This window comes from Lemur catta, chromosome 6 (assembly GCF_020740605.2).
Source record: "Lemur catta isolate mLemCat1 chromosome 6, mLemCat1.pri, whole genome shotgun sequence".
In the NCBI taxonomy this organism is placed as follows: Eukaryota; Metazoa; Chordata; class Mammalia; order Primates; family Lemuridae; genus Lemur; species Lemur catta.
In genome coordinates this window covers 87,779,569-87,889,593 of record NC_059133.1, presented here as the reverse complement: position 1 = coordinate 87,889,593, position 110,025 = coordinate 87,779,569, and the positions used below count along the sequence as shown (strand labels likewise).

General features: G+C 42.2%; 4 protein-coding genes, 1 long non-coding RNA gene and 1 pseudogene across 6 annotated transcripts; all 6 read left to right on the top strand.

Moving 5' to 3' along the window:
• Positions 1 to 9,793: 9,793 nt before the first annotated feature.
• Positions 9,794 to 15,138, top strand: CDKN1B (cyclin dependent kinase inhibitor 1B). Its single transcript, XM_045554303.1, has 3 exons — positions 9,794 to 10,989; positions 11,518 to 11,647; positions 13,812 to 15,138. Exons 1-2 carry the CDS (start codon positions 10,515 to 10,517, stop codon positions 11,637 to 11,639), a joined length of 597 nt encoding a protein of 198 aa, XP_045410259.1. The 5' UTR covers positions 9,794 to 10,514; the 3' UTR covers positions 11,640 to 11,647; positions 13,812 to 15,138.
• Positions 15,139 to 18,603: 3,465 nt separating this feature from the next.
• LOC123639991 lies at positions 18,604 to 90,457 on the top strand. Its single transcript, XR_006735847.1, has 4 exons — positions 18,604 to 18,904; positions 89,121 to 89,216; positions 90,235 to 90,281; positions 90,447 to 90,457. It is a non-coding gene; the product is annotated as an uncharacterized LOC123639991 (long non-coding RNA).
• Positions 57,229 to 58,575, top strand: LOC123639988 (annotated as a pseudogene).
• LOC123639990 (28S ribosomal protein S36, mitochondrial-like) lies at positions 63,371 to 63,983 on the top strand. Its single transcript, XM_045554304.1, has one exon. The coding sequence runs from the start codon at positions 63,452 to 63,454 to the stop codon at positions 63,908 to 63,910; it is 459 nt and encodes a 152-aa protein (XP_045410260.1). The 5' UTR covers positions 63,371 to 63,451; the 3' UTR covers positions 63,911 to 63,983.
• APOLD1 (apolipoprotein L domain containing 1) lies at positions 73,248 to 78,828 on the top strand. Of its 2 annotated transcripts, none has more exons than XM_045554301.1 (2): positions 73,248 to 73,512; positions 74,978 to 78,828. In XM_045554301.1, exons 1-2 carry the CDS (start codon positions 73,510 to 73,512, stop codon positions 75,719 to 75,721), a joined length of 747 nt encoding a protein of 248 aa, XP_045410257.1. In that variant the 5' UTR covers positions 73,248 to 73,509; the 3' UTR covers positions 75,722 to 78,828. The 2 variants fall into 2 exon arrangements, with proteins under 2 accessions (XP_045410257.1, XP_045410258.1); XM_045554302.1 differs by having other exon boundaries at positions 73,500 to 73,512; positions 74,712 to 78,828.
• A 2,096-nt stretch (positions 90,458 to 92,553) lies between the features above and the next one.
• On the top strand, positions 92,554 to 107,870 carry DDX47 (DEAD-box helicase 47). The gene is made up of 12 exons (XM_045554300.1): positions 92,554 to 92,960; positions 93,609 to 93,702; positions 99,801 to 99,989; positions 100,237 to 100,308; positions 100,531 to 100,649; positions 101,262 to 101,333; positions 101,526 to 101,642; positions 102,188 to 102,334; positions 103,205 to 103,342; positions 104,142 to 104,212; positions 105,132 to 105,261; positions 107,303 to 107,870. The coding sequence occupies exons 1-12, from the start codon at positions 92,874 to 92,876 to the stop codon at positions 107,432 to 107,434; spliced, it is 1,368 nt and encodes a 455-aa protein (XP_045410256.1). The 5' UTR covers positions 92,554 to 92,873; the 3' UTR covers positions 107,435 to 107,870.
• Positions 107,871 to 110,025: the final 2,155 nt, after the last annotated feature.

Here is a 110,025-nt window from a genome sequence, read left to right as displayed (position 1 = left end):
AAGAGAAGAAAAACTACTCTGAAACATTCTAGGCCAGAAAATCTAATCCTGAGTTAAGGAAAAAGGCAACAAATTGCAAATTGCATTTGACTTTGGAGATATAATTGATCCACTGATATAGGAAGAGCCTAAGCAGATTATTGAGGTTTGGAGAAAAACACCATTATTACAGCATTGGGAAAGGTTTTTTGTCAAGAATAAATAGAAATGCAACTGATTGCCTTTTTAGTGTGCTAAGAACTTATAATAAAGCCTTATACTGTTTGTTTGGTAAATAAGATAGTCTGTTGTGGTGGGAACAGAAGATACTGTTCTACAGTGATTTTCTAAGCAAAACATTAGTCACTTGAAATGTGAGACTCACAAGCAAAGCTAATTTGTCATTAAGTCTCTTAGCACATTCTCCAAGAGTGGTTACTTTCAAAGAGTTTTAAGGTTATTTGTTGGCATGACAATTTTTTATGAAAGTTAAGAAAAGATATTGAACGAACCAGACAATGAGACATGGAGCAGGCGGTCAACATGCAGCACCTTTTTAATGTACTTGTTCCCCTATCAGCCAGACCTCATCCCCGCCCAGCCTGGCCTGCTTCCAGACTGGTTTCCTAATCAGAACCCAGCTACTCTCTGCATAGACTAGGGGTGTGTGTGTGTGTGTGCATATTTTATGCTTGTGGGTATACAGCATGCATATACATGACTTTCGCTTTTTTTAATTCCACCCTAGTCAAGTTTTCACATGTTCTACCTTACCAAACTGCTCTTCTCAAGTCACCAATGACCTTGATGGCCAAATGCAGTGGTCAGTGGTCAGTCCTCATCTTACTTGCTGTATTCGCAGCATTTGGATCATTCTATTGTTCTCTCCTCCTTGAAACACTTTCTTTCCTTGAGGTCACGTGACCTCTCTCTTGGCTCCTTGCCAGTGTCCTTTTGTTAGAGTCTTCTCAGCTTGATTTCTAAAAGTTGTAGTGCCCTAAGGCTTACTGTTTAGGCCTCTTCTCTGTCTCAGCCCATTGCCATGGTGATCTTATCTAATCTCATATCTTTAATATCATCTAAATGCTGAACATTTCCACATTTGTATCTCCAGCACAGACCTCTCTCCCCTGAATTCCAGAGTCATATATCCAGGTGTTTATTGCAACATCTCCATTTGGATGTCCATGAACATCTCAAATTTAACGTGTTCCAAGCAAAATTTGCTCATCCCTCTGTCAACCCCATCTCAGCTAATGGCCGCACCTTTCTTCAATTGCTTAGGCCAAGAAGCCTTGGAGTCCTGATGGACTCCTCTGTCTTGCACACAGAACATTTCCAAACCTTCAGCAAATCCCATTGGCTGTATCTTCAAAAACACATCTATCAACTCTAACCTTCTTTTCAGGTACATGCTACCAGCCTGGTCTGAGGCCCATGACCTCTTATCTGGATTACCACAATAGTCTGCTCCCAACTTCTCTGTTGCCTCTTTGAAGTACTTCCCACTCAGCAGTCAAAGTGATCAAAGTTAGCCAAAGTCAGATCAAAACCCTCTGGTCAAAGATGACTTACCTCGATTGGAATAAAATCCAGTCTTTACCATAGCTCATAAAATTTACATGATCTGGGTCCCTACTTCCTCTCCGATTTCATCACCTACCTCCCAGCTTCCACTAACTGTGTTTCCAGCGTACTAGTTCCTTCATTGTCCCTCAACCATCCCAGGCACCTTTCTACCTCAGGGCCTTTTGAGTTGCTATTTCCTCTGCCTGGTACACAGAAAATTATGTGATCCATGCCCTCATTTCATTCAGATCTCTACTCAAATGTCACTTTATTGAAAAATCCTTCCCTGTTAATATAGTATCTTCCTTCATTACTCTCTATACCCTTAACTAGTTTATTTGTCTTTTCAGTACTTACAACAACATGACATATTATGCTTATTTATTTGTATATTGTCTGCCTTCCACATGAGTGTAAATTCCATTCCATGACAACAGGGACTTTGGCTATCTTTGTTCTCTGCTGGATCCTCAGGGAGTCTGGCATCTGTAAGGGCTCATTAGAAATTTAATGAAGAAATGGCCAGGCACAGTGGCACACGCCTGTAATCCTAGCACTCTGGGAGGCCGTGGCGGGAGGATTGCTCGAGGTCAGGAGTTCAAGGCCAGCCTGAGCAAGAGCGAGACCCCGTCTCTACTAAAAAATAGAAAGAAATGATTTGGACAGCTAAAAATATAGATAGAAAAAATTAGCCGGGCATGGTGGCACATGCCTATAGTCCCAGCTACTCGGGAGGCTGAGGCAGAAGGATTGCTTGAGCCCAGGAGTTTGAGGTTGCTGTGAGCTGGGCTGATGCCACGGCACTCTTGCCCAGGCAACAGAGCGAGACTCTGTCTCAAAAAAAAAAAAAAGAAAGAAAAGAAATTTAACGAAGAAATGAACAAATATTAATGTGGACGATTATTCAGAAAGCTGGTTGGGAACAGCAAGTGGGCAGTTTCCAGGTTTTTTTAGGTGTAAATTTGTATAAACTGAAGGCCGAGATCAGAATTAGGGGAGATTTTCTTCTTCATTTCTTCTCAATGTAAAGAACAGAAGGTAGTTGAAAATGGTGGATGGTGGCAAGTATATTTATTGTTCCAAATTTCATATTTTAGTTACAAAAGTTGTCCACTTGTGTTCAATCATGGAAATTAAACCATGTATATGATCATGAATGTGGGTTTTGCAATTTTTTTTCCTATTATTATGACTCTGGCAATGCTGGTAAAATTGCATTTGTTCACTACATTTTACTTGAAAATGAAAAAAATTTTTTAAGTAAAAATACCCGATGCATTTTTTTCTTTAAATTCTGACCCCACCAGATTAGTTTTAAACCCTTCTTGAATCTAACTTTTTTCAGAGATGGCATTTTTCTCTTTCCAGGGATTTGAATCCATTTTCCCCAAAACCTTCTTTTTGTAAATAGTGCATTGTAAGTAATTTAACCCAATGAAGCCTCAGTGATACAATTTGCAAACCTACCAAGTCATTGCGTCTTCTGCAATGGATTCTCAACTCAGCTTCTGAAGAACGGGCACACTTAATCCTCATGCCTTCGCTACTCTTTTGTGGCTTTTGAACACTCAGTTTTGTGTCTCAGGGCTTCATCTGCAAAAGAGGATAATAGAGCTGGGTGTGGTGGCTCAAACCTGTAATTCCAGCACTTTAGGAAGCTGAGGTGGGAAGATTGCTTGAGCCCAGGATTTTGAGGCCAGCATGGGCAACACAGTGAGACCCCCGTCTCTGCATTAAAAAAAAATATATATGTATATATATTACCCAGGCACGTTGACATGTACCTGTAGTCCTAGCTAGTTGGGAGGCTGAGGCAGGAGGATAGCTTGAGCTCAGGAGTTCAAGGCTGCAGTGAGGTGTGATCATATCACTGCACTCTAGCCTGGGCAACAGAAAAGCAAGACACTATCTCTTCAAAAAAAAAAAAAAGAGAGAGAGAGTGTAATAACATTTGCCTCATAACTGTGATCTTATGAAGATCAAACGTGATGATGCCAGGAAGCTGCTTTCAAATTTCAAATATGTAAAGTATTGTGTTAATTAGCAATGTCTAGGGTTCAACTAACAAAAACCTGTAACAAACTAGCTGGGAGCAAAAGAGGGAAAATTGTTTTATAAAACACAGGGCTGTCCCATAGAATTTACATGCAGGGAGTGGGAACTCCTGAGCTGCAGGATCCCAAAGTTGAACAGTCTTTGGTTGCTAAGGGTTATCTGTCTTTCTAAAATCACGTGTTCTCTCTTCTCTGCCCCTCTTTGCATTTCTTTCTTACAGTTCCTCTGCAGACAGACTTTATCTGCATCTCCATTACATATGGGCTGAAGATAGTGTTCTCAAAAGGGCACTTTCAATCCCAAGTCTACATTACCGTATTAGTCTCTAACTTAACAATTTATTAATTGAAATTTCTGAGACCTAATTCCAAATTTCTAGGAGACTGAATTTAGTTAGCCAAGTTTAGGTCAGATAGCCACTTCTTCTCCCCTTGTCTGATCAACTTCAGGGAGGGAATGGGAACAGAATCCCATGATCTGCTGTCCCTCAGCAGAACCTAAGGAAAAGATTCTGAGAAGGGAGAGTGGGACAGTAAAGAAACTATGAAGTGTTTCACATTTCGAGTGTGATGTGAAAAAATAGAGAATACCACATGCATCCTTATTCCCATACCCTTGTAATCTTTAATTAACTCTGGATCTGACCTGGCCATATGATTAACAACACTTTTGTAAACATGGATGGGTCTCAGCCCCACCAACCATGGCATCCCTTCACATCTTGTGTCAAATTCATGTCTCCATGAATTTGTTTCTGTTGCCCTCTTAAGGGACATACCCTTTCATTCTTTCTTTTCCCTGGGGATCCTATTAATTTCAATCCACGTACTAACTGTAATAAACCAAATTCTTAACCTTCTCTCTTCCCTATGTCCCAATTTTTTTCCTCTGGATTAGTTGGGAGTGATTGTAAAATGCTATAGCAAATGGACCCAAAATGTAATGGTTCAACAAAATAAAAATTTATTTTTTCTCTCAAGTCATCACCCAGGCTGATGGTGGCTCTGTCATCTTCATCACTCGGCTTCCAAGGTTGCAGGGGTATTCACCTTTCCAGCCTATGGGATGGGGGAGACAGGGTGGTAGAATGAAGGGGTCATGTGGCAGGTTTTATGCACCAGACACATACGACTTTTGCTTACATTATATTGGAAAGTACTTCATCACAAGGCCACGTGTAACTGTAGAGGAGACTGGGGAATTTTGTGTGGCTGGGTAGCTGTATGCCTACTTATAAATCTGATACTAAGGAAGAAGGCAAGAATGGATTTTAATGGATTGCAGGCAATCTCTGCTACATTCTCCCTCTGTGTTACCTCTCTTAGTTAATGGTGTTATTCTCTCAAATATCGAAGCTTGAGTCCATTACTCTATCTCTCCCAGTCCCCTCCTTTGTTCCAACTACCTAAACAATTCTGCATGCATTCCTTGCTTCCCATACCCTCCTCCACAGCACTACTTAAGGCCACTGTATCTGTTGCTTAAGCAACTGCAGTAGCCTCCAATATTACCTCCATATTTCAGCCTTCCAGGTTTATCACACCTGGAAGGCGATCCTTTGCCATTTCCTAACACAAAGATCTACTTGTCCAAAACAGCTTGGGCCCCTTAACAGATATCCCCCAATTCACAGTCAAGGCTGGAAGCACCATATAAAAAGCATGTACATTGCCAGGCATCGTGGCTCATGCCTGTAATCCTAGCACTTTGGAAGGCAGGAGGATCGCTTGAGGCCAGGAATTCAAGACCAGCCTGGGCAACATAGGGAGACTCTATCTCTACAAAAATAAAGAAAAATTAGCTGGGTGTGGTGGTGCGTACCTGCAGTCCCACCTGCTTGGGAGGCTGAGCCAGGAGGATCACTTGAGCCCAGGAGTTTGAGGCTGCAGTGAGATATGATTGCATCACTGCACTCCAGCCTGGGAGACAGAACAAGGCTCTGTCTCAAAAACAAAAACAGAAACAAACAAAAAACCCCTGCAGCTTCGGAGATGATGCCAGACTGCCTCCTACTCTCCATGCCAACCCCTGTCATACTGGGACCTGGTCCTTTTGCCTCACACTTGTACTCTGTCCATCTCTCACCTCCCTTTGAATTAACAGCACACTGGGACTGTCTGCCCAGATTTTCATTTAGCCCTGTCCCTAGACACTGTCTCTCAGATCACCCTCAGCCACACCTGTGGCAGGTCACCCCAACTTACAAAGCCAAGCCACAAAACTCCAACACAAGCCCAAAAGTTTGGACAGTGACTTTGTCATTCTCTTTACCAGAAGCCTCAGGGATTCCCACTGCTTACTAACACAGATGTTTTTAGCATGCCATCCGTGGCCTACCACTCACTGACACCACCTCCCCCATTACCCCTACCAATACATCCTTAGAGTCATCTTGACCTTTTTCTTATTCTTCCAGAACTGACTCATACATCACCTCCTCCATGTATCCTTCCTCTTTCTCCCTCCTTTGTACTTCATAGCATCATGTTCTTCCATATATTGCTTTCTACCTCTAGTTTTTATGCACATGGTGAATACTCCCCCGCAGGCAAGGATTGTGACTTAGTCATCTCTTCTCCCCACGCTGCTGAGAATAATGCCCTGGACGATAGCTTATACATGGTAAGATCTTAGCATCCCACTGCGTAAAACTTCCTAATGCCCCAATGGCTTCTCATATCTCCTGTCAATGATAAAAGCCCCATAGAGGCCCTCATGATCCTATGCCATCTGATGCCCGTTACCTCTCTCCTCTTGCTCTGCCCTGTCCACCACGTGGGGCTCCTTGCTGTCCCTTGAACGTGGTAGGCAAGATCCTCCCTGGAGACTCTGCATTTGTTCTCCCCTTGCCTGGGACTCTTTTTCCCCAGATGTCTACCTGGCTGGCTTGCTCATGTTCTCAGGGCTTCTCTCAAAGGCCAATGAGGCTTACCTCCAGTGAGGCCTTCCCTCAATGAGGCCTTCCCTGACCACTCTATTCACATTTTGGCCCTCAAAACAACTTTCTCTCCCCCTTGCTTATTGTTTCTCTATGGTGTATATATTCTCCTCATTTATTGTGTTTGTTTTCTCCCCCTGGCACTGCTAGAATGTATGCTTCATTCTACTTTAAATCTGTTTATTTCTGTATCCCTAGAGCCTGGTATATAGGAGGCACTCAATACATATTTGCTGAAAGAAAGAAAAAATAAGCAAATTAATAGAAGGGGTTCAGAAAAATATTTGTTAAATTGAATTAAAAGTGTCAGAAACATGAATGTGAAATTCCCAAACCCTGAAAATGTGTCGGTTTAGGGGAATGGTGAAGTTAGTTGAGTGAAAGCTGCCTCGTTATAAACATCCTGGAGGAGGGATTACAATTGTATACTTGTGATGGGAGGGGCAACCGCGCGAGGAAACCTTCCCAGAAACGTGTGGGGCTGGCAGCTTCCCCGGAGAGGGCTGCGTGGGGGGCCGGGCAGACCCCAGCTGCTTGCCCAACCAGCCCATCTGAGCACTTGTCTCCCACACAGGTGTTTTATTTTACATTATTTTGGTTTTTGCCTGTCTCCTCAGTTTTGTGAAAGACAGAAACCTGTGGCGGTGGATGTGACACTTGTCAGCTCTAAATAGGAAATCACCAGGAGTAAAGATGACAACAAATCATCACACAGGACAAGGGGTCTTGGGGAAGCAGAGCCCATTTTAGAGCAGCGCAGTGTGGAACTTTCCGAGGCTCCGCCTTTACACTGTTTATCTGAAATTTCTCGTCTTGGCTTACTCTGTTGCAGCTGCCTACATTCCACAAGAGGATGGCGCTCTGCTCTCTAAGTTCCCTCTTCCTTCTGGGACTCCACAGTAATTTTTTCACGCTTCATCGCTACTACAGCAGACGCCTGCCTTCTCATTATTTGCTGTCCAGATCTCGGGTGCCTTGACTGTAAACAAAACGCTTTAGATCATTGCGAGGTTGATGTAAGCACAGCCTTTCTGCTGGCAACCAGACTTCTTAAGGTGGCATGACCGTGACTCGTTTACTCTTCAAGATTGACAAAGTAACAAAATGGTGCCCCAGCGTATTAGTTGAAAGATTCACCATGTGTAGGGGATATAAGTATTAATTTTCTACTTTCCTATAAGATACTAATTCCATGAATAAAATTAAACTTCTGTGGTAAGGTGAAATACTCTAGAATTTCTCCATTTACATATATGTGGCGGTTTGTGTGTTTACGTATAGATGCATATATACAATATAGAGTTCCTGGGTAGTCTAGCAGTTATTTTAAAATTTGGACAATTATCTAATTTCAGGGGTGGGGTGTAAATTATGGCAGGGAGGACTCTTATTTTCCTGCCCATTCTCCCCCAGTCCTCCAATCCAATAAATTCAGTAGTGCACTAAATGTAGAGAAAACAATAAAGAGGTTGAGACTCCTCTGGCTTTGATCCCAGGTGAACTCTTTTCCACAGTTAGGTAAAGTCCTGACTTTGAGACCAGTTTTGGGCGCTCACTGCCTCTTTCACTGCTCTCTGGGTATGACCTTGTCCTTTTAGAATCTATATTGTAGCTCAACTAATGGATGGTGATATCAAAGGCCAGTGACGGTTGCATTTAAATATCAGTGACCACAGGCCACATCAAGGAAACATCTGCAGGCAGCCCAGGGCCTGGGAAGAAGCCATTTTGAATCACTTATGAGAGAGGAGGACCTGCAGACTACAGCACAATCAAATCCAGACAAAAAACCAAACAAAAACCTGAACCAGTTGGGACCATCAGGAAGGAAAGAACATCAAATGTACCAGCCCGAAAGTAAGGAGACCTGTATCTAGTCCTGGCTCAGCTACCAACTGGATGCATGTCCCTGGACAGGAATCCTTTCTGAGCCTCAATTTCCTTAGTGGTAAAAAGAGAGGGTTAAACCCAAAGGTCCCTCCCAGCTGTAACACTCTGTAGTGTATGAGGTAGGCACACAGAGTGGACAAACAAGATGTGGCAAAGAAAACAAGTTAAAAAATCAAACTCATCCATAGCATAGGTGCATTAAGAAAACATTGCTGCTGTGGTTAGAAGGTTAATTTCCAATAAAAGACATTAACTTTGGCCCAAACCAAGATGATCTGTATTGGGAACGGGGTTGGGAGGGCAGTTAAAGGCCCACCAAGCTTTGTCTCAGTTCTGGCAGTCCTGCTTTACCTTCCACACGGTGCTCAAGCCCACCCTGAGACATAAATTCCAAGTTGCAAAGGAGAGCAAATGCCCGAATAATAATACCAGACGTTAGGACATCGTTGTGGTGGTTTTAAAAATCACTTCATAATCTGGACTTTGATCCCGAAGGGAATATTTTCCCCCTTCAAAAGCTTGCAGCCCTCTAAAAGCATTCACTCGCATCTAAGTATTGTTCTGGGTGGGTTGGAGCAGTGGATCTGGTGGGAGAAAGGTGGAGGAAGGAAGGAGCTGTTGTACTTGGCGGCTGGACTCAGGTAGAGGAAACTGCTACAACCTGGGAAAGAATTGAAAAGTGTAAAGAGGAGACGAGTTCCCACACGCAGCCAATGTCGACAGCCTTAACTGTGTTTGGGAAGCAAGAACCTGAGCCAGGGGTGTAACCTCGCTTCTCAAAACTAAATGTGTCTGGGACGGCTACAAAGTTTACGAAGGGACTTGAGACACTAGTCGGGTTTTTGATCTTGATCTCCTTACTTATTTTAATTGAGGGAGAGCTTCATTACAAATGCTCCGTCTACTGCTGGCAAATTTATAGAAACACGTTCTCCCAGGTTTCTTCCCTTAGCTTCCTGCCTGCCCTGGGATGGCTGACACTTCTGGGTGAGGCTGAGCGAACCACTGCCCCCCGCCTCCGCCCCCAGCTCAGGCACGCAGGCAGCGGGGCTCCCGGCCTCCCCCGCAGTCCGCGAAGTGGGGACCCCCGGGGAGAGCCGAACTGGAGGGTAGAGCTCCCACGGTCGGCCTCCGCCCCCCAGGCCCGGCGAGTGCGGGGAAGACAAGATCGCCCACGAGGCTCAGACCGGGCTGTGAGCGACTCCGAGCTCATCTGGTCCGGGCCCTCGGCTTCCCGGGCCAGGAGCGGGAGGTCGGGGCTTCGGAGCCGCCGCGCGCCAGCCAGCGCAGCGCGGGGCCCAGAGCCCCAGGCCCCGCCCCGGCTTCCCGGCCGTTTGGCTAGTTTGTTTGCCTTATTTTTAATTTCTCCGAGGCCAGCCAGAGCAGGTTTGTTGGCAGCAGTACACCTCCAGCAGTCACGCGACCAGCCAATCTCCTGGCGGCGCTCTGGAGGCGGCGCGCTCGGGAACGCGGAGGGGCGTCGGAACCGCGCCGGGGCCACCTTAAGGCCGCGCTCGCCAGCCGCGGCGGGGCGGCTCCCGGCGCTGCAACCAATGGATCTCCTCCTCTGTTTAAATAGACTTGGCGTGTCAATCATTTTCTTCTTCGTCAGCCTCCCTTCCACCGCCATATTGGGCCACTAAAAAAGGGGGCTCGTCTTCTCGGGGTGTTTTTCTCCCCCTCCCCTCTCCCCACTTTCTCACGACTCCGCGACTCCGACGCCGGCAAGGTTTGGAGAGCGGCTGGGTTCGCGGGACCCGCGGGCTTGCACCCGCCTGGACTTGGACTGGCTTTGCCACCCCCTCCTCCTGCCTCCTCCCCTCCCCTCCCCGCCCTCCCGCTAGCCTGGACACTTGATCGGCGGAGACTTTCGGCTGCCTGGCCGGGGCTTCCCCGCACCCCTCCCCCGGACCCCGCGCGCTCCTGACGCTCGGGTAGTTACTCCGCCGTGTTTGTTGCTCTTGGCTCTGAGAGCAGTCGCAGCGCTTATAAGAGGGGTTCGGGCTGCGTCGGGGCGTTTTGTTTTGTTCGGTTTTGTCTTTTGAGAGCGCGACAGAGGCGGTCGTCCGGACCCGGGAGGAAGATGTCAAACGTGCGAGTGTCTAACGGGAGCCCGAGCCTGGAGCGGATGGACGCCAGACAGGCGGAGCACCCCAAGCCCTCGGCCTGCAGAAACCTTTTCGGCCCCGTGAATCACGAAGAGTTGACCCGGGACTTGGAGAAGCACTGCAGAGACATGGAAGAAGCAAGCCAGCGCAAGTGGAATTTCGATTTTCAGAATCACAAGCCTCTGGAGGGCAAATACGAGTGGCAAGAGGTGGAGAAGGGCAGCTTGCCCGAGTTTTACTGCAGACCCCCGCGGCCCCCCAAAGGCGCCTGCAAGGTGCCGGCGCAGGAGAGCCAGGATGTCTGCGGGGGCCGCCAGGCGGTTCCTTTAATTGGGTCTCAAGCAAACTCTGAGGACACGCATTTGGTAGACCAAAAGACTGACCCGTCAGACAGCCAGACAGGGTTAGCGGAGCAGTGCGCTGGAATAAGGAAAAGACCTGCTACAGACGGTAATGACCCTTTCAAAACCATGAAATGTCTGTCTGGGGACCGGCTTTGCCTGCTCGAGGGTGATTAACCTCAGCTTGCTTTTCAGCGTATTTGGGTTCAGCTTTTGGGGAGCGAACTTTATTAGTCTTAGGTTTTAAGTGCTGCCTGGTTGATTGCTTGTCTATTTATGATTTTTAAGTCAGAAGCCAGATTGTAAGATCTGATCATTTCCCTAACTTAAAATTACATCGCAGTTCCTCCCCACTCACTTAGCCATAGGTATGTGGTGACAACATTGGGTGGGATGTTTATCAATGTCTCCCTCCTGGCTAGGGAAAGGGAGATTTGGGGCGGAGAATACACTTTCTGTTATGTGAAAACAACCTCATTTTGTGCTCTTAAAGGCCACTGGGGATGGCGATCCAGGATTGTGGGTGGAGGTGGTGGGTTTTCATCCCCTGATGATTGGGCCAACCTCTGCCAGCTATTGTTTTTTCTAATAAAGATTGTTTGTGTGTGTTCTTTTTAAAATTTCCCCTTGCCCGTAGATTCTTCTTCTCAAAACAAAAGAGCCAACAGAACAGAAGAGAATGTTGCAGACGGTTCCCCGAATGCTGGTTCTGTGGAGCAGACGCCCAAAAAGCCGAGCCTCAGAAGACGTCAGACGTAAACAGCTCGGTGGGTTGATCACTAGGAGCACACAACTGACGCCCAAACTGGGCTGAACCGGGCTGCAGGAACCCAAGGGCCTTCAGACTCCAAGATACCCAATCTTATTGGTTGCTGGCGGATTAGGAGCTTGTGGAGTTTGGTTGTTTGTACCTTGTGAGGTCAAAAAAGTAGCAGTGGGGAGGCTGGGAATCACTGTGGAGATACTGTAGCTCTCCAGAGTTTCTACTTTCCGAGATATTTTCGCTTGAACACTAAGTAACTAGAGCTAGTGTCCCAGGGCAAGTACTTGCAACAAAGGCCCCACTAGTAGGAAGATCATTTCCCTGTGAGTCCCACCAAAACATGTTGGGAACAATAGGTTCTTTCCCCATTTGAACAAGAACTCCTGGGGTTATTCCTCAGTCCCAGTTCATGAGAATTCATTTCCCAGAGGTTCAGGTTGAGTCAGTAACAGATTTTGAGCTGTGAAAAAATGGCAAATACGTGATTAAGTTTAGATTTTGAGGGGAAAATTAGGTACAAATAGCTCACCTTTGGTTATGCAAGGGGTTAGAATGTGAATAGGGTGGTATGTTGTGTTCTTTTTTCTTTATCATTTTCATAAACGGTTACTTTCCCTGTTTACTGTTAAGTTTTAAGGAGAGAGGAGGAGTCTTCCTATTTAAAAAAACAATGGAAAGCTCAAAAGTACTAAAGTTTCTGCAGAATTTCTGATAACACTGAAGTTGCAAAGCAGAAGTTAAATTAACTCTGCCACAGTAAGCAGTCCAGGAACACGTCAGCCTGTGTATGCTAATCATGCAGTAACAGGGTGATGTGGATGTTTGTAGGGGAAATGGATAGTAGATTTTAGGATGGTGAGGGTAGGTCTACCCAGCACAAGGGAAGTGGAGACTCTTCCATATACTAAAATCTGATCACCATGAATAGCTAATTTGAATAATTCAGCCGCCAAATTTATATGGCTTGGCTTTCCATGATGATCAAACTACATATATATTACTAGTTTGTAAGCTGCTTAAAAAGACTGTGACCTCTTTTTTTTCCCCTTAAAGTATCCTCCTAGCCCAGGGTAAAAAGATCCTAATAAAAGTTATTAACTTTTAAAATCCTCATTTATAAAAATTTTAAAATAACGTAGGGATTCCGGTGGGATTCAGGCTTGTTTTGTTTTTAAAGCATGTCGTATATATGATTTCTTCACAAATATCTGATATTTTTCAGAGCTTATACAAAACGGCACTGTAGAACCTCTATATTACAGCACTATATGAAGTGGGAAAATTGGATGAAAATTTTTCCTGAAGCAACCTTAAGCACCTGCAGCTCTTGTTGGTTTGTGACTTGTGGCCTAGCTCATCAGATGAGCCACGTGAATCAGACCTATGGGGATTTTGATCTGGCCCCATCCTGACGTGCAGAGAAGCATTTGTTAGTAATATTGCCAGTTCAAATAATACTAGAAATAGTAGGACCTATTCAAAAGCATTTATGTGTATATTTTGTAAAAATAAATAGCAACTATTTGTAGCCAGTGGATAAGAAATTAGAATATTGTGAAAAATGATGGTAATAGAATTTTTCTTTGGAGTACCTTTGTAAATTGTATTTCCAATCATTTTTCAAATTCAGAAAATTAGGCTACTCTTAAGTGTTATAGTTTCTTAATTTTCCTATTTCTTTTTTTTCTCACTATCTTTGACCCGGATTTTTTAGACTAGGGTTTCTCAATCTCTGCACTATTGACATTTTGGGCCGAATAATTCTTTGTTGTAGGAGGCTGTCCTGTGCATTGTAGGATATTTGGCAGTATCCCTGGCCTCACCCACAAGATGCCAGTAGCAGTCCTCCTCCTCCATTTGTGACAACCAAAAATGTCTCTAGACATTGCCAAATATCCCCTGGGAGTGGGGCATGGGATGGGCAAGATTGCCCACTTCTGAGAACCACTGTTCTGGACAAAAGTATACAACACAGAGGAGAGTAAAAATCTAGTTAAGAATATGTTTTTAGGTGGAGATGGCTATAGTCATCAAACTGTACATACTTTTTTTCCCTCATTGCTCAAGTATTTCCCAGCTAACATAGTGACAAAATAATTCCTGTACTCTATTGGTAATGCTACTCTAGCACTTTTCCCCTAATTCTTCCTTCTTGTTTTCTTTTGCAGAATTAAGAATGTTTCCTTGTTTAACAGATACATCACTGCTTGATGAAGCAAGGAAGATATAAATGAAAAAATTTAAATACATATCGCTGACTCCATGGAATGGACATCCTGTATAAGCACTGAAAAACAACAACACAATAACACTAAAATTTTAGGCACTCTTAAATGATCTGCCTCTAAAAGCATTGGATGTAGCATTGTGCAATTAGGTTTTGTCCTTATTTGCTTCATTGTACTACCTGTGTATATAGTTTTTACCTTTTATGTAGCACATAAATTTTGGGGAAGGGAGGGGAGGGTGGGGCTAAGGAATTGGCATGGGTGGGTATGAACAGCTTGCTTCAATTTATAGCAAGGAGATATTTGACTTGCATGAAGAGAAGCAATTTGGGGGAAGGGTTTAAATTGTTTTCTTTAAAGATGTAATGTCCCTTTCAGTGAGAACTGATAATTCATTTTTAAAATCATCAAAATTTGAACACTGGCTACAAATAGTTGCTATTTATTTTTACATGAAGCTTATTCTCACTTGGGAGATCTGATGATTCCATTATGTAGAAGCAGATGGCTTAAAACAAAAAATAAAACAAAACAAAAACCTATCCTCAGTGCTCCCCCAGTCTCCTTTTAAAGTTAGAATTTACCAGTTAATTATTCAGCAGTTAGGTAATCACTCCAGGTAGTTCAGACAAAATTCTGGGGTGTATGGGGGGGAATTCTGAATGCTCAGAATGTACCAAACTTGTAGAGAAAATTTCTTAATTTTCTTTTCACTTTGGGCTATGTAGACACAAGCAAAATAATTCTAAATCCCTGGCTATTTTTAAAAATCTGTAAGTAACTTCATATAAAAAAATGAAATAATTTTTAATTTAAAGCTTCTTGTTCTGTTTGTTAATTTGCCCAAAGGAAAGTAGTCTTTTTAAAGGAAGGTGCTTGTAGAGAAAAGCACACTCGTGGAATAAGTGAAATGGATACTACATCTTTAAACAGTATTTCTTCATTTGTCTGTGTATGTATATGAAACAAAACATTTGAAGTGTACCTGTGTACATAACTCTGTAAAGACACTGAAAAATTATACTAACTTATTTATGTTAAAAAGAGATTTTTTTTAATCTAGACAATATACAAGCCAAAGTGGCATGTTTTGTGCATTTGTAAATGCTGTATTGGGTAGAATAGGTTTTTCAAAACTCTCTTCTGTTAAATAATATGGCTGTGCTTCAAAGTTTGCATACTGAGCCAAGTATAATTTTTTGTAATGTGTGAAAAAGATGCCAATTGTTACACGTTAAGCAATCAATAAAGAAAACTTCCATAGCTATTCATTGAGTCAAAATGTAATGTTCTTTACTAAGCTTGAGGTGTTTGCCCTGGCATTCTAGTCATATTTACACAAATATAATGTGAAGTAGCAAATATCTAGGTAATTCAGGCCCACAACTCAGATGATGTTTTATGTGGGTCCGAATGTAGTCAGTGGTTCCTGTTGTTTTCCACTTAGTTCTGTAAGGGTGGACAAAGCTTTAGAATGTGAAAGTGGAAAAGCTACATTTTCACATAAATAAGATTGTCAAAGTCTCTGTTAGTTAAAATATTTATGTCTTCTAGGATATGAATGTGCCAGAACCAAAAATCCTTATGTAAGTGTAGACTGATCACACATTTGCAGGATTGAAAATGAAAGTAACATGATGACTTCTCTAAATTCTGTATTTACATATGAGAAGTGTGGGGAATTAAAGTAATTGTTTGGTCCATCTAATGTACAAATCTGTTTAAGATAGTCAAACATACTGGCCCTTAAGAAATTGGTGTGCATTCTACCCTGATTTAGGTAGTTATTTTTCAAATTTAATTTGTTACCACATACAAATTCGTCAGTTTCTAATATCCTGGTTATAATCTACACATCCCAAAACTGGTTAATCTAAATATCAAACCTGTGGGTTTTGGATCCCCATAACCATACAGTAGAGGTACATATTTTTTACTTAAGAAAAAAATTTAAGGCATTTTAAAGTCAGATTACTGAAGTGATTGCTGTAATTCCACATTCTCTTAAAAAATGTAGTTAAGGTGTAAAAAGTAAATTATTATTCTGGGAATCTGCAAATGGGTAAATTGTAAAAATCTGGATTAGGGTTAAATTGTTTCCCTCAAATACTTGCATTTATATTATCGCACCCCAAAATAGGTTCCAAACAAATAGTTTCAGCATTTTTTGACCTGAAGTTTTGGGTTTTTTTTTTAAAGCAGGATTGACTCACTTCGGCTGCCGGGAAGGGAAAAAGAGGTCCTGTAGTGGCTGGGCCACATCTTTCAAGTAGGTATTATTTTAAACACTAAAGGTGTTTTTGTGATTTTGTTTAAAACACGCATACAGAGTGTTTTTCAGGAAGAGACTGAGAGCAAGAAAAACAATTCAAAATGGGGAGGAGGGAATGGGAGTTTAGGAAATAATGAAATAAAGTTCCTCTGAGTAAAAAAGGATACTTCAGAAAGTGTCCTTAACAGAGGGAAAAACATCCTCTTAATTGCTGCATGTACCCCATTTTCCTTTCTCTTTAGAGGTCTCTTCAATGCGAATTTTTAGAGATTGCGTTTTAGGCCCGCTGGGCAAGGGAGAAGTGGATGCTCGCCGCGCCAGGCACGTTCACAGGAACGCAGCCCCCGAGTCACCGTGTCCCGAGTCCTGTACACGTCTGTGTCAAGCCTCCAAAAGCTATCCTGCGGTTCGGATGGTCCTCACCCTGACCGGGTCTGCTGGGCCAGCAGTTGACGTCCCTTTAGGGGGACGCGGCCGCCGGCGCCAGCCACCCCCTGCCCCGCTACCCATGCTGCCGCGCCGTCGTCTCTGCTAACCGCTCCGCAGCCCCGCGCCCGCCCGCGGCGGCAGTTGCGGTGTCGGGCTGGCTGGCACCTCGGGACGAAAAGGCCGTCAAGTCTCCCTCCTCCACTGCAACTGGCAGCTCCCGCACCGGCCCCGGCGCGGCGCGCAGTTCCCGCGCCCGGGCGCCCGCAGGCCGCGCAGGGCGGCCGCGCCTCTGCCGCGCAGCAGGGCTGGGCGGTTTCTCAGGAACTTGCCTCCCTCATCCTGCCCTCTGGGCTGAGAAAGAAGCGAAAGCCCCCACTCCTCTCCGCAGACTGGCTCTCCACACGACCACCCCGCTGCGTCCTGAGCGCTGGGGGGATCTGAGCGAAGGGGAGAGCCTTTCCGAATTCGTGGACCCTCCAGGGCGGCAGCCCGCTCCCACCCCTACCCCGGGCTCCAATGACCCGCAGCCCCGCGCATTTCGAAAGGCTGCCCGGCTCGCCGGCCGCCGGAGAGGGCCGCAGCAGCGCGCGGCGCCGGCCGAGCGATACGGCCGCTTGCGGGGGTCCCCTCCGCCCTTACCCGTCTGCAAAGTGCCCCCATGATATCCCTGCTGCCCCGCACGGCGGGCTGAGGCAGGGAAGGACTGGGAAAATGCGGTTTGGGGCGTGATTGGGGGCCCGGGGGGCCGTGGACCGCAACGAGCGGAGCGGGGCGGGCGGCCCTTCAGGCCCCGGCGCGCCCACCGCCCCGGCCTCCCGGAGCGCCCTTTCCCGGCGGCCGGGGAACGCAGCCTTCGCCATTTCATCGTTGTCATCGTCGTTTACACACTTGCTCCCCTGAAGCTCTTTGGATGTAAAAAGGGTGTTTTAAAAGCTCGTCTAGGATCTCAGATTCGGTTTTCAGAGTATGAATTTCTTTTTCCAATCTGCCATCTCTTTCACCTGAGCCACACCCTACGCCCACCCCCACCTCCCTCCAGGCCAAAAATAAGGGGAAAAATCCTGCAGGCAAAGCTGGGGCGAAGAGGCCCACGGTCCTGCTAGAAAACCTCTGGGGGCACCTCCCGGATCTGGGGCAGGGTGGGGTCAGCCGCACGCCGACCCCGCAGAACCGAAAGTGCAGTGTTTACATATAACTCAAGTCCCTGTGGGGCCGTGCGCGTACCCGTCCGGTCACGCGTGGGGGCACACGGAACAGGCAGCAGTCGGAGAGGAACAAATACAAAACGCAGCCAGCGCGCTGGGCGCGAAACCTCGACGCGCCCCAGACAACGCTGAGAAAGGCCGGGAGCAGGGCGCGCAGCCGGGCCGCGGCCGGGGGATTGCATCACTGCAGCTCCCCCGCCAGAAAACGGGCTCCGAACCGCAGCGCCCATCATGGCGCTCGGGCCGGGCCGCGCTTCCCGCGCGCAGTCCCCGAGCGCTCGCGCCGCGGCCACGCAGCCTCGAACGCGCATTTCGCAAACACGTTCCCCCTCTCCGAGCGCCTGTCCCCCGCCCCTCCCTCCTCGTGTGTGCGTGTGAATGTGCGTGCGTACGTGCGTGCGCGTGTGTGCAGAGGAGAACTTGAAGATTATTTTTTTTCCTCTCTTTTTTTCCCTCCCGTGCTGGTGGTTGTAAACTTGATTGGCATTGGCTGCGCCCACTGACCCCTGCGCCGAGTCCACCGAAGATTTAAGGTGGATCCGGGAAGCTGCAGCTTCAGGCGGAGTCTCGCGCCTGTGCTGGTTTAGGAGGAAAAGGGCAAAAAAAAAAAAAAAAAAAAGCCCCAAACCGTGCGCCCGCCGCGTTTTACGAATCCCCTGCGGTCCCGGCGCCGGCGCCCGCCCGCGCCCCCACCCCGGAGCGCGCCGCGCACTTCCTCCGCCCACCGCCCACTCCTTCCCCATTGGCCGGCGCGTGCAGTTTGAATTTTTTTTTTTTTGGATGCTTGTTTTCTTGTAAAAATACTGTACCCCAGATCGTGTGACGAAACCTGCTTCGGCGGGCCGAGGTGGGGGTGCTTGAGCTGGTTTGTGGAGGCAGAAGAGAGGAGGCTAGGCGGAGCTTCTGTTCCAAAATTCACCCCCCCCCAAGTGCGGTTGACAGTGTGCAGGCGGGTGGGGGTGCGGGGCGGCGGTGCACAATCCAGCGAAGCTTCGGCGGGGGCAGAGATGTAGTATAAATCGTTAATGGATGTCCAGGGCGCGCCGTGTCACCGGCTGCTGGCCAGAGGTACTGGGAAGGCGCGGGCAGGAGCCTGGCGAGGATGCACCTTCCCCTGGCTTGGAAAGGTAGAATTGGGGAGCGCGGGAGGGTGGAAAAGACACCCACCTTTCCGCAACCAAGGGGGGAAAAAAGGAACAGAAGAAATGCAAATAGAGCAAAAATGTATTATTTGAAGTGCCACTCAGAATCCACCATAATTCAGGCAGTTAGTGTCAGTGTCATTTCTTACTGAATTAAAGAAAGTTTTCTGTCTCTGGTTGCCAGAGTGTTTTTGAGTGAGAACTATGTTAAAAACAAAATCGAGATACGAAATAGGACTTTTTAAGTGCCTTTGATTTCTGGTCTGGAAATTCATTCGTCTGATCAAGTACGTGTACTTTGAGAGTTAGGATAATGTTATTTGTAACACAGGTGTCAAGGAAATTATATCCTTTATTAATTAGAACCCGATAGTGTTTTACTTTGTGAAATTTTTAAAAGTTTATAATAATTCAAATTACTGTCTAATTCACTCTATCTCCAGGTTAGTGAAGTTAGCATGTATACATACCTCTTTCTTTTTTTCTCTCTCTTTCTTTCTGTTAGTTCTGTTGCATTGTAGCGGACGATTTTAACCAGATGTCCAGCTCTAGTCTTCCAACAGTCCCTAACCCAGTGGTGACATTTTTTAGTTATTAAGTCCCCCAATCCTTCTTACCCCAACAAACCTCTTAATTATCCAACCCAACTAAGCTCCATGAAACACCATAAACCAACCTGATTATGCCTTTAGCAAGGCTGTGCCCATTTAATCTCTTAATCCCACATCATAAAGGTCCACTAGCCACTCCTGACCTCCAGGGACCCACCTAGCCAGGGTGGACACTATGAGAAAACATATTTACCTTAATATTAGTAGAAAGAGGAAATTTTTGAGTTAAGGACAGGCTAGCTTCAGGAAGCAGTGAGCTCGCCATCCCTGGAGTATGAGTCAAGCACTAGTCTGGGTGACCCCTTGGTAGGGACATTGTAGACAAGATTCAAATATCAAATGAGTATTTGGATTAGTGATTTCAGAGTCTGTTCTAGACCCTTGAGATACCATATTTCCAACCTTGGAATTTCTGGATTTCCACTAAACGCAGCCATTTTCTTTGCTCTTTACTGTCTTGAAGAGTTGTGCTGCCCAATAGCACATGTGGCTATTGAGCACTTGAATGTGGCTAGTCCAAACTCAGGTGTGCTATGTGATACTATACAGCAGGTTTCTAAGAATTAGTATGAAAAAAGAATGTTAAATAGTTCGTTAATAACTTTTATATTGATTACATGTTAAAATGATATTTTTGATATATTGGGCTGAATAAAATACATTATTATAATGAATTTCATCTGTTCCTTTTTACTTTTTTTAGTGTAGTTACTAGACAATTTAATTTGTAGATATGGCTTGAATTATATTTCTATTGAATATTGCTCTTTGAGACCAACAACCATGGTAACTTGAGGTCCCATCTTTAAGAGTAGTAACTAATAATACTGAGGAGTAGGTGGTAACTTTTAGCTGCCATCCTAGCTTCCCAAATTAAAGTGAGACCCAAACTTAGCCTCTGAAACCTTTAAATAGAATTCTGCCAAAATCTAAGATCTATCATTTAATCTTTACCAGTTAGTGTTGGATTTGTGCCCAGATTATGGGACTAGGTACAGATATGTCTGATGAAATCAGACGTGGTGACCACAGCTTTTCACATTATAGAAACAGAGAGACTGGAAAGTCCAGTATGTTAGGAGTGACTCTGGAAAAAAATTTAGACCCCAAACAGAGCCTCCACAGAGAGTCTCACTACCACTCTTCAGGGGACAGGAAGCTGGTAGGGAGATGGAGCAGTGTTCTCATTCTAAGATTGTGTCTAACAGAAGACCTGAACAAATGAAAAGCATACCGTTTTATTGGATAGGAATACTCACTGTGATAAGGATGGCAGTCTTCCCTAATTTGTACCTTAAAACCAAATTCTAATGAAAAATTCTGATCACCGTGTTTTGTTCCATTGTTCTATCAGTCTATCCACCCAGGAACATATTTTAATTACTGTAAATTTAGAATACATTAAAAAAAAGAAAAAAAAATTTAGAGTATGTTTTAATTTCTAGTAAGACTAGTCTGCCACATCCCAACTGGTACTGGTCCCTTTATGTTTTTTCCCCCCAGAATTTTCCTGGCTCCTTTTTTCTTCTTTTTTCTTCTTTTTTGCCTTTTTTCCCATATGGATTTAAAATGAATTTGTCTAGTTCCAAATAGAATTCCTATTGGCATTAAAAACAAATAAAATAGGATCCTCACACTTTACACCAGGATAAATTCCTGAAGAAGTAAAGAGAATGAAGCACAAAAAAATCAAACAGACACACCAGAAGAAACCTCAGAGGATTTTTAAAAATAAAATCTCAGAGTGCAGAACGTCTTTTTAGGTATGACACAAAGCGTGGAATTCATAAGATGTAATCTTGCAAAATTTGATGACATAAAAATAAAAATGTTCTGCATGGCAAAACCTACCACAAGCAAAGTTAAAAGAAGATGATGTGGCGGTCCTGGTGGTACAACACTGTGAATGTACTTAATGCCACTGAACTGTGCACTAAAAATGGTTGAAATGCTACATTTTATGTTTTAGGTATTTAGTCACAAAAAAATAAGCCAGGCATGGTGACACATACCTGTAGTCCCAGTTATTTGGAAGGATTTCTTGAGCCCAGGAGTTCAAGGCCAGCCTGGGCAACATAGTGAGATCCTCTTTCTCTCTCAAAAAAAAAAATTAAAAGTCAGTAAATAAATACACAACTACTGGAAAAGAATTTTAAGTTCCTACAGATTGTATCTAAAAGAATGTCACATGGTGTCCTAGGCCCTATCATTTGTGAGACACTGGAGTAGTGGTTTGACTTCAGGCTCTGGAATCAGACTGCCTTTTGCAAGTTCCTTCACCTTTTACAGTTTCTATTTCTTTGTCTAATGAGGATGTCTATAGCTCTCTCATAGGGTTATTAAAAGATTCAATGGGATAATGTATGTGTAGTATACAGCACAATACCTGGTATGTAATAAGTAATGACTATTATATTTTAGTAAACAATATAATTAATGGGGACATTCTGTTTTTATTTTGTCTTCTTGCAGTAACCGTAGCCAGTAACCTCATAAATTTGTTTTATTTTAATTACTTCTGTCATTACCCTTAAGAAAAACAAATATTTTATTTTATTTTATTTATTTATTTTTTTGAGGAGAAGGAAAGAGAAGTTTAATAATAAGCAGAAATACAGAGCTTTTAAAGGATGGATTCTCAGCTTTAGGCAATTGCTGTTTAACTGCAGTTGATGATTCTAATCATCCCGTCTCAGTCCCATCTCCACCTAAGACAATCCCATGACCTCCACCACTGGGGACCTCCATCAGCCACCAGGGCCAGTTCTGCTGATCCAACTCCTCTAACATGAAGAACAAAAGACATTCCCCTGTTCCTTCTGACTGCTGGCTGGGGCAGGGATTCAGGTCCTAGTGCTCCAAAAGCAGTGGGGCATGTTTTAAAGAAACAAAATATTTTTGCCATAGAAAAACAAATATTTTAAATTGGCATTTAATAAACTGAACTACCATATTGCAAAAAATGGTTAAAATGGTAAATTTTATGTTACTTATATTTTACCACAATAAAAAAAAGTTTAAAAAAAATAAGACATTTGTTGAATTAGTGTTCCCTCCAATGATTTCTGAAAGGACCTGGTATAGATTTATTTGTGGCAATAAATCGATAACATGTACACCCACATACAAATACGATGGCAAATTTGGAAAAGTGTTTGCAGCCCCCTATATCAAAGAGTTAATTTCCTAATAAAGAGTTTCTGTAAATCAATGAAAAAAGCAAATCAATAGAAAAATAAAGGATATGCACAGAGTTTTCAGAAAAGAAAATGCAAAACGCTCTTAAAAATGAAAACATGCTCAATTGGGACTAGTGGGATATAAACTATATACAGAATACATACCTTTCGATAAACTGAGGCACAGTTCGCATCACTCAGATACAAAGGTGGCCATTATTACTTCTTGACAGTTTAAGCTTTGCTTCTCTCCTTTCTATCCAAGGCTGAGTGATTTTTTTTTTCCAGCTTCAGTGGTGACTAAAGAAGCAAGGAGTTTGCATGTGTGCAAGCCATGGCCACCTTTCAGGCTCAGTGTACAATCCCTCCCACTCAAACCATTGAGGCTTTAACTTAATGGCATCACCTCACTTTACCCATAAAAATCCCCTGAATCAGCCTCCTGCAACCAGTCCAACTGCTTCTCTCAACACATCCTCATCCATTCCTGCATTTAAAGCCTGTATGTTGCTGATAATACCAGTCTTTCCAAAATCATCACCTTCTTCTGGCTTTCCTTCAAGCTCTCTATTCTCTTTTAAAAACTTCAAGCAGAATTTGTTGCATGATAAACGTGGAATGTCTAATTAGTAGAGAGAAACTCTATTATGCAATAAATGGTGTTAGGTTATGGCTAACCATTTGAAAAAAAAATGTTAAATGCCTCTTAAACACACATTTTGTAATTCATATACTGTGTGTTTAAAATACATACTCTTTGATTTCACAATTTCTTTTCTACAGATTTACTTTTGGGAAATAATCAGACGTGTGACTAAAGATATATTTACGAGAATAATTACTGTTACCTCATATTATATTATATTGTTATATTATATGATATTTTTTTGATGCAAAGTCTCAGTCTGTCACCCTGGGTAGAGTGCAGTGGCATCATCATAGCTGACTGCAACTTCAAACTCTTGAACTCAAGTGATCCTGCACCTGGCTAATTTTTCTATTTTTGGTACAAACGGGGTCTTGCTCTTGCTCAGGCTGGTCTTGAACTCTTGAGCTCAAGACATCCTCCTGCATCAACCTCCCAGAGTGCTAGGATTACAGCAACTGTGCCCAGCCTATATATTATATTTTGAAAAGAAACAAAATAGTAAGCAACCAAATAAAACTCCCTTAGATATAGGATAACAGGATTGATTTATATGATTGAACCAACTATATTATATCTGAGAATGACACAATTTGCAGCCATTAAAACACCCCAAGTAGCTTTATATGTACTAATAGGAAAAGTTGTTTATAATACATTAAGGCAAAAAGCAGGCACAGAGCAATATTTATGGTTTTATAAAAATATATTTTTGTGAAAAAATCATACGTATATGCAGACAATTGGCTTGGAAGTTACCCCTCACATTAATATTTGTAGTTCCTATTTCTGAGAGCAGCATTATGAAGAGACTTTTCCCTAAACATTTATGTATTGGTTGCATTTTTTACAGTAGATTTTTAACAAGGAAAAAAACCATAAAGATAGTTCAAATTTGAAAAATGATCATTATTATAATTTCTTGCTGTAGAATCAGAGTTTCTCTTTGTGTCTCACATATGGTGTCTCTTCTCAGACATTAGCAGAGTACAAGGCATTTCAATAATTCATTTTGCCTCCATTTTTCTATCTAATTTCAGATATTGTTAAATCCATGTATGAGTTATGAGGAGTGTGTGATGTGTGTTTGTGTATGTGATTTGGCTTCCAGAGCACATAAGTGAGGTATAAATATCATCCCCATTAACTCAGTGATATCTTAACAAACCATGGAAAATTGAGCTTATTCCATATTTTTGCCACATGGGATCTCACTGGTAATGTTATCCCAAAACTCACATTCCTTGATCTTTGGCACTTGGCACACTCAGGGAATCCGCCTGGGAATTCAACAGATCAACTCCCTGCCTTAGATTAGTTGCTTAGGACACAGTGCTGGGAAAATCGTTTTAAATTTCAAGTTAGCAGACCAATCTTTGGCTGTCACTCTCCATGTGACTGACCTGGGCAAATCTTAGAATCTCAGAATACTGGGTGTGGAAGATTACTTCATTCAGTCTTTCCATTTTACAGATGAGAAAATTCTCATTCTTGATTTCCTGCAAAGTGGGGAGGTTAGACAAGATGATTTATAGGTTCCTTCTGGCTTACAACTCTGATTCCTGTTTCCTAGTCAAATCATGCTTTCCATTTGTGTGGATCAGGTTATTTTCCAGAGAAGCTAGATTCCTGATTTTTGGCCACAAACCACATATTCACGGGAGTCAAAGGAAGACGATAGTACAACAGTATCGGCTGAATAGCGAACGTTTATAATCTCACTAGGAAAAAGCATGTGAATGTGTAACTTAGTGGTTACTTAGTGGTGCCAAACATTGCTTTGCTGTTGCATGCGTACTCGGGAGCCCCTGCTCAGGGCCAGGCTAGGTAGTCTTCATGACAAACGTGAGTGCTGGCCTCCTGGAGCTACAGTCTTTTGGAGGTGACAAGGAGGAATCACAGCTGTAATTATTAAATGGAATTTAGGTGAGTGCTCTGAAAGTGCTATGAAGGGATTGCAGAGCTTCTGCTTCATGCTCCAACAATTTGGACTCCATACAAAGGTGTCCAGCTGAGGAAGCATTCAGGGGCCAAAATCCAAACTCATTCCCTAGGCCAGCCTGTGTTCACTGAAAAGAAAAGGGCCTTTAAATCAATCCCCACATGCCTGTAGTCCCAGCTACTCCTCAGGCTGAGGCGGGAGGATTGCTTGAGGCCAGGAGTTCAAGTCCAGCCTGGGCAACATAAAGAGACCCCATCCTTCCTCTCTAAAGAGAAAAATCCATCCCTCGCACTGGCAGGGCGTCCCCCTATGTTCCAGTGGCTGCCTTGTAGGATGCTATAAGAATTTGAAACAGGGTGCCTGATCTAGATTGGGAGCTAGGAAATCCCTTCTAAGGAAATGACCTTCAAGTTGAGACCTGGAGGCCGAGCAGAAGTTAGCCAGTTGAAAGCAGGAGGGGAAGAACAGCGATCCAGGCAGAGCACAGTCAGGGAAGGACTTTGAAAGAAGGTGCTGTGGCTGGGACACAGTGAGCCAGGGGCAGAAAGAATGAAGAGTGATAGGCTTTTTAAAGCTGCCTTAGGAAATTTGGTCTTTACTCCAAGAGCAAGGGGAAGTCATTGGATAATTTGAGAGTGACTTGAGCAGCTTTGATTAAATTCGATTATTTTCTCATTTTAGTTGAAACCCTTAGTCTTGTATTGGGATCATTCAAATAGGATGTGGAAAGGACAGTTTAGGCTTGCACCTTTATATTTCCCCTTGATGCTGCTTAACATACATAATATAATTTTTTTTTAAAAGCTCTGGTTTCATTAAGTGAGGAGGATGTATGTAACGTGAAGTGCTTCGACCATCAGAGCAGATACTGGTCATAACTGGTAAATTTCAGGTTTTGGAAGGAGCACACCCAGGCAAGAGCCACCCCCGCGTGCCTAGTGCCAGTCTGCAGTGTCAGACGTCTGAGGAAGGCCCCTCCCCAGTCTCCTGCTCCACCCTGCCACTGGTTTTAGCTGGAGTTCCCTTTTCATTGTCATCATGAGCCAGTTGCTTGTGTTGTTTTAGAGATGGGCCCATGTTTTGTTCTTTGCCTGCACAATTGGTGTGATTTTTTTTTCTAAGCAAGTAAACAGCTTAGGGGTGAATGCTGAATCCTTTTCTTCAAATGGCTCAATATTTTTGTCTTTCATTTTTTATTGAGTCACTGGATTCAATGTTCACAGATACTTTGGCTAAATGATTCATTATTTATCTGGCTTTAGAAAGAGCCTTCAAAAGGATGATAAAAGTGAACAACCCAGAGGGTTTTTTTTTTTGTTTTGTTGTTGTTTTGAAAATTGAAGATTAGTAAAAGAGAGACCTCTGCTGGCTAAACTGGCACTACGACCTAGAGTCGGCCGGTGACCCGGCGAGAAGCCGCGATGGCTGTGATCTGCATTTCTAGCCGTCAGCAAATTGATTGTTCACTGTTTGTTCATTTCTTCAGCTATCAACTCAGGTTCACTGGGAGCTAATCAAAGTGACATACAATCCCCCAGCCTCAAGCAGAATCATCTCTGTTTCAATCTTTAGGAAAAGTGTTAGTCTTTCATAGTTCTTGAAAATAATAGCTCAAAATATCAGCCCCAGCCAAAACCCAGACCTGAACTAACTCCTGCCTCTTATCTTCTTTGTTTCCTTTCCCCTTTCTGCCCTCTACGTCTCCCCTTTTCCTCCAACAGTAAAACAAAACAAAACAAATCTGCACTGAGAAGAGAGTCCTGCTGATAGAAAGTGAGAAGGAGGGAACCCACCGCTTATCTCTGGCATATCCTTAAGGGGAGTCAGGGTTGGTGTCATATACCTGGGAAGAGCTGTGGTTTCTATTGATGTCTTCTGAGGGATTTGCTCAACCGTGGGAATGTGGCTGCACAATAGTGGAGTGAGATTTGGCAGAGTCGTTATCTAGGTGCAGAAAAGGGACTGACTGTCTCCTTGAGACCTTTTGTCCGGCAGCGACAATAATGAGTGCCTACTCCACACCACGCCCTGGACTAAGTCCCTTCCATCCTTTAATTCTGCTTCTTGCTTTTCCTCTCTCTTCACAATCTTAAGAACATCTTTCCCTGGAAAAAAAATTTAATATATGGGAAGCACTTACAACAGGTCTGCATAAAGCAATAGTGATGGGTGTGTTCATTATTTTATTATTGTATTTTCACTCTGGAATATGCTGCAACCCCTACACCCTAGGAGAGACTCTCCCCATACCCACCAGGGTAAGTCTTCTGGCTTCTAAAGTTACACTTCAGGACCTGGGGGTGGAGCAGCAAAGCTCTTTGGCTTGGCACATGGTTTTCACACATTGGCCCCCATTTTCCATCTTCCCACATGAAACCCGAATTTGATTCCTTAAAATATTCACTTTCACACTTTCAACAACCTTTTCAGGAATGGCCAAAGCATAAGCTATTAGTATCAAGTAATGACCATTTTTAGTGCTATGAAGGGACCTTAGACCATTTAGTCCAAACCTCTCCTTTGAGAAAACTGAGGCCCAGAGAGGTTGTCAGTTGTCTGAGGTTACCCAACTGGGGAGTGGCTGAGGCAGGACTGGAACCCAGAACTCCCAGGTTCTTGACGCAGAGCTTTCTATATGATAGCCACACCAGCCTTGGGCTGCACTGTGTAAGAGACGATTTAATTTGTACTTTCTGCTCCTCTTCACCGGTTGTCTGCCATGCCCAGGCCCACTAACGGGCCACCCAGGCAGCTTCTCTGACCTGCCCTGGGTGACTTTTCCTCCCTCCCCTAAACTGACTCTGTATGGGCCTTGTTAGGTCACTGACAAATCACTCGATTCACAAATTTACCAAAAAGTGTCCATAAACCTTTCATCCTCCTCTGAAGTGCCTTTTGATCTTGGCATTTCGGTGCTGCTTAATAGCATTGAGTATTTTATGGGAATCCTTTAAGTTTGTATATGTCAAAAATCGCTTTATATTTATTGCAACTCTCTTGGCTTCCCCAGCATGCTGGAGAGTCTCTTAATCCAACAGAATAAATCTCTAACTCTGAGAATTTCAGGTGCTGTGGTGAGACAATCATGTAGATATTTTAAAGCTTGGGTAGATGTTTTAAAGCCTTTTAAGAGTTTCAAAATTATACCCTGTAGTTTCTAGTATGGTGCCCTAGGTATACTGTTGATATTTACTGTAAAGTTTTGTGAGATAAATTGTCCTCCTTCAGTACTGCCACAGAAATTAATTCATCTTTGTATGTGCAATTATTTAAGGAGTGCTCCTGAAGTATGCTGGACTGTGTTAGGTCCTAATGGTATTTGAAAAGAAGTTTGACATCTGCCTGTCTGTCCCCTTCTGGCTGCCTAAAAGGTGGATAGGATGGATGCAACTTGAGGAGGCATCCTTTGTTCCTGAGCATAGAAGGTGCATTGTGGAGCAGAAAGATACAGGAACTATAGGCGATGCCACACCAGCTTTGCACCGCTTATCTCCAGAATTCCTTTACAGAAAAGAAAAATAAACTTTTATCTTGTTTAAGCCACTATTATTTCTGGGCTCTGTTACTAGCTGCCAAATGCAAATCTTAACTGATACAAAAGTCCTTGAGGATTTTTTTGAGCAAGGAACTAACTGATTCTGTAACATTGGTAGCTCTGCAAGGGAGAGATTTGGGGAGGGGGGTGTTCTGGAGAGTACTAAGAGATAAAGTTGGCATGGCAGAAAGTGGGGGGAGATTGAATGAGGAAAATACACATCTTGCACAGGTCACTGATTTTGTTGTTTTTTTTAGGACATCTCTGCTAAACTTGTATTATACAGCGGTTATTTAAATATGCAGTTATTGAGTCATTTGCTTTCTGCTATTGTCAAGTGATCTGAAAGCCAGGGAGATTGAGAAGATGGGTGCTCTTTGTGCCTTAAAAAGAAGCAGGCAAAAGCTGGAACAGGAAAAGAGTATCAGTGTTACAGTAAAGTGAAGTTATTATGTTTTCTGAACTCCGGCACACATTTTCAAGGAAAGGAACTTTTGTTACATGTGGCGGTCTAATCAAGATACATTTGAAATGTATCCCGTGCTGGATAGCAACTGTAAAGAATATTTTTAAAAAGTTATCTTTGAGTGACTTGCAAAGTAAAGATAATTTCATATGCTGAAAGTTTCTAAAAGGGGAAAAAGCTATTTTAGTAACCTACTCTAAGGTTCATGTAATCACATTGATAAATGGCTGTTTTTTTCATAGTGAACTTTTCATTTTGAAGTTGGGCAGGTAATATCATACCTTTAATTATTGTTTACATGGGTTATAAAAACATGATCATATAGCTATAGTATAATTGAATATTACGAACTTAGGTACTTTATTTCTTACTTTCCATTAAGGAGTGTATTTCTCAGATCCCACTGTCTATGGACACCCTACCTTGCTTCAGCCATGAGGTCCCAGCTACCGCTGTTCAACGTTTTTACTCTCCTTTACCTGAACCCCAGTGCATAACTTTCCTTTGAGCTAGGTGTACTAAATTAATATCCCAATATCTCTGTTTTCTTAAAAATGGGTTGGCAATTTTAAAGTACCTTCCAAACGTGGCTTGGATAGGTAATTTGAAACCTTGATGCAATTACAGATTTCAAGGTCTCTTAAAGAGGTGACATTTAGCACCACTCCCCCTCCTGCTACACATGGAAGGGCAGGTGTGCCCAGTATTACCTGAAAATTCTTGCTCATTAGTTATGTTGCCCCTCCATTTGGAAAAAATACACTAGAATGTAAGTAACTTAATATTAAGTTGTAACCTGGGCTATCTGTTGCAAACTTCCACACGTTTTCCACCAACTCAATTTTAATAGTAACATATGGATTGTCTCCAGTTATAGGGGGGAATATATAAAAAATAATTTCAAATATTAGGTTTTGAGTTATATCTCCCTGAAGTTCCTGAGTTGCATTTTGCTGGAGTCTGCACACAGGAAAAAACAAACAAAACAAGGCATGCAATCTGATAAACAGATGTTCTCTCTCTGCAGTTAAATAATAACAATAGCCAACATTTATGTAGCACTCAGTGTGTGCTGAGCCACTTATCTACATTATTTATTTTAATCCTGATGAAAATTTTGAGAAGTAGCTGTATGGATGAGGAAACTGGGCCTTGGAGCTGTTGCTCAACGTCACGTGAAGCAGCTGAGCAAGGGCTTAAATTTAGGTCTTGCTGACTGTCAGCCTAGGTTTAGAGGCTGCACTGTCATTCCTTTTTATTTTTTAACTTTTAAATTAAAAAAAAATTTTTTTTTGAGATGGAGGTGTTGCTATGTCACCCAGGCTGGAGTGCCATGGCATGATCATAGCTCGATGCAGCCTCGAACTCCTCGGTTCATGGGATCCTCCGGCCTCAGTCTCCGGAGTAGCTGGGATTACAGGTGTGCGCCACCATGCTCAGCTAACTTTTATATTTTTTGCAGAGGTGGTGTCTCGCTATGTTGGCCAGGCTGTCATTCCTATAAATAATCTCAACAATAACAAGGCCAACTGGCTCAGTTTGACACTTGATCCTAAGTTATTCCCTTTCACTTTCTGCCAGATTAGAAGACCATATGGTGATTAAATACTTCTGGCTAGCAATATCTTGCTGTTTATTAAAAAATGATACCACACTATCTCTAATAACTGTTTCATTAAAAACAAACAAAAAAAGCCCCAGCTATGTTTGGAACATCTCTCTACTCGTACGTAGCTCCTCAGTCTCTCCAGAAAGGACAAAATCCCTCTGCGAGGTTGCCTTGGGAAGAAGAGAAACAGTGCAAACTACTTTATTATGATTAGTAGCCACTTTTTATGGCAGGTTCCAACTACCACAGGACATTTTAAGGTTGGGAAACTCCTTTTCAAAGGGTGAAGGCCGTTTTACGGTAAGAAACACACAGAAGCCCAAGGAAGAGGTTTTAATATGAGCTTGTCTCTGAATCTCCTTTGATTTCTAGCCTTTTCTGTCCATCTAGATTCAGGTGTTTCTCAAAGACCTCCTTCTTCCACGGTAGGTAAGAGGGGCCTGGTCAAAAGCTTTATATATGCTAACCTTGGTTTGGCTGTTTCCTACCTCCTGCATCGTTTGCCTGAAAGGGGAGACCAAGCTTACCTTGGCCAAATATTGTTTGCTAATCTTATTTAGTGAGAGATCTCATTAAAAAGTCATTTCTTCTGTGCAATAAAAGAACTCCGAGGGAAGTTTTTCTCATTTATCTGTATTTCAGTTTCAGTTTTGGAGGCAATTCCATAAAGAACAGTTAAGCCGTAGGTCTTCATTTCAGCCTCATTCGGGCACAGGGTATAGGCTTGGGAGAGGCCATTTGCGTTTCTGCTGGGAGTACACCCATGGCTGGGGGGCAGGGTGGGAGGAAGGTGGATCTGATCAGTTAGAATCCAAGGCAGTCCCCCCCCCCCACCTAGTGCGACATCTCCATCAGCTGGGCCAGAACCAGTTTGTAGGTTGGGTTATTATTTTTGTGCCTAACCTCCCTAAACTTATGTAGGAAACTAGCAACCTTCTCACCAAGTTGTTGTCATGGTCAACTGCAATAATGTATCTGGAAGTGCTTTACAAACTTACAAAGTATGAAAACAGCAAGGAATGGAAGTGCTACAAAATGTTAACTATTACTTATAGGAGTGCAAGTCAATATTATGCCTAACTGGAGGAAGCTGGTTTATGTGCACATGTGGCAATTTTTAGCATACATCCTTTCCCTACCTACACCTTGACATGCCTCAGCGTCCATTGCCGTCACTCCCTGCGCTCTCTCAATTTGCATAGTATAGTCAGAAAAATACATTCTTCCATTCAGTTGTAGCAGCTGGAGCATTGTATTTGTTTTCCTTGGTCATTCTGTTCTGAGTGAAGTGAACATTGACTACACGTTATTCTTCACTTTGGGAACATTGAGAACAATTCAGTGCAAAGGGCATGTTGTAACACTACTTAATAATCTGATGTAACACGGCCCATGCTTTGAATAAGAGGTACTTTTTCTTTAGAGATGGTGTATTAAGCCTGCTTCTTAGGGCCAGAGACTTATTCCTAAGCACAAACATATCTTAATTAATCAAATGAGAATCAGGCCGTGTCAGTATGAAGTAACTGCATTAGTGCTTGGCATAATCTATTCTACAGTCATCTGGCCTCGTCATTAAGATAGGTAAAAAAACTGTATGAAACATGACCTCACACCTGGTGTGAGGGAGCATTGCCTAATGTAGTTTTGAGGAAGCACATTTGCACAAAGCTCAAGCAAATATCTATCTTTTTAAAAAATTTATTTTTTCTCCAAGACAATGTTCAGGTACCAAATATCTATCTTTCTTTCTTTCTTTTTTTTTTTTTGAGACAGAGTCTCACTTTGTTGCCTGGGCTAGAGTGAGTGCCGTGGCGTCAGCCTAGCTCACAGCAACCTCAAACTCCTGGGCTCAAGCGATCCTACTGCCTCAGCCTCCCGAGTAGCTGGGACTATAGGCATGCACCACCATGCCCGGCTAATTTTTTTCTATGTGTATTTTTAATTGTCCATATAATTTCTTTCTATTTTTTTTTTTAGTAGGGACGGGGTCTCACTCCTGCTCAGGCTGGTCTCGAACTCCTGAGCTCAAACGATCCACCCAACTTGGCCTCCCAGAGTGCTAGGATTATAGGCGTGAGCCACCGTGCCTGGCCCAAATATCTATCTTGAAGCAAGTTCTGTAGCAGTCAGATTTTCTCTTTCCTTTCCTTCTCTCTCCCAATACATATTTACTCAGCACCTACTATATACTAGACATTAGGTATATGAAATATTATCCCTGCCTGCAAGCCCCCAAAGAGCTCAGAGGTGTGTGTGTGTGTGAAATCACAGTACAATGAATTATGAGCAGTAAAATAGGTGTGAGCAACCTGCTGTGAGAGCACAGGTAGGAGAGGGCAAAGCTTTGCTGAGGAGACAATTTTGAGCATTGAGATGCTAGGGTTTGAATGTTTGTGTCCCACTAAAATTCATGTGTTGAAGCTTCATCACCAATGTGATGGTTTAGGAGGTGGGGGCTGGGTGGGAGCATGAGAGTGCAGCCACAGCCCTCATGAATGAGACTAGTGCCCTTATGAAAGAGGCCCAAGCGACACACCTGGCCCCTTCCAGTGTGAGGACACAGCAAGAAATTGGCATTTATGAACCAGACAAGAGCCCTCATCAGACATCAAATCTGCTGATGCCTTGATCTTGGACTTCTCAGCCTCTAGCACAATGAGAAATAAATTTTTGTTGTTTATAAGTCACCTAGTTTATGATGTTTTGTCATAGTAGCCTGAACAGACTAAGAAAGATAAATAGGAATTTGCCATGTCAAAACCAAACAAACAAAAAAAAAGCGGAAGAAGGGCCGTTCACGTGGCTGAGCAGAGTCCATGAAGGCGCCAGGGCATGGAGGAACATGATTGGGAGACACGGTGTAGTCTGGTGTTACTATGCTTGGGGAATGATGATGGTACGGTCTCATGTTGCTGGCATGTGGGGCCCTGGTTCACAGAATGAGACGTTCTGGGGATGTGCCCCTGAGGTTTCTCTATGGCTATGATAGTCTTCTGCTGAAATCTGCTTTTCCTAGGCCAAAATTATTTTCCCAGTACTTCATGGTATGGAGTTCTGGAGGAGCTTAGTAGTCATTGCTCTGTGTGGAGACAAACACGAGTGAAACTCGGAACCTTTGGATCCTCCACTAGTTGCCAACTGCCAGGAAAAGGGAAATTCGAGGAGTACACTCCAGGCAAAACCATCTTATATTATTTCAATTTTCTGTCCTAGTAAATAATGGTGGATTTTAAGAAGCATACCAACTCCTTTTGCCTAGCTTAGGCATTTTCTCTCTGTCTCTTTTCTCCTGTGCTCCAAGCTGATGCCTACTGATTGCCTAAGAGCAGAGCCCTCCCTGTAAATTAAAGCAGGCGCTGGACCATCTTGCTATGGGTTTGAAAGGATGCACAGAAGTGCCACAGGTAAGAGAGGCCTATGATAGGAAAAGGCCAAGATAGAATGAACCACATGGAAAGAAGAGCCGGAGGAATCTCCTGGGTGGTGTTTTGCCTCGATGTCCCTGCTGCAGCAGTCATCAGCAGGGAGCAGCCTTGGGAGGTGTGGCCTCAGCACAAATCAGTGATGAGTTCTGGGCAACTTTGGCTTGAGGACTCCACAGTGGCCTTGCTGAATTTTCCCGAGAACTGCACCGCAGCCTAAGGTGCTTCCACTCAGCCTGCACCTTCCTTCTCTCGTCACTCAGGGTCAGACCAGTGTCATGGTCCGATGGCTTTCCCAATTCTCCAGACTCTCACAGATATTTCCCCTGATAAATTTCTCACATGTTTAATCCCATCTCAGTGGCTATTTCTTGGAGGATCTGAAACATACTGAATGGAAAGGGCAGAGGAATGCTGTGCCCAGTGCTGAGCTCCTTAACACTGAGAGTTGAAATTGGGAAAATGTATTACTTCGATCAAAAGAGAAGTTAAAAATAAGCGAAGAAAACGAACAAAACTGATGCCAACACTCTGGGAGGCCGAGGCAGGAGGATCGCTCAAGGTCAGGAGTTTGAGACCAGCCTGAGCAAAAGCGAGACCCTGTCTCTACTAAAAATAGAAAGAAATGACCTGGACAACTAAAAATATATATAGAAAAAATTAGCCGGGCATGGTGGCGCATGCCTGTAGTCCCAGCTACTCTGGAGGCTGAGACAGGAGGATTGCTTGAGCCCAGGAGTTTGAGGTTGCTGTGAGCTAGGCTGACGCCATGGCACTCTAGCCCGGGCAACAGAGTGAGACTCTGTCTCCAAAAAAAAAAAAAAAAAAAAGATGCCAAGTAAATACTTCAGAAGAAAGCTGTTGAATAAGATTACAGTTAGCTAAAATAGGGATAATAAGGAATGAGACACAAAAAGATATAACAATTTTAACATACACATTTAAACAAGCACGACTCTGGAGTATAATAAAAATGCAATTTTATGTGGTGTCACACCACCTCCTTAAGGTCGAGTTAGTAGAGGTAGTTTTTGTTTGTCCCTGGTTGAATCTCAGTCTTGGGCTTCTCCTTTAGCTTACTGGCCCACTCTTATACAATAAAAAGTTTCTTTCATAGTCTCAGTAATAAAAATTGTATAATTGGATGCTTAATCAATACTCAATCTCTATTCAAGGGAGAAACTTTTCTTCTCCTTACCTAGAAGCAGGGACAAGGGCCTCTTAAACCCAAGACATGTGCCAGTTGTCTTAAGTTCTAGCCTTCTTTTTTTTTGGAAACAGAGTTTTGCTCTATTGGTTGAGCTAGAGAACAGTGACATCATAGCTCATTGCAACCTCAAACTCCTGGGCTCAAGTGATCCTCCCACCTCAGCCTCCCAAGTAGATGCACACCACCATGCCTAGCTAATTTTCATATTTTTTTGTAGAGATGAGGCCTTGCTATGGTGCTCAGGCGCTCAAGCAATCTTCCTGCCTTAGCCTCCCAAAGTGCTAGGATTACAGGTGTGAGCCACTGCACTCAGCCTGTCCTAGCCTTAAGTCCTGGACAGAACTGGTACTCTGTTACTTCTGTTTCATTCTGTTTGCCAAAGCAAGTCACATGGCCAGCCCTAAAGTTAAAGTTCAAGGAAATATACTCTTTAATGGGAAGAACTGCAAAGTTCCATGGCAAAGGGTGTGGATAGAGGCAGGACAAAACATCAGGGCCAGTAACTAAATCTTACATAGCACCAAAGGGAGAGCATCTCTAATAGGCTGTGCTTGGCTCATATGTCCATTCCTTGTGACCAGGATGGGACATGGTAGTATAATTGGCAATTGCAATAGGACAACAGACTTGAAGTGGGTAAGAAGAGCTGTTCCCCAAGAGAAGGAGATGCTGATCCCGGAAGAAAGTAGGAGCACTGGGCAAACAAAATAAGCAATGTCCCCTGCCATGCCTTGCTTGCATTGTCTTGTCAATCCCCAGGAAGGTACCACTAATATCCTCTCGTTACAGTTGAGGAAACTGAGGTTAAGAGAGGTTATGTAACTTGCTCAAGATGATACATCTTGACTGATGGATCTTTTTGGATTAAAAAAATAGAGGTGGCCGTGCATGATGTTACACACCTATAGTCGCAGCTACTCGGGAGGATGAGGTGGGAGGACTGCTTGAGCCCAGGAGTTCGAGGTTGCAGCGAGCTATGACTGGACCACTGCACTCCAGCCCGTGAGACAGAGTGAGACTCTGTCTTTAAAAAACAAAACAAAAACAAGAAAAGAAATAAAAGGAATCTCAAGCAATACCTTACGCTTTTTGCAAAAATCATCTCAAAATGGATCACAGGACTAAATGTAAAATTAGAAAACTTCTAGAAGAAAAAACAGGTGAAAGTCTCCAACAGTTTAATAATGATACATCCATACAATGGAATAGTACTTAACAATGAAAAGGAAAAAAATTAATTATACATGCAATAATGGGTGAATCTCAAATGCATTTTCTACATGAAAGAAGCCAGAGCCAAAAGACTGCATACTGTATAATTCTGTGAACACGGCATTCTCAGAAAGGCAAAAGTAAAGGCATGGAAACCAGATCAGTAGTTGCAGGGGCCTGGGGTTAGAAGGGGTATTGATTACAAAGAGGTGGCCCAGGGAATGATTTAACTCTGATTCTGGGTTGAAATCAGGGCTGATGTTACTTTCCTGTACCCTGATGGTGGTGGTGGCATCCTGTTGCTGCTTCACTTCTAAGCCAAGAGAAAAGATGCACACATTTCTCCAGTTAAGGGAGCTAATAGTGAGAAATCTTAGCTTATGCTTTCCCACTAAATTGAAATAACCATATCCAACAGCTGAACTCTCTACATGGGCTCTTGGCAGAACACCAGTTGGAAATTTCAGGGTCACCAACAAGCCTAGATGCCCAGAAAATTTCATCATATTTAAGGTGTGGCAGGCAGAATAATGACCCCCTTCAATGTGTCCACGTCTTAATCCCCGGAACCTGTAAGTAAACTTAAATGGCAAAAGGGTCTTTGCAGATGCCATTAATGTTAGCACCTTGAGGTGGGGAGGTTAGCTTGGATTATCCAGGCAGGCCCGATATAGTCAAATGAATCCTTGAAAGCAAAAGCAGAGAGCCTTTCCAGCTGTGGTCAGAGAGGGATCAGACGGAGGACGAATGTCACTCCCGTGGCCCTACTTTTTCTCCACAGCACTCATCATCACCACATGGTAGGCAGAGTAATGCCCACCTCCAAAGAGGTACACATCCTAATCCCTCCAGCCTACGGAAACATGTTGTATAGCAAAGGGGCATTAAGATCACAGATGGAAGTAAGTTTGCTAATTTGCTGACCTTACGATAGGGAGGTTAGCGTGTATCATCCAGGTGGACAAGGTCCTGAGCCGTGAAAGAGGAAAGCAGGAGAGGAGGTCAGAGTGACGGGACGTGAGGACTCGACGGCCATTGCTAGTTTTGGAGAGAGGGAAAGGGGGCTACGAGCTAAGGAATGCGGCAGCCTCTAGAAGCTGGAAAAGGCAAGGAAAAGGATTGTCCCTTAGAGCCTCCAGAAATGCAACAGCCCTGCCGAGACCTTGCTTTTATCCCGGTGAGATTCACGTCGGACTTACAGTCCACAGTACTGCAAGCTATTAAATTTGTGTTGTTTCAAGCCACTGAATTGGTGGTGACTTGTTTGGTACAGCAGCAATAGAAAACTCACACAGAAGGAGAATGTACCATTGGTAAGTGTGAGGGGAAACATCAAGAGTAGGAACCTGCCCGGTTTCCTGATTCCTTAGCCATCGACCCCAAGTGGGTGATCTATTTGCCCACTTATGAGAAGAGACTCGGTCTCACTGCCACTGGGGTTGGTTCTGAGCCTGGCAATGAACGTCTGGGGTGCTCTGCCTTAGAACCAGGTTTCTTGCCTATTAAACGGCTTTCCCGTTGCCCCCGCCCAGTGTTCCTGAAAGTTGTTTCCCAGCTCCTGGCCTCCTCTGGCACAGGTGATCTGGCCCCAGTCTGAACCGGGCTTTATGTCGCATGTCTGCCCCTGGCTCAAGCTCCATGTTCCTGATCTGCTTTCCTGCCACTAAATATCACTACAAACTTACGCCTGCCTGGACCCCACCCGAGCTTCCCCCTGACATAGTGCTTTCTTCCCTCCACTTCTTGCCTGGTTGGAATTTTTGCTTTATGCCTGCGTGACAGAGAGAAAATGTACTAAAATGACATACTAGCAATCCTTTCCTTCTTGTCTACAAGGAAGAACAAATGCTTTGTGTACTCAGCTCACCAGAGGGCCTTTGTTGAATTAAGCAGAGTGGTTGGCAGTGAGGAGAATTAAATGCTGACAGGGGACTAAATTGCTCTACTCAACGCAAAACAAGAGAAATACTTGGAAGAGAATTTTACAAGGAGAAAATTGAAAAGAAGAGGAAAAAGAGATGGGTGAGCCATAGAACTTTTGAGGAAAGAGAAAGAAGCTGAAAGAATATTTTACAGGTAGGTTTCCTACGTTATGTTAGGTGTAATGTAACATGCTTTGCCTTCCTAAGAAACATTCAGTAAATGTTGGATTTGTGGGAGGTTGCCCATTGAGTTTGGCCTCAAGGCAAGGGCAGCAGGACACAAAACAGCACAAATAGTGTCAGGTGGGAAATCCCAGGAACAAGGGAAACAAGGCAAGGAAGAGGCGACGTGGTCTTCCCGGCAGCACGTCTCTCAGTAGGCATGCTTGCTCGGTCCTCAGGATGCTCCAGAGAGCTTGCCAGAAGGAGCTGCACCCCATAGTCTCAAAAGGGGAACGCGGAGAAGGCATTTATCTGCCATCTCTGTTTGCTGTGGCCAAGGTTCACACCACACACAGCTGAATCCCTTGAACTCCCATGTGCTGGCATCTGGCTGCCCGTTGATCACTCAGGAAATTAATTTTACACCTTGCAGTGTAGCTATTTCATGCAAGTCTGGAAGTGGAGAGTGACCAAAAGAAAGAACAAAGGGGACAGTGCCGGGAGATCTGAGAAGCCTTAAAACATTTGTCTCTGTAATGGAGAAACGGTTTTACTTAAATCTTGCTCCAAATGGTGAATCATATGTATGGCTAATAAACGTATGAACTCTGGTGTTTTCATAAAGACATATGAAAAACTTCTGAAGAATGTGGGAAAACATTCTCTAGGGTTCATTGATAATGCCAGAGAAACTTTATCTTTAGGCTTCCAGATTATAACTGTGGTACCAAGTAGCATCTTCTACCATCTTGGCTTTAAAAACAAAAATCAGGCTATTTAATTACCCATGTAATACATATACATCTTGTACTAGTTACAAAAAAACCTCAAACAAAAACCGTTTTACCAGGTGAAGGGAGCTGCATTAGTGTAACACCTGGCTATCCTCTGGCCTTTCCTAACTCTGCCCCTGGGCTGTGATTTAATTGGCACATTTAAGGAAAATAAAGCGGGCATACTCAGCTCATTCCTGTTCCCTTTCCTCTTTGGAATCCAGCCTGCACGAGGCCTGATCCCGGGGCAGTGAGGCAAATCTAGAATGCTGTGAACTAGGGTGGCTGAACCTTATTCTGCAACTTGCACTGGGAAGCTCTTCAGACTCTTACATGAAACGGCATGCTACAACCCAGTTCTATCAGGAATAAAGTAATAATTGGCCTCCTTCCACTCCTTTATCTTATTTTTAAATTTGTTTTGAACTCTGAGAAGGAGGAGGGGTACTGTTGATTGCGTACTCCTTCAATGTTCCAACATTGGGTGCGCTGGCCGGAAAACTGATACGTAAGGAATAAGGAAGGAGCACAATTAGGGAGTAGCAAGTGGATACACAGGGAGTGACTGGGGCTTCTGGAGTGGCAGGGGATTGACCTCGGCCCTGGGGTCTTGTTCTTTGTGCGGAGGACATTTCCATCTTGGCAGTTTGTATAGGCTTATGTTGGGCCACGAAGGTTTTTACAGTGGTGCAGTTGGCTCTTATCAGCCATGTCCTGGGGAAAAAGACCTTGGAAAAACCACTGGAGGCTGTAAGAGGGTTTTGGCCAGGGCACGGGGGCTATGAGAGGGCCTTAGCTGGGGCCAGGAGGCTGAAGAGGCCTTAATAAGCAGTTGCAGCAGATGTGGGGATTCAATTATAGGGGGAAAGAAAGTCTTTTCATATACTGCCCTTTTAGATATTAAAGGAGAGGAAAAGTATTTGCTGTTTTTAAACTGTGGGGCAGCTGGGCTTTCTATGGGCCAAGGAGCATTAGTGAGAGATTAGTTTTCAATGTGTTGGTGCTAGGTCCAGGTAGGTAATGTAAACATCTCTGATTTTAATTCCTCTTTTATGTTGTTTTGAACCATCCTCAAGGGCAAAAGAGGGCAGGGTGGATGAACTAAGTCTGAATTCATGTGGCTCAAGAATCACTCCCTTTACTTGTTCTCAAGGTTGCTAGAAACTGGTTGTTTAGATATGGAGAAATCCTCCCCAAGTGATTTTTTTTTGTTGTTAATTTTTAAAATTGACACATAGTGATTGTGTATACTTCTGGGGTACATGTGATATTTTGATATATACATACAATGTGTAGTGATCAAATCAGGATAATTGGGATATCCATCACCTCAAATGTTTGTTTAGTTTATCGTTTCTTTGCGTCTGGTACATTCCAAATCTTCTAGCTACTTTGAAATAAACAGTGCTGGTTTTCTTAGGCCCAAGCAATCCCTCAGAAAGAGGCAGTGCAAAAAGCCACTGTGGAACAGGAATAAAAATGCTCATTAGTTGCTGTGGGAGCTCTATTACTAGACAGTTCACTTCCAGCACACGGCTGCAGGGCAGCCCCTAATGCTCAAAGGGTACCTGGAAATGAAGGGGTTTTGAGTGTCTGGGTGGGAAAGAACAGATCCTCTCAAATAAGATGTGATGACTGAGACTGTTGCCACTGCATATTTCTAAATTTTGCAAGAAGACAGCATCCTTTCAAGTGCTCTGAGAAAGGAGATGGTACCCAGAGGTGGATTTTCCCAGACATGATAAGTGCCAGGTGCCATAGTGCTGAAATTTATCTGTGGCTATGAGATTTCCACTGACTGGGTTTAAATTCACAGGACTCTTAGTATCAATCAGCTGGCATTTTGGTGAGGCTGCAATCTCTGTGACAGTCTTTGACAACCCAGTGCACTGATTTTGGGCATGCAATTTTGCTTGGGCTACCTGCTAGGAATTGGCTTGTTTTATGAATACTGTGGGTATAGAGCCAGTGCTATGCTCATTTTGCATGTTTTACTAAATCTATAGATTCTTTAGGAAAAAAGGTACACAACAGACTGGGCTGGTATTATCATTATTTTCTAATTTGGAGCCCCTGAAGGAACTGCCCCCCTTCCAGTGAGACACAGCTTAAGCTGCAGTTGCCAGGAGGTCCCGGACTCTACCCAGGCATTGACATCCCCTCCAGCTGAGACGGCAGCATAAGAAGTTGGGAAAGATAAATTTTGGAGTTTAATTTCTTTGAATATTAACCCACAAACACAAGATATTTTTATTTTAAACTTTCATTGAGCTTTAATGTCTCATGATTTTGACTTATATAAGGGGATGAATTTCATTTCTTGGATGTTAATTTCTTCCTAGAAACTTGACAAAGGGAGAAGGTTTATGTTAAAATGTTTTTCTCCACATTATTGGCATTTTGTTATTGAAGTTTCTTTGTGCATATTATTATTAGAGTACTTTTTTCATTTCATCTCATAGCTGATCCTCTAATGTGTGCACAATATGGGCAAGCATAATAAAAATGGGTAATAGAAAAATGAATGAAGTTCATCCTTGGATACAGAATGGCATTGAACTACAATTCAAATTAATACATTGTAGGGAACTATTTTGGAATCTATTGTGAGCAAAATCTCTATTGCCCACCAGGGTTCCTGGGATAGTACAAAGTCTGGTGATATAAGAGGACAGAACTGTCCTGACAGGCTGCCAAGATCCTCTCCTGAGGATGTCGGCCACACCTCCGGTTGGCATAGGCTGAATGGTTAAATCAATGGCTTATGAGACCCCAAATATGTCCTTATCCCGATCCCCAGAACCTGTGAATATGTTAAATGGCAGAAGGGACTTCACAGACATGGTTAAGGATCTTGAGATGGGATAGTTATCCTGGGTTATCTGGTTAGCCCAACGTAATCACAATGATACTTGCAAGAAGAACACAGGAGGAGTCAGAGCATAAGAAGGCAATGGGATGGCGGAAACAGGTTGGAGTGATGAGCTTTGGAGTTAGGAACATAGGAGGCCGCTAGAAGCTGAAATGGCAAGAAAAGAGATTCTCCTCTCAGAACCTCCAGAAGGAACCAGCCCTGCTGATGCCTTGACTTTACTGTGGTGAAATGGATTTTGGGCATCTAACCTCAAGAACTGTAAAAGCCAGCCTGAGCAAGAGCGAGACCCCGTCTCTACTAAAAATAGAAGGAAGTTATCTGGCCAACTAAAAATCTATACGGAAAAAATTAGCCGGGCATGGTGGTGCATGCCTGTAGTCCCAGCTACTCGGGAGGCTGAGGCAGGAGGATCGCTTGAGCCCAGGAGTTGGATGTTGCTGTGAGCTAGGCTGACACCACGGCACTCACTCTAGCCCCAGCAACAAAGCGAGACTCTGTCTCAAAAAAAAAAAAAAAAGAACTGTAAGAGGATAAATTTGTGTTGTGTTAGGCAACTATGTTTGTGGTAATTTGTTACAGTGGCAAGAGGAGACCTTCTGCAGGAAGGAAGATGATTCAGTTTATCGCCTGTGTTCTTGGAGAGTATGATTTAATCTGACTGGTAAATTCTGGAATAATAAACTGAGCATGACTGGCTTAGTTTCATTCTCTTTGTTCTTTGGGAGGCAGTCAGCCCAAGAGAACACAAGTTCTGCTTCTTGCTGGATGGGATGCCACCCATGTAAAGAGACCTGCCCCAGGGCCTGGATGGTTAAGTTTACATAATTCTGTGATTCACTATGGGTAAACACATTTGGCTTTCATGGTAAGGCACATTCTCTAGTAGTTTTTATTAGAATAAAGTGATATATTGACCCCTACAGACCACTTCTTTGACTTATTTTTCTCTTTGTTCATAACTCAAGCATGGCAACAGGGTGAATTTGAGGATAATGGAATGAAAAATTATACAATCTCCTCCTCCAGCTCCCAATTTTTACAAGTAATGCAGAAGATAAGTGAGAAAAATCACAGCTGCATTGAGAATGAGAGAGAAATTTCCAGGGACCAAAAACTGTAACAAATTCCTGAATGACATAGGATCAGGTGAAGGAGATGAACACTAGAACAGTAGCCTATTGCTGGAAAATATAGGAGGGACACTAAGAATGCTCCTTGCCCCAAGTGGTGAATAGCAGTGGTAGAAAGTTCAAAGATAACCAATAGATTGACTAATTCAGGTGCCACGGTAGGAATATCTAGATAGTCTGATCCCGTCTTCCCACTCCTCTATTCCTTTAGCCAGATAATAGTGATGGGCTGTGTCTATCTACAGTCCAGAAAAATGGGTGGGAAGGTGACAGTAAGATAGACAAGGCAGTGCCCCACCCCCAGTGTCTGGCAACACCCATGTCAGAACACTGGCCACCAAGGTATGACCAGTGGTACACCCCATCCTTCCTCAAAATAGATACAACATAGGCTAAATAAATAGACACAACATAGATCTAACAGGACACTTCAACTATAGAGATGAGTGAAAAATCAGAAATGGGCAAACTTTAAAGAATGCTAACATTAAAGACAAGAAATTCAACAGACGATAAAACTTCCATCTGAGAAAATAGAATTAATACAGCAAGAAGATTAGGGCTTTACAATAAGTACGACTTTTATCATTAAAGAAATGTGAAAGGTTAATATACATATATATGTAAGAATAAACTAGATATTAAGAAAATTTAATTGATTGTTGAAATAATAGAAGGGCTAAATTAATTTGCCGAAGAGCAAATTAATGAACTGGAAGATAGAACTATAACATTCTCCCAGAAGACAGCCCAAATAGGAAAGTAATGGAATATATGAAGAAAAAATCAAGAGACATAAAAGATAGACCCAGAATTCTAATTTTTATCTAATAAGAGTTCCAAAAAGAATGAGTAGGGAAGAGAGGCAGAGAATTTAAATAAATAAATCAAAGAAGGCTTGGTTCCTCAGGTTGACAGAACCTTACAAAGTCTGCAAATGCTGTAAAATTTGTGAATAGAAAAGACAGAGAAAAGCCTTAAAACCTTCCAGAGGAAAAAAATAGAATGCCTACAATGGAAAGAGAATCAAATTGAAATCAGACTTCTCATCAGCAACACTGCATTAAAAATATCAGTGCAATGAAATCTTGGTAGTTTCGAGAGACAATTGCTTTTGATTTAGAAATCTGTTAGGCCCAATCAAATAGAAGAAAATGATGGGGAGACTTTCCCTGCCAGAAATATACCTTTAGTATGAAGTTATTGTTGTTAAAACAGTGTGATATCAGTGTGAGGCTACACAACAAGATCTTTGGAACAGAATAGAGAGCTCAGAGACAGACCCACCCATATATGAAAACTTCATTTACATAAAATCAATACTCAAGATCTGTAGGGAAAGGATGAACTATTCTATCAGTGATGCTAGGAAATCCATTATACATAATTAGATTCCTAGCTCATATCATACACCAAAAATAAATTCCATAGAAGGACCCAAAATGAAAAACCAGAGAATATTTTTATGGTCTTGTATAGAGCAAAAGGAAGCCATAAAACCAAACCATAAAGGAAAAGATTGATAATTTCAATCACATTGAGATGAAAAAAATTTGCTTATTAAAAGGCATCATAAAAAAGTGCAAAGTTGCAATCTGAAAGAAGATACTTTATTATTCCTAGCAAGGTTGATTATCGTATTATTTGTCATATGGTTTTCCTTTTCCATGGATTTTTTTTTTTAATTTTAGTTTTTTTTTCCCTAATGACTTTTTTGTATTTTCTTGATTTGTAGCAGTTCTTCGTTCTGCTTACTAATCCTTATGGGTTTTTGTTACAAGTATCTTCTTGGGAGGATTGCAGTGAGCTATGATAGTGCCACTGCACTCCAGCCTGGATGATGGAGTGAGACCCTGTCTCTTAATAAATAAATAAATAAATAAGACTACTATGAAAGAATCTGTGATTAGATTATGATCAAACTTGAGCTGCACATCTAGAAGGGGATGACTTTCACAAATGTAGTATTGAATGAAAAAAGCAAATTGCCAAAAAATACATTCAGTATCATTTATATAAAGTTTAAACAGGCAAAAAAATACTATGCATTGCTTCAGGATACATATATAGTAGTTAAAGCATAACAAAATGCGTGATAAGCTGTAAATGCAAGATAGTATTTACCTCCGGAGCGAAGGGAAGAGCATGTGATCCCTAAGAAAACAACAGATCAAAGGAAGTAACTAGAGAGGATTTGAGTAAGACAAAACCTTAATTAAATATATATGTAAATAATGTATGTGTGTGTGTGTGTGTGTACCCTGTAAATAGAGAAATAGCATTCTTTTAACAATTGAACACAAAACATGCACCAAAGTTGAACATGCAGCAGGCCAGAGCTTCCCAGAGCTTCCCACCTGTAAAGCATGTGTGGGTGATCGAGTGGGATCAGGGAGGAGCCAGAGGCTCAGGCACTGTGGCCTGACTTCCCCCAGCATCCTTGCTTGGGGCTCCAAATCCCCTTTACTTTAGTTATCCCCTTTACAGTGAGATGTACGACTATTGTTTTCTGCATATGCCACACCACCAAAAATTTGGGAAGGAAATACTTGACAGAAAAGAAAAGCTCAACCATTTCAGGCCACATGCAGTGATGAGAATGTAATACAATTAGAAACTGAGAATAAAAAGAACCACCCCCAAATCTACATACTTTAAAAATAAGAAGAGACATTTAACTCTTAAAGAGGAAGTCAAAATTGAAGTTATAAATTATTTAGAATTGAGCAACAAAAGGAGCAACTACCTATTAAAACCCATAGAGTGGGACCAAAGAAGAAAATCTGAAGCTTTAAACATAATTTTTAGAAAAAAAGAAATATTACAAATAAATGCCTCACCCTTTAACCTCAGAAGCTAGAAAGATAACAACAAAGTAAATCCAAAGAAAGTAAAAGGAAGGATACAATGAGAAACTAGTTAAAAAACATACTTGCATTCTATATTTTTATTTGCTAAATCTGGCAGCCCTAAAATTAATGAAAATAGAAAATGAAGAATAGGTTCCTTGAAAAGAACAAGCAATTAGATAAACCTTTGGAAAGTTTAATCAAGAGAAAAGCAAAGATAAAATCAACTTAGGGATAAAAAGGAGACTTAATACAGATAGAGAGGAGACTTCAAAATATTAGTAGAGAATACTATATATAATTTATACCAATATATTTAATGAAATGGACAATTATTGAAGACAACCTGAATTTCAAAAATTGGATCTACAAGAGGTAGAAAACCTGAATAGGTCAATAACCAAAAGAGAAATTGAGATGGTTATCAAAGAAATACCCGCCCAAAAGGCACGTGGCCCAAATGCTTTATGAATTCTCTCAGGCAGTCAAAGAGCAGATCATTCCCGTCCTATCCAACCCTTTCCAGAGAACAGATTAAACGGAAAGCTCTGGGATTCATTTTAACTCTGATACCCATGAGGACGGGGACAGCACAAGAAAAGAAACAGGCCCAGTTGCACAAAGGAACATGGAAGAATCAATAATCAGTAAGCAGACTTAGTCTACAGGGATTCTGAACAATGTATCATGACAAATTAAAATTAATCTTAGAGTGCAGGAATAGCCTCAATTGTGACTAATCTGCCTCACTAACAGATTCATTCAGCAGATGTGTATTGAACTGCTTCCTACTGCATGCCAGGCGTGGTTCTGGGAACTGGAAACACAGCCGTAAGCCAACGACTTTACTTACAAAGCACTACCATAAGAATCACAATTCTGTAACAATTATGCTGTAAATCTTCCATTTGACTAAAAATATAACCACTTAAATAACAGCGATTTCCTAACTAAAAGTAAGCAATAATTCAAAATTAATGTTAAAAAGAGACCAAAAAAAAAAAAAAAGGCTCCAGTTCAGTAAGAGGTTTGAGTGAAAGCTTGGAGAGAACCCACTATTTCAGGATAGGCATGGTGGAGTGAAATAGTACCCGGGAGAAGAAGAGGAGGAAAACATTTTGGTGGATGGAAAGTACTCATTGCTGCTCCAGGCCATGGAAAAGTCGTTTGGTGGGAAGGATTCTAGGGTGGGCCATTGATGCTTTCTAGAGAAGCAGGAGGAAGACAACATCCCCTGGGACCCATGGGGAACAAAGGACTGTTAATTGCAGATGAGGATTGTGATGGTTAATTTTGTGTGTCAGCTTGCTAGGCTAAGATGCCCAATTGTTTGGTCAAACATCAGGTTAGATATTACTGTGAAGGTATTTTTTAGATGTGATTTATATTCTAATAAGTAGACTTTATTACCCTCGAAACGTGGGTGGGCCTCATTCCATCAGTTGAAAGCCCGAGAACAAAGACTGAGGATTTCTGAAATACAAGCAATTCCACCTCAAGACTGCAGTGTCTACTCCTATCTGAGTTTCCACCTTGCACATTTCAGACTCAAAACTGCAGCATCAACTCTTCCCTGAGTCCCCAGCCTGCTGGCCTGCTCCAGAAATTTCAGACTTGCCAGCCCTTACAATCGTGTGAACCAATTCCTTAAAATAAATCTTTCTCTCTCTCTCTGTGTATAGCCTATTGGTTTGTTTCTCTGGAGACCCCTGGCTAATGCAAGTCAGAAGAATGAAGCCTGGGAGCAAAGGGGAGACTCTCAATGGAGAGGAGTGGAAAGAGCTGCTCTCAGATGAAGCTGGTCCTGGGATGAAGATCAGTATTGGAGAAGACTTGCCCAAAAGAAGGAGCCTGAAGGCTGGGTGCCGTGGCTCACGCCTGTAATCCACACACTTTGGGAGGCTGAGCTGGGAGGATCCCTTAGGTCAGGAGTTTGAGACCAGCCTGAGCAAGAGTGAGACCCTATCTCTACTAAAAATAGAAAAGAATTAGCCAGGTGTGGTGGTGTGCACCTGTGGTCCCAGTTACTCAGGAGGCTGAGGGGCAGGGGGATCCCTTGAGCCCAGGAGTTGGAGGTTGCTGTGAGCGAGTCTGATGCCACAGCACTCTAGCCTGGGCCACAGAGCAAGACTCTGTCTCAAAAAAAAAAAAAAAAAAAAAAAGGAAAAGCCCAAGTGTTGGCCGAGCGAGGTGGCTCATGCCTGTAATCCTAGCACTCTGGGAGGCCGAAGTGGGTGGATCATTTGAGCTCAGGAGTTCGAGACCAGCCTGAGAAAGAGCGAGACCCCGTCTCTACTAAAAAAATAGAAAGAAATTATCTGGACAACTAAAAATATATAGAAAAAAAAATTAGCTGGGCATGTTGGGGTATGCCTGTAGTCCCAGCTACTCAGGAGGCTGAAGCAGAAGGATTGCTTGAGCCCAGGAGTTTGAGGTTGCTGTGAGCTAGGCTGACGCCACAGCACTCTAGTCTGGGCAACAGAGTGAGACTCTGTCTCAAAAAAAAAAAAAAAAAAAAAAAAAAAAAAGAAGGAAAAAGCCTGAGTGATTGCATAGACTTTCATCTGTTGTTGTGTTTTTAACCTGCTCACGACCAGCAATCAGTTTTCCAGGTTTCTCTTTTTTCAGTTCCTTTTCTGTAAGATCTGCTTTGCCACAGAATATAGCACTGGACCCGTTCAGCTTCTCTGTAGCCTCCAGACCTGCTGCTCCCCTGGAGTCTCTCTGAAGGCTGGCACCTGGTGAGGATAATCCTAGGCCATCTTAATCTCTTGTAATATGCTTAATCTTTCCAAGAATTTTACATTTTTCTTCAATTAGTTTGGTAAGTTGTATAGTGAGTTCCCTGTCCTTTCTCTACAGTTTTTTTTTAATTGTGGTAAAAGATACATAACATAACACTGACCATTTTAACCATTTTATAGGGTACAGTTGAGCAGCATTAGGTACATTCACATTGTTGTGCGACCGCCACCACTATCCATATCCAGAACTTTTTCATCATCCCAAACAGAAGCTCTGTGCTCACTAAACAGTAACACTATTCCCCCCACCCCCAGTCCCCGGCAGCCACTATTCTACTTTCTGTCTCTATGAATTTGCCTGGTCTAGGTACCTCATATAGATGGAATCATACAATGCTTGTTCTTCCTACAGCTGCTTTTAAATTGAGTTTTCTCTAGAACAAGAGAACTATAAAAAATATCCAATAATTGTTGCTCATACCATCATCTCCAAGGAAATTCGAAGAGAGTAGACTCTGGGCTCGTGTTTTCAGGCAACAAGACCATAGTCTTGTTAGCTTCTTCTGGAGGAGCCTGAAGCTCAGTTCTGAGGCAGTCCCAGCCCTTTCGTGGAGCCCAAGCTCCCCAGAGACCTGCCGCAGTGGCTGTCGACCCCCTGAACCACAACAGCCCACCCAGGTCACTGCGCAACGTTCAGCCAAAGCCAGACCTGGGTGACGTCTGGGACAGCCTGGCAGTGCCACAGCCCAGCGCTGTGCTCACTCTTCTCACCCACACCTTAACCACTAGTGGCTTATCTTACTTAATATTTTACTGAAAAATTAAAAACCACAGATTAATAAAACTGTAGGAAACAAACCGTAAAGAGACCAAATTGTAAAGAGAACATCTTTGTAACTGCCACCTTGGTGAAGAAACAGAACCTTGTCAGCCACCACAAAAACCCCACTATGTGTCCTGTCCCATCCAATCTCAACCCTCCTCCTTCTCCCGAAAAGAATCACTCTCTTGACTTAAAAAAAAAAACAAAAAACACTTTATTGAGCTATAATTCACATAACATACAATTCGCCTATTTAAAAGGTGCAATTCAATGGCTTTTAGTATATTTGCAGAGTTGTACAACCATCTCCTGACTTTATAGCACTTCCTTGAATCCATGGGTATAGTTCATACAGGAAAGGCAGGAAAAATGCTCAGTCCCATTATTTACCAGTTTTTAAGACATTGAGTAGCTGCCTTCCATCCTTCAAAAGTGATCAGTTACAGTAGTGCCCCCTTATCCACGGGGGATAAGTTCCAAGACCCCCATAGATGTCTGAAACCACAAATGGTACCAAAACTTATTTCTATACTGGGTTTTTTTCCTATGCACACATAACTATGGTAAAATTTAATTTATAAATCAGGCATGGTGAGAGATTAACAACAATAATTAATAACAAAATAGGACAATTATAACAATGTACTGTAATAAAAGTTATGTGACTGTGGTCTCTCTCTTTCTCAACGCATTTTACTGTGATGATGTGAGATGACTCAGTGCCTATATGATGAGATGCAGCGAGGGGAGTGACACTGGCAGTGTGATACAGATTCAGGCTACTATCGACCTCTGTATTCCTAAGTCTGTGCAAACATCCCTTACTTGGAGCAAACGGCTTGGTGTCACTTTTTTCAAGGGATCCTTTGCGGAAGTCTTCGTATAGGCTTGATGCTTTGTGGTGCAACACGTTGCTGTCAGTTGGAACTTGTTTCTGTTCCTCTCTTCCACCCACAAATTTGATGCCTTTTCCGTCTTAATTAAGCGCTTATCACGCACTGTGGCTATGGCTTTTGCAGTTTGAGGTGTGACAGCAAAACTAGGAAAAATTTCTTTTTCCTTCTTCACAATTAGATGGATGGGAGATTCATTCTTACTGTAGATCTTAGCAATCTCAGCATATACTTTCTTTTCTTATCGAGAACGTTCACCCTTTCACTTAAAGGAAGCATTTTACTGCTTCTCTTTGGCATATCCAAATCACCAGCATCACTACTCTTGGGTTTGGGGACCATTATTATGTAAAATAAAGGTTCCTTGAACACAAACACTGTGACACTGAGACAACAGATCTGATAACCCAGATGGCTCCTAGGTGGCCAGCTGGTGGCCAGCTGTGGATCTGCTGGACAAAGGGAGGATTAATGTCCCAGGGGGACGGAGCAGGACAGCGAGAGATTTCATCGCACTACTCAGAACAGCACACAATTTAAAATTTATGAATTGTTTATTTCCGAAATTGTCCATTTAATCTTTTCAGGCTTCAATTGACCAAGGGTAACTGAAACCAAAAAAAGTAAAACACAGATAAGGAGGGACTGCTGTAGTTGTTTGTTTTTAAATCCTTATGATCTCATGGATTTAAATATATTTGGTGGGTTTCAATCCATTATCATTATTATCCTTAATGGAGCTCAAATTTTCCCATCTTGGCCAAAATTGCCTCCTGTGTCCCTTTGGCACAACTCTAATTGTCTTTGCTAGCTTCCTTGCTCTCTGGCATGACAAGATGTTATAAAGCATATCACCAACTTTGGTAATTTCAACCATGTGATATCGATGTAGGACTAGACAAATAAGTTAATGGAGATAAAGCGTGGGATAAGTCACAGGTTGTGCAGTGGACATCTGTTTTTTTTTTTTTCTTGGCATTTATTTCATTTTCTTTGAGGAATAGTTTCTCAAAATTTATTTCAGATATTACTTTTCATTCATTCAGCCTTATTGAAATATGTTGAGAGGGACTGACCATATCTTTAGCTCCAGTTGCTGCCTTGGTTGACTTAAGCATGTCGGGTCACCCGGTCCAGAGTGACTGGTTTACAGATGGTCATGACCAAAATGAATGAAAGATGAGAAGACATTCACTGAGGCTTCTGGGAAAGGTATCAGGATAATTGGACTTCCATTTGGAAGAAGATACTAAATTTCTACTTCTTACCATCACAAATATTAATACAAGTGGTATTTAAAAACCTAGAAGAGGCCAGGCACAGTGGTTCATGCCTATAATCCTAGCATTTTGGGAGGCTGAGGCAGGAGGATCACTTGAGCCCAGGAGTTTGAGGATGCAGGGTGCTATGATGACACCACTGTACTCTAGCCTGGGCAAAAGAGTGAGACCCTGTCTCAAAAAACAAAAAAAATCCCAACAACAACAAAAAGCAAAAACAAGCAAATAAAGAAACAAACAAAAAACCTTAGAAAAGTCTATTATTATTAGAAGATGTAGAAAGGCAAAAAGCCATATTGACAGAATGATAATTTGGTTACATGGTGTCAGGACTATACAACACCATGAATACAATTAAAAGACAACCAACTAAATGGAAGCAACTATTTGTTACACACATAACAAATAATTAGTATCCATATCATAGTAAATGTTATACATATGGATAAGAAAAAACAACCCAATAGAAACATGAGCAAAGGATATGAACAGATAATTCACATATGAAGATAGAGAAAAGGGGAGAAAAACCCCAAACATCTGAAAGATGCTCAATCTCACTAATAATCAAGGAAGTACATTTTAAAACTGCAGCATAGTATTCCGTAGTATGGATGTGCCAAAGTTTAACCATTTCCCTATTGATGGAGATTTAGATTATTTTAAACTTATTATTACTACATACAATGCTCAATGAACATCTGTCTTGTCTCTTTGGAACCTTTTTGTGCTTTTGAGATATTAAACCTTGTTAACCTAAACCTAGAATGTGACAGCAAACATCTTGGTATTTGGGTCCCAAATAGAAGTTGTATATTATGTGAATGTACTCTAAAACTTAGTATCACAATGTTCTTTGAATTGTATTGTTAATCATGTGCTTAATCTAATACACTTGGGAACTACTGAAACTTTTTCTGGTCAGATTAGTTAAAACAGTCAGAAATTGTTCTCTTTCCTTGGAGTAAAGCTGATTGTAGGATTACATTGTCTGAATAGCTGTAGGATTCAGAAACCCCTTTATAAAGACTTACTTTATTTTTAGGTTAAAAAAATATCTATTTCTTTGGATTAATGGTCTAAACATGCATATTTGACTAGAGCCTTACTTTTTTATTTATCATGGCTGTAGCTTGTTTGTTGTTCATTAGGTGTAAGTATGTTCCAGGGAGAGGAAATTGTTGAATTTCTACCCAGTAGGAAAAGGAAAATATCAAAGTCAAAATATGTATGCCTTTTGTTCAAGCAATTCCAATTTTAGAAATTTCCCGTGGAGAAATACTTGCAAGAGTATACACACACACATACATACCCACACACCAGGATTGCACCATTGTTTGTAATAAATAGTTCATTTCAAATTATGATAAATGTCTATCAATAAGACATAAGATAAATGTCTATCAATAAGAAATGAATAAATAAATCATGACTTGTCCCTACAATGAGTGACGGCTACATGTGTCACTTTGGAAAAATGTCTATTTAAGAGAAGGTCCCAGCAGGGAATAAAATTCACCTCCAAATGATTCAAATAAACATATTTCTAAGGAAGGGTTTACTTACAGAGGTTGGTTAGTGCCAAGCAAACAAAGAAAGGTGAATTACTTAGAGACTAGCAATAGTGGAAAACTATTACCGTCTCTAGGACCTAAGGTACAAAGGAGAGGGCATAATATGAAAGGAGCCCAGTGAAATTTGGAACCATGGAGGCAGGGCCACCAGTGGAGCTACAGCCAAAGAGGCATGCCGCTACTGCAAAAGGCAGAGCCGAAGCAGGTGGGGAAACAGAGAGGGAACCCTCTGACTTCCTTCCTCTTGTGCTTTGATCTCTTGCTCGTACCTCTGATTAGCTGAACCCAATCAGAAGCATTTGGCACAGGAACCTGAGCGAGGTGGCCCATAGGAGTCAGCCTGGTGGGGCTCAGGGCAGGCCAGAGAGAAAGGGCAAAAAATGATCTATGGAAATAGGGAATGAGTAGAACGATGTTTTTGTTGTTTTTTAAAAAATTAATTAATTAATTAATTAATTATTTAATTTATTTATTTTTGAGATAGTCTCCCTCTGTCTCCTGGGCTTGAGTGCAGTGGCACGATCATAGCTCACAGCAACCTAAAACTCCTGACCTCAAGCAATCCTCCCACTTCAGCCTCCTATAGTGCTAGTATTACAGGCATGAGCCACTACATCCAGCCTTATTTTTATTTTTATTTTTTTAGAGATAGGGTCTCACTCTGTCACCCAGGCTGGGGTGCAGTAGCTTGATCACAGCTCACTGTAACCTTGAATTCCTGGGCTCAGGTGATCCTCCCCCCTCAGCCTCCTGAGTAGCTAGGACTATAGGTACACACCACTATGCTCAACTAATTAAAAACAGTTTTTTTGTAGAGACAGGGTCTTGCTATGTTGCCCAGGCTGGTCTCAAACTCCTGGCCTCAGGAGATCCTCTCGTCTTAGCCTTCTGAAGTGCTGGGATTATAGGTGAGAGCCGTCACATCTAGCCTAATTAATTTATTTTTAATCAACAATAAAAATTGTATATATTTATGGTGTACAGCATGATGTTTTGATATATGAATACCTTGTGGAATGGCTAAATCAGGCACATTAACATATCCATTACTTCACATACTTATCAATTTTTTTTCATGATGAGAACATTTAAAATCCACTCTCTTAGCAATTCGCAAGCATAGCTGTAACCAAGTAACCAAGAAGGATTTATTCCAGGACCCCTTGTGGATACCAAAATTTGAGGATTCTCAAGTCCCTACTATAAAGTGGCATAATATTTGCATATGACCTATGCACATCTTCCTGTATGTATTACAGTTGGTCCTTTGTATCCATGTGTTCTGCGTCTGTGGATTCAGCCAAACTTGAAAGGAAAATATTTGGAAACAAACCCCACAATACAATAAAAAAAATTCAAATCAAAAAGCGATACAGTATAACAACTATTTACATAGCATTTACATTGTATCAAGTATTATAATAATATGGAGATTTAAAGTATACAGGAGGATGTACATAGGTTATATATAATATCATACTACACCATTTTGTATCACAGACTTGAGCATCCTTGGATTTTGGTATCTACAGAGGGCCCTGGAATCAATCCCCCATGGATACCAAGGGATGACTGTACTTTATAATGTCATATATATTATATTTACATATATATATGTTTATGTTATATTTTTTTAAGTGGAAAAAAGTTGCATAGCAGTATACAATGTGCTATTTTTGTGAAAGAAAATCGGGAACACATTAAAATGCATATATTTGTATAATCATAAACATTATGTAAGAACACATAGCGAGCTATAAACCTCAGTATTACCTCTAGAGGGTGAAAACAAATGGAGAAGGAACACTATTATTTCCAACTTTCTGCATTTTGGTATTATAGAAATTTGTATAAGAATTATGCATTTCTTTTGTGATTAGAAGAATAAACTATATTTTGGTATATGTGCTGCTGAAGTGAGCACAGGATAAACTATATGTTGCATGAAAAGAAAGCATTGTTATACTTAAGGTGAAGACAAAGGCAAGAAAACCCCCTAAATGGTTACTAAACGTTTGATTCACTTAAGGGCACTGCATAGAGGAAACACCTCTAGAAATCCATGTCAATTCTTTTAACATTAAAGTTGAAGAGCAGATCTTCTATGCTGTAGTGTTGGTTGGAGTTCTCTGTTGCAAAGATCAGAAATCAAATCAAGATCACTCAAGGAATAAAAGGGGAATTGGAAAAAAAAAGAATATACAGATGGCTTATAAAACCAAAGGATGGCAAGAAATAAAAATTAAGACTCTCTATCTCAGGTCCTTGTGTCTTTATTATTTTCCAGCAAACAAACTTTCCCTACTCTTTGGGGAACATAAAGGTGAAAATACGGCTGCCCATAGATACTGAGTTCCATATTTCAGTTCCAGCCATTGAGAAGACTAACTCAACTCTCTCTAGGTTCAAATTCCAAACTCCCAGGAAAAAGAATTTGATTGGCCATGTTTCATTTAGATGTCCACCTTTGGTCCAGTTGGCTGTAGTCAGTGGAGCAGGATCATGCAATGTGGTACTGACACCGATATTGGAATCCACGGGATGGAGGTAAAGAAATGTTGTTAGACCAAGGGTGGAGCATAGGTTCCCAAGCTGACTACGACAGTTGCAAAAATGGCAGGAACATTATAGATGGATGAGCTAAAAATCACTTTCATATTGCCCCATGCCTAGAAAATAAAAAGGATCTTGCTTAGAGAGCCATAAAAAGCTAATAATAAAACACTGGTATAAAGTAAAATCAGCTGGTAAATCAAATAATATACTACAAAAATAATAAATTACAGTCAGCCCTCTGTATTTGTGGGTTCTACATCCATAAATTAAACCAACTGTAGAGCAAAAATATTTGGAAAAAAACCAATAATTAATGGCAATATAGGCTGGGCATGGTGGCTCATGCCTGCAATCCCAGCACTTTGGGAGGCTAAGGTGGGAGGATTGCTTGAGGCCAGGAGTTGGAGACCAGCCTGGGTTATATAATGAGACCCTTTCTCTATAAAAAGTTTAAAAATTAGCTGGATGTGATGGTGCATGTCTGTAGTCCCAGCTAAACTCTGGAGGCAGAGGATCTCTTGAACCCAGGAGCTTAAGGTTGCAGTGAGCTGTGATTACACCACTGCACTCCAACCTGAGCAACAGAACAAGACCTGATTTAAAGTATATGGGAGGATGTGCATAATTATATGCAAAACTACACCATTTTATATCAGGGACTTGAACATCTGTGGATTTTGGTATCTGAGGGGAGTCCTGGAACCAATTTCCCTTGGATACTGTACAAATGTTGAATTATTTAAAACACTACAGATAACCAGAAATAACAAATAGTTACTGACTCGAAAAAAAGGTAATATCTTATAATTGCACCACATTTCATAGATCTCAAAGGGCTTCCACATTCATTTTAAATATAATAAAGAAAACCTTGGCCCCACCGACCCTTGAGTCCTGTCCTCTCGCTCTCTTCCGCCGACAGCATGAGTTTCACCACTCGATCCACCTCCTTCTCCACCAACTACCCGTCCCTGGGCTCCGTCCAGGCGCCCTGCCGTGGCGTCCGGCCCGTCAGCAGCGCGGCCAGCGTCTATGCAGGCGCGGGGGCTCGGGTTCCCGGATCTCCGTGTCCCGCTCCACCAGCATGCGGAGCGGCTGGGGGTCCGGGGGCCTGGCCGCGGGGAAGGCTGGGGGTCTGGCAGGAATAGGGGGCATCCAGACCGAGAAGGAGACCATGCAAGAGCTCAACGACCGCCTGGCCTCCTACCTGGACAGAGTGAGGAGCCTGGAGATCGATAATCGGAGGCTGGAAAGCAAAATCCGCGAACACCTGGAGAAGAAGGGGCCCCAGGTCAGAGACTGGGCGCATTACTTCAAAATCATCGAGGACCTGAGGGCTCAGATCTTCATCGTTCTGCAGGTTGACAATGCCCGTCTTGCTGCTGCTGACTTTAGAGTCAAGCGTGGGACAGAGCTGGCCGTGCGCCAGTCTGTGGAGAGCGACCTCCATGGGCGCCGCAAGGCCATTGATGACACCAATATCACTCGGCTGCAGCTGGAGACAGAGATCGAGGCTCCCAAGGAGGAGCTGGTCTTCATGAAGAAGAACCAGGAGGAGGAAGTAAAAGGCCGACAAGCCCAGACTGCCGGCTCTGGGTTGACCGTGGAGGTAGACGCCCCCAAATCCCAGGACCTCAGCAAGATCATGGTGGACATCCGGGCCCAGCATGACAAGCTGGCTCGGAAGAACCGAGAGGAGCTGGACAAGCACTGGTCCCAGCAGACTGAGGAGAGAACCACCGTGGTCACCTCACAGTCCGCCGAGGTCGACGCTGCCGAGATGACACTCACGGAGCTGAGACGTACGGTCCAGTCCTTGGAGATCGACCTGGGCTCCATGAGAAATGTGAAGGCCGACTTAGAGAGCAGCCCGAGGGAGGTGGAGGCCCGCTGTGCCGTGCAGATGGAGCAGCTCGACGGGGTCCTGCTGCACCTGGAGTCTGAGCTGGCACAGACCCGGGCAGGGGGCGGCGCCAGGCCCAGGAGTACGAGGCCCTGCTGAACATCAAGGTCAAGGTGGAGGCTGAGATCACCACCTACCGCCTCCTGCTGGAAGACGGGGAAGACTTCAATCTCGATGATGCCCTGGACAGCAGCAACTCCGTGTAAACCATCCAAAAGACCATGACCCGCAGGATAGTGGACGGCAAAGTGGTGTCTGAGACCAACCACACCAACGTTCTGAGGCATTGAGGCAGTAGGACCAGAGTGCCCTTATACCAATAAAAAGTTCACAGGTCATTGAAAAAAAAAAAAAGAAAATCTTATGTAAGCAATGAATCAAGTGACTTACTCGAAGCCACACATGAACTGCAGACTTAGGACTCAAGCTCCATCTTTTCACTCTATGTGCAGAAGTCTAACTTATATTAATAGAATATACCTTCCCTCTTTTTCAAAGCTAGTTTAAACTTTTTTTTTAGCACAGAAATTAAAGCCAGAAATATATATATATACATATATATATATATATTTTTTTTTTTAAGAGAAGGGGTCTCACTCTGTTGCCCTGGCTGGAATGCAGTGGCACGATCATGGTTCACTGCAGCCTTCGACTCCTGGGCTCAAATGATCCTCCTGCCTCAGCCTCCCAAGTAGCTGGGACAATAGGCACATGCCACCACACCCGGCTAATTTTTCTATTTTTAGTAGAGACGGGGGTCTCACTCTTGATCAGGCTGGTCTTGAACTCCTGACCTCAAGTGATCCTCCTGCTTTGGCCTCCTAGAGTGCTAGGATTACAGATGTGAGCCACCATGCCTGGCACCCCCAGGCTGGTCTTGAACTCCTGGGTTCAAGCAATCCTCCTGCCTCAGCCTCCTGAGTAGCTGGGGTTTTAGGTGTGTGCCACCATATGCAGCTAGAACTAATTTTTAAAATGCTAAATTTTCAGTGAAAAAATGTGAATTAGAGACTTCTATTTCTGTTCTGGCTTGTAAGGATCTTAGAAGTCACCACTCTGTCTTAACAAGTAAAAAGCTGAACAAACTGACAAAATTAATAACTCTTCTCTACTCAAATTGGAGAGATAGGAGAATACAGAGAAATCACAAGTTACTGGAGCAGAAACCTCTGTGGGAACTAGTGCTGCAATAGGAAAACTTGGACTGTAATTGATGAATTGCTGGAGACTTCATGTGGACAAGCCTGCAAGATAAAAACATGGGGACCCAATCATGGGGAGGATCGCACACTTTTGTGAGTTTTACCTCCAGTAGCTCTACCAGGTTCTCACAGTGAAATGTGAAGAAAAATCCTCTTGTGCTTCCAGCAGGGAAGGGGGAAAAGGAACCATCTCAAAATACATAAGAGCATTCTGTTCTTATGAATAAATTCTGCCTTCAGGAGAAATTATTTAGCCAGAGCTTAACCTGCTGGGGTTTTATAGCCTAACTGGTCTGGGGGGAGGGAAACATCCAACTCCAGCCCACTCTTGCCATCCTGTCCCACCTAAGGCAGGGGGACTGAGAAGCACCTTTGAAGTACACAGTCCAGGGGCACAGGCTCACCAAAAGACTGAGACCTAATCACAGGACTATAGAATGCTTCCTCCCCACACCCCCACATTACCACCATGTTCCTAAAATCCTATGTACAACAGTGCCTTTTACCCAGTACATCATGCCTGGGTATCAAGAAAAAATTACGAGGCATACTAAAAAAAAAAAAAAACAGTTTGAAGAGACAGAGCAAACATCAGAACCAGCTAGATAAGGCAGGGATGTTGGAGTGATCAGACTTAGAATTTAAAACAACTATGGTGATTAATATGCTAAGGGCTCTAAAGGATAAAGTAGATGGCATGCAAGAACGGGGTGGGGGGCAATATAAGCACAGAGATGGAAATTCTAAGAAAGAACCAAAAGAATGTAACCATAACAGAAATGAAGAATGTCTTTGAGGGGTTTATTAGTATACTGAACGTGGCTGAGGAAAAAAATCTTTGAGTTTGAGGATGTCTCAACAGAAAACTTCAAGACTGAAAAGCAAAGAGAAAAGAGACTGAAAAGACCAGAATATTCAAGAAGTGTAGGACAACTACAAAGGGTGTAGCATATGTATAATGGGAATACCAGAAGGAGAAAAAAGAGAATCAGGAACAGAAAAAGTATTTGAAACAATACTGTGTGATAATTGCCCCAAACCACTGTCAGACACCAAATCACAGATCCAGGGAGCTCAGAGAACACCAATAAGGGAACAAATGCTTAAAAAAACCCACCAAAAAACTACACCTAAATATAACATATTCAAACTACAGAAAATTAAAGATAAAGAAAAAGTCATGATGGAAGCCAGAGGTAAAGAATACCTTACCTATAGAGAAACATCTAACTTCTCCTCAGAAATCATACAAACAAGAAGAGAGTGGAATAAAATATTTAATGTGTTGAGAAAAAATACCCCACCAACCTAAAATTCTGTAACCTGTTTGAGAACAGCCTGGGTAACATAGTGAGACCTTGTCTCTAAAATGAATGAATGGATGAATGAATAAAACCACAAAATCGAAAAAAGAAAAAAAAGGAAAGTGAAAGATAAAAATCGGAACAAAGTTTTACCATTATTTAGGATGCAACAGTAACTCAAATTTGTACATATGAGATTGTTAATATCTGTCCTAGAGAATGAAGAAATGTCCTAAGTTTTCTCTTTATGTTGAGAATTTATTTGCATATTTTCTTTGTATAGATGAATAACTATTCAAACTAAACATTTCTATCAATAGCAAAAATGGTTTATATTGTCAAATAAAGTACTTCAAAATTTTTTGTAAAAAAATAAAAAAATAGGACCAAATAACAAAGACAACAAATAAAAAATGGTAAAAAAAATAGTAGATATTAATCCAACTGTATTAATAATTATTTTGAATGTAAATTATCTAAATGTATTAATACCAGTTAAAAGAAAGAGATTATCAGAGTGGATAGAAAACCAAGACCCAACCATATGTTGTCTACAGGAAACTCATTTTAAATATTAAGACATAGATTAAAAGTAAATGGGCCAGGCGCGGTGGCTCACACCTGTAATCCTAGCACTCTGGGAGGCTGAGGCAGGTGGATCGTTTGAGCTCAGGAGTTTGAGACCAGCCTGAGCAAGAGCGAGACCCTGTCTCTACTAAAAGTAGAAAGAAATTATATGGACAACTAAAAATATATATACAAAAAATTAGCCGGGCATGGTGGGTGCATGCCTGTAGTCCCAGCTACTCAGAAGGCTGAGGCAGGAGGATTGCTTGAGCCTGGGAGTTTGAGGTTGCTGTGAGCTAGGCTGATGCCATGGCACTCTAGCCTGGGCAAGAGAGTGAGACTCTGTCTCAAAAAACAAAACAAAAAAAACAAGTAAATGGATAGAGAAAGATATACCTTGTTAATATTAATCAAAAGAAAGCAGGAGTAGCTATACTAATTTCAGACAGAGATTTCAGAGCAAGGAAACTTTTGGGGAGAATGAGGAGCATTACATAATAATAAAGGGATTAGTTCTCCAAGAAGACATAACAATCCTTAATCGAATGTCTGCACTTAACAACAAAGTATCAAAATATGTGAGGCAAAAATTGATAGAAGTGGAAGGAGAAATAGATGAATCTACTATTATAGATGGAGACTTCAACACCCCTCTCTCAGAAATTGACAAATACAGCAGGCAGAAAATCAGTAAGAACATAGTTGAACTCAACATTATCAATTAACTGGATATAATTGACATGTATTGACAACTTCATCCAATGACAGCAGATTACACACTTTTCTCAAGCTCACATGGAACACTTACCCAGATAAACCACATTCTGGGCCATAAAACATACCCTAAGAAAAAAATTTTTTTGAGACGGAGTCTTGCTCTGTTGCCCAGGCTAGAGTACAGTGGCATCATCATAGCTCATTGCAACCTCAAATTCCTGAGCTCAAGTGATCCTCCTGCCTCAGCCTCCCAAGTAGCTGAGACTACAGGCATGTATCACCGTGCCCGGCTAATTTTTCTATTTTTTGGTAGAGACGAGGGTCTTGCTCTTGCTCAGGCTGGTCTTAAACTCCTGAGATCAAGTGATCCTCCTGCCTTGGCCTCCTGGAGTGTTAGGATTACAGTCATGAGCCACTGTACCCAGCCAACAAATTTAAAAGAATGAAAATCATGCAATGTCTGCTTTCAGACTACAATGGCATTAAATTAGAAATTAATAAGAGAAAGATAGCTGGAAAATATCAATATACTTGGAGATCAAATAACATACTTCTCGATAACACATGGGTCAAGAAAGAAATCTCAAGAGAAATTTAAAAATATTTTGAACTAAATGACAATGAAAACACAACATATCAAATTTGTAGGATGCAGTAAAATCAGTGCTGAGAGGTTAAATTTATAGCATTGGACGCATACATTAGAGAAGAAGAAAGATGTAAAATCAGTCATCTAAGCTTCCATCTTAGGAAACTAGAAAAAGAAGAGCAAATTAAATCTAAAGTAAACAGAAGAAAAGAAATAATAAAAATTAGAGCAAAAATCAATTAAATTAAAAATAGAAAAATCAATAGAGAAATCAATGAAATCAAAAGCTGGTTCTTTGAAAAGATTAAGAAAAGCAATGAGCCTCTTGCCAGGTTAACTAAGCAAAAAAGAGAGAGGACACAAATTACTTATATTAGAAATGAAAAAGGGGACATCACTATAAATCTCATAAACATTGAAAGGAAAACGAAGGCATACTATGAAAACGTCTATGCCCACAAATTTGATAACCTTGATAGAATGGACCAATTTCTTGAAAGACATAATTTATCCAAGCTCATACAGGGAGAAACAGATAATCTGAATAGGTCTAAATTGAATCATAATTAATAACCTCCCAAAGCAGGGATTACCAGGCTCAGATGGGTTCCCTAGTGAATTCTACCAAAAGTTTAAGGAAGAAATTATACCAATTTTCTACAATTTCTTTCAGAAAATAGAAGCAGAGGGAATACTTCCTAACTCATTCTATGAGGCCAGGATTACCTTAATACCAAAACTAGGCTGAGAAAAGAAACTACAGGCCAACATCTCTCATGTAACCTAGATGCAACAATCCTCAACAAAATATTAGCAAATTGAATCCAACAATGTATGAAAAGAATTATACACCATGACCAAGTAGGATTTCTCCAAGGTATGCAAGGCTGGTTCAACATTCAAAAATCAATTAACACTCCCAGGGCTCCCGCTATCAACGTGGCTCGCTTGCGCCCCGGAAGCTGCCCCTTCTCGGGGGTCATGATGGGCAGCAAGATGGCGTCTGCCAGCAGGGTCATCCAGGTAGTCAAGCCACACACTCCATTCATAAGATTTCCTGACAGAAGAGACAATGCTAAACCCAATGTATCAGAAGCTTTGAGATCAGCAGGGCTACCGTCTCACTCTTCTGCAATTTCCCAGCATTCTAAGGGAAGTAAATCACCAGATTTGCTGATGTATCAGGGTCCACCAGACACTGCAGAGATAATAAAAACATTGCCTCAGAAATGTAGAAGGAAACTTGTGTCTCAAGAAGAAATTGAATTTATCCAACATGGAGGTCCAGAGTAATCACTGTGGCTGCTGTTTGTCATCAGACAAAAGAATTATCTTTACAATAAATGACTTCTAAAGTGAAAAATGAGAAATTGTGTATTAAGCAACTTTAATAAATATTCTGTAAAAAAAATGAGATATAGAAAATTTAGATGGACACTTGTGTCTCCTAATTTATGTATCTTGGTCAGCTCCTCCACAAGCTTACCTAATTAATTGTATATATACTTTATACTTATTAAAGTACACATTTTTAAATGTTAAAAAAATCAATTAATATAATCCATCATATCAACAAGTTAGAGAAGAAAAATCCCATGATCATATCAACAGATACAGAAAAAGCATTTGACAAAATCCAATACCCATTCATGATTAAAAAAACTCCCAGTAAATGAGGTACAGAGGGCAGCTTTCTTGCCTTGATTAAGAATATCTACAAAAAACACTATAGCTAACATCATACTTAATGGTAAAAGCTACAAACTTTCCCAGTAAGATCAGGAACAAAGCAAGGATGTCCCCTGTCACTATTCCTTTTCAATAGCATGCTGGAAGTCCTAGCTAATGCAATAAGACAAGACAAGAAAATAAAAGATATACCGATTAGGAAGAAAGAAACAAAATTGCCTTTCTTGGCAGATGACCTGATAGTCTATGTAGAAAATCTGAAAGAATTGACAAAAAACTCCTGGAAATAATAAGTGATTATAACATGGTTGGAAGCTACAAGGTTAATATACAAAAGTCAACTGTTTTCTTATATATTAGCAAAGAACAAGTGGAATTTGAAATTAAATACACAATACCCTTTGTATTAGCATCCCCCAAAATGAAATACTTAGATACAAATCTAACAAAATACGCACAAGATCTGTATGAGGAAAACTACAAAACACTAATGAAAGAAATCAAAGAATTAAATAAATAGAAAGATATTTCATGTCTATGGATAGGAAAACTCAATATTGTCAAAATGTCAGTTCTTCCCAACTTGATCTTTAGATTCCCAGCAATTAAGATCCCAGCAAGTTATCATGTGGATAATGACAAACCGATTCTAACATTTATATGGAGAGGCAAAAGACCCAGAATAGACCACACAGTATTGAAAGAGAAGAACAAAGTTGAAGGACTAACACTACCCAACTCTAAGACTTACCGTAAAGCTACAATAATCAAGACAGTGTGGTATTGGTGAAAGGACAGACAAATAGATCGATGGAACAGAATAGGGAGCCCAAAACAGACCCACATAAATATAGTCAATTGATCTGACAAAGGAGCAAAGGCAAGACAATGAATCAAAGACAGTCTTTTCAAAAACGGTATTGGAAACTGGACATTCACATGCAAAAAAAAAAAAAAAAAAAAGAAAGAAAGAAATGCAGACACAGATCTTACACTCTTCATAAAAATTAACTTAAAATTGGTCACAGGCCTAAATTTAAAACATAAAACTATAAAATTCCTAGAAGATAACAGAAAAAAATCTAGGTCACCCTAGATTTGGGTTTGATGATGACTGTTTAGATATAACACCAAAGGTAGAATCCATGAAAGAAAGAATTGATAAGCTGGACTTTACTAAAATTAAAAATTTCTTTTTTGCAAAAGACATTGTGAAGAGAATGAAAAGGTAAGCTGCAGACTGTGAGAAAATATTTGCAAGAGACTTATCTAATAAGGGACTATTACTCACAATATACAAAGAAATCTTAAAACTCAACAATAAAAAAGCAACGTGACTAAAAAATGGGGAAAGACCTTAACAGACACCTCGCCAAAGCCACATAAGTACATGAAAATATGCTCCATATTGTATGTCAACAGAAAAATGAAAATTAAAACAGCAATGAGATACCACTATACATCTATTAGAATGATTAAAATCTAGAATACTGACAACACCAAAATCTGGGAAGGATGTGAAGTCACAGGAACTCTCATTCATTGCTGGAGGGAATGCAAAATGGTACAGCCAGTTTGGAAGACAGTTGGCAGTTTCTCACAAAACTAAACATATTCTTACCATAAGCTATCGTATAGTAATCATGCTGCTTGGTATTTATTTACTCAAAGGAATTGAAAACTGGTGTCTACCAAAAACTTGCATACAGATGTTTATAGCAACTTCATTCGTAATTGCCAAAACTTAGAACTAACCAAGATGTCCTTCAGGGGGTGAATGGATAAATAAACTGTGGTATATGCAAACAGTGTAATATTATTCAGTGCTAAAGAGCAATCAGCTATGAAGCCATGAGGAAACATGGAGGAAACAAATGCATATTAGTAAGTGAAAGAAGCCAGTCTTAAAAGGCTACATACTAAATAATTTCAACTATATGACATTCAGGAAAAGGTAAAACTATGGAGATGGTAAAAAGATCAGTGGCTGTGAGGTTTAGAGGGGACGGAAAAATAGGTGAAGCACAGATTTTTAGGGCAGTGGAACTGCTCTGTATGACGCTATAACGGTGGACACATGTTAACATCTTTCCAAACCCATAGAATGTACAACACCAGGAGGGAACCCTAATGTAAACTGTGGACTTTGGGTCAATGTAGTTTCATCAGTTGCAACATACGTATCAGTCTGTGGGGGGCGGTACCAACGGGAGGCTGTGCATGTGTGGTATATGCGGTATCCTTGTACCTTCCACCCCCTTTTGCTGTGAACCTAATACTGCTCTAAAAAAATAGAGTCTAATAAACAAAAAAGCAAGATTGGAGGAAAAAAGGTATATTACATAAAAAATTATTTTCTTACCTAATTCAAAAACAGAGTTGAAAACTCACTAAAGAAATGATTTGTTAAACAAAAAAGAAAATAACTAGAACAGTAGTGATCAACTTTCAGGATGTTGGAAGATACACTCCTTGCTTCATCATACTAGTTAGTGTGAACTGACTGACTTCGATTGAAAATAGCCTTTAAGCTAAGTTAAAAAAGATAATATCCAACATTATCTTGCCTATCAGAGACATGCTAAAAATTAAACTATTCAAGTAGTCTAAAAGTTAGAAAGCTTAAGATTTATTATGCCTTGGTAGATACAAAACAAGCAGGTGTTATAACCCAGGTTGCAATGACTGTTGTGTATGTCTGAGAACTGGGAAGATAATGGCCAAGCCTGGGAAAGGGTCAGACAAAGGTAATTGTTTCCCTGTGTCCTGAGTGATAAGAGAATCTTTATGGCTGCTGAGGGATGTGGACTCAGCTGCAGTCTTCCTGGCACGAGAGGAAAAGGCATGTGGTAAACTAGATATTCTGTAATAGGGCCCATGGGGCAAACGCTTCTATAGTAATGATATAATGTATGTTTCACCCACAGGATCCCAGGTGTTCTGTGCAGGTGTGCACACCTGTGGAGGAGGAAGTGGAACAAACTCTAACTGCCTTTAGTTGATCACATTAGGGAGCCTGGGACAATTAAAGAGCTCCCAGTGCCAGATTTGTCCGTGAGAATAAGCAAACAAGATTATCAAAGATACATATTTTTTCTCAGCTAAAAGGAATGATGATAGATTCTCCCTTTAAAAATAAAAATCCCATTATGAAGCACTAATTTGCAAAATTATATTGAATTAAAAACAGGTAAATTGATCAGTGGAATAGATTTTATAGAGGTAGATGTAAACAATGGTAAAAAATCAATATAAGAGAAACCAGCAATAACTTTTTTTAATAAAAAGGGATGAAAATTATATCAGTCTGGAGAAGAATTAGCACCCACCATGCACTATAATAAACTCCAAGTGGGCCAAATTAGGTTAAAATGTTTATTGTGGAAAATTCTTTTTATTTTTCTCAGAGCATCAGTTTCCTGTTCCCTAATACGCCACCCGCACCGTAATTTCCCAGAGTGAAATTTCTTCTCCCCCACTATATGTAATGTTGGTGAGAGGGTAAATTTCTGTTACCATCTCCCACTTGGAAGCTGAAGGCAATTCCCTTCCCTCTTCCTCCCCAGCACAGCCAGTGCCCTTGACCTGAGCTCAGCCACCCAGTGGTCACTCCTAGAACTTTGATTCTTAAGCTGATACAGGGACAAGAGGGAACGGTGGTTGGTCAGTGGCATCCAAACAGGCTATTCCAGTGACAAAGCAGCAGCTGTCCTTCCAGTTTCTTGCTTCTCTGGAGCTCCTTGGTCCTTTCCCACTCTCAGCACATTCCCTCAGACTCATAGCAGTAATTTGCTTATATAAGCCAGAGTGAGATTCTTACTACAGATTGTGTATCCTTTATCAGAAAAGCTTGGGGCCAGAAGTGGTTTGCATTTTGGATTTTTTCAGATTTTGGAATATTTGCATTATATACTTACTGATTGAGCACCTGTAATCCGAAAATCCAAAATGCTCCAATGAGCATTTCCTTTGAGCATGATGTTGGTGTTCAAAAAGTTTTAGATTTTGGAGCATTTCGGATTTTAGATTAGGGATACTCAACCCCTCAACCTGTATATCCAGATGAAAATTGCAAAGAAACAACTGAGGAGGTAGAGGGAATATGGGATGGTTGGTGGTGTCACAGTTTATCTTGGAATATCTTCTCTGTAAGGAGAGCACTCTGACCATGGTCTGGTGGTTTACATTTCTTCCTCTTGCCTCCCACCATGGGAGGAGTATACTTTCCCATCCCTTTGGTGTTGGATTGGTCATGTGATTTGATTGACCAATAGAATGTAAGTTGATATGATGGGTACCATGTCTGAGCAGAAGCTTTAAGGATGATCAGCCAATTTTGCTTCCAAAACATATTCTGTACCTTATCTAGTCTATTCTATCCCATGAACACTGTCCAAACCCATGATAATCTCTCTCAACTACTTCGATAACTTATCTCGGGGCTTTTAGTTGTGTACCTCTGAAAACTCCCCTTCACACAACCATCAGTGACGTCAAACCTAACCCTGTAAGGCCACAGATGAATGCCTTCAATGGCTCTCTCTCCCCCACCTGGCATTTGAAAGCGTCATGATTAGCTTCTGCATGCCCCCCAGCCTCTCCCCTAGGCATTCCCAGCTTCCCACTTTATGTTCAGCAAAACTAAACTGCCTGAAGCCTCCTGAACACTCCTGCATGCCTTTGTTCATTCTGTTTCTTTGTCTAGCCTGCCCTCCTCTCCCTCCTGACTTTTTTTTTTTAAGAGAGATAGGATCTCACTTTCTCACCCAGGTTGGAGTGCAGTGGTACAATCATAGCTCACTGCAGCCTTGAAATCCTAGGCTCAAGTGGTCCTCCTGCCTCAGCCTCCGAGTAGCTTGGACTACAGGCACATGCTACCACACCCGGCATCTCTCCTAATTTCTGTCCAAATAACCCGTTAAACTCTCAAGCGCAGTCTCAGTGCTTCCAGAAAGTCTTCCCTAGTATTCCTAGGCCTGCATTTTCCCTGTGCTTCCTCAGTACCTGCACACGTCTCTGACACTTTCCACGTTCTATTTAAATGATTTGCTCCTTCTCTTTCTCTTCCAATGGCTTGCCATCTCCTGGAGGGCAGGGATTATATCTTATTTAGCTTTTTATCCTGAGAATCTAGCATAACGTCTGGTACACAGTAGGTATTTAATACACATTTGTGGAGCTGAAACAGACCAAATTAAACATTAATATAAGAAAACTCTGAGTTGTCACAAAGCCTTCTGCTGCTATTCTTACAAAGCTGATGGCATTATAAATTGGTTCTTCTGGAAAGCAACACAGCAACATGGAACGAAAACTAAGATGGTCATTCTCCTTCTTCTGGCATTTTCCCGTTTGTGAATACTCCTCAAAGAAATAATTCAAAGGAGAGAAATGCACACAGATGTCCTGGCAACCCTAGTTATAACAGTGAGAAAACCTGGAAGCAATCCAAGTGTCTAACAGGGAAATGACTAAGCAAACAATGGGATTATTACATAGCTATTAAAAATGACAAAGGTGAGGATTATGTCAACATAGAGAAGTGTGTATCTGCAGGAACGTTAAGGGGAAAAAAGAACACAGACTAGTGTTTAAACACTAGTGTTTAAGGATGTGTGTGTGTATTAACAAAGATTGGAGCCCAATTTGGAGAAATGAAAATGGCTAGAGTTCCGTGATCACTGGGTCTTTTTTCCTGTGCAGATCCATGAATTTATGATAATAACAGTTGAGATCCCATGAAATATAGCTACACTGAAAGTTTTCTGCAGTATAAGTATTCCAAGTCATACCAGACTGTACGTTCCAAGGAATAATTTAATGCTAAATTCTTATAAAATTATTACAAAAATAATGACAGTTCTTCAAGTCAACAAAACAGATTTTTTTAGTTAAATTCAACAGGCAACTATGAGAGCTTAACTACGTAGAGGACTTACATTCCCGTGAAATTCACAGAAAAATGAGCAAAATCCTCAGGTGAATATGTGTTATTATTTTAGTTTACTTTCCGTTTTTTTGGGTGACTGTACATATTAGAACAGATTACAAAGGAAAGTCTGGAAGACCTTCGGACTAAACCTCCCATTCACAAATTGTCTCAATTTTATATTTTTGATATTATCTCCAAAAGAGGTCCTATGGATAGTCACTGAGATATACTAATAAATATTAAAAGGAAAAAGTCATCATCATCTAGCTCTAAACTTGTGACACTTTACCACTGTAGTGCACTATGAATTAATATTTTTACAAATCCTGTGATTATGTTGTGAATAGCAAAATATTGACATTATAAGACCTATTACATTGCAATTAAAAGAAATAAACCATACTTTTTTATATCCTGTCTTAGAATTTCTTCATTTTTTAAAATTCACTGAGAGCCTCAAAGAGTGGAGGTGGCCCAGGCCTCTGGGAGGCCCTGAGCATAAACCTCACTTTATCTTTAAAATGTGATAGTTTTAAGTAGGTGTCTAAAACTAATGGGTTGTTAATAACTTAACTATATAAACACCTAACTAACACACTCCTGTCTATTAGCCTTGCTGTTTCTGCTGCTATGTAACCAGTGGTCAGAATATCACCAGCTTCTAGAGAGCAGTGGTTCACAGCTGCAGGTCAGGATCACCTGCATTCTCCCAGACCCCACTCCAAACCTCCCGAATTAGACTCTCGAGGGCTGGGTCCTGGGCATTCCTATGCTTAAAAAACTCTCGACCTTTATTCTTTCCTGCATTGAATTTCCATACAGTTCTAGGACTCAGAATTCAAGCTAGTACTGTTAGTGCTACAGTTCATCTGCAGCAAGAATTAACAGATCTGCTGGCAGGTGCAGTGGCTCATGCCTGTAATCCTAGCACTTTGGGAGGCCAAGGCAGGAGGATCACTTGAGGCCAGGAATTTGAGACCAGCCTGGACAACATAGTGAGACTCCTCTCTCTGCAAAAAAAAAAAAAAAAAAAAAAAATTAAAAATTAGCCAGATGCGGTGGTATGCACCTGTAGTCCCAGCTACTCGGGAGTCTGAGGCAGGAAGATTGCTTGACCCCATGCGTTTGAGGCCACAGTGCGCTATGACTGTGCCACTGTACTCTAGCCTGGGTGACAGAGCAAGATGCTGTCTCAAAAAAAAAAAAAAAAAAAGAAAAGTTCAACAGATCTGAAGGCCAGTAGGCTAGTTTGAGGACCAATCATCATTTTCAATGTAGTATCTCTGGGGTGATGTGTTACAAGTGCCTGACAAACAATTTAGCAAAGAAGTTTGAGGACACAGTTCACAGATTTTTTTGTTGGGGGGGATGGCTCACATAGAACTTTTGATCAAAGTACCTTCAATTGATCCTCAAATTTCTAATTGTGCCTTACTATATGAAATAAACAAATGCTGAATTGAAAGTGTTAAGTTCAAGTGTCAGTTCTTGTAAATAATGTGAAGTACTAGGTTTTTATGGGCAGTAAAACTTTGACTAGCCCAGACTGTCAAATAACTCAATTTTTTCCCCCAGAAAGAGGCAAATATGAGGAAAATAAATTTTCAACACAGAGAAAAAACAAATTCCTGGATATGGGCTGAGGTTGGTGCACATGCTGTGCATTCTCCCACACCCCTAGTTCTTCATCGTAGTAATCCTTCCGTACTGCGGTACTGATGCTCTGAAGAGCATTCCCAGCAAAATTCCTCACCCATAAAATAAAGATTTAATGTGTTCTTCTAAACCCAAAAACACAGGACAGTGTCCAGGGAAGTCAGAGGAGCATGTGACAACTGAAGAACAAGGGTATGGTTCCTCCTTGTCCCCAATTCACCCTGGCTCACATCCCATTTGGAGTGACTATGTCTCTGGAGACAGAGGAAGGTACTCTTCCACTTCTAACCTCAAAAGTGCAGGTAGATACCCAAGACATCTTGACTGAGGTTATATTTATCCTTTGAAGAGCTATAACCAAAATATTTGGACATGGACCAAATTCAGAATAATCAAGTTCAAAAGGCCTGTGGTTGTGAGTAGTAGCAAATGGTGTTGTGTTGATAAATACAAAGTATAGTCATAAAGGTGGGGGATTTAATCATTAATAATCCAGAATGATATGACTGTTAAAGCTTTCCAAAGGAACCAGAGAATTGAGGCAATCATCATTTAAGTGAGATATCAAGGTGGCCTTCCTTATTTGAAGTCGAGAGTGCTAGAAGAAGGGGCCGCGTGTTAGGATGTGTGGCCCTGCGGTGAGACTGAGTTGCCAGGCTGATCTCCAACCACCTCTGCCTGCCCCGGAGATATCTACCCTCCATGTGATCTGGTCTGTGGTGAGTCCGCAGATGCTATGCTCATTTTTCCCTCCTGAATTATCAAAGTAATTTCCCTTCAGCCCACGTTTCACTAACCTGTGGATAGAATCCATTCGTTTATCTGTCACATGGGCAACAATTGCTGCTTCAAACGAAAACCCAGGAAGTCAAATCCCCACTGCTGTTGAAAATGTATAATTAGCTCCTTGCACAGCCTGACCTCACTGATTTTTCTGACGCATGTGGCCTGCAATGTGCCCTTTCTGCGACCTCCAGTGTCTTCTGCACAGCTGGAGATGCCCAGAGCTGCAGGCAGCACTTCCTGTGGGTGTGGCCTTGCATTTTTAAGCCTGCGAGTACCTGTCACATACTGAATGGATCACACGCTTCAACCACGCACAGACTCACAAGGCTTTTAAAAATACACGCTTGGACTATGAGTGGCTATATCAGATACAAGAAAGTTTCCCATCTCCTCTTTTTTCTTTTAAAAAATGATTTTGTAACGGTGGCCCCTCAAGAAACATTATAATTGGTCAGCCTGGGGTGCGTTTGAAGGCCTCCCGATCGCGTCATGAGCTATTCCAGGAGAGGAAAGGCAGGGTATCCCCCCTGGGAGAATGACAACACACTCGTTTCAAGTTGGGGAAGAGCCTGTGGTTCTCTTCCTGCGTTGGGGGGAAAGCGAACACACAATGTTCATTTCCTAAATATGGGATGTGCTGTGCTGGCAGGTCATTTTCCACCATGTCACATCCTTCTGGCTGAAGGCAGCAGGGGCCAGGACAGGAAATGGCAAATTCTCAGAATGAGACAAGGTTTTCCCAGGGCAGCCATTGGTCCTCTGAAACTATAAAGCACGCTCATCCAGAAACGGCCTCAGATTTTTCTTTCCTGGAGGCAGCCAGAAGTGAATGGTAAGTGGGGAGCCTCGAGGCATAATAATGGGGTTGTGTCCTTACTCCATTATATATTTGGGATGACTTTTTCTCATTTTCTCTTTTTACCTGGGAAACTTATTACTGGTGGGTTGGATTAGGGAGGTATGCAAGCAAAATGAAGAATCAAGCCTAAGATGAGGTTTGCACTATTCATTCTAACAGGGCTATTCATTCTAAGACTAGGCTCTGTGAAGAATTGGCTGCATCTGGAACATGTCTGTGTTTCAATTCCCTCATCTTCCAGATGGGAATAATGATTTCTGCCCTATCTCACAGTTTTGCAATGCTCTATTTCTTTGGCGTATTTGCCACTTTTAAGACATTGCTAATAATGATGGGTACAGTGGATATGAAGGTGGGAATCTCTGGCAACTAGGAAGGATGTACTTTTATCCCCCAAATATAAAGTTCTCTCTTTCTAGTCATCTTCAATTGGTTTCAATTCAATTTGGCACAAGGTAGCCCTCAGTGAGGTGAAGAACAAGAATTCTGGCCACTTTATTTAATTCAGCTGTTACTCATTTTTTAAAGGAAGCTTTCATAACAAAGAGACATAGTGGTATTAATTTTATGTAATTTAATTGTAAGCAATCATCAGAGATTGAGATTTCCGAAGACCAGAAGAGCCCTAGTTAGAATAAATAGTCCTAGCTAGAATGAATAGCCCTAGTTAGAATGAATCCTGCAAACCTCATCCCAGGCTTGCTTCTAAGATAAGAACCTGGAAGAATCGCAAGCAGAAGAGTTGCTTCAGGCAAACATCTAACTTAGAAAGATTAGTTTCTTCTATTTGATACACCATACTACTTTTGAGGTTTTGGTGACTTGGCTTTTTCACTTATCAGAGAAAGGGAGAGACAGCAAACTGTGTTGCAAAACTCCTAGGATCCAAATCTTCGTATAATGAAAGAGCTTTGTAAACTGTACAACCTACCACTTGGAAGGTGTTATCTTTCCACCAGAGCAAAGGCCTCAGTATTGGAGGAGCCTTCTAATATTCCCCAGCCCTGTTAAAATCTTATTTAACAGCATAGCTAGGGGCTGTGGCTTATGCCTGTAATCCCAGTTACTCCAGAGGCCGAGGCAAGAGGATCACTTCAGTCCAGGGATTCGAGACCAGCCTGGGCAACATAGCGAGACCCTCATCTCTTAAAAAAAAAAATCTTATTTAACAGATAATGACGCCCATTGCTAGCGTTCCCTGGGAGAGAAGCAGAAGATATTTCCATAGGCGGATGTGAGGTCCTGGGAACTTGTGGGACTCATCCCAGATCCCAGAACCGGTCTTTGTGAACTTGACCCCTGACCCACTGGGAATGGACCCGTTTCCCGTGGCGTGACAGTAGCAGGTCTGGTTAACTCTGGAGGACTCCCGCTTGCGCATGGGAAGCGCGAGCGGCCGCGCACACTCCGGGCTGACTGCGTGTCTGTGTCCCCGCAGGGCATGGAGAGGACGGCGGCCGCGGAGCAGCCGGGCGCGGACGCGCTGCGGCGCTTCCAGGGGCTGCTGCTGGACCGGCGCGGCCGGCTGCACGGCCAGGCGCTGCGCCTGCGCGAGGTGGCCCGGCGCCTGGAGCGCCTCCGCCGGCGCTCGCTGGCGGCCAACGTGGCGGGCAGCTCGCTCAGCGCCGCGGGCGCCGTCGCCGCCATCGTGGGACTCTCGCTCAGCCCGGTCACCCTGGGGGCCTCGCTGTTGGCGTCGGCCGTGGGGCTGGGGGTGGCCACAGCCGGCGGGGCTGTCACCATCACGTCCGACCTCTCCCTGATCGTCTGCAACTCCCGGGAGCTGCGGAGGGTGCGGGAGATCGCGGCCGCCTGCCAGGACCAGATGCGCGAGATCCTGCGCGGCCTCGAGTTCCTCTGCCGCGGGCAGGGCTGCGGGGACCGCCAGCTGCTGCAGTGCGGGAGGAACGCCTCCATCGCCCTGTACAACTCTGTCTACTGCATCGTCTTCTTCGGCTCGCGGGGCTGCCTCATCCCCAGGCCGGCCGAGGGCGCCACCAAGGCTAGCCAGGCCGTGCTCAAGGCCAAGATTCAGAAACTGGCCGAGAGCCTGGAGTCCTGCACGGGGGCGCTGGACGAACTCAGTGAGCAGCTGGAGTCCCGGGTCCGGCTCTGCACCAGGCCCGGCCGTGGCCACGACCTCAAGAGCTCTGCTGACCAGCCCGCGGGGCTGTTTTTCTGAGAACATCCTTTGCCCCCGGTGACCGAGGCCAGAAACCATCCCCACGGGATGCTCCAGATTTGCAGCTCCCTCAGGAAAACACCAAGTCGGGTTAGGAGCTGAAGGCAAAGGATGAGAAAAACTGTTCTTGAAGTGGGTGGGTCCCCACAGCCCTTTCTCTCCCATCGCTGTGACATCCTGCCTGGGCTTGAGTGCTGGGGACTTTTCACTTGTGTCATCTTAGTGGAGTGTGTGACCTGAAAACTCTTTTTGCTTTATCGAAACCTTTCTGTCTTCACGCACCTGGGCAGGCACTTCTGTTTTAAAGTTACTTTGGTGTCCCCGCCCCTGCCCCCGTGTTTTGAGCTGAAGCTGGAGAGGGTGCCACCCTCTGGCTACTCTCCAAGTCCTACTAGGCTTTGAAGTCCTTAAAATGCCCGTGGGAGGAGACACTGCTTTAAAACCTGTCTTCCAGAGTTTCTGATACAAAGAACTCCAGAATCCAGAGCAAACAGGACCCAGAGGAGGCCTCGGTGCTGATGTGCCTTCTTCTTCCCTGTCCTTTCAGCGCACTCAGGCAGGTCCGGCCTGGGCATGAGTGGACCCCTCCCGGGTGGCTTCCTGCCCAGGCTCCAGGGACTCTGGGAGGGAAGCCAACCAAACCGTCACCTAAGTCCTGCCCCCCGTCGTTTGAAGAAGCTGAGGCCGAGAAAGAGGAAGTAATTAACAGCTTCATTTACGGACCAAGACCTTGGGGGAGAGAAGAAAGCAGTGGGTTTTGAGTTAGACAGGTCCTGGGTTTATCATAGGTTTTGTCACCACTCTGTGAGCTTGGCCACCTGTCTCTCTGACCTTCTGTAAAACAAAGATGATAAAAACCTCACCCTGTTGTGAGGTGTTAAGTGAAACAAAGTGCCTAGCACAGTGTGTGGCCCACAAAATGTGGTCCCTGAATTGTCAAATTAGCATCATGCGGGAATTTGTTAGAAAGGCAAATTCTTGAACTCGACCTCTGATTTATGGAAACAGAAACTGTGGATGTTGGGCCCAGCAATGTGAGTTTAAATAAGCTCTGGGTGATTGTGATGCACACTAAGGTTTGAAAATTACTGCAAGAAATGTTAATTTCTGATCCCCTCATTGAGCCTTCATGAAGTCTCACGGCTTCTCTAGGGGCTCCATGGTTTTCTGAGTCATTCACAGAAGGTCAGAGACAGGCTGTGTCCCAGAAGCCAAAGAAAGAAGTAACGTGTGTGTGTGTGTGTGTGTGTGTGTGTGTGTGTGTGTGTGTGTGTGTGTGTGTGTGTGTGTGTGTGTGTGAGAGAATGCATCCTGGGGCCATGTTTCACAGTATGATCTAAGGGATGTTATAACATAATAAACCCTATAGAGGGCAGTGTTGTCCACTCATCGTAGAAACTGGTACAAAAGGAATGTGAACTTACCTAAAATTGACCTTTCTCTATTATCTTCTCTGAAAATCACAAGTCCATGTATTTTTTATTTATTTTAAGTTTGTAATTTAATTACTGTTTGTTATTTGCATTTAATTTTATTTAACCACCGCATTTAGAAATAATAAGAATAGCAAGTTTCTGAATGGGAGGCTATTGAGGCTCTTTTCAAGAGATGAGATTGAGTTTGACTTCCCAAGGCTGGCCATGAGCTGGAAATAGCATCGCTTTTCTTGACTTAGTCTCTCTCCTTGAGGGGGGATTTCTTTTTCTCTAGTGTTTTAAGTGATCCTTTTAAGTAAGTGTGGGGAGTTCTGAATAGAGAGACCAGGAGCTGAGTTTAAGCTTGTAATGGAGACTTGAATCGTGGGCTATATAAAAGATGAAGCATATTTATCCTGAAGGTACTTTGCCAGAAGATAACTCTTGATCTGGAAAGAGAACCTATTTAGTTCAGGAAAAAAAAAATTAGAGGCATATGAAGGAGGCACTTAGATCTTTGAAGCCTGATGTCTTACGAAGTTAGGTCTTATGGGTGATGAACAAAATAGCTTGTCTTATGGTGGTATTGTGATATATTTTCACTTTGGGGTCTGTAAAAAATTTGTCAGCTATGTCTAAGAAACTGTTTATGATTTCTTCAATTTCTATTCTTAATAACTAACTGTAATGTTGAAAAATAAGTTGTGAAGTCTTTGGGACCACACATAAAAACTTTGTCTGTTATTTAATTATTTAATATGCTATACCTCCACCTAGTCTACCCCCATGCTTCCCAATGATGGCAGTGTGCCTGAGATATTATAATTTTAGCACTGGAGGTGGGGAAGGTAGGAATTGGTGTTTTTATATTTATTTTTTCTACAAATTGCAATTGGTCTGTATCCTGGTTTATTTTGAAATTGATATTGGTATCTTTTCAATCTGGTGTCGTTTTCTAGACTGCGTTGCACAGATGTTGGCATTTTAGATTACCGGAATGTACTTCACGTGGTCATTTGTGTTATGTCATAAAGGTACAACTATTCTCTAACTCCATCTTTTATTAATGCTTAAGCTTAAATTGTATTCTTCCAGCGCCTGAGCTATTCCCTAGAAATAAACTGGGCACTTTTGGCAGAAAGAGCAGCAGCAAACTTTTCCTATATTTTGAGTAAATCAAAGTTCTAAACTTTTGAAGTTATCATTTCAGTGGCCCGCTTTACATCTAAGGAAGAGTGTGTGCTTTGGAACAATACTTTGCACATAATAGGAACTCAAGACATGCATTTGAATAATTTAATTAACTGTATTAATAGGGATTTGTCGATAATGAAAGATTATCTGTCCTCTTATGTGTCTGTTATGAAGATTGGAGCCTTTACCAGGATTTAGTCAAGTCTAGTTAGATTGATCCTAGAGACAAGTATGTCTTTACATCTTTTATGGCAATGTTTATGGCTTTTCCTTAAGGCCTTCATTCTATAATCACACAGGTTGAAAAGGTATGTCGTAAAGGGAAGAAGGGAGAGGGGTATTTCGATTATAAATGTACTCCACAAAAATGTCATAGTTTGAAAAATAAATGCATTTGTACTAAATGTTTAAGTGCTCCTCTGTTAGTTTCTTGGGTTTAGAATCATTTGAATTGTTTTGTTTCACAATAAAGGAGATTCATTTGATTCTTCATTTCAAGGATTCAAAAAATGTATGCTATTCCATTAAAAAGTAATCCTTAGCGAACATTCTCATCCTAACCACTTTGATGCAGTTGCCCTCGGGCACTGTCTTTTCTGATATGGTGAATGTCAAGTCAAAAAGAGAGACAGAGGAGTGGTGTAGTAGCCCCCCAAATCAGACATGTCAAACAATCAGCCAACTTCATATATTGATATATTTCTAATTCAATACCTTGGTGTGAAAAGAAAGCAGCCGGAACTGAGACATTGAGACAAAGACATTGTGCAGAGATAAATGAGGTTACAATGAAATGTAGCAACTTGCTTTTTTGTTTTTGTTTTTTATTTTGAGACAGAGTCTTGCTGTGTTGCCTGGATTAGAGTGCAGTGGCATCAGCCTAGCTCACAGCAACCTCAAACTCCTGGGCTTAAGCAATTCTCCTGCCTCAGCCTCCTGAGTAACTAGGACTACAGGCATATGGCCACAATGCCCAGCTAATGTTCTCTATTTTTAGTTGCCTGGCTAATTTTCTTTCTATTAATTTTTTTAGTAGCGACGGGGTCTTGCTCTTTCTGAGGCTGGTCTCAAACTCCTGACCTCAAGCCATCCTCCTGCCTTGGCCTCCCAGAGTGCTAGGATTACAGGCGTGAGCCACCACGCCCGGCCTAAATGTAGCTACTTTTGAGTTCATTTTTCCTCACTGTAACAAAAGTAGTCCTTTCCTTTTATTGAAATAAATTGCTTATTTCTCAAACTTTTTGATCTTTCTGTAATTATTAATTACCTAGTTCCATATTTGCCTGTGTATGAATTAGTAGCTTCGAAAAAAGGTAGATTTTTAATCATTTTCACTTAGAATATTCAGCATCAAACTATATCAATCAATTTTTAAAAAGTAATTGGTCCATACACAGGAATTCCCTTGTAATCTAGAAATCAGACTTCCAGCAGTCTCAAAACTTTTGAATATAATTAATGCCTGGGAAGTAGTTGAAAAGAAAACCTAGACTGAAATTAGCCTTCACAAAATCCAAACACTAGAGAGAAATGGACAGACAAGGAGTGTGGGGAGGTGGGGGTAGCGTCTATATCAGGAAGGCAAAACTTTCTCAGAAATCTGCAGGGCACTTCACCTTGCAAGTCACTGCTCTTAACCTTGCAAGGCAGGCTGGGAAATGGAATATTTTTAGCTGAGAAAAGTGCTGCCCCTAATATAACTAGGATTCTGGTATATTGGTAAGGAAGAAAAGGAGGGTGGCCATTGTGTAGGGGGGTCCAGCAATCTGTGCAAAAAGCCTGTCGTGATTGCTGCAGTCAGTTTGGAGCTACTGCTCTGGAGGTGACCTCACTATCTAAGTGCCAGCCTTTGAGTCTGTACCTTGGAAACATTCCTGGGTCTGGATATTGCTCTGTTAATGGCTGTACAAGCCAAAACAAAACAAAACAAAAAACCAAAGACTATGTTGGCAGGACCCTGACTGTTTGCAAAGGCCAGCCACAAGCTGGGATCCTATCTTTGCTGAAGCATATGGTATTCCTGTAGTAACAAGTGTCCTTTTAGTTAATTGTAATAAATCTCTTGTTGAGTTGACAGGAGATTGGGATGTTACTTTTTGCTCCTGGCAAATCTATGAGAGCGAAAGTAAACCCTGCTGTGGTCTGGAATGGGACAAAGAGTGAGCCCCAAGATCTGGAAACAATCTCTTAGCAACCAGGGAGTTGTTAGGAGATGAGAAATTGTCCTGATGCAGTGAGACCCATCTAGGGGCCAGGAGTGCACGTTAGGGGTAGATCACCCGGGTGACATTAGCACTGGGTTGTAGAGATAAGACCCTTCCTTGTGGTCTTGCCTGCACAGATAAAGATTGTCTATAGGAAGCTACGTCTGCAGAAAATGATGTTTAACCCCATTTTGTGTTTCCGATGTAACCCCAGGGGTAGGAGTACAGCCAGGCCTGTGGCGTGATGTGCCCCTAAGCTTTAACCGTGGGTCACAGCCAAGGCTTTTGCCTCCCTCATACACAGGAGCAGCCAGATGCTGGCTTATTGCAGCATTTGTGTGGATTGGTTGCCAAATTTACCAAAATAATTGTAATGGGAAGAAGCTTTTTGTGTAGATAGGGGGTGGGGTGATGTCTAAAATCTTTCTTTTAGGCTAAAAGCTCCTTTTTCTAGGATCTCTGGTTGATATGCAGACAATTGCTTCTGCCCTCATCTAGTTATTGAAACTACACTCTCAAAATGTCTTTTAAGAACAATCCTTTTCTCAGTGCTTAAATAAAATCACAGTTTGATGATATAGAAAAGAAATACAGGATATTTAACAATAATAATAGCTAACATTTATTGAGAACTCACTAGATGCTGTTTTAAGTACAATTTACCTAAGTAAATTTGCCTTACAAAAAACTTATAAGGTGAATAATATAATTATCCCATACTATTAGATAAAGTAAGGAATTTGAGAGGTTGCACAGCTAGCAGAAGGTGCCCCAGGATTTGAGTTGTGGCATTCTGACTCCAGAGTCATGCTATTAGCTATTCTGATAGTAAGTGTATTGCTGTTATAAAGTAATAGCTCATGATGGTGACAATATTAATAACAACAGCTGATGGATTCGTTCATTCATTCGGAAACATTCATGGAGTACTTACCTGGTACCATGTACTGTCATTTGTGAGCAATATAAACAGGGTTCTAGGTTTGCTGGCACTAACAATCTGGTAATCTAGGAATGGTACTCTTATGCTAGTGATTGTGTCAATAGGAAATTAAAATGAGGCTGGGCATGGTGGCTCATGTCTGTAATCCTAGCACTTTGGGAGGCCAAGGCAAGAGAATTGCTTGAGGCTTGAAATTCAAGATCAGCCTGGGCAACATAGCAAGACCTCATCTCTACAAAAAATTAAAAACTTAGCCAGGCATGGTGGTATGTGCCAGTAGTCCCAGGTGCTCAGGAGGCTGAGAGGCAGGAGGATCGCTTGAGCCCAGGAGTTTGAGGCTGCAGTGAGCTATGATTGTGCCACTGCACTCCAGCCTGGGTGACAGAGAAAGACCCTGTCTCTAAAAAAAATTAAATAAATAAATAAAATAGCTAGTATTTGCAATAAACAATGTGGTTGTGATTGAAAGTTATCCAACTTCAGTTTGGATCATAAAAACTTATGTGCAGAAGGGTATTTTGTGATGCTACTCCAGATCTCCCAAACATGACAAGATTCTTGTAAATGAAACCCCTGGAGTGGAAAGACATGATTTCTGAGAACTTTTGGCTAACTGCTGATGTGCTGGAACTGACGATATCAACAGAGACAACACAGACATGAATAAAGGAATTACTGGTTCAGCAGGCCTTTCCAGATCTTATTTTAAAACCTCAGAAAAATGAAACTGTTGAGGTCATTCCATCGAAACTACCACTGACCCTGTTTGTCAATTTTCTTCCTTTTAGGAACGTGTGCTCAATTTCAGTCTAGTAGTTATGGACTAAAACTGCTGGAGGCTTGGGGGGCGAGTAGAGAGGTGTGAGTAGGAAGACTTTGGGTATCATAAAACTGTTCAAAACAATAATTCTTTGTCTGTGGATGATTTTTTTTTTTTTTTAGAGACAGGGTCTCTGTCACCCAGGCTGTGTGTAGTGGTGCGATCACAGCTCACTGCAGCCTCAGACTTCTGGGCTTAAGCCATTCTCCCACCTCAGCTAGGACTACAGGTGCACACCACACCTGGCTAATTTTTAATTTTTTTGAAGAGATAGGGTTTTGCTATGTTGCCCAGGCTGGTCTTGAACTCCAGCCTCAAGCAATCCTCCTGTCTCAGCCTCCCAAAGTGCTGGGATTACAGGCATGAGCCACCACACCCAGCCAATGATTTGTTTTTAACATTGTCCTCTGGGATTTTGCATAGTAAGCACTATTAATTGTTTAACTTTCATTCTTTCAAGCAGCATTTGACTTTGCTGATCAGCCAATTCTTAAAGCACTTCTGTCTTGAGTTCTATCACACCTGCCTTTCTTATTTGTCTTTCTGACTATTCAGCTTTTTCCTTCTCCTCCATTCCTACTGTTCCAGTGTTCCCTGAGCCCCAGACCCTGGCTGACATCTTTCTCCATCATACAGCCCTTCCTGGAGCGTGTCCATTTCCAGGTTTTATACCAGGTCCAGACTGGATGTTGGTATGGATGAAACTAGCTCTAAAGGATTCTCTTGGGAAAAGTTAAATGTGGTGGGTATTAGGTGAGATGAAAACAAATGAAACTATTGACTGAAAGAAGGAGGTTGCAGGAAGAATGTACAAAAAAAAAAAAACAAAACTTCTAGATGTGTTTGTACTATTTTGTTCCCTCATCAGAGTGCTACACTTTGGGACCACCACACACCACCAAAGCAAACTGTTTGCAGGACCTTTAATGACGAGAAACAAGAGCAGAGGATGTGTCACCTCCATTAGGCTCTTGACCGTGTGGAGTTGGAGTTGGCATAAAAACCCAAGCCCAGCCCTAGGCCAGCACCAGCTCCCTTGCTAATGCTTTTGGGTTTTGTAGCTGAACCATAAATTTATGGTATTGACCATGAACTTCCTGACCTCTGATGGCTGTCCTCCCCAGAGTGGCCTCTTTTATAAGGGATGTTATATAAAAAGAGGAAGATGTCAGAGTTACCTGGGGTACCATTTCCCACTTCTCCAGCATGGTCAGTTCTGTAAACTTCCTCATCACGTTGGGAAACCACATTTACCTCTCAGAATAGGACTGCAGGAGCTATTAAGGGAGAGATTTTTCCTTTTGTGGTTCACAGTCGAGTAGAGTTGGACCTTGTGCTTACACTCCTGCCTGATGCATAGAAAGCTTCTTCTCCCTTCCCCAGGCATGAACAATCTTGGCCCAGGGTAATAACCTGTCTCCAGAGGCTCAATTTAGTGTACTACCTTGACAAGCAAGCATATGATCTTTCCACATCACAATTGAAGTTTCATCTCTCCCCTTCTTCACCCTCTCCAATACACACTACACATCCACAGACACACAGTCAGCCATTCATTCAACAAAAGATCTATTGAGTGACCAACTATATGTTAGGTATTTTTCTAGGCACTGAACACAGTAGTAAACAAAACAGTCGAATATCTCTGCCATCATGGAGTTTGTTTTCTACTCCGTAATGGTAGGGAATGCAGGCAGAAAAAAAGCAGTCAATATCTACTTTGTGAGATGGTGTGTATTTGTTTCCTGTTGCTGCTATAAACTTAGTGCCTTAAGACAACACAAATTTATCTTATAGTCAGAGATCTGATGCAATTTTAGCTCAATGGGCTAGAATCTAAGAGTTGGCAAGGCTGGTTCTTTCCTGGAGGCTCTAAGGGAGAATCTGCCTTCTTGCCTTTCCTATCTCTGGAGGCTGCTGCTTTCCTCAGCCCGGGACTCCTCCCTCCATCTCCTCTGACATCCTCTTCTGCCTTTTCTTCCACTTTTCAGGTTCCTTGTGACAATATTTGGCCCACTCAGATAATCCAAGATTATCTATTTTCAGATCAGCTGCCTAGTAACCTAATTCTACCTACAATTCCCTTTTGCCGTATAGGATAACATGTTCACAGATTCTAGGGATGCAGATGTGTACAACTTTGGGGGCCATTATTCTGCTTGCCACATGTGGTAACTGCCACGGAGAAAAATAAAACAGGGCAAGGACAGAGGGTGCTGGGGGGGGGGTGTGGAGGACGGCAGTTAGAAAGGGGCTGCAAGGCCTCAATGACAAAGGTGACATTTGAGTGAAGACCTGAAGTTGGCGTGGGAGAAAGCCGTGGGGGTATCTGAGTGCCCCAGGAAGGGGGAACAGAAAGTGCAAAGACTCTGAGGCAGAAGCCTGCCTGCTTTGTTTAAGGAACAGTGAAGCTCAGCATGGCTGGGGTGGAGTGGGTGAGGGGTCAGAGAGGGGTTGGGGCCAGACTATATAGGGCTTTCACTCTGAGTGAGATGAGAAGTCTTTGGAAGATTTTATGCAGAGGAATGATATGACAAGACATGTGCTCAAAGGACCCTCTTGCTGTGACATTGAGAAGTCACAGTTGAGGGCAAGAATGAAGGCAAGAAGACTGATTGGAGGGCAATAACTAGTCTGCAATAACCCAGGAAAGAGAAGTCAATAGCTAGAAGTGGAAAAAAGCAGTCAGATTTCAGATACATTATGAAGGCAGACCCACAGGACTGGGGTGGGGGGAGAAAGGGAGGAGTTTGGCTTGAGTAATTTAGAAAGATGCTGCTGTTATTTCCTGACATGGAAGACTGTGGGAGAATCAGGAGTTCGGTTTTAGAGATGTTCAGTTTGAGACACCTGTTACGTCCAGGGACAAGTAGGCAGTGGAATGTATGACTCTAGAGCTCAAGGAAGAAGTTAGGAGGGAATATCAATTTGAGAGTCCTTAGCAAATAGGAGGTATTTAACATCACGAGACTGGATATGAACACTAAGAGATGAGTGAAGATGGAGAGTATAGGAATGGGTGGGTCCTCCGGCATTTAGGGCTGGGTGTGGGTGGGAATGAGGAACTATCTAGGAGACTGAGAAAGAGTGGCCAGGAGAAAACCAGCAGTCTCTGGTGTACTGAAAGCTACACAAAAGGGAATTTTCAAGGAGTACGTCAGATGCTGCTGACAGGTGAAGGAAGACGAAGAGTGAGAACTGACCATGGGACTTAGCAGCATGGAGGGCCTGGTGACCTTGACAAATAAAGTTCCTGTGGAAATAGTGGGGCCAAAAGGCTCACTCAAGTGGGTCCAAGAGACAGGAGTCGGAGGCAGCGAGTATAGACAAGTGTTTTGAAGGGCTTGCTGTCAAGAGGAACAGAGAAATGGGCAGTAGCTCTAGGGGGAGCTGGGGCCATGAGAAATATTTCTTAAGATGGGAAGAAACAGTAGCATGTATGTACACTATGGGGATGACCCAGTGCGGAGGGAAAAATCAATGGTGTAGGAGAGAAAATAGAGACTGCAAAGGATTGTCCCTGAGAAAGTGAGAGGGGTGAGGTTTTGCCCCAGTGCCTTCGTTTGGTAGGAGCACTGACATCATGTCCTTAGGAACAAGAAAGAGGGAAGGCAGGTAGGTGATCAGGTTGATGGTGGGAACTTGTGGAAGTTCTCTTCACTTTTGCACTAAAATAGGAAGCAAGGTCATGGGTTGAGAGTAGCAGTGGGAGAGGGAGCACTGGTTGGTGGAGAGGAGCTGTTTAGGGGAGTTGGAGAGAGAACGCACTAAGGGAACGCACAGGCTCGCAAGGCAGGAGGAAGGGCCACTTACAGGGGGCAGTTAGGTGCGTGGGTTTTAATAATTAATATATGAAGGAGGAAGCATAGGTTTTTTTGTTTAACAGCTCTGTTAGGGTTCTTAGATGCAAACACCAGAACCTCTTCTAGCCACTTAAGCAGGAAAGTAATTTATTAAAACTTATTAGGAAGCTCACAGAATCTCCAAGAAGGTGAAAGTCAGGCGGGGTAGGGCGTGGTGGTGCAAGGCAGCCAGGAACAAACCCAAACCACGTTGTGAGATCACTACTCCCGCAGAACCCCCATTGCTGCTGTTGCCGGGCTTGGATACCTGTACTGCATGTCCAAGACAGGCTCTGGACACCAAATCCTTTGCCACCACTGCCCCTTAAGCCGGACACCCCTGCCAATGCCAGTGTCCGCTTCCTTGCATTTCCCTTTTCTGAACGAAGCTATGGCATGTGTGTGTCTGTTTGGTGAGTCGTGTGTCCAGGACCTAGGTGCAAGGGAGGTGAGTCTCTGGCTTCTGCTTCAAGGAGATGGACTTAGAATGGAGGAAATTTACCAATCACTGGAAAAGATGATCAAAAGATGTTGGGTCATCACCAAGCACGAGAAGTGTCCAGGATAGCAGGGGTAGTAGTTAATGTTTTATTTGTTTATTTCAAACAGTTAGGCATCAAATTCATTATACTGAGATTCACGTGCTTCTATTTTAAAGTGTAGCTGGAAGCCACTGTGTATTATACTTATTATTTCATTGTGGCAATGGTATCAGGATTGCCAAGGAATGTTATAAACACCTCCATTTCTAGTAATTTGTTTTTTTTAAAAATTGTGTATGCATTTAAAAGAATACTCGTATAAAGGGCACATGAAACAACCAGGAAATGACTCAAAGCTGCCCCTTCCTTCATTACCCAGCCCATAGTTTGAACTGACCTTGAAACCCGAGCCTTTGTGGCTTTCTACGCAAGGACTATAACATAACATTTGAATTTCCTGCTTGTTGTTGACTCTAGGTTAAACCCATTCCTTTATATTTTATTTACGTCTTAGAACAACATGTGTCCTCTCCACTTTTAATTCTCAGTCTGAGACACCAGACTTTTGGGGGCAAGAGCCAAGGATGGTAGTGGACCAAAGGGATCAAGGGGCAAAATGACAGGTGTGGTAGAAAAGTTGGCATCACAGCCACACTCCCACCCTGGCCATGCTGACCTGCTCCTAGCCACTGCCTACGGGTGGTAGCCACCACAGGAGTGGCTGCAGCCTTGTTAAATGACTGTACTCCAAGGCCACCTTCTCCATCAATTTTTTCAGATTCGGAAACTCCCTGTGACCCACATAATTAGTGAATAAATAGGCTCTGAGGGTTTATTCATGCTAAGCACATTCACAGGAGACTAATCTACAAACTGGTCTCACTCATTCACTGGACAAGTATTCACTGAATGCCACAAGTATTTATTGCATGCGAGGCACCAGGGACTGCAGTAGTGCAGGGCACAGATGTGTTCTCTGCTCTTGTGGCACTTACGGTCTGGTGGGAAATCACACAACAATAAAACTCATCTGGAACTAGGATGGTGGTGATGGAAAGGGAGGAGAGGTAGAAGAATTCAAGATGAATTTTGGCAGCAGCATCTGTAAGACTTGCTGATGTGGAGCCTGCAGGAAAGGAAGAGGAGAGATGAAGAAGATGGAGAGAGGAGCAAGTGTTGGGGAGAAATATGCATGTTAAATTTTACAGTTCATTGGGACACAAGGCTAAGCTGAGAGTCAGAATGAATTATCCACAGAAGAGACACCCTATGGAGAGTGTAGACTACACAGGAGACCAAATAAATTGGCTTAACCCAATTGAATGTTTTATGGGCATATTACTGATATTTCCATTCACCATACCAGGGCTAACATAGGATGGTGGTAAGTGTGGGCTTTGGCCCAGACTGCCTGAGTTCGAGCCCTGGTTCCTACAGCAGCCACTACCTTCTGAACATGAGCCCACCCTGCTCGGACTCACATACTTGCCCCTACTCCAGTGTTTTCTAGCTGTGCTCATGGCTCCATCACTTTTCTACTTGCTTAAGCTAGCGACCTAGGAATCATGGACACATTCTTGGCCTTCATCCTCCATGTTAAATCAGTTGTGGCGAGTTACCTGACCTCTGCACACCCAGAGCAACTGTCCACTGCTCTCCAGTCACACTGCCCCTACTCTGGTCCAAAATACCATCATCTTTTGATGGAATAGCTGCTACCTGGTCTTGCCTGCAGGCCACTCCCCGCCCAACCCCTTCCCCACTGCAGCGGATTGAGTAATCTCACCTGCATCTCTGCTGAAATCTCTTCAATGGCTTCCCATTGTCCTTAGAATAAAATCTCCAATTCCAGGCTCTTTAACCTGCTCTGTAAGGTCCTAGATATTCAGGTCCCCACCTGTACCTCTAACTTCATCATAAATCACCATCTTATAATTCCTATAACTTTCATTTGATTTTTTCCACTGCAGGGCCTAACCTGGAAGTTTCTTTCTGTCTGTAGACAACTCCCCACTCCCTACACAGCTAGTAAGTGCTGCTCAACTTGCAAGCCTCGGTTTAAAAGTCTCAGGGAGAATGTCCACAATTCACAGAGAAAGGTTTGGTCACCCCAGCATCCATCGTTCTAGAGCCTTGCTCTTCCCCTCGTACCATTCGTCTCACTGGGGATTACGTTTTCACATCTGTCTGCCTCACTTGATTGTGAGGATTTATTTATGTTTATTATTACTATTATTATGATTATTTAACAGGCTGTCTCCCTCGTTGGAGCGTAGGTTTCATGCTTACTCCTGGATCCCTAGTGTCTGGCCAAGGGCCTGACAAAGTGCTTGAGAATATTTGTTGAATAAACAAAGACATAAATATAGGTTTTCTGTATTTTAAAAAACTTAGGAAAGAAATCAACAAATAATGAGAATGAGGTATCTTTTCTCCCTAAACAGGGAGATAATTGCTTCGATGACTGAACAATTTGTACTTTTGCTTTCTTTCTTCTAGATCCCACAGAGACTGTCCTCTTCTCTCCCTGCCATCACGATGACATCCCCTGTCCTTTCTTCACTGGAACGTACGGAACATACATATTCATGACAGGTTACAACTCATAAATCTAAAGATAATTTTCTGACCGATTACGTTTTGTAGGTGTCCCTGCTTGAATAAAGAGCAGTTTGTCATAAGTGAGCTTTGTCCAAAATAAAATGTTTTTATGGAGGAAGGGGCGCATGAAGGCAAAAGTACCTAGGTCCCTTGAAAACCTTTCGGAATGAGACGGGGTCAATCACTTAGACCTCTTTTTTGGGGCCCAGTATATTGTTTCAGGCTCGCTTTCCCCCCATCATCATTTGGAACGTTTATTTAGACTTCCTGTTTAACCTTCCTCATTGTTCTGAAAGTACAGGATATGACCCTGCCCAGTTACTAGAATCAACCTCTATTATTTTATGCGCAGAATATAAATGTCCAAACTACTGCAAACCTGGTAGGAACAGTCAAAGGCAGACAAGCCTCTCACCTGACTCAGGTTTTCCCCTTGGGAACCCACCTATGGTCATCCTGTCCATCTGACACAAATCCTGTCACCAGGGTGGGCGCTGGTCAAAGGCCCAAACCTTGCCGGCAGGCCCTGGTCCAAGGACAGGAGCGCCGCTGCCGCTGCCGTCATTGCAGGACACATCCCCTTCACGGCCTTTGATACCTTGGGGACGCTGGCACCAGAGGAAGTTTTAAAAATAGCACATGTCTGAATTATGCAAGAACAAACAAAAGACTTTGCTTGGCTAAAACCAACAGGGTTTTATACTCTAACTGCAGCTGGATGGTTTAAATCACTTTCCCTTTAAAGTATTAGCTGGCCCCCAGAAATTCTTATGTGTGATTCTTTTTTCTTTTCTGTGACATATTTTAACAAAACTTGGGTACAGCCCTTCCAGTTGTTTCCACCTGAGTCCCCTTTTCAGGCTTCTTATCTCTGTCTGCTTCCCCTCATTCCCCAGTCAGGCCTCTCACCTGTAGCTCTTCATTTTCTGTTCCACTCTCCTAAAGGAAATCGGAGAATGAATCGAAGGGAAGCAAAATAAATAATTCAGCTGCTTCTCTCTTTTTTTTACAGAAAAATCTATGTGGCTGCTTCTGAAGATAAAAGCTACTTTTGATTATGTAAGACAATGTTTTCTTCGGTCAAAGCATGGGTGTGGTCTTAAGAGGCTTGGGTTCTAGTCTTGTCTCTTGTGACCTTGCTGTGTGATCCTGGACACACATCTTATCACCCTCTGGGACTCGAGTTCTTCATTTGTCAAGTAAGCAGCACAAATTTCTCTGCAGGTAATGTAACAGAGTACAGGAAGAAGAAGAGCTGGACCCAATACCTAATGTGGTAGACTTTTTTTGGGAAAAGCCAATGTCCCCTCCTCCCAAAGCACACGAGGTCTGTCCGGAAAGTATCTAGCCATTGTTAATATAACGAGAACAGTTTGCGTGACCTCAGTGTGACCTGGCAGCCAAGGAGAGTGAACTGGGTTGTGAATGTGTGAGCAACAACAACTTCACTGTACTAGCCAGTGGGGCACTAGACGCTGTGGAGTGAGCATGTGCACTGTGGTGGCTGTCACACTCAAAATGACTGAGCGAGTAGAGCAACGAATCTGCATCAAATTGTGCATTAAGCTTGAATATTCCTCCGCGGAAACTATTCAGATGATTCAGAAGGCTTTTGGGGGCAATGCAATGAGTGCAGCACAAATAAAAGTGTGGCACAGACGCTTCAAAGATGGTCAAGAATCTTCTGAAAGTGACCCACGTTCTGGAAGGCCTGCAACAAGCAGAACAGCTGAGAATGTTGAACGTGTACAGGTTAGATGAGATGCTGGGAGAACTGTGTGAGGTCCCAAGGTGCCTACGTTGAAGGGGACTGAGGAGTCATTGTACAATGTTTCTCGTGTCTTGCATCTTCTTCAGTGAATGCCTCTATTTTTCATGTAATCATGGCTGGATACTTTCCGGACAGCCCTTGTATTATCCACCTTGGAGATCGTCTAGAGTGGCCTAAGTCCTGGCCCTAGGAAATGAAGAGGGTGAGCACGAGGGAGGGCCAAACAGAGAGCTGGAATGCCTTAGACTGCATGAGCACAGTGTGCCTGTGACTGCCTAAGAGAACCAATTCCAGGGTGGCCTGGTGTTTTGTGCAATATGTGTCTTCTCTCCTTTCCTTTCACTTGGAGTAAACTGACATAAAAAGACCAAAGGGCTCCCCTATTCTGCAGGGCTGTAATCTCAACCATGGAAAAAAATTCGCTCCCTGAAGAAACAACCAGTGAAGTCCTTCCTGGTCTCCATGGTACCTGATCCCAATGCTTTGCTGAGATTTACTGCAGCCAGGCAGCATTTACAGAGCATCCATTTTGTGCCAGGCTCTGTGCTTAGAACCCGGCTATGAAGATCCTCTCCTGTCTCTCAGATGGTCTCTTTATTCCACACTTTCCTCTCTGCAGTCTATCTCCACATGGAGTTAGAGTGATATTTTAAACTTGTTGATCATGTGTGTTCCCTGCTCAAAACCCTCCAGTGGCTTCCTCCTGTACTTAGGATAACATCCAAACCCCATTCCTTTTACTACAGGGCCCTACAGGGTCCGACCTGAGCCTGCCTCTCTGACCTCACTCTACCCTTTTTGTTGTTGCGGACACCAGTGTGATTCCTGAATCAGGGCCCTTTTTTGGTGTGGTGCTGGGAAGGACCTCAGTCGCACCGAGTTGAGTTCACTCACAATTCTCAGGTCAAGGCACATTACCAACGCAAGTCCCTTCTCTCGCTGTGTGTATTTATTCTCTTTTATCCCAATTCTCCAATTCTCCATTCCCAATTTTATCCCAATTCCTCTTCTTCCACAGACATCCACTGTAAAATATTTCAAGTGTATCTTCTGTTTGCATGTGTTCTAGCAGAATATGATGTCTGTGGGCCTATATGTTTTTATTTTTATTTTTTATTTTTGAGACAGAGTCTCAGTCTGTTGCTCGGGCTAGAGTGCCATGGTGTCAGCCTCGCTCACAGCAACCTCAAACTCCTGGGCTCAAGCGATCCTCCTGCCTCAGCCTCCCAAGTGGCTGGGACTACAGGCATGCGCCACCATGCCTGGCTAATTTATATATATATATATATATATATATGTGTGTGTATATATATATGTATATAAATATTTTAGCTGTCCAAATAATTTCTTTCTATTTTTAGTAGAGACGGGGTCTCGCTCTTGCTCAGCCTGGTCTCGAACTCCTGACCTCGAGCGATCCCCCCCGCCCCCCGCCCGCCTCGGCCTCCCAGAGTGCTAGGATTCCAGGCGTGAGCCACCGCGCCCGGCCCCTATATGTTAAATATACAAAACATATGATATATTTTATGTCGTTCTCACTCAGCTATCAATCGTTTCAAAGCTCTATGGTTAGAAAAGCGGGGAACGTAACGGGCGACACGGGTAGAGAAGGCTCTTTCAAAAGGGAACTAGCGGTCAGCTGGAGGTCCTGGTCATCAGCCCCTTCTGCATTGGCTCGATGCCAAAGCCCACAGGCTCACATCTGTCCCTAACTTTTCGCTGCGTTTCCCTGAGGCCCCACCCGGCGGGCCGGCTGGTGCAAACCCCGGCAAGCCCGCAGGGGGGCGCCCAGAACACGCCGTCTGCGAAGAACTACTAATAAAACTACATTTCCCAGCGTCTCCCGCGCGGCCGGCGCACTTCCGAAGCCCGCGGACAAGATGGCTGCGCCCGAGGAGCGTGATTCTCCGACCGAAGGGCCCCAGCCGGCAGTGGAGGAGGAGGAAGTTAAAACATTTAAAGACTTGGTGAGAGTGGATGACGCTGGCTTCTTTCTGTTCTCTGAGGCTAGGCTCAGGCAGGGCTCGGTTATCTTAGATCCCGGGCGGTAGTGCACAAAAGCATCTCGGGGCCTCGCTTAGGTTTTCCCCAGAATTTCAGAAGCTCGAGGTCCGGACGTGCTCAGAGTTGGGTGGCGGGAGGACTGCCCGGTCCTGAGAGCGCCCGTGTGCCCTGCTTTCCACTTTAGTGTGGCAACGTTTGTATGTGTCCAGGAGGTGGTGCAGATGGCGAATCGGCCTTTTTGTAGCTGGAGCTTTTGAGTTTTGACCCAGTCACTTAACTATAGGCAAGTTGTTACCTCTCTATCACTTTCCGATTCTCAAAATTGGGGATGACGATAAGTACCTACCTCCCAGAACTGTGACGATTAAATCAGATAATACATGTAAAGCACTTAACTCTGTTCCTGGTGAGTAGAAAGTGTTCGTTAAGTCTGGGGCTACTGTTTCCTGGTACTCATAAAGGGTAGGCCATGAGGTGCACAATAAATACCTTGAAATCAAGCATTAGGAGCTGTACCTGTACCAGTGGGATGGCTCTGACAAAGTCATTTAAGTAGGAGGGAGGCAGGCATGTGCTATTCTTTGCTAAGATATATTTTTCTGAATTCTAAGGGTGTGACAGATGTATTGTGCGAAGCTTGTGACCAGTTGGGATGGGCAAAGCCCACCAAGATCCAGATTGAAGCTATTCCTTTGGCCTTACAAGGTAGGTTGAAATTAAATGTGTGACCTGGGACAGATTTATTTTCAAGTTATAGTCAATTAAATCCTTAGCACTTTTGAGAACTATCATTTGCATACTTCAAGTGAAATAAAGATATGATCACTAAAGATAGGAAGTTTGGACTTCTTGGCTTTTGAAAAAGTCAGTCATTCAACAGTTTTACTGAGCTTACTTTCTTTCTTTTTTTTTTTTTCTTGAGACAGGGTCTTGCTCTGTCTCCCAGGCTAGAGTGCAGTGGCACCGTCATAGCTCACTGCAATCTCAAACTCCTGGGCTCTAGTGATCCTCCTGCCTCAGCCTCCCTAGTAGCTAGTACTATAGGTGTGCGCCACCATGCCCAGCTGATTTTTCTGTTTTTTGTAGAAATGTGGTCTCACTATGTTGCTCAGGCTGGTTTCAAACTTCTGGCCTCAAGTGATCCTCTCTCTGCCCTGGTCTCCAAACGTGCCAGGATTATAGGCGTGAGCCACTGTGCCCAGTCTGAGCTTACTTTTTGTCTTTAGTAGCTGAAGAGGTTTGTTCTCTGCCACAGATGCTGACTTTAAGGAATCACTGGATTAAAGTATACTAACAAAAAACTTGTTAGAAATTATGAATCAGTAGGTGCACACTTACACACATATGTACTTGTGTCTAAAGGAGTTGAGAGCTCTTGCTGTGAGGCATGTTTATCAGATTTGCAGAAGAATGGTTAAAGTGCTGGTTGATGACTAGTGGGACTGAAACAGGATGAACTGTAATAGGAATAGAAGTCCTGTTCTTAGATTCATAAAGTCCTAACTTTACAGGATTAGGATGGTGGTAAAAGAGACCCAGTCGTGTTCATTAAAGGAAATTCATTAAGATCCTCAGAGAAAGTGAATGTAGCTTTAGCTACATTACTATAAGAGGAGGGTGACATTTTTGGGGTCCCTTTGACAATCAAAAATAAAAGATTTCTTCTCTCTTAAAAAAACACACAAATATGTCTTCACATAAAATTTTGCGTATAATTTCAGAAAGTTCAAGACTCTCCTTTCCCCTCACCCTGAATTTCTCACTCACAAGTCTCAGATTAAGAACCTCCTGGACTAGCACTAGGGAAGGAATAGTGCTTTGCACTGGTTAGAACACACCTCAAGTACTATACTGCTTAGGTCTGGGGACCACAGTTTTCGGGGACCATCTGAGGGGCAGTGAGTATGGTATAGTATCAAAAATTGTCACCGATAGTTAAAGGAACTGAGTGCCATTGTTGTGGAGAAGAGGAGTGAGGGGGTAAGATATGATAATTATTGGCTTTAATGATTTGAAAAGCTGTTATGTGGAAAAGGGATTAGATTTATGCTGCATAATTCCATTTGTTCCTTCCCTAAATAGTTACTGAGTATTTGATGTAAATGTAAGGCCCTGGGGGTGAAGAGTTTGTCCAAGAGCTTACAGTCTACTAACAAGATAGTTGTAAATTTCCTAGCCCTCTGGGAGGCCGAGGCGGGTGGATAGCTTGAGGTCAGGAGTTTGAGACCAGCCTGACCGAGACCCTGTCTCTACTAAAAATAGAAATAAATCATCTGGACAACTAAAAATATATATAGAAAAAATTAGCTGGGCGTGGTGATGCATGCCTATAGTCCCAGCTACTCGGGAGGCTGAGGCAGTAGGATCGCTTAAGCCCAGGAGTTTGAGGTTGCTGTGAGCTAGGCTGACGCCACGGCACTCACTCTAGCCCGGGCAACAAAGTGAGACTTTGTCTCAAAAAAAAAAAAAAGATAGTTGTAAATTTATTACAAGGTGAGCGGGGACATAGAGTTACATTTAAAGTGCAGTGAAGAAGTAGAAGAGATTGTTTCTAATTGGAATGGATTGGAAAAGATTTATTTCATTTTATTTTTTGAATGTGGAGGTTAGGAAGACATTTGAGACTGAATTTAGAAGGATTTAGATATTCAGATATGATGGGAGGGAAAGACTTCCTAGGCATAGGGAACAGCATGAATAAAAGCCAAAGAGACTGGAAAACATGGGCATGGGAAAACATGGGAGATTTGCAAATGCTTAACAGAGTGGTAAAAAAGTTTAGTAAGGTGATTGTGGCCAGAGTGTGAAAGACTTGAATGCTGGCTAAAGGAATTTGGTCTTTGTTCTGTAGGCAGTGGAGCAGTTTTGGAGATTATTTTTTAGCAGGAGAACGAAATCCTAGAGTTGTACTCTTGGAAGATTAATCTCAGTGCTGTGTAAGATTATTTAGAGACAAGAGACTAGAGGCTGCAAAACCAATTAGGAGGTCATTGCATCGGATGGGTAGTGGTAGTTAAGAACGAAAAAGAGAAAATGATAAAAAAAGAATCATCATGATTTTACAGCTAGTTAGGCGAGGGGTGGGCAAATCTAAGATTATCGCTAAGTTTCTAGGGTACACGTTTAGGACATATTGTTGGTGTACCACTGATATAAAAAGGCAACGTAAGAAGAAAAATAATTTGAGGAAAGATGAGTTCAGTTGGAAATAATTGATTTCAGGTATCAGTGAGATGGAGTCGACTGATATGCAGTTGGGGGAGGGGAAAAGGGGGAGATGTTGGTCAAAAAGTACAAAGTTTCAGTTGGGATGAATAAGTTCTGAAGATCTATTGTACAGCATGGTGAGTGTAGTTAATGTTTTATTTATTTGAAAATTGCAAAGAGAGATCTTAAGTGTTCTCAACACAAAAATGATTATGTGAGGTGATGGATATGTTCATTAGCTTAGTTTAATTATTTCACAATATATGAATATATCAAAATATCACATTGTATACCATAAATATTTATAACTTTTATTTGTCAATTATACCTTAAGAAAGCTGGGGAAGAATAAAGTAAAATAGAACGAAAAATATGCAGTTGGAATCCAGGGATTGGGACTTGATTGAGGGGCTGGAACTGGATATAGGCAGTGTGTCCATACAGTGTTTATAGCTGAAACTGAAAATACGCGAGGTTACCAAATGAGGCCCTGAGATGATTGAGAGAACTGGAAGATGCAGCAGAGGACTGCAAATCATGAGAGTGTAGTCTCAAACAATTAGGTAAGGGAGAGTATTTCAAGGAGGGGATAGTAAACACTACCCTTCCGACCTGTGGAGAGAAGTTTAGAGGATGAGGACTGTATAAAGGCCATTGGTGGGAAAGAAGTACCATCAGTCCCAGAGTCCCTTTCTTTCTTTCTTACTTTTTTTTTTTTAAGAGACAGGGTCTCATACTGCCACCCAGGACGAATGCAGTGGTGTGATCATAGCTCACCATAGCCTCAAACTCCTGGGCTCGAGGGATCCTCCTGGCTCAGCCTCCCAAGTAGCTGGGACTACAGGTGCATGCCACCATGGCGTGTCTAATAGCAAGAAGGGTTGGTGTGGTTTGATTTTTCCCAGCTTGCCCTATAGCATAGGTGGGAAGACAGAGTCAAATTAGGTGGTATTAATTCTAAAAGTATTCTAATGTTTTCAGTTAAAAGTTTGAGTTGATGCAGAGAAGAATAGGGGTCAGTGAAAGATTATGAGGAACTGAGTAATGTTATGATAACCAGGAAATGTGTTTATTCTTATTCTTGGGCTGTCTCTTCTAATGAATAGCATACAGATGTCTCATTTGAATATAGATTCTGGTTCTAAGCAAACAATTAAAATCTAAGTTTGTTTTTGTTGCTCTTGTTCTGTTAAATTAACTTTTAAATTTTAATTTGGAACTAATTATGATTTCAGTTCTGCAAAGTTACTGAGTCCTGAGTTGTCTGTTGTTCTTAAACCTCATAACAATCCTGAAAGTAGGAATGATTATTTTATTGGCAAGGAAATTGAGGCTCAGAGGGTTAAATCCCTTGGCTGGAGTCATGTAACTAATTAATGCTAGAGCTAGAATTTGAACATAAAATCTTATACCTCAAGACCTGTGTTCGTGCCTTGTATCAGAGTCTTACTATGGAGAGATCAAAAATCTTTTGATGGGCCAGACGAGGTGGCTCACACTTGTAATCCTAGCACTCTGGGAGGCCGAGGCGGGTGGATAGCTTGAGGTCAGGAGTTCGAGACCAGCCTGAGCAAGAGCGAGACCCCGTCTCTACTAAAAATACAATGAAATTATCTGGCCAACTAAGACCATATATAGAAAAAAAAAATTATCCGGGCATGGTGGCACGTGCCTGTAGTCCCAGTTACTCAGGAGGCTGAGGCAGGAGGATCGCTTAAGCCCAGGAGTTTGAGGTTGCTGTGAGCTAGGCTGACGCCACGGCACTCACTCTAGCCCGGGCAACAGAGTGAGACTCTGTCTCAAAAAAAAAAAAAAAAAAAAAGAATTCTAGGCATTTCAGACAGTTTATTGATGGCAGCCATATACTTATGTTTGGTGTTAGCAACGTGGTAGGTGAATATGAAAAAATTTCTTCTGCTCTCATGGAGTTTATGCATTCTGGTGTATTCTATACAGATGTTAAGTCTGAAAAGGCTTAGAGGGTTTGAGAGGAAGAAAGGAGATGACATAGAAAAATTAACAGTTTCACAAGCTGAGGGTTTCTCTGAGGGACTCAAAAAACCTGAAAGCAACGCAGGCCTCAGCTGTTGGCGGTGGGCGTTGCTCACTGCTCCATGAATCAGGTGACTTCCCTAAATCTTTCTTATGTACTCTTCTGAAATGTTAAGATTTGCCATAAAAAAAAAAAAAAGAGGACAAATCCTCTCTCCCTCCCCCCAATTCCTGAAGGCATGTTGTGGTACACAGGCAGGGAAGGCAGAATCTCCAAGGAGTTGGGGATAAAAAGCTTTGGAAATCATTAGCTTACATTGATCTTTATTTCTCAAATTGGTAGATGCTGTTGCAATTCATTGTCATTACCCTGCAGGGAAGGGAAACATTAAAATAAGTAGATAAGTGAGAAATTTTATCCCTGGGTTGCCATTTGCTTATATAATCTTTATAAAGTTAGCCCATTGTCTGATCTGACTTGTACTTCACATCTGTGCATGTACTTTTGAATGGAAAACAACAATGTTAATGAATAGAAGGCTGAAGGGTAGACTTCAGTAGAATACACTGTCTGATCTGCCATGGCAGATCCTGGTTTAAGTGATTAATGTCTAAGAGATGAATATGAAAAGTCCATTCTACTTGATCAGCAACTTTGAACACAACTGATTGCTCTTTTTTTTTTTTTTTGAGACAGTGTCTTGCTCTGTCACCCAGGTTGGAGTGTAGTGTCATCATCATAGTTCACTGTAGCCTCAAACTCCTGGGCTCAAGTGATCTTCCTGCCTCAGCCTCCTGAGTAGCTGGAACTACAGGCATGCGCCACCAGACCTGGCTAATTTTTCTAATTTTTGTAGAGATGGGGGCTCACTATGTTGCCCAGGTGGGTCTTGAACTCCTGGCCTCAAGTGATCCTCCTGCCTCACCCTCCCACAGTGCAGGGATTACAGATGTCAACCACCACACCTGGCCTAATTCTCTTTTCATGAAGCTCTCTTCCTCCTCAATTTCAAGACAGCATTTTATTTTCTTGTCTTTCTAGCTGTTCTTTCTCAGTTTCTTCTGGTTCCTTTGCCTTACAATATTAATTTTCTTTTCATCCTAATTCCACTACCTAAGAATTCTCATCTAGTCCCTTTCCCTCCAACACTTCTGTGTTCCAGCTACATTGCACTTCTCACTCTTCCTGTGTGTGCTATGTTCTTTAAAGCCTTCATCCTCTTTCCTCTTACAGGAAGAGCTTTCCTTCCCTTCTTTGCTTACTTCCAGATTTAACTCACTCATCACCTCTCTTAGCCTTTTCTGACTTTTCTGGCGTAGTAAGTTACTCTTTCCTTTGTGTTCTCACTGTATTTTATAGGGGTCTATGTTAAAGCCCTTATCACATCATAATATATTTGTGTACTTGTCGATCTCACCACTGGATTTTGAGCTTATCTGAGACAGAGATCTAGTCTTTTTTGTCTATTCAACCTTCCTCTCTCCCCAGTTCATCAGATACTTACTTAGTGTCCACTTTGTGCTCAGCATTGTGTCATTGTAGAAAACATGGAAACAGTACAGAGAGAATTTCTTTGGTATTGAGCCTTCTCTTTTTCTTCTAGGTCGTGATATCATTGGGCTGGCAGAAACTGGCTCTGGAAAAACAGGGGCCTTTGCTTTGCCCATTCTGAACGCACTGCTGGAGACACCCCAGCGTTTGTTTGCCCTAGTTCTCACTCCCACTCGGGAGTTGGCTTTTCAGATCTCAGAGCAGTTTGAAGCCCTGGGGTCCTCTATCGGAGTGCAGAGTGGTAAGTGACTGAGAGGTGAGGAATCCTACACAAGTGCAGAGTGAGTGTGAAAGGAGAACGGAGGAAAGAATTACTAGCATAAGTTATTTACCTAAAGAGCCGATGTTGTATTTTAGCTTTGGGAAAAGTATTAATTGTAAGGGAAGAACAAATTTAAGTAGAAATCTAGCACTGGCTTTAAAAGATGTTCAGTGGACTATGGAAAAAAATTAAAGGTCTTGTTTCTGTGTTCTTTTTATTTCTATAGCTGTGATTGTAGGTGGAATTGATTCAATGTCTCAATCTCTGGCCCTGGCCAAAAAACCACATATAGTAATAGGTGAGTAATTGGCAAAGGTAAAAGACATTGGCATTGATGAATTGGAGAAAATCTGCTAATGTTGGGTGGAAAGACTTTGAGGAACAGGGTTTTGTAGCTCTGTTTAAGTTTTTAATTTCTTAAATTTTTTTTTTTTTTGGTAGAGGGGAGTAGATAATTTTATTTCTTTCTTTTTGTCCTTGTTCTGAAACATTGCACTTTCTCTTCAACCTTTCCTGGTAGCAACTCCTGGTCGACTGATTGACCACTTGGAAAATACAAAAGGTTTCAACTTAAGAGCTCTCAAATACTTGGTCATGGATGAAGCTGACCGAATATTGAACATGGATTTTGAGACAGAGGTGATTTCTCTACTTCTTTCCTACTCTTGGGGCATCTCAAGGCCCCTGTTTCAAAGTTTGGTTTGTTGCCCATCTGTTTTATGTAAAGCACTGCTTCAGTGTCAGTTAATTTCAGCATCCTTGCTGCCTTTTTCATTCTTCGTGCTCTCCACATTGCAGTTCCTTGGCACCCTTTTATCTTTAGAATATAGCCTGACTCTGACTTCAGAGAGGAGAAATATCAAAACCACATTTTCTTTTCCATTTCATTTGATTTAGACCTTAAAATGTACCTTGAAATATTTTTATTTTCTTTGATGGTCCAGGCCCACTCATCCTAGCTTATTTAGGTGATTAATTATATATTCTGGACTTTTCTTTTAGATTAGTTTTAACATGCTAATTTAAACTGTTCTTTTCTCTGAATGGTATTGGTTTTTTGTTAGCATCTGGTATGGTGTCACATAGTAAATACTCTGTAAATTTTAGCTGAATTAAATCGAATTTTTGAGTCCCAAATCCCCATTGTGATGTGTTTAGTTTGTTAGTCTACCTCCTTTGCTATCTGGATGGAGATTGTGCAGGTGTCCAGCATAAATGTTGTATCAGTAGCCTTTCCTTTTTGTGCCTTAGGTTGACAAGATCCTCAAAGTGATTCCCCGAGATCGGAAAACATTTCTCTTTTCTGCTACCATGACCAAGAAGGTGAAATTTGCTAAGACTTCTGTTTTCTTCTTTATAGGAATAGATATAGGATCTGGAAGAATTTGTAAAAAAAAAAAAAAAAAAAATTGATACATAAAATCAGTGATAACAGTAATAGGAACAATAAGTAAAAATGAAAAAAGAGCATTTAGGAATCAGTGCAGTGTGCTATTCTGGATTTTCTTTCTTCAGGTGCAAAAGCTTCAACGAGCAGCTCTGAAGAATCCTGTGAAATGTGCTGTTTCCTCCAAATACCAGACAGTTGAGAAATTACAGCAATATTATCTTTTCATTCCCTCTAAATTCAAGGTAGAGTGTTTACTTTGATCATTCCTGCCTCACCCTCTCCTTCTCACCAAAGCATCTGAAAATGTGTCAACTCTTGATTCGCTGAGAGCTATGCTGGAGTTTTTTTCTGTTTGCTTTGGAGTGCATATCTTGCTTATATTTATCACTGAAAGTCAAACATTCCAGGAATTCACAACATACTAAACCACAATAACGAAGTAATGATGTGATCATATAATCATTCCTTCCCATCCCCATCCAAGAGGTAGTTTCTCCTCTGTTTATTATGTGGCCTTTATTTAGGACGGGGATCCTAGTTTTGTGCTTTTACATAAGGACTTTTCCTGTTGGCTGAGTACAGATCTCCTTGTGCTTGACTTCAGGCTGTATGGGGATGCATGGCCCACAGAGATAACACTGGTTAAGAAGAGCAAAGCTGGCAGCTAGGGGTCTGGGTAATTGAGAAACAACCATAGGCTTAGTTTTACTTAATGTATATGCCAGATCTCTAACCCTTTCTTCCAGATTCAATTATATATATATATTGTTTTGGGTTTGTAACTTAGGATACCTACCTGGTTTACATTCTAAATGAACTGGCTGGAAACTCATTCATGATATTCTGTAGCACCTGTAACAATACTCAGAGAACAGCTTTGCTACTCCGAAATCTCGGATTCACGGCCATCCCCCTCCATGGACAGATGAGTCAGGTAAGGATTCCTTGGCATGTAAGCCATGGACTGGTGGCATGAGAAAGATAAACCATGTAACAGTAGTTTATAAAATAAAGACAAATGTTTCCATAATTGTTCTAGTTTTATGAGCTTTGGAGTATTGCTCTGGATGGTTACTTTCTCCTTTGGGGATAGCAAGAGGCTCAGATTAGAATATTGCATAGGTAGTTGTCTGGTTTGCAAGCTGTTGAGTTTATTTGTTCAGCACTAGTGGTACAAGTGATTCTCTGGTCTCTAAAGACTTTTAATAAATTATTTCCCAATTATCTTTCTATTAAGTTAAATAATTCCTGTTTCTAGCGTAAGCCTTTTTTTTTTTTAATGCCTAAGTGCTTAGAGCCTAAGTCCTAAATATTTTTTGTTGCTGCCATATTTTTGTTTTGACCTGTGAAGCTCCATTCTGGACTTAGGGGGGAAAAGACTTTTAAAAATTTGTATCTTAGGCTGGGCACGGTGGCTCAAACCTGTAATCCTAGCACTCTGGGAGGCCGAGGCGGGAGGATTGCTTGAGCTCAGGAGTTTGAGACCAGCCTGAGCAAGGGCAAGACCTGCTCTCTACTAAAAATAGAAAAATTAGCCAGGCGTCATGGTGTGTGCCTGTAGTCCCAGCTACTTGAGAGGCTGAGGCAGGAGGATTGCTTGAGCCCAGGAGTTTGAATGAGCTAGGCTAACACCACAGCACTCTACTCAGGGCAAAGGAGTGAAACTCTGTCTCAAAAAAAAAAAAAAAAAAAAATCGTATCTTTTTGTTTTTGTGTTTAATGTGTCTATTTGTAAGTTGTGTATTCCAAGATTCCTTAGTTTTCCAAGATTAAAATTCTTCTCGTTTCTTTTTCATTATTTCAGAGCAAGCGCTTAGGATCCCTTAATAAGTTTAAGGCAAAGGCTCGTTCCATTCTTCTAGCAACTGATGTTGCAAGCCGAGGTTTGGACATCCCTCATGTAGATGTGGTTGTCAACTTCGACATTCCTACACATTCCAAGGTGAGTCCTGTTACGTTGACTTTCTAGTCCCAAAGTGTGTTTCTTAATGAATGTTTTCTGCCTTTCCTTAGTTACGACAGTTTTTTTTTTGTCTGTGATTAGTTAGGTATCAAAACCCAAGAAAGCTCTTGATTTATTCATTGTCATCATCTTGCACATGCCTGTGTATGTAACATTAGTAACTGTGAAGGAAGGTAGCCAAGGAGAGTTATCAGATGCTCACGGTCAGAATGGGTACATATAGCATATGCTGATTTCTGTCATTCTGATTTATTTAGAAATGACAGCTTGTGGTTCTTCGTGTGTATCAGGGTTTCTCAGCCTTGGCACTATTAACATTTTGGGCTAGCAAATTCTTTATTGTGGGGGTTGCTCTTTGCATTGTATTATGGGATGCTTAGCAGCATTCCTGGTCTCTACCCACTGGATGACACTATCACACATTCTTCCATTTGTGACAACCAGAAATGTTTCCAGACATTACCGAATGTCCCCTGGGGATGACAGAATTGCCGCTGGATAGGACTGGTGTATCTCTTGGCTTTGTATTTAACAGCTGTAGACAAGGTGCTGTCTCATTTGATTTTCACAATAACTATAAGTTAGGACATGTATTTCTATCCTTGTTTTACAGATAGAAACCAAGGTTCAGAGAGGTTTTGTGCTGTGCAGATAATGTGGTAGAAACAGTGGTTTTTACCAGGTCTGCCTCAAGAGCCGGTGCTTTTTTTTTGAATACCGTGTTGTCTGTAACCATATCAATATGCTTTATATAATTTATTTACCCTTTTTGTTTCAGGATTATATCCACCGAGTGGGTCGAACAGCTAGAGCTGGACGTTCTGGAAAGGCTATTACTTTTGTCACACAGTAAGTAAATCAATTTTAGGGGCAGAGCAATGTAGAGAAAAGGGCAGAACTTGGAGCCACTGACTGGGAACTTAGCTCTGCCATTTACTGTGCTAATATCTTCAATTCCCTCATCCGGGTTTTCATATTTGTAAGATGGAAATAATAATACCTGCCTAGCAGGGTTTTGGTGAAAATTGGGGATAATGTAGGTAAAAAATCTAGTATGGATTTGGCATGTAGAAGCACATCAAATGGTACCTGTTATTTCTTTGAACTGCTAGAGCTGGAGAACAATGACCTTTTTCTCAACTCTGAAAGTATGAGAATAACTACCTTTTTTTTTTTTTTTTTGAGACAGAGTCTGGCTCTGTTGCCCGGGCTAGAGTGCCGTGGTGTCAGTCTAGCTCACAGCAACCTCAGACTCCTGGGCTCAAGTGAGCCTCCTACCTTAGCCTCCTGAGTAGCTGGGGCTACAGGGTGTATGCCACCATGCCCAGCTAATTTTTTCTATTTTAGTTGCCTAGCTAATTTCTTTCTATTTTTTTTTTTTTTTTTAGTAGAGATGGGGTCTTGCTCTTGCTGAGGCTGGTGTCGAACTGACCTCAAGCGATCCTCTTGCCTTGGCCTCCCTGAGTGTTAGGATTATCATGTTAGGAGCTACCATGGCTGGCCAGAATAACTACTTCTGATTTCCTTTTTTTAAGGAACAAAGTTTTATTTACCTGAGGCTTTTCTGTGAGTAAAAGAATACCTTGGGTGGTTTTTCTAATGTGCCGTGCACAAAGATTGCACTTAACCAGCATTTAGAAAAAGAATATGTTCAATATTTTTTAAAACTGCATCATATTGCATCATATCATATAATGTCATATAGTCTGGGAATAGATAGACATTTGCATTATTAGCCAACCAAAGCCATGCCATTTTCCTTCCTCAGGTATGATGTGGAACTCTTCCAGCGCATAGAACACTTAATTGGGAAGAAACTGCCTGTTTTTCCAACACAGGATGATGAGGTTATGATGCTGACAGAACGTGTGACTGAAGCCCAAAGATTTGCCCGAATGGTATGCAAGTTTCTTTCTTACCAGATTTTGTGCAAATGATATTAACTGTATGCCACTTTATTGTAGCAGTCCTCATAATAGACTACAGGAGCTGAGTATTATTTTATTTCAAATTTAAGATGAGCAAATGAAGGCCAGGAGTGGTCGCTCATGCCTGTAATCCCAGGACTTTGGGAGGCCAAGATGGGAGGATCACTTGAGGCCAGGAGTTTGACACCAGACTGGGCAATATAGTGAGACTCATCTGTACAAAAAATTTTAAAAATTAGCTGTGCATGGTGGCTTGCACCTGTAGTCACAGCTACTCTGGATGGTGAGGTGGGAGTCCCTCAAGCCCAGGAATTTGAGGTTACAGTGGGGTATGATCATGCCACTGCACTTCAACCTGGGTGATAGAGCAAGACTCTATCTCTTAAAAAAGAAAGATGAGCAAACTAAGGCACAGAGATAGTAGGTAATTTGCTTTAGAACACACAATTAAATGGTTGAATTAGGGTTTGGATTTGGACAGTCTGACCAGAATGACCACATTCTCAACCACTCTTCGTGTATGACATGTGGCAAGAAAACCACTGGACTCGAGGTCAGAAGACCCAGCTGTGAACTGTGTAAGCGTGGACAATTTGCCTAATCTCTAAGCATCAATTCCTTGCCTGTAAATTGGGAATAATACTTACCTTGAACACATTACAGGGTTTTATGAGCACCAGATTAGCCAGTATAAACTATAGTTACTAATACAGGTCAAGCATTCCTAATCCAAGAATCTAAAATCCGAACTGCTCCAAAACCCGGAACTTTTTGAGCACCAATGTGACACTGCAAGTGGAACATCCCACACCTCTTGTGATGGTTTGTAGTCAAAATGCAGTCAAAACTTTGTTTTGTGTACAAAATAATTCAAAATATTGTATAAAATTACCTTTAGGCTATGTGTATAAAATGTGTATCAAACGTAAATGAATTTCATGTTTAGAATTGGGTCCCATTCCCAAGATAATCTCATTATGTATATTCAAATATTTTAAAATTTGAAAAAGTTTAAAATCTGAAGCACTTCTGGTCCCAAGCATTTTGGATAAGGCTACTCAGCCTGTAGCAGCACTAACAGTAGTAGTGGTGGTGAGAAGATTCTAGAGGGAAGTCCTTGGAAGTGCCGCTTGCTTTCTGCAGTTATAGTCTAAGGGATGGAAGAACTTTGCCTGTGGGCTGCTTTCTGAGTAGCTGAGGTACAGACTTTTTTTGTTTTTCTGCCCACATGGAATTTTTTATTTGGTATTTTTGGTTATAAAAGTGTTACATGTGCATTGGGGAAAAATTCAGAAAATACACAAAGATTAAAGTAGTAAATTAAAAGATAAACCATCCCTCACAGAGATCCATTGATAACATGTGGCTATTTTTCCTTCTTTAGCCACAATTAGACTTTATCTAATATATATGATTGACATTTTTCTGTTTCAACAAATACAAATCCATGTGATCATTTCTTAATGGCCAAAAAGAATTCCATCATATGTATGTAACATGATTTACATTGATGGATGTTATGATGTTTTCCAATTTTTTTCTATTTTAACTAGTACTGTGTTGAACATTCTAGGATGTACAGCTTTGTATACTTATCTTAATTTTTTTTAGAGTAAATTCCTAGAAGTAGAATCATTCAGCCAAGGAGTGAGTATACAGTTAAAATTTGAATTCATACAGAATGCCAAATTCCCCCCCTAGAAAAGCTATAGCATGTTAAAATACCAGTGACAGTATATATGACTTTGCCCACGCCTTGCCCAGTACTAGGGATCACCATTCTCTTAAATCTTTGCCCATTTGCCGTGTGAAAATAAGAGCTTATTTTAATTTTCATGCTTTCATTACTGGTAAGATTAACATTTTTGTATATTTGGAGTTGGGTCTTTTTCTTTTGCAAATGTCAGGTATCAGGAAGTTACTCAGTGTTTGACCTGGAGAGGGGACTGGAATGTGTTAGCCTCAGTGACAGTAATTCATTTTCAATCTCATCCTTTCGGTTTTCTTGCAGGAGTTAAGGGAGCATGGAGAAAAGAAGAAACGCACGCGGGAGGATGCCGGGGACAATGACGACACGGAGGGTGCTATTGGTGTCAGGAACAAGGTGGCTGGAGGAAAAATGAAGAAACGGAAAGGCCGTTAATCACTTTTATAAAGACTTGAGTTCTGCTTTCTTTTCTGTGGAAGAGAATTGAAGAAGAGAATGAAATCTCCAGCAGAGGTTCTCAGACTGAAATCTGTCAGAATTATGGGCAGAATGTGCTCAGCTAATCCCCTTTCTGTGTGTTGGAGTGTCATGACTACAGAATAATTTTTACCGTGCTCATGTCAAGACTGCTCCTGTTCTTCAGCTTTGATTCCTTGCTTGTGACATGAGTAGATGTGCTCTTCTGTCACTTCACACAGACCTTTTACGTTTTTTAGCTGCAAGTCAAGAACTAGGTTGATGAAGCCCATGACCCATGACCTGTAATTGTAAAGGAAAGAAGCTTGGACATCTATAAGTGAAACTTACGCCATCTCAGCTTGTGCTTCATTAGACCTAATGTGAAACAATAAATTTAAATAATATTTTTAAAGGATTCAAACTCCTTGAAGGCCTGGGTGTTAAAGGGCTTTATAGATTTAAGTAAAGTCTTGCTAATATAATAGGTCAGAAATGAACAGTGGCTGTTAGATGGCCAATTCCTTAATTTAGGATAAACATTTATGACTTAAAAAAAAAATCAACCAAGGAACAAGATGATGGATGACTTTGAAAGGGAAGTGTTACTTAAAAGGAGGTTGGGTATTTTTGGAGGGATGGAGCAAAGTCCAGGAAGACTGCAGAGGTCTTTCAGATCCATAAATAGATTCACTTCTCTGGTTCCCTGGGTTAGAAAGACTGGTTTCCCGTGTAGACTCTTATTCCTAGGTAACGAGAGTAAAATCAGTATGCATCGGAAATGTGCATTAATTCTAAGACCTAATTTCATCCACTTAATCCGTTGGCCACTCGCTTCTTTGTTCTGTCCCCATCTGTTGGTGGTTGAATTCAGGAGCTGTGGTGCTGGGTCGTTGGCTCCTGGGAGGAAGTAGGCGTCTGCTCTGTAGGGCCTGGGTAGGGGGGTTGCCGGAAATCAGAGACAACTTAGAGCTTCCCGGTCATGCACAGTCTTGTGTTCTAAGGGCTGTTACACACAGAAGATACCTAATAATGTTTGTTGACTCTGACAAACTTATTAGAAGAGAATGTGTCTGGAGTGGCTGAACCAGGGTAAAGAGAGTCTAAAGAATCACTGTGATGGATTAAGTTTGGGAATGAAGTTTGACAGAAAAGAAACTTTCCGTTTACATCTTGAAGGAAACTGCACATTCCAAAGTTGTGTTTCTTAAACTCAGCATCTGGTGAGAAATGAAAAGTACAAGGCAGGGAAATTCTCCGTGGTGACCCAGGGGCGGACTGTTCACTGCAGGAAGATCTTTGTAGATAGAGGGACGAGGTGCTTTCTCCCACGGATGCATCCCGAGAGGGCAGCCTATGGATAAGCATTTGTAATGAATGGAAATGCAGCGTGTGGCTTATTGTGTCGTTTTGTTTACTGTAAATTTCACTGCTGCTTGTTACGGTACGTTTGCAGGAAGGATAAGGCAGAGGAGACAGTAAGGAAAAGGAAAGGAGAAAAGGGGTAGAAGGCCAGGCGCAGTGGCTCACGCCTGTAATCCTAGCACTCTGGGAGGCCAAGGCGGGTGGATCGTTTGAGCTCAGGAGTTAGAGACCACCCTGAGCAAGAGTGAGACCCTGTCTCTACTAAAAAAAAAAAATAGAAAGAAATTATCTGGACAACTAAAAATATATAGAAAAAAATTAGCCGGGCATGGTGGTGCATGCCTGTAGTCCCAGCTACTTGGGAGGCTGAGGCAGAAGGATTGCTTAAGCCCAGGAGTTTGAGGTTGCTGTGAGCTAGGCTGACGCCACGGCACTCTACCCCAGGCAATAGAGCGAGACTCTGTCTCCAAAAAAAAAAAAAAAAAAAGAAAAGGGGTAGAAGACAGGAGAGGCATAGTTGAGTGGGGCAGTACTTGTGACTATTATGAGCTGTACTACTTGGGGCTGACTCTCCACTGACATTGTATATTCCTGATGGGACTGTCCAGGGTGGCTTAGGTAGCTCAGTGTCTGAGCCAGTAGGTGATTGCTGTTTGAACTCAGTGGGGTACTTCAGAAGCATGTTGAAATTGAATTGGGATACCAGTAGGGGTAAAGAGGAGCTACTGGAATTATCCTCAAGGATGTCTGAACTTTTGGGCCTTTGAGGTATATGTGTATTTCTGGGGAGACTATAAAGGTTGAAAACCACTGCCCTGAAGCTTAACTGTGGTCTCTAACATATATGCTTAAGTCTGCTTTGGTACGATGAGAAGATAGGATACTGGTAGGAGAAATGTGGAACGGATGTGTCTTCAGGCATATTAATAGGTCCAGAGCATAAACTAGAGTCCCAAACAGAGAAAGCACAGATGCTACTTTGAAGGGCAAAAGGAACAGAAACAAATAAACGTGATCCATTAGTAAATGACAATATGCTGAGTGCAGTGGCTCAGAACTGTAATCCTAGCACTTTGGGAGGCCAAGGTGGGAGGATCACTTGAGGCCAGGGGTTTGAGCCCAACCTGGGCAACATAGCAAGACCCCATCTCTACAAAAAATGAAAAACAATTAGCTGGGTGTCCTGGCCTGCACCTGTAGTCCCA

Bases quoted from the DNA above. Each gene is read 5' to 3' on its own strand.
- CDKN1B (XM_045554303.1), top strand. From the start codon at position 10,515: ATGTCAAACGTGCGAGTGTCTAACGGGAGCCCGAGCCTGGAGCGGATG. The intron at 10,990-11,517 runs GTAATGACCCTT...CCTTGCCCGTAG, and splicing joins GAAAAGACCTGCTACAGACG to ATTCTTCTTCTCAAAACAAA.
- LOC123639990 (XM_045554304.1), top strand. From the start codon at position 63,452: ATGAAAAGAATTATACACCATGACCAAGTAGGATTTCTCCAAGGTATG.
- DDX47 (XM_045554300.1), top strand. From the start codon at position 92,874: ATGGCTGCGCCCGAGGAGCGTGATTCTCCGACCGAAGGGCCCCAGCCG. The intron at 93,703-99,800 runs GTAGGTTGAAAT...TTTTTCTTCTAG, and splicing joins TATTCCTTTGGCCTTACAAG to GTCGTGATATCATTGGGCTG. The intron at 100,309-100,530 runs GTGAGTAATTGG...CTTTCCTGGTAG, and splicing joins AAAACCACATATAGTAATAG to CAACTCCTGGTCGACTGATT.